The sequence below is a fragment of the Zeugodacus cucurbitae genome, chromosome 5 (assembly GCF_028554725.1).
Source record: "Zeugodacus cucurbitae isolate PBARC_wt_2022May chromosome 5, idZeuCucr1.2, whole genome shotgun sequence".
NCBI classification, from domain to species: Eukaryota; Metazoa; Arthropoda; class Insecta; order Diptera; family Tephritidae; genus Zeugodacus; species Zeugodacus cucurbitae.
Window position 1 is genome coordinate 27,687,859 of NC_071670.1, and position 144,179 is coordinate 27,832,037.

A 144,179-nucleotide genomic window follows, 5' to 3' on the forward strand; every position below is an offset into this window, starting at 1 on the left:
TACATATTAGTCGGAATTAAATCTGGGTCCGTTTGACTAACTGTCTATATGGGTCGGAATATAATCTGTGTCTGTGGGTTTGTCTTTTTTTTAATTTTTGTTCATAATTCAATGTAGTTTTCATTTGATTTGATAATTTGAAAGGACGACTTTTTTTGTTAGAATTAGTTTGTACGCTTATTATTGTTTTTTTATGCTTTTAACCCTCTCATGCCCGAATTAAAATGTGCGGAGCTAACATTTTAAGTCCTATGTATCCTGGTTCATTAGTTACAGGATGTTGCTTATAGACAAAAAAATAAATTATTATAAATAAACTAAACACTTTTCTCATGCATTTTTTGTTTTTAATGACTCTCTAATCTTTACTTATTTATATAGTTCACTTTGTTTTAAAATAAATCAATTATTTTTTATGTTTTTGAAAACTTTTTGTAAAACCACTTTAGGATAACTTTTTTCGCGAAACCGATTTTGACAATTCCACTCTGCGGAAATTGCATACTGAATGAATACGTGCACAGCTCATAACAAAAAATGTTACTGTAAGCTTGCACAGCACATAAGTCTACATAATTGAAAAAACCGGTGGTCAAAAAAATTTAAATAACAAGATTTAGAAGCCGGTAAGTACAATGTTGCCTATAGGCAACATTGGGCATGAAAGGGTTAAACCGTTTCGAGTACCAGGTTTTCTCCACCACTATTCTTTTGATAGGTTTTTTTAGTTAAGATTTCGCTGTGGGTGACTTTTGTATTTATTGTTATTGCAAAAATATTATTGTAGATTGTTTAGACCGTTATTTCTTGAACTATATATATACTAAAAAAATTGGTAACGCGCCTGTATTGCATCCTCAGAGGGGTGAGGAAGAGCAATACATACGCAATTAATTATTGTTACGAATGAAACTTTTCATTAAAATATTTCCATTTGCAGTACGTTTATTTAAAACTCTGTGTCGAAATACGTAGTAAATCGAACAGGTGATCTCAGCTGTGAAAAATTTCCCGTTATCCAGCTGATTCTTTTGCTACATGTAGGCATATACAATGCTTGGATTAAATGCTAAGTGTAAAAAAAACAGTAAAAACTTCTGATGAGCGGACGCGAAACTCTTATTTGAGGACAACGAAGACCAATAATTGAAGTAAATGTAGAGTAACTAACCGAACAGCCGAAATCTATATACGAGTAATATGAGTACATACTCGTACACACACCATATGTTAAACTGTGAGGACAAGCATAAACATGTTAAGATGTAACGGGATCTATATGTAACAATTTGTAGCTATTAACATGAAAAAAATAAAAATTATGATTCATTTGATTTGTATTTACAAAACGTTTAAGTCGTGTTAACCGGGAAAATATGCCACAAAAAAAAACCTCTATTAAAGAAAAAATGGAAATTTTAAATGTGTTAGAGAAAGAAAATTTATCTGTTCGTGCACTCGGAAAAATGTTAGCGCTTTATAATAGTACATTTTTTTTTTACTTTTATTTGTTTGCTTTTAAAAATTCGATATTGGAAAACCCAGGCTGTCACTATTGTGAAAAAAAGGAAGACATTAAAAGGATATGGTTGAGTGGTGATAATATATGTAAATAAAAAGAAAAACTTCTTGAATAGTGATGGTTCAAAAATAGACAATTTGTGTTTTGAGTGGTTCATCAAAGCCAGAAATCAAAATATACCAGTGTCGGGCCCTATTATATAGGAAATAGCAAAACAAATTGCGGGTCAATTAGGAGCTCAAACTTTTTCGGCATCAAATGGATGGTTGGAAAAATGGCGGAAACGACATAATGTGACTTTCAAATGCATATGTGGAGAATCTGCTGAGGTTAATCCTGGAGATATCTGGTTCAATATAGTTCTTGGCAAACTTTTCAAGCTTTGGCAATGTCTTCCATAGATAGTCAGCAATCTATTAGACATTGTATGGAAATTGATAAAATTGAAAACGATTTCCTTCAAAGAAATTCATTTTCATATTTATATTGTAACGGATTTCTAAAATAAATCGTTTACGCTGAAACTCTACCTTGAGTTCGATCACTGGATTGTCAAATAAAAGTCACTGTTTAATGGTTATACACTTATCTTTATTTCCAATTTAACAAACATAACACTTTATTACTCGTTGTACAAGTTTACAACTTATTACTTCTAATTTCTTGCACTTTACTCGGCAAATCTCTAATTAGAACTGTGTGTTGCTGCCAGTCCGGCAGCCCTTATATAACCGATTGTTAGCAAGTTATCGTCACTCGAACATTCTGGCAACTACGAATGTCTGGATAAATCTGTCAAGTTATCGATTTCGTTGTTGATTCTTGTTTATTCTAGCATACATGTTCGTCACTATATGGTTATATGTATAATGAAAATTTTAAACTGCACATTTGTTTGCTGTCTTTAACACTATTCGAGAAAGGGTAGATCTGTGAAGACGCCTATACTTTTACAAAATAAAAAGTGTAGGATTCGTCAAACTTAATAAAAGCTTCTGAGCCTTTTATAAATTTCATAAAAAGAACTTGTATTAGTATTAAATGACGATTTTGATTTTTGATCATGACATATTTTGTTTTAAAAATGTTTAATAAGCGACCACGTATCATTTCAAGCTCATAAAACTTTTGTGTACTTCCAAGCTTTGCAATTCAAAGTTTTTTAAATATAATTATTTGTAAATAATTTAAGTAAAAACTAGCAAAAATACATTTTTTTTTATTTTATTGTCAGTAAAGTTTAAATAAATGTGGCCAAAAATAATTTACCACAGAGAAGTACTTGCATGAGAGCTGTATTTTATTCTCACCACTTATAAAATATCTCATCCACATTAAATACATTTTTTGCAATAATATGGCACACAGTGATGTTAAAATCTTCTATAATTGAAATATAGCATAAATAAATAATTTCGCTTTATATAAGATAGCTATATATATATTTGCTATTTTATGACTAAAGTTTTACTAAAATTAAGAACTCAATATACACAGCACTGTGTTTTTCCAAGATGGCGGCTATCTTACCACCGAGAATTCCCCACGAATAAGGTTTTCTACTGTATGTACTGTGCCTCTGATGTTAAAAAGTGGTGAAACTCGCTTATAGATTTCTGTGGTGAAACTTCCTTATATAAACGAGTACCCCTTCGAAAAGCGGACCAGTGTGGCCATTAGCCCGCCGTGAACCTTCTCTATATTGTAACGGATTTCCAAAATCTGTCGTTTACTCTTAAACTCTACCCTGAGTTCGATCACTGGATTGTCAAATAAAAGTCACACATTAATGGCTACACACTAATATTTATTTATAATTCCTCATAACTTAACACTTTATTACTCAATACTCTACTTTACAACTCTAACTTATAGCTTGTTTACACTTTACTCGACAACTCTCTCCATAGAATTGTCCGCACTCGACAACTCTCTTATTAGAACTGTGTCTTGCTGCCAGCCCGGCAGCCCTTATATAGTCGATTGCTAACATGTTATCGTCACTCGAACATTCTGGCAACTACGAATATCGATGTCTAGATACATCTGGCAAGTTATCGCTTTCGATTGTATATTCTAGTTTGTTCTGGTGCCATTTTCGTTACAATATTCTACATTCTCTACGGCTAAAATAAATACTTTTTTTGTTTCATAAAGATTCAAAGAATCGCGCTGATACAACGGAATATTCGTTTGATATTTGGAACCAGCTGATCAAGCTGTAAGTTGTCAAATTTATCTACACTCCGTCCGTCCCTGTAAGGTTGAAGAGATAATGTATCTCGGCTGTTACCCCTACCAATCAGAAGCCAATAGAATTTGGGATGATGAATACTGTGTTTCCGGAGTTGTATAAATATGCTTATTAATATTTACACTTTGTGGCCACTTCAGTGCCGAGTAAACGACCGTTGTCTAAACCCAGGGCAACTATCACGCAAAAGTAGGGATAGCAAAAAAATTTTTTTAATCGACTATATAATCAAATGATTAATTGCAAGATATAAAAAAATAATTGCAATTAATTGCAATTAATGTAAAAAAATCGATTAATCGATTAATTCCAATGTTTGCAACTTTGCGTAAAAATAAAACCAATAAAATATAGGAGACTACATTCTTATTTCAGACATTCAAATTGTGTTCGTATATACACAAAAACAAAAACGGAAATAAAATTAAAATATCGTATTAAAAATTTATTTGTCTTAGCATAAAGGAAAATATATTCATTGAATATATTCAGAAAATTTAGAAGTCTGTTCAACCAAGTTTGAAGAAGAAGCAATTTCGATAAACTTTTTGTTGTCAAACGATTGCGTTTTTCGGTCGCAGTTGCACCCGCTTTTGAGAAAAGCCACTCACCTGGTACTGAGGTACCAAGTAGATGACAATACTTTTTAGAAAGTCCGTACAGTTTGGGTAAACGGTTTTCAATTCTTCTCAAGCATAAATAGTGTTTCGACTTAGTTCTAATACCTGACAATTCAAATAAAAGCTCAATTCATCTTGTAGAGATATAAAATCGTTGTTCTTCCTCCTTCTTGTGTGCACTAGAGTGTACAAAATGGTGTCATCATCACTTAGGGAAACATTGTCTTTACTCCAAGATTGCAGAGTCTAATTTGTACACATGTATTTATATATAGAAATAGAAAGAAATTTAAAATGTAATACCGATTGCTCCGACTTACCACCAATTTGCAGGCTACAGCTGCATGCATTAATTTTAAATGCTGCAACATATTTGAAGTGTTATTAGAAAAATTTAAATTTTTGCAGCAAAGTTGACATTTAACGTAGTTATTGCTTATTTTATTAAAAAAAAATGTCCACACTTCGCTTTTAACTGGCGCCATTGCTCTTCAAACAACTGAACGTAAAATGCGTTTGACTTAACTGTAAATGCAGTGTTACCAGACATTCATTTGTTGATATTAAACTACGTTGACATATTAGAATTTAACTATGTTTACACCGTTTGCAATTTCGACCCTTGTAGCTAACTTAGATGAACATAAAATGTATTAAATTTCAAAATGCTGTTTGCGATTATTTTGCAATTACTCGAGTAATAGTCGAGTCTGTTATTTATTGAGAAAAAACTTTAACAGACATATAATTATAAGTGAAATAAAATGTATCAACTTAAGACGTACTACAATTCATTTATTTATGCTATTTATTTCTGCTTCTGTATCCCTTAGTTTTTCACACTTAATTTAAAATAAGTTAAAAAAGTTAAAAATACATCGATGTTTCGATGAATCGATGTTTTAATGGCCGATGTTTTTGATTTCGATGGGTTTTGAAGAAACATCGATACATCGAACCATCGATGTTTCATTTCACGATGTTTGCATCCCTAATTGTAGGCGATACATCGCCACTCGAAAATTCTGCCCTGCAAGACAGTTACCGTCGAATTCTTCGGTGAAAAGCCAGGGAGCGGTACTAGCAGTTTCAATGAAAGTTTCTATGCCATTCTTAAGGGCAAATTGACAAAAGTACCCGAAACTATTGTGTACGTGTGATCGTTCATCCCTTTCTTGCACATTACATTCATCAGTTAGCAATGTATATAAATACCTTTTGCGCAATTTAGGGAATGTTATTGGTACAATCACGGATGAAAGACCCAAAACTGCACGTGCACTTTCAGTACTGCGACCCACAAAAGCCCAGAAACTATACCCGCTATTTTCGGTTAGTTCTGCCAAAACCCGAAATGAGAATTTAAGAACAACATCATTAATTAAATTACATATTTATTGAAAATATCATGCCATTTAGGTGATTATTATTATATTTACTTTATAAATGTATTATCGTCCTACACTATATACAGTCAGCGTCATATTTCATCGTACGGTACTCTAAAATGAAAATTTCCGTTTTTAATCCACTCAAATGAAAAAAGTTCTTCTATAGATAAAAGAAAACTTGGAAATAATATAATTTATATGCAAATAGATTGAATATATTTCAAAATAAAAATGATAAATTAAAAAAAGCTTAAATTGAACAAATTTTTTGCGTCATATTTTATCGTACGTTACACATTTATGTAATCAATATCTTTACTTTTATGTTATACGCGATACATTTGTTTAGAAACTTAAAATATAGTAGTTTGTGGGTCTTTCATTCTATTTAGCATCGAAGATATGAGTGTAGCTGTAAAAGTAGTCGGTAGTTTGTTCTACTCTTCTATTAAGCCCTTTTTTAAGTGACACATACGAAATTGTATGTTTTTAAAAATTCTTTTTCATGTAACCGCTTAAGTATTCAATGGGATTGAGGTCCAGGCCTTGTGGAGAGGTGCGAAGCTGTTTCGCGTATTATATAGCATCCATTCGCGAACCAAATATGCAGTATGCTTTGGGTCGTTGAGTTGTTTTAAAACATAAGCATCAGTTAAGCCCATTTTTTTCAACTGACTGCTTTAAATTTTGCTTCAAAATTTTTAATATTGGTCATTGTCAATTTTTCTTCTAATAAAGATCAGCTTTCCGACTCCAGAAACTGTCATACATCCCCTAAGAATCAAGTTTTTTAAACCATATTTAACAGTACTTCGCAAATTTTTAGTAAGAAGCGTTGGGTCCTGTTTTCACTAAACTTTTTATGGTCCATCACCGCCGAAAAGATTAAATATGCTTTCGTCTGTAAAAGCACTGTCTGTCAAATGTCAATACCCTTCTTCAAGTGCTGATTTGCGAAAGTTATACGTTTTCGACTGTTCGATTCAAATATAGACGGTGCTCATCGCGCTGTTGGTGATGATAATTTGAAGATAACCATTACGCCAAAATGTTTTCTGAATTGTATACTTGCTCAACCATATTTCTGAAGCTTTTTCCACTTCACTACATATTTCTGAACAGCTCACACGGCCATTTCTTCGTGTCATATCCCTAATTATGTCCTTCATTAAGTGTTCGCGCGCCTCTCGATCCATTTTTTTATTCTCTATTATTATTTTTATAAATAAATCTAGTATGTGCTGTATTGTAAACTTATATTTAGAGGTAGTTTTATCAATTTCTCTCATTGATTTTGCTTCTTTTCGTTATTATATCACAATTTCTCTAAAATCTGAGGAAGTTTCATATCTTTTCTCCATTATTGTCAAAATAGGAAATAACCACTGGTCCACTTCACAGCACGTGATAAACTGATTCCACTTCTATGTTGAAGCTATTTTGTTTTAAAATGAAAACAAGAAACTCTTAAAAGTAAGGATAAACAATGCCGTACGATGAATTATGACGCATCAACTTTGAACATTAATCAAATTTTTGAGTTTTTACATTTAGTTTGCAAATAATTTTTATAACTTGAATATGAAATATATTTTGTTTCTTATTTTGATCAGTTCATAGAAGAACTTTTTTCATTCAAATGGATTTAAAACGGAAAATTTGATTTTAGAGTGCCGTACGATGAAATATGACGCTGACTGTACATACATATGTAAAACGTATTGAATAGTTGAACAATTTTTGCTATCTGACAAAGGCTGGAGGAAGAGTGGCAAATGTCCTAATACCCCGTGCGGGCTGGAAGTGTAAGCTGTGCACATTATGTGAGGACTCTATTGGTTTCTTTAGGAGTTTTTATAAGATCTGTTCTTTCATTAATTTCACTAGTACTAGATTCATCTAGGAAGAGGATTTCTATAAAATATAAAGTAAAATTTGAATTTTTGTAAAGTTTGTAATAATTACCTTATGTTTCAGGAATTCTAAATCTAGCACGGCACCGTTCAAGTCTTAACATAGATGCTCTTGCTGTAGTATTTCCATTGAACTAACTTCGGTGAATCCATGTCCTTGTAAAGCGATACAACAACGTTATGATTGCTCAATACAAGGTGAAAATGAATCAAAAAAGTCCTCCTAATTGAACATACAAGAAGTTTTTAAATTTTTATAATCACAAACATTCACTTAAATTTACCCTCTGATTTCAATGTTTCAGCTGCTGGTATGGCCAACTGAGGTGCCGGTAAGTCCAAAAAACTGCATCTGCTTTGCCCTCTAGCTCATTGGCAAAACCCAGTTGACACACGCAGTGCAGAAAGTAGTTGTACGTGAAAAAAACTTTCCATTTCCCTCTCTTTGATAACTCCCGGTGTTGGCTCGACCAGGGTTATTTTTTTTAAGCGCGGCTGAAGGCCGCCAGTTCCGAAAGTAGTTGTACCCGAAAAAACTTTCAATTTCCCTCTCTTTGATAACTCCCGGTGTTGGCTCGACCAAGGTTATTTTTTTTAAGCCTCCAGTACAGAAAGTTTATCGACCGCTTTACAATCAGTAGTGATCAGTGGCTGGATGAAGCTCTTATAATTAAGGACAACACGGAAGGCATCTTCCTCGATATCGAGAGGTCTTCGACATTGTAAGACCGGAAGCGGTCATTGGCGCGCTCGATGAATTTAGGGTCGCCGCGAATCTCAAGTATAGTCGCCATTGTGGCAGCACTGTCGTTGTGAAGTGGGGTGGTAAATAGAAGGACCCCTCAAGGTGAGGTTCTTTCTTCTTTGCTCGGGAACCTGGTGATGAACGAGCTACTGGAGAAGCCCGAATTTGAAAGATGTCGGGTGATAGCATATGCTGACGACGAATCTTACTAGTAAAATAAAATTTCCTTAAACACCTTCTATGAGATGACTCAAGGTTACTTAAAAGTGGAAACTTGCTTGGCTCAAAGAAGCGGCTTATCCATTATTTAAAGTAAAACTGATCTGGTACTATTTCAAGGAGGAACAAAATTGCATACAATACTTCCCCTTATTGGGAGGCTCCAGTCTGCTACCCGTGGATCACAACAGTGGTGTCCTGGCTATATGACACCATAGTTAACCCAATAATGTTTTACGGAGTCGTCTGATGGAAGGCACTCTGAATGGTCACACAGCTGGAGCACTCTCAGTGGCCCTCATTGGATTCTGCGGAGCGTTAGTAGCAACAGCAATCATGGCTCTAAATGCTATTTTACACGTTGCACCCGAGGATGTAGCACACTGGTGCATTGCAGGTACATGAATGGTCCCAAGCAGGGTCATTCTGGAATCCTCCCAGCGTGCATCCTTGACTTGGACTACTGCACTGCGTAACCCTCTCCTAGCGGTTTCTTCACTGTGCACATACCTTCGAGAGCTATATGTGAGGGAAAATTGAAGTTCAAGGGGAAGGCCTCTGTCTCGGTTGACCAGTTATGATGGTGGGAGTAAGGGAGTGATGTACAGGTGTTGGTTGTTACTGATGTAAAGCCGGCAGAAGAAATTGTCGCAGATGGGTTTAGCAACACCGTTTGTGGTTGTTGCGGGGAGTGTGCCAGCCAGAACACGTCGGAAAATGACACCGGCTAGAGCAAGAATTTCACTTGACTGATGTAACATTCCCACGTATTACGGTCTCACACACGGAGTAGTCGGTACGAAGAACCAGAGTTGCCTTGTGGTTATCGTACGGGGATTGCAGCGGGAAGAAGGTTGTGGCGGGATCATGAGATGTGCTGCCTAAAGCTCCTGACAACCGTTATATAAAGTAAAAACAAATGTGAGATTTTTCAGAATGGCAATCAATAATTTAACTGCATAAGATACAACTGTTGTCAGCTAATTAAAACATGTAATTTTAAACATATGGATTATTTAAAAACAAAACTTCACTTCTATCCTGATTTCAATGCCGTTCTTATTTTATCAAAAGTAAAAATCAATATTGTGTATATCTTAATAAAGTGTTATATAAACAAACAGGAATATTAATTTTATTACCCCAGTCGGAATCACTTGTACCAGAAGTAATCGATTCGGCAATCCTTGAGGAGACACCCTCTGTCTACTAATGCCAATATTTGTGACTATTGTTCCAATCGTAGCTAAACAAAATTTAGCGAATCGATGACAACTAATAACTACAAATATTATTATAATTACAAATATGTGTCAGTAGAGCAAAAACAATGTTTCTAACATTTTAATATCGTTTATTAACAAAATATTTATTTACATTGATTTGAGAGTATCAACGCTGTTTTTATTACATATACGGTGCAGTAGATCGCCGTCATCTTTCTGCACAAAAATACTATTATGTCTGCAAAATATGTGTTTATAATTAGCAGATAGTGAAGATTTGGCATATTCAAATAATACATTGTTATCTAGGTCCACATATTCGATAATTATTATCCCTTTCCCGGATAGAATATTCTTATTATTAAGAAATAAATCCTTCATTTCTTGTGTGGTGAATTTAACAACTATGCTAAGTTTGTCAGTGTGATTTTGAGTTCTTAAAAGAAACTTTCGATCGAAAACAAACACAGTTTCAATATCAGAGCGTTCACAAGGTACTTTCATTATATTAGCAAACATTAAAATTGTTTCGATGAGTGGAGTTTTAATATCCGATTTAGAAACTCCTTTCATTATTATACCCTTCAATTCAAAGTTCGAATTCAATGCTTTATTTTTCGTTTCAATATCTTCATCAGTTTGAACCATTTTTTCCATTTCCTGCAACTTTAATTCCGCCATCTTGAGCTCAGCTTTTAATTGATCTACAGCTTGATTTTTTTCTGTATCTTCCAAATTTAAAAATAGCTTGTGAGATTTCGGATTGGGTTTGCGACATTGTGGACAAGCAAAATTAGACATGCTGAAAGAGAAAAAGTACCGAGTTATTAGAATAATACAACGCAAAATTATGTATATATTTGCTATGTTAAGCCCAAATACATGAATAATCTTAATAACTCGAACATCTATAACACGAAGCTCCCCATAGTTAAAACTCTTGAATTGACAATAGAAGGAATACAAATTTCCTTCCAAAAATCGAACTTTTCGATCAGGGCATAATACAAAATTTAAAATTTTACTATCGAGACAGAATTTTAAGAGCCTGATTACTTTGGCGGTCGGGGTTTGACAACGAATTCCGGTATAAATGGGGTATCGAGTGAAAAAGGCTCTCCAGAGAAGGAATATATATAAATACTGTTGATCGGACTTATAGTTTTTGCAACGTTTGTATTTTAAAGTGCAATTTTTTCTATAAGTAGCACATGGTTTTTCACACACTTTAACTCAATTTTCTGATATTTTTCACTACAGTACAGACTATTAAATGTGACACCCAAAATCTTGGGATTATTCACAGTTGGTGTGCCATCGACGTGAATATTAAGATTCAGTCTGAACTCCTTCATCCAGTTGGTAAAGAGGGTCGCCGTGGATTTAGCGGGTGCGAGTGCCAGGCTCCCCGCAGAGAAGAAGCGAGAAAGTTCGAGGAGGTAGGCGTTCACTTACGAACACATGTCATCGATACCAGTGCCCGAAGTCATTATCGAACAGTCATCTGCGTAGGAGGTAACTGAAATTCCCTCTGGTGTTTGAGGGAGTTAAGAGATGTAGAAATTAAACATTAACGCGGAGAGAACACCGCCCTTTGGAAACCCTGATTAACCCTTGATTGCCGACCGCCCAGGTAGCTCATGATCCATCTATTCAGCCCCGTGTATGTATGTCGGGTTTCCCAGGTTTTAGTAGTGGAACACACTTCCGATTTTCCACATATCGAGTATTTTTAGAGTGGTTAGCGACAAATTGAGTATCTTGGTGAGTTATTCTACACTTGTTCTAATATTCGGGTGATACCCTGTTGGGCAACTTGTATATCCTGGGGTATGTATATATTAAATATTTCGAGCTCGACACAAGTTATTGATACGCCTTCCCGACTCATAAAATTAACTATCACCTCGATCTTCCTCTGGAGTCCGTTGCAGTTAAATTGTAAGAGTCGGGTGTGTCGTGGTGTTGCTGTCGAGACCCTGGGAGTGGCGTACAGATGGAGGTTGTTTCAGCTATGTTACCCGCAAAGGAAATTGTCGCAGTTCAGTGTTGTTTGCGACTCCGATGTTGTTGGTTGCGGGGGCAGACTCTTATTACAGCATGGGACAACGTACGCTACACTCCACTCACGTGTGGTGCGCAGGCCGAAACATGTCGGAAAATGACACCAGCCAGTGCAGGAATTACATTTGACTGAGGTCACGTTCCAACGTATTACGGTCTGGCACACGGAACAGACTCTGCTAGGGACCAGGAGTTACCTTGAGTTCCTCGCATGAGGATTGGAGCGGGATGAAGGTTGGGGGAATTGGTCAGACTGGTAGTAATGCTACCTAGTTGAGCTCCTGGGGCCGATGGGTCCTCAGTTGGCAAAAAGAGGAATTTTTCGAACATCATTTGGTATCTACAATGTGGCTGCGCTCGTTTTCCGCATACTTGTAAACACAATATGAATTTTATTGAATGTTAGCAAGGTAATCTCAAATATTTGAAGTGAAAAAATTGCGTAAAATGTGTGAACTTGTGTTGAAATTTTAGATTTTTTGAAGACAAATATTTCGAAAACTGTGGTGCATATAACCCTATATATAAGGGGACTTCCTCTTTCGAACGGGTTGAGATCGCGCCGACAAAGAAATCGGAATTGTACCCTTCAGCAAGCTGGCTTCCCCTATTTGAAATTTCGCAGTCACTGATTTATGACTTGTATGATTAAATTTTGTGACACACTTCCTCCAATTTTAGTGCTATTAGATTAACTTTAAACCACAGCAACTCTACTCAGGGAATTATTATTTTATGATTCTTACGTACATACATACAATAATATACTTACTTGTTTTTGCAGCGATCTAAACACTCCCTGTGGAAAATATGGCCGCAATCAGTACTGTATACATCTTTCGATTTCTTAAAATCATCCAAACATATACTACATTCCAAGGACGACATTTTTCAACAACAATTATAATAAAGATCACCAATTACTACTTCAGAGATAAAATTACGCCGAACAATTAATGATGGAATAACAATGAATTCTTCGACTCCGGAATTTCACAATACAATACTGTGGGAACTACTACCACACTAATTACTCATTATCAGTAAACAAAAAAGTCGGTTCAGACAGAGCAACTCGGTTTAGGTATTTATATGATATCATTTTATATTATTCGATTTACAATATTAATATTTGTTTGCTCTGTTTGTTAATAAGAAACATATTTATACTAGTATAGGCTCAATTTTAGTTACTGATTGCCAAGATTTGAGACCATTTTTTTTGTTAATTAGCCCAAAATAAACATTTTTTGGAGAATAAAAAATTTCATTAAAAAAATAATTAAAGTTATGTGTTAACAGCAGCCCATTCGCGCACTTATGTGTTGAAGTATGTGTGTTATGTGATTGATTTACTAACCGATTGTATATATGTCTAACGAATATCGCGAGTGACGCGTAAAATATGTGCAATAAGTAATTGACACATTTCTAAGTTAAAAAATTTTAAATGGACCTGGTGAAAAATTTACCAACAACTAAATATCTTTGCTTTATAATTGAATATAATTAAACAATTGCAAATTTTCACTGTGTTGCAACTTTATTTTAATTTTTACATTAAATTAACATAATCCATGGCAAGTATTTCCCTGTGTAAGTGAGTTTAAATATATATTGTTATCATAATTTCCTTACTATTTGGGTATAAAACTTTAAGTAAATGTTTTCTTATTGACAAATGTTTAAGTTTTCTATAAGACAGATTTAAGAACTGAACTTCCTGCAGCTTGTGGTTTCACCCTTATATTTTAACAGATCACCATTCACATCTCTAGAAAGTTATTATCGTAAACTTTTTTATGATAAATAATCGATTTTAGGACTCTAGAACATACTACTATATTGATCTCACTCTTTCAACTGGATTCACACTTTGGTAGTAGAATTCCTTTGTTCCATCCTATTATCAGCACCAATTCAAAAAATATACCGGGGATTCCCATAAAGCCACAAATAATTCATGCCGATTAAGTACAACAAGAGTAAAATTTTAGTTGAATGCAGTCTTCTTTAACTAAAGTATCATGCCGGCATTAACATGTGTTATTTGTTCAGAAGTTTATAAAAATGGTGATGTGATATGCAGTACTTCCTGCGGTCACGTCTTCCATCTTGAGTGTATGGATCAATGGCAACGCCGGTATGTAATTGTAGACGAAAGTAAAATATATTTAAAAGTTCTGTTTTAGAATATGTAACTAATTTTGTGTAAAAGAATTCATAAGGTGTTGTATATCAAAATTCCAAAATGCTATGTACATATGTACATGCATATGTATGTGCATATTAAAGCGTTCGCATACTCCAACAAGGAAAAGAAATATTTTGATCAATCGTGCATTCTTTTTGTATTTTTAAATCAAAATTTACATTTTCAAATGTATTTAAATATGTGTGTAATTTGAACACATGTCAAATAAAACATGGCGAAATAATCTTTGTTTTTGTATATGCGCAATATCGTTAAGTAGGTGAAATTGAAAACACTTCCGCTCTACATAACAAATGGTTTTGCAATAACCACTAATCGTAGTGAAAGAATATTTTTCGGAAAAATTGTGAATATTATATATAATGAGTTACGAATAATGGCAGTGAAAGCGTATATAGCATCAAAACAAAGCGTGACTTATTTGTTTTGTTTCCAAAATATGAAGACAAAACCCCCCTTTTGTTCAGTCCACACCTATAACATTAAGTTAGTGATGCCAACGATTAATCATTTGATTAAATTAATCGATTATTTTCATTTATTTTACGATTTAATTGCATACATTTTCTAATAATAGTATGTTTACATATGAAAATAATCTCGTTCTAAGCTAGTTCAATAATCTAACCGTTTACAAATAGCCAAATGAGATTATCAATTGTCAAATGTGTTGCATTTGTTGTTGTATTACACAGATTTCTCTCGTTGTCGGCCATTGTTGTTTACATTTTCATTTGACATTTCTCCTTTTCTTCACAAAATTATCGATAAACCTCGGAATAACACCGAAAATCTAGTTGTATAAAACGAGATAATTTTATAATCTCGGATTATCCAGAGAGGAATTTTGTATGGGAAATCTCGTTTCTTAATTACAGATTATCGAGTTAAGCTCGTAAATGGAGATAATCTCGTTATATGTAAACATAGTATAACACATCAAATATTACATATTAAATTTCTTCGTCTTCTTCTTGACTGGCGTAGACACCGCTTACGCGGTTATAGCCGAAACCAAAACAGCGCGCCACGTATCCCTCCTTCTGGCAGTTTGGCACCAATTGGTTATACCAAACGAAGCCAGGTCCCTCTCCACCTGGTCCTTCCATCGGAGTGGAGGTCTTCCTCTTCCTCGGCTTCCACCAGCGGGTACTGCATCGAATACTTTCAGAGCTGGAGCACTTTCATCCATTCGAACAACATGACCTAGCCAGAGTAGACGCTGTTTTTTTATTCGCTGGACTATGTCTATGTCGTCGAATAACACATACAGCTCATCGTTCCATCGTCTGCGGTATTCGCCGTTGCCAATGTTTAAGGGACCATAAATCTTCCGCAAAACCTTTCTCTCGAAGACTCCTAGTGCCGTCTCATCGGATGTTGACATCGTCCACGCTTCTGTACCGTAAAGTAGGACGGGAATGATGAGAGACTTGTAGAGTTTGGTTTTTGTTCGTTGAGAGAGGACTTTACATTTCAATTGCCTACTTAGTCCATAGTAGCAACTGTTGGCAAGAGTGATTCTGCGTTGGATTTCCAGGCTAACATTGTTATTGCTGTTAATGCTTGTTCCCAGGTCGACGAAATTATCTACAACTTCAAAGTTATGACTGTCAACAGTGACGTGGGAGCCAAGACGCGAATGCGCTGACTGTTTGTGTGTCGACAGGAGATATTTCATCTTGTCCTCGTTCACCACCAGACCCATACGCTTCGCTTCCTTATGCAGTCTGGAAAAAGCAGAACTAACGGCGCGGGTGTTGTTTCCAATGATATCCATATCATCGGCGTACGCCAGTAGCTGTACACTCTTATAGAAGATTGTACCTTCTCTATTTAGCTCTGCAGCTCGTATTATTTTCTCCAGCATCAGGTTAAAGAAATCACACGAGAGTGAGTCACCTCGTCTGGTATCGAACGGCCCGGAGAGGTCCTTCCCAATCCTGACGGAGCTTTTGGTGTTGCTCAACGTCAGCTTACACAGCCGTATTAGTTTTGCGGGGATACCAAATTCAGACATCGCGGCATAAAGGCAGCTCCTTTTCGTTCTGCGAAAGCAGCTTTAAAGTCGACAAAGATATGGTGTGTGTCGATCCTATTTTCACGGGTCTTCTCCAAAATTTGGCGCATGGTGAATATCTGGTCTGTTGTTGATTTTCCAGGTCTATAGTATACTCTGGTCATCAATAACTAGATCACCTCTGGGGGTCCTACAGGAGTGTGCTCTGGTCTTGAAATCTTCAGTTAGTCGCCGGATCTTTTCGTAAAATTTCTTCTAGTTATATATAAATATATGTGTACAAATTAGACTCTGCAATCTAGGAGTAAAGACAGTGTTTCCCTAAGTGATGATGACACTGACACTCTAGTGCACAAAAGAAGGAGGAAGGACAACGATTTTACATCTCCACAAGATGAATTGAGCTTTTATTTGAATTGTCAGGTATTAGAACTAAGTCGAAACACTATTTATGCTTGGGAAGAAATGAAAACCGTTTACCCAAACTGTACGGACTTTCACAAAAGTATTGTCATCTACTTGGTACCTCAGTACCAGTTCTCAAAAGCGGGTGAAACGCAATCGTTTGGCAACAAAACGTTTATCGAAATTGCTTTTTCTTCAAACTTGGTTGAACAGACTTCTAAATTTTCTTGACTTCAATGAATATATTTTCCTTTATGCTAAGACAAATGAATTTTTAATAAGAAATTTTAATTTTATTTCCGATTTTTGTTTTTGTGTATATACGAACACAATTTGAATGTCTGAAATAAGAATATAGTCTCCTATATTTCGTAGGTTTTATTTTTACGCAAAGTTGCGTCGATTTTTTTACATTAATTGCTATTATTTTTTTATATCTTGCAATTAATCATTTGATTATTTAATCGATAATCGCCATCCCTACTTATAGTCCATAGACGAGTTTGAAGTGAAATGATGCAGCTAGGATTTACTTTTGTGAGTTTTGACATTGTAGGCTTGTTGAAAAAATATCGACACATCGATAGATCGATATTATTTTTTTAACGTGTGTTGCGTAGTACGCAGACCGATCTCATTCTTGCTTCATTTTTGCAGTCGAAGGTTGTGTGCGTAACAAGGCGCGACGCGGTATTTCGAAAATGTCTGAAGCGATTTTGTTAAAATTTTGCACACTTCTTTGCAATAACATTATCTAGTTAATGTACCAATATATTTTATGGCACAATTCCGATTACTATGGCGCCGCGATCTGAGGGCACCGTTGTAAAGAGGACGTCCTCCCGATTAAAAAATATGTAGGGTTATAGGTACCGCAGATGTATAGTTTTCGAGATATTCCGCTTTAAAGATCAAAAAATCAAAATTTTCAACAAGCAATTTCACACACTCTTTACGCTCTTTTTTCACTTCAAATATTTTAAATTACATTACTAGCATTCAATAAAATTAGTTAATTCAATTTTATATTTATTTAAAGTTTTTTAAACAAAAATTACTTATTTTAAAAATCACTTTTCACTCTAAGATTTATGTGTTTACAATTATTCGGAAAACGAGTGCTGCCACATTGTAGATACCAAATATAAATTAATCCATAAATTCCTCTTTTTGCGGAAATTCCCTTTTTTTTGCCGAAATTCCTCTCTTATTTTGCTAACACTTGTGTTGGCTTGACCAGAAAGGAGTTCTACGCGAAAAAAAACTTTGGACCGGTTTTGGCTCGTCTAGGGTTAATTTTGTAAAGCGGGGCCGAAGGCCGCGAGTGCAAAAAGGAATTCTACGCGAAAAAAACTTCGGACATCCCTGGAAGAATTTTTTATATACATACGTAATCTCGAAGAAAGTTCAACGACAAAAAACTATGATATGCAAATAAATAAAACACAGTCATTAAATCTATCATCTATGGTTTCTAAAATGTGGCAACGCTCGGTTTCCACATAATTGTAAACACAGAAACCTTTTCAGCTATTAGTGTGCTAAGTGATTTTTAAAATAAGTAATTTTGGTTTAAAAAACTTTAAATAAATCTATATTTTGAATTAAATTGAATGTTAATAGTGTAATTTTCAATATGTGAAGTGAAAAATGTGAACAAATAGCGTTAAAGTGTGTGAAATACCATGTGTTACTTATAGAAAAAATTGGACTTTTAAACATGAATATTTCTATAAGTCCAATCAAGAATATTTATATATATTCCTGCTCTGGGGAGCCTCCTCTTTCACCCGTTACCCCAAACCCCGCCAAAGTAATCGGAATCGTGCCTATTTTATATTTGATATTTTTTATTACAATCTTTTTTAGCGAAAATATGCTGAACATTTGAGATTTTTTTGTTAAAAATCTGTCAAAAATTTAAATTTTAATGTAATTTTTTTCCTTCGTTCATTGACTAGATTTATTCATTTACCATCGACATATTTTTTACTATCGAAGCAAAATTTTAAAACTATTCCTATATCGTATGGAGGCGAACACTTGTAACAAAGGCATGTAAAGGCATAATAAGAAACGAGATTTTCCATACAAAATTCCTCTCTGGATAATCCGAGATTATAAAATTATCTCGTTTTATACAACTAGATTTTCGGTGTTATACCTTGGTTTATCGATAATTTTGCGAAAAAGAGGAGAAAGGTCAAATGAAAATGTAAACAAAAACGGCCGACAGCGAGGGAAATATGTGTAATACAACAACAAATGCAACACATAGATTAGAAGGTCTTAGATTATTGAACGAGCTTAGAACGAGATTATTTTCATATGTAAACATGTTTTAATGAAAACATCTGCAAGTCGAATGCCCGGTTTCACAGTTCGTAGTAAGGTTGTGCTTAAGATACCACAGAAAAATAGTGTTTTACAGTTCATACTTAAGTTATGCTTAAGTACTGAAAATGGGAGTCTTAAGTAGTGCTTAAGTAACAGCTGATTTTTGTTTTGAAATGCGTAAAATTTTGATTTAAAAAGAAAATATGGACTCGCTTGAATTCCAACGAGTTGTAATAGGTGCTCCGAATCGCATGCGTTCAATTTCGGTGTCCTTTTGTTGTTTACCTTCATTTTCAATATTCATTTTAATATTTTTTCAACCCAATTTTATTTTTTATCAATAGAAATTTCCATTTGTCAAACATAATTTTATACATGGCATTCGTAAAACATATGTTTTCCATTGTGCTACCATATTTAATAATAAAATTTTATAGAAAATAAGCATCGACTGTGAAACGCAAACGACTACTCAGTATACAACAATGTTTAGCTAAGATTTTATTTGGGCAGAACTTAAGCACGAACTGTAAACCGTGCAGAAGTCTCTCTAACTAGATTTTTTTGTGTGGATTATTGTGATTTGAGTTAAGGAAGTTTAACTGTATTCAAAAAAAAATTAAAAATACCCATGTTTTCAGCCTATTTTATTTTAGCGAAATCAACCTAAACCCTTAATGGCATATAAAACTCCTACAGGAGAGAATTAAGTAAACATCTTTATAAAACTGTTCGCACCAAATGCGAATCTGTGGTCTAACCTCTATAGTGACTTTTTGGTAATTTGGTGAGTTTGTCTCATCCCTAGTTACTAGGTCACAAAAAACAGGAGCACAATAATGGATGATGTATTATAATTGGCCTAATATATATTAATATATATATTATAATAAAAAACGAATTTTGCAATCATGGATAACAAATGATGAAATAATGAAATTTGTATTTTTTACCATTCTTACCTTCGATTGCTATTATGTTCAAATGTAAGGATGAGTACATGTGTTAATCGATTTTTAGGTTGTTCAATTTTTTTATATTTACTTAACAATTGATTCAGATAAAATACATATATTACACATTTATTACAAACTATTTCAGTATTATTTTTCAATAATTGTATTATCCAATTATCCTGGTCGATCCAAATCCAGGGATGTCCGAAGTTTTTTCGCGTAGAACTCCTTTCTGCATTGGCGGCCTTCGGCCCCGCTTTAAAAAAATATCCCTGGTCGAGCCGACACAACTGTTACCAATATAGGGGACTGTCCTCGATTTTTATACTCTCGCAACAAAGTTGATAAAAGATTATTATGGTTTTGTTCACATAACGGTTGTTTGTAACACCCAAAACTAAACGAGTTAGAAAGGGTTGTATATACCAAGGTGATCAAGGTGAAGAGTGGAGTTCAAATCCGGATGTCTGTCTGTCCGTCCGTCTGTGCAAGCTGTAACTTGAGTAAAAATTAAGATATCTTAATGAAACTTGGCACCATAGGAAGGTTGCTTTCGAAGATCACGGCCACTGCCACGCCCACAAAATGGCGAATACTGAAAACACATAAAGTGCCATAACTAAGCCATAAATAAACCTATGGAAATAAAATGTGGTACAAAGGATCGTACTATGAAAGGGCGTATTTGGATGTATTTTTTTTAGAAGTAGTCATGGCTCTGCCCCCTACTAAGTTTTTTGTACATATCTCGTAAACTAATTGAGCTATATCAACCCAACTTTCTAGAATCGTTTCTTTTAGGTACTACCTTATACAGTCCAAAAAAAGAAAACTACTAAAAATGCTTTAATTCAGTCAGGGGAAACACCAGAAACCTTAAATTTTATTATAAAGAATTTACAGAAGGGCTCTACACAAATTTGCATACAAAGTTTTAAGTGAGTGTGGCTCCGCCCACTTATGGGTTAAAAACTACTCGACCAATATCAATGAAATTTGATTTGTAATATTTTCCTTATCATTAGGAAGATGTGTTGTGAAAATAGGCCAAATCGGTTTACAACCTCGCCTACTTCTACGCCGAAATCGGACAATAGGTTTTCAAGGCCCCTATATATCATACATGAGGACCTCGGTTCTTCTAACCTAATATTAGGGTTTCAACTTTCAATTGACTTTATACTATATATATGACAAATATGGGGGTCAAATTGTGTATTATATATATTAATAAAATTAAATAAGTTAAAATGTTTGGTCACAAACGAACTTAGCCCTTCCTTACTTGATAAAAATTTATTTTGTTAAATAAATAAAGAAGAATTTTGGCAAAAAAGAGGAATTTTCACAAATAGAGGAATTTATGGTTGAATTTATATATGGTATCTACAATGTGACAGCGATCATTTTCCGCAAACTTGTAAACACATAAATCTTAGAGTGAAAAGTGATTTTCAAAATATGTAAGTAATTTTTGCTTAAAAATCTTTAAATAAATGTAAAATTTGAATTTTATTGATTGTTAGTAATGTAATTGCAAATATTTGAAGTGAAAAAAAGCGTAAAATGTGTTAAAGTGTGTGAAAATGCTTGTTGAAATTTTTGATTTTTAAAGCCATATATCTTGAAAACTAGGCGTCTGCGGTACCTATGACCCTATATTGTTTAAACAGGCGGACTTCCTCTTTCTATCGGTACCTTCAGTTCGCGGCGCCAAAGAAATCGGAATTGTGCCACGATTTACTTTGTGCAATAGTTCAGACTTGAGAAAAATATCAAACTGATTTTGATTTATCGCAATAACTGCGCAATTTTGCACAAACAACCCCATACATCACACAAACGACCGACGGAAGTTTGTTATTGTGCAATGATTGTGTGTGGTCTAGGGGCCCTATTAGGTTAGCTTAGTGGTTCACTTTCGATGCAGCTAGGCCTTTGGGATGCCGAGACTACCACCGGGACTAGTATCCCCTCACTTTATTATGTCTTCACTGTGGTCTTGATAAAATTAAATAACTCAAACGTCTGATGTGTGCAACTTCCGCTACATCATCTGAAATTGCGATCGTTTTCCTATACAGAGCCTTACATCCGCAAAGAAAGTGTGCTATATCCAACTTCTTGTTCTACTTCTTGGTTGATTTTGCAGTAGTCATTGTAAGGTATCCCCATTCTACAGGCGTGTCTCCCAATTAGACAGCGAGCTGTTAACACCCTATTAGGGATCATCTGTGAATCCTTTTAAATTCAACTAATAAAACACTTTGATCCGATTTATGTCAAATACGCACAGTTTTGTTCAACAACAAAATTTTAATTTTTCAAACAACTACTTTAATTTTTTTAATTTTTCACAAACATCATCGTCATAGATAAGAACAGGTAACAATCACTTAGTGCCTGCTCTGGACTATAAGGTGGATGCAAAAGCTCCCGAAGATTCTATCAGAGATTCTATATAGATTATAGAATCAGATTGAGTCGAGATTCTGTTAGACGGGAAGTAGGTGTAATTGTAAAAATTACTGTAAGTTTTCGCAATAGTGACCACCAGTGTGTGTATAAAAATGTCAATAATATTTGAATTTAAAGTATTGCTGCGCACGCTCGAAAACGTGAACTAATTAAAACCTAGGCCGTTCACATTTTTTGAGATGTCCATATTTTCGAATACCTACAAATTATAGGTTAATGTGTATACGTTTGTATGTATGTATGTGATTGGCGTTGAAACCGTTTAGACGGTTATAGCCGAATCAGTGATAGCGTGCCACTCCTCTCTTACCCTCACAGTTCGGCGCCAGTTGGAGATCCCAAGTGTAGCCAGATCGCTCTCCATCTGGTCCCTCCAACGGAGTGGATGCCTTCCTCTTCCTCGGATTCCTCCGGTAGGTACCGCATCGAACACTTTCAAAGCTGAAAATTCCATTATTAAAATATTGAAACGTTTATTGTTCATGTTTTAGAGCATTCGAGTCTTGTTCACGTTTTAGAAGTCACTGCACAAAATAGAGTGTTTTTAGAGTGTTCATGTTTTCGAGCATGCGCTGTACTTCCCCTACTAAGGATAATATTTATAATTATAGTTTCTTATATATATTTTTAGGGAGACAAGCTGTCCACAATGTAGATTACGCAATCCACAAACTCATAGGTTATACATTGATTTTGACGAAACTGCAACCGATATAAAATATAATGAAATTAAAGCCCAATTGGATACAACAGAGAAATCTAGAAGCGAACTACAATTTCAACTGGATACAACTGAAATCGATTTTTCAAATCTTCAATTACTACTTTCTGAATCTGAGGAAAAAGTGTTGGAACTCGAATACAAAAATGGTTTTTTGAAAGCCCAAAACGACAGCAGAGAGCAAGCACTTGCAAAAGCCACGGAAGAATCCAAAGAGCTTTTAGTTACAATAAATAGTTTAGAGGACAGTCTTAAAGAAGTACAATTGGAAAAGGAACATTTACAATTAAAATTTGAAAATATTAGAGAGGCAAATAATAAGCTGGCATCGTCGGTGGAACGCAATGAAAGCTTTCTTGGAAATATCCGCAGACAGTACGAAGCAGTAGAAAGCGGACTTAAAATAAAAATAGAGAAGTTAAATGAAGAAGTGTTTACAAAGGCCGCATTGATAGAACAGCTAGAGAATAGAATACGAGAGCATGGAAGCAATAGCCAGAACACCCAAACATATTCAGACCAACGTAACAATACTACTGAAATGATCATAAATAAACTAAAAATTGAAAGAGAACTTGAACAAAGTTTGGATAAAATTGTCGAGTTGGAGAACAATCACATCAGAGAAAAAGAAGTTTTAAACTTGAAAATTGAAAGTTTAAAAGCCGATAACGAGAGAAAGGATACTGAGATTGCAAATAGAAAGGAAGAACATGCGCAGATGTTTACCCGGCTTAGTTCATTGAGTTCAAAAGCAACAGAAATGGCACTTCGTAAACGAATTGAACTTTTAAAAACTAAGTTGGAAGAAACACGTTGTGAACTTGAGAACACACTAAAAAATTCTGCTGAAATGAATCTTGTGATCTCAAAGTTAAAAGCTGACAGTAAGCTTGTAAAGAGCGTCAACTCCAGTGTAGTTAACAATTATACTGCAATCCAACCACAAAGCACCATTGCGTCGTCAACGAACCCAATCGTAGAGAAATCTAATGAAAACACAAGTGTTGTTATTAGAGGTATTCCTGACAGCGACATTAAAAATCCATTGGCTGATACAGTGTTGATGTTTACAGATAAGATGGAATTGCCCTGTACAGCTGCAGATATTAAAGATGTATTCAAATTAAACAATGTATTCAGAATGCGAAATAATCTTCACCAAGATAAAACAACTTTACTTGTAACTTTTACAACTCTTAATATGAAAATAAAGTTTTTGGTAAACAAGTCAAAGCTGAGAAATAGGTCTATAATCATTTCAGCATATGTTGATAATGAAACCAACGATCTTTTTCATTATGCAAAATTATTAAAACCCTTAGGTTACCATATTTTTTGCAAAAATAATATGGTAATCGCTCGAGATAGGAATCATGGAGAAATAAAAATAAACACTAAAATGGAAGTTGATAATATGATCAAACAATCAAATCAACAAATAAGCGATAATCAGAAAATTTCATTAACGGGAGCTAAACAAGAAAATGTAATACACAAAAGTGATGCAAAAGAAAATGAACAACTCTCTGCTGAAGAATGTGATGATCAATTCTATCGCAACTAAAATATGAATTATAATACGTACGTACATATTTAAGTATACAGAGTATATACAATTACGTACAAGTAACTTATCAAATACTATGTACATAACCAAAAATGGTGCCAAATTGTCCAGAGGGCGTTAATTTTAGTATACCGATTATTAAACAAAAACAATTTGTTACAATAAACTTTTACTTTTCCTATATGTATGTTAATTTTGTACTATGAAGTCTAAAATAAATGTTTAAATAAACTGTATGTAAATATATGTACATATATATATAAGCTCTATTCTAGTCCACACATACTTCCTATACAACCCGAAACGTGACTGCTCATTTGGTAACACGAGAAAATAATTCTCTCAAAGACAAAATTATCGATGAGGAACGTCACATTTTTTCACAAATTCATATAGTTACTTAATTCCGTATTGACCAACATATTTGAGAAAATAATAAAAAAGGAAGACTAAAATATTTAAATTAGGTATATGGGGTAGACCAAAGTTTGGACTGATCTCATTATATTTTGACAAAAAATCATATAGTCAAGAACGAATGTCAGTTCAATTTCAACCGTATGGTGTAAAAACATAAGAGTTCTACAAAATGTGTAATAGAAAAAAGAAATTACTCTGCATTTCAATAACTCTTGGGGAACCCATCAGAGCTTTCACGTCAGAATTACCCAATAGATAACAACCAGAAAAATAACTTTAGAGAATTGGTGAACAGTATTAAAAGATGCAATAAGTCTGTTAGCCATGAGACTGTGTAAAAAAATGTTGAATTTTCCCAATGTATTCGTCTCACTTAGCCGGGAAAAAGCCCTGGACTATGTCTATGTCGTCGAATAACACATACAGCTCATCGTTCCATCGTCTGCGGTATTCGCCGTTGCCAATGTTTAAGGGACCATAAACCTTCCGCAAAACCTTTCTCTCGGCCACGCTTCTGGACCGTAAAGTAGGACGGGAATGATGAGAGACTTGAAGAATTTGGTTTTTGTTCGTCGAGAGAGGACTTTACTTTTCAATTGCCTACTTAGTCCATAGTAGCACCTGTTGGCAAGAGTGATTCTGCGTTGGATTTCCAGGCTGACATTGTTATTGCTGTTAATGCTGGTTCCCAGGTAGACGAAATTATCTAAAACTTCAAAGTTATGACTGTCAACAGTGACGTGGGAGCTAAGATATTTCGTCTTGTCCTCGTTCACCACCAGACCCATACGCTTCGCTTCCTTATCCAGTCTGGAAAAAGCAGAACTAACGGCGCGGGTGTTGTTTCCAATGATATCGATATCATCGGCGTACGCCAGTAGCTGTACACTCTTATAGAAGATTATACCTTCTCTATTTAGCTCTGCAGCTCGTATTATTTTCTCCAGCATCAGGTTAAAGAAATCACACGAGAGTGAGTCACCTTGTCTGAAACCTCGTCTGCTATCGAACGGCTCGGAGAGGTCCTTCCCGATCCTGACGGAGCTTACACAGCCGTATTAGTTTTGCGGGGATACCAAATTCAGACATCGCGGTATAAAGGTAGCTCCTTTTCGTGCTGTCGAAAGCAGCTTTAAAGTCGACAAAGAGATGGTGGGTGTCGATCCTATTTTCACGGGTCTTCTCCAAAATTTGGCGCATGGTGAATATCTGGTCTGTTGTTGATTTTCTAGGTCTAAAGCCACACTGATAAGGTCCAATCAGTTTGTTGACGGTGGGCTTTAGTCTTTCACACAATACGCTCGACAGAACCTTATACGCGATGTTGAGGAGGCTTATCCCACGGTAATTGGCGCAAATTGTGGGGTCTCCCTTTTTGTGTATTGGACAGAGTACACTGAGATTCCAATGCCTGACGAGGCATGCTTTCTTCCGACCATATTCTGCAAAGAAGCTGATGCAAGCACCTTATCAGCTCTTCGCCGCCTGTTCCATCGTCGTCGATTGGGAAATAGGGTTCGCCATCTCCTGGTGTTGTACTTTCACTGCCATTCAGCAGGCTGGAGAAGTGTTCCCTCCACAAACTCAGTATACTCTGGTCATCAATAACTAGATCACCTCTGGGGTCCTACAGGAGTGTGCTCCGGTCTTGAAACCTTCAGTTAGTCGCCAGATCTTTTCGTAAAATTTTCGAGCATTACCCCTGGCCAGCTTGTCAAGCTCTTCATACTCACGCATTTCGGCTTCTTTCTTTTTTTGGCTGCAAATAGGTCTCGCTTCCCTCTTCAGCTCTCGATATCTTTCCCATCCCGCTCATGTTGCGGTCGTTTGCCACGTTGCGAGGTAGGCAGTCTGTTTTCTCTCCACTGCGAGACGACAGTCCTCATCATACCAGCTGTTTTTTTGACTTTTCCGAAAACCAATGGTTTCGGTTGCAGCTGTACGTAAGGAGTTTGATATGCCGTCCCACAGCTCCCTTATACCGAGATGCTGTAGGTTGTGATTGCAGCTTCTCGATGTCGAACCTTCCTTGTGTTTGTTGACGTGTGCGCTTTTCTGCACAGAGGCGGGTGCGTATCTTAGCTGCTACAAGATAGCAGCGAAGAGATCGGCGAAGTCGATCAGCCTCAGACCGTTTGGTGATGTTTCGTCATGGAGGCTGAATTTTCCGACTGTTGTGCCAAAAACACCTCCTTTACCCACCCTAGCGTTGAAATCGCCAAGCACGATTTTGACATCGTGACGGGGGCAGCGCTCATAGGTACGTTCTAGGCGCTCATAGAAGGTATATTTGATCACTTCGTCCTTCTCTTCCGTCGGGGCGTGGACGAAAATCAGCGATATGTTGAAGAACCTCGCTTTGGTGCGGATTGTGGCTAGACGTTCATCCACCGGAGTGAATGCCAGGACTCGACGACGGAGTCTCTCTCCCACCACGAATCCCACACCGAATTTGCGCTCTTTTATATGGCCGCTGTAGTAGATGTCACAAGAACCCACCTTCTTCCGTCCTTGTCCCGTCCATCGCATTTCTTGGACTGCGGTGATGTCAGCCTTTATTCTTACGAGGACATCAACAAGCTGAGCAGAGGCACCTTCCCAATTAAGGGTCCGGACATTCCAGGTGCATGCCCTTAAATCGTAGTCCTTTAAACGTTTGCAGTGGTCGTCATCAGAATTGGGGTCTCTCATCCGAGGCTGTTGCTTTCTTTTCATTGGGGGGGTGTTTTTATGTGGTGGGTCCCAAACCCTACGCACAACCGCATAAGCGGGTTTCGTCTTCTCACTTTAGATCGCCTCCAAATGGATGTCTGTTGGCTACCCAGAGGATACTTGGTCTAAGGCCGGAAGTCGTGAGCTGCTTGAGCCACATGTAAAAGATTCGTTCATGGCCACTCCCAAGTGAATGACGGTCAGAAACTTTCCTCACTTACGTGAACTTCTACATATGACTCCGTCCTCCATAAAAAAGAAAAACTCGTCTCACTTAGCCGGGAAAAAGCCATCGCTATCTGACATTAGCATTGAAAAACGCAACAACGCGCCGCCTAATAGGTGATTTGATTATGTACATCTAGCAAACATCTAAAGCTATATCAACCAACCATACCGACGTTTTTTTGGTACTTTATTATATATTAAGAAAATGGTATAATAATAACAACCACCCCATTTACAAACTAGCTGCATTCAAATTGTTATTAAATTTGGGATTTTAAGCACGGCCAAAGGCCATCAATGCATAAAATAGTTCCACGCCAAGGAACTATTAACACTACGGTGTTGTATCGATCGGGTCTATTTTTTAAAGCGCATATGTTCGCAATTGCTAAGTATTAAAATTTTGTTGCGGTTGCGCTAATACGTAAGTACCTAAAACTATTATAAGGTAGGGTAAGTGTACCAGTGACCGGACACCACCTAGTGATCGGTCACTATTCACTTTTTGCATTTAATATAAGAATACTATTAAAACTAATACTATGTTTACATATAACGAGATTATCTCCATTTACGAGCTTAACTCGATAATCTGTAATTAAGAAACGAGATTTCCCATACAAAATTGCTCTCTGGATAATCCGAGATTATAAAATTATCTCGTTTTATACAACTAGATTTTCGGTGTTATTCCTAGGTTTATCGATAATTTTGCGAAGAAAAGGAGAAATGTCAAATGAAAATGTAAACAACAATGGCCGACAGCGAGAGAAATATGTGAAATACAACAACAAATGCAACACATTTGACAATTGATAATCTCATTTGGCTATATGTAAACGGTTAGATTATTGACCGAGCTTAGAACAAGATTATTTTCATATGTAAACATACTATAACATGCATAGAAAGAATTTAATCGAAGCCGAACTCTTGAAGTGGCAATAGAAGGCAACATTCATACAAATTTTCTTCCATAAATCGAACTTTTCAACCAGGGCACTATAAAAAAGGTGCGTGGATTCCCTACGCGCGGAAGAAGTTATACTTCTTAGTGATATTCCAAAAAATTCATATCATTTTGTATGAAAGAAAACTAGCGAGAGGCAAAGGATAAAAATATGGTGGAGTGACCAACACTTTCTTAAATTCACCTTTTATAAATTTATTATGCACATTTTATAAACCAAAGTCCAAATCAATTATCATTTCTGGATTCTGATGGATTGATATCTATAATATTTACAATTGGATTATGATAACTAAAATACGATATGAAATGTCTTACATCTATTTTATCTATATTTCTCGCGAATACCGCATCAATAGTCGTACCTCCTTTTGTCGTAGGATCATTTTTTCCATTGATCATTTCTAATAAAAATTTCTCTCTGAGGAATGTCAGTAGTTCAGCTTCTGGCAATGAGAAATTTACATTGAAATCTCCCGCAAGGAGTACCGGTTGTTCGCTATACGAACCTGCAGTTGACAACGGTTTGAATCATTTGAATAATTTGAATCACTATTCACTGTGTACTAATACTACAAATAGTACGTCAATATTATATAGAACACGAATTAATTAGTAAATAAACACTGTCTACAGTGAATTCAGAATTCTCAACTATTTTGAGTGACTTTTGGTTGAAAGAGTATTTCAACCACAAGTCACACAAAATAGTTGAAAATTCGCAGAAATGAAACAGAAACGAAAGCAAAATAATGTGCAAGCATACAATCATACATATGCCAACCAAAACTTTAAACGTTGTTCTACAAAAACAAGAATTGCTCAAATAACATAAGCATGGCAAGTGCTTTAAGTTCTCTGCTTTACTCTCATTCACTCTCTCTCGCGTTAATTTTTCAACGCTATTCCCTCTCCACTGCAGCGTTAAACAATTATCGCAACATTTTCCGAAGTCGTATAAGAATTACAAGAATTGCTCAAATAACATAAGCATGGCAAGTGCTTTAAGTTCTCTGCTATAAGTGCTGAACACAAAGACGACGACACGACACGACGTAGCGACGGCTGACCACAAATGTCGCTTCGAAGCCAGCGTCTTGAACATTTTGAAGACGGCAGCGACATATCAAACAGCAATTTCATTGTTGCCGTACTAACATCTTTCACTTCAATAAAATTTACATATTTAGTTTAAAGTGAAATTATTTACGCAAAAAATTTTAAAAATGGTCGATTTATTTTTTTTAAATAATCGATTGTTATTATAAATGATATATCAAATTTATTTTACATTTCTGCAGACAAAATAACGTCATACTTTTTAGAACTTTGAATAATTTTACATTTCACATATTAGTGGCAGCTTTACAGCGGCCATTGTTGTCGGCAAAATTAGAAACATTTCTAATTTGGCGACAGCGAAGACTTCAACCCTTTTGTCGTGAAGTCGTGCTGTTGTCAAAAAATCTGTGCCCATATGAACGCGTGTATTTTAATATTTGACAGATGTCGCTCGTCGCTTGTCGTCTTCTATGTGTTCAACACATTACTCTCATTCACTCTCTCTTGCGTTAATTGTTCAACGCTATTCCCTCTCCACTGCAGCGTTAAACAATTATCGCAACATTTTCCGAGGTCGTATAAGAAGTACAAGAATTGCTTAAATAGCATAAGCATGACAAGTGCTTTAAGTTCTCTGCTTTACTCTCATTCACTCTCTCTCTCTCTCTCGCGTTAATTGTTCAACGCTATTCCCTCTCCACTGAAGCGTTAAACAATTATCGCAACCTTTTCCGAAGTCGTATAAGAAGTATAACTTCAAAAATTTAAATTTTTACTATCAAGGCATAATTTTAAACCAGTACCTTTATATCGTATGGAGGCGAACAAAAATATGATATTACACTTATGGATTGCATAAATCATGTAACAAAGGCATGGGTATAGACGTTAAGAGTCAAACAATAGCAAACTGTAACAATCAAAATTACAGAATTACATATTTTAATGTATGCACATAGAACTTTGTGCGAAGTATATAAATAAAACTGTTTTAATGAAAATTCTATAGCTCGAAGTCTCTCTAACTCGAAATCAATCAAAGATACATGTTTAAACAGTATTTAGTGACTTTTTTATTCATATACATATTCCGAAAACTCAGCCGTTGGCATCTGATCTCCCATGACGTGTCCAAAAAAAAAAATATGTCAATAGTATATGGATAAATCTAGTTAATGAATTAAGGAAAAAAAATATTGAAATTTGAATTTTTGACATAATTTAAACCAAAATTCACATTTTTGGTCCAATTTTCGGCATACATATGTATGTATATTGGCCAGAAAAAAATAGTTATAATAACAACGTTCATTAACTAGATAATGTTATTCCAAATAAGTGTGCAAAATTTGAATAAAATTACTTCAAACTTTTTGTGATATCGTGTCCACCGTCTTGAAAAATTGAGTTTTGAGATAAACTCATTTAAAAATTTACATTCGTACTGACGTGGCCTAATGGACGGAACTTCTAAAGAGAATATCTCTTAGAATATTACTCGGATTGATTTGATATGTTTGAAAAATATTTTGAACATATTGCACATACAATAATTTTTTTCAGATTTTGAAATTTTGAAACCCACCTAATTATTTAATGGAATCAAAATGACATAGTGGTCGGTTACTAGAAAAGTACGTATTCCAATATCGTTACAGGCAATTGTTTCCATATTTCATAAGCTTTATTTTAATTTAAACAAATTTTAGAATGAGTGATGAACAAACTGGTACAAAAAAACGTGTCAAACGAAAAAAACGACATCTCATATAAAAGCATTCAGTATTTATGGAATTCCTAAGTCCACAATTCAAGATCGCCTCAACGGAAAATGGTTTGAGTTTTTCAAATTGGGTCCCCAATTATATTTGATAAAAGAAGAAGATGACATCATTGTTTTCTGAATATTGAAATGGTGCGATTTGTGGGTTCCCTCTTGAAAGGGACGATCTTCTGATAATAGTTTAGAAAAAAATCAAAGACTGTGGTAGAAAAATCTGTTTAAAGATGGAAGGCCGGGGAAGAAACAAAAGTATTATAGAAACAAACAAACATAGAATGGCAAAGCAACATGTAGAGGGAGCCTTAATTAAGAAAGAGTTTTGCCAATTACTTGAAAAAGTACAATTGGAAATGGGTTTCGTAAATGCGGGCTGTTTTTTTTGACACTCACCAAATTTTGGAAGTAATTTCAGATCGTTTGTTCGGCGGCCTTCTTATACGTGTCTCAGACTTTTGATAGAGTTTGACATTCGAGCCTACTGCTGAAATTGAAATGCTTGTTATCCAAACAATATTGCGAAATAATTTTTTCCTATCTAAAAGATAGATACTTTCGCATAAAACAAGAGGATGCAACTTGCAACCAATAGAAGCGGATGTTTCCCAGGGAAGCGTGTTGGGGCCAATGCTTTACTTGCTTTTTACAAGTGATATCCCTACTGACTCCAGTTATGTGACAGCGAAATTTACAGTAGCAGGAGAGTCAACCTCAATATCTACCCTTCGAATGCAAATCAATGCACGTAGACTTTACTTAAAAAAACATCATAAACATCATCATCATTTATATAAATGCTACTCCTATACCACATCACAAATGTTTTACCATCTAATTGGTAGGAGATCCACGCTTTCAATCGAAAACAAGCTGTTTATATATAATCAAGTACTAAAGCCAATTTGGGCCTATGGAGCTCAACTATGGGGTTGCTCAAGTCAAAACTGTATTGCTCGCATTCAGCGCTTCCAAAATAAGGTACTAAGATATAGTTAATACTCCTTGGTGTATTAGATCTGGTACACAAAATTTGAAATAGGCGTGGCTCCGCCCACTTGTAGGTCAAAACCCATATCTCCGAAACAAGTCGAACAATTTCAATGAAATTCGGTTCATAAAATTTTCCTGACATTCAAATAAATAAGCCAAATCGGTGTACAACCACGCCTACTTCCCATATACCAGAACTTTGAAATCAATCTCAATCGTTTACATTACAATATATAAGGTACGCTCTAGTGAAGATAGCGGTACAGAACTTTGCACAAATAGCGCATTTAAATCAGACCAAAAATTTAACAGGCCCCATATATCGAACTTGAGGACCTCAGTGCTTCTAATAAATTGTTTACCGAAAATATAAGTAAGTCTCTCAAATATTTTGAAAAAAATCAGAGGGAATATTTGTCTGTCTCCAAAAATGAGTGAACTCGAGTCATAACTTCACCTAGCTCCCATATATCTAATATTAGGATTTCCAATTTTCAATGGAGTTTATACGATATGTATGACGAATATGTGGGTCAAATAGTGCGTTATATTAATAAAATCAAATAAATAAATTGCGAGAGTATGAAATGTTCGGTTACCTCCGAACATAGCACTTTTATATTATATATGTATTTATACCGTACTATAATATTTTATATTTTTATAAATCAATTAACATACGTTTAAAAATATATAAATATAATATGTGCATAATTTACAACTTCGCATAGGTTTAAAACATCGTGAGTCGCAATGAATTTGCGACAGGGATGGACGTGAGATAATTGTTACATGTTGCGGTTGGTTCCATCAATTGGTCGTGAGAGCTCCTTCAAGTAATATTTACCTTGCGACAAACTCTTTGTATTTGTAGCTTTTGTAGTTGGTTCCACTATCACCCATTGGAATTTTAATACCGTATTTATTCGGTTTTTTAGGTATGCACATTCGAAAGGTACATTGCTTCCTGAGGTGTAATTTATTTGGCATTGAGTTATGAACATAATAACTTTTCCAAACCTTTCGAACTGGATACGGATCTTTCTGACGATCTTCAGCACGGAGCGTCTTGTCATCCATTCTTAAACAATGAACAATAAATCAAATTGATTTGTTCGTGCTCGTAAACGAACTGTCAAACAACTCAACGGTTGATAAATTATTATCTTACAGTGCTTATGTAGTATATCTAAATGTCGAATAAGTTATAATATCAGTATGTTTTTTGGTTCAAAAATATTTCGACAAATACAACTGGAACCTCAATTTGAGCGAACTATATTAATCGCAGATATTCTTCCAGAGCTTTAGAAGTACCCCAAACGTGTCTGTACTTACCCCTAATTACTCTAGGAGGCGGACTAACTGTGCGGCTGTCATGCCCGGAATTTTCAGCAGGTACTAAGGTGTCATTCAAGTTTTCGTCAATTGTATCATCTCGTCATCAGTATCGTCAATTAAGAAATTAAATCTCTTTCTTCCAATACACTTCTGATCGTCATGATGTTAATATTTTACTAAAAACAATTAAAATTATTATTACCTATTACCCACTTTTATAATTGCTGTAGATAAGTAAGAAATATCAAATACAAAATCACAAAAAAATCATAAGCTACAAAGAAGATAAATACATGCATCTAGTTTTGTATGAAATATCATAAAACATTTCTTTATGTTGCCAGAAAACAAACAGCATGCTTCCAGCGGCTTAAACGGGTCAACAACTCTAACAATTTCTGTTCATGACCCAGTTGTTTGTATGTACCCTGCAAGACAGGTACCGGCGAATTCTTCGGTGAAATGCCAGGGAGCGGTACTAGCAGTTTCAATGAAAATTCGAACACGAAATTATTTTTTTTGTAATGAGCTAAAACTTGATTACGACTGCTAGCTATATATACATATATAACAATAGCTATTGATATCTGTTGTCTTTCTCTTCGATCATGAAGGCGTTGGGAACGCTCAAAGTTCGACTGCCTAAGGTGAGCTAACATTTTGCTCTTTAAGCCGCTGCACACGTTTCGTACTTGATTCTCGAGCGCGTATTTGGAGGTTTTCAAATTTTGTTCAGCAAGCTGCTTGGATCGCTCGATAATCGATTCTCGCGCATGTTCTTCAGAAGTCTTTAAAGCGAGCGCTCGTTAATCGGCTTTTTAGCGCCATTGCTATTCTCTTCGACTTGCAAGATGATTTTCAGTTTCTGATGAAAATTCTCCATCACGGCATATTTTTGATACCCTCCCCTGTGTATTTCCAGAAAGTTGAGATCTATGTAGATCATTTGAGCTTTTTAAAATAAAAACAAATTTAATTGTCTTGGTACAAAGTACTAAATTTGTTGCTTAATAGCTATACAAATGTATTTGAAAAATTATAAGGACTAATCGAGTCACTAAGCTGTTTAAATAGTTAAACGGTACAATATATTATTTACTGAAAAAAGTAAAATAAGATGGATTTAGTTCTGAAAATAGTGATGTTTCGTTTTGATAATTTTTCATTTAAATTGTAATTTAGAGTTGTGAGATTCAAAACAAAAACTCTAATGATATGTATGTAGGCTGGAAAATATTAGGTATGGTTGTACATATGTTAGTTAATATTTTAAAGATAATAGTTGGCATATGTACATAGTACATACATGTAGATATTTTTTACTGAAATTAGTACCCAAAAATAGATCAATGAATATTCAGGGAAATTATTGAAATCTGTAATCATTTAAAATGATAAAATATTTTTGTATTTAAAATGCAGTAGTTCGAATAAATAATAATAAGCTATCGATTTGACAGTTAATATGCTATAAACTTTTGCCGTCGAGTTGGCCCCCAGCATTTTTCAAATATCTTACAATGTTAAACTTGTCATATATTTCGAATGGAATGTCGTAATTGAATAATTCAAAAAGTTAGAAAATGGTATTGAAGCACAATTAAACAGGAAGTCATTTGTTGTGATACGGATTATTTCCAAAATATAAATAAAAAAGCGGTTATAGCGGTGACATTTATGAACATCTTTTTAAATGATAAAGACACTTATTGTTTTTTTTTACATATTTCTTTATTTATTGAATCTGCTTTGTTTAAAACCTAACAATAAGTAATAAAATCTTAAATCTATTTACAAGTAAAAAAGCTCAGGAATATGGTTGAGCTGTTTTGGTAGAACGGTGCTCTCTAAAAGGCAAGTAGATCTCTTCTTTTTAAACGTGTTTGATTGCAAAAATGTACCAAGGCATTTGCAATGGATTTGGATGTTCACGAAGTTTAGAAATATATTTACTTGTGCTGTCCTCTATCTCCTTCTTTACAATAGGAATGTCAAGATCTTAATGCATATTTTCGCTACGCATGTACTATGGTGAACCCGTGATTGTTCTAAGCAATTTATTTTGGAATCTAGATCAATGTTGGTTGCACAGGTTGTACCCCACAGTTGAATACCATACTTCCAAATCGGTTTTATGATTGCATTGTATAACAGGACTTTGTTGTCTAATCTGCTACTTTAACTGTAAACTTCCTGTTTCTTAAATATGACTCCAAAGTTTTATGCAATTCGTAAGGTAAAGTGTTTTAGATTTTCCATAAGAGGCCTTCATGCCAGATTTTATCGAACGCCTGAGCTACATCTAGAAAAATAGCTGATCAGTACTCTCTGTGCTCGAATGCAATCCTGATTTCGTTAGTAATTCTATTTTGCTCTACAGTGCCATGTTTAGTATGAAACCCTAATTGGTATTATATTATTTTCGTGGAGGAAAGGAGACATTTTTGATAGTAAAATTTTTGCGAACATTTTGGAAATACAGGGTAAGACACTTATAGGTCTGTAGGAAGACTGCTGTGTTAAGTCTTTCCCAGGTTTACCTATCATAATGATCTGCTACTTTTTCCACGAAATTGGATAGTACCCGAAACCAAGAATTGCTTAAAGAGCAAGAGAGCACTTTATATAGCAATGTTTGGTAACTCAATTAACATTTTTGGAGTAATATTACCATGTCCTGAAGCCTTTTTTGGATTTAGCTCTTTTATGATCCTAGTAATTTCATAAGTAGACGTCTTAATAGACATGGCCGAATCGTTAATAGGGCAAAGTTGGCAACTTAAAAGTTTTATTTGGGCAATTATGTTGAAATATCTTTTCTAGGTGATTTGCGAAGCAATATGCCTTTTCTTCATCACTACGTGCCCAATTACCATTCGACTGTCTTATAGGCATGTTGGAGTCTACTGGTGGCCTAAAAGACTTTTGGGCTTTCCAAAGGGAATTTTGATTGCTAGAATTTGGGCACAGTTTCTTTATAAAATTTTCAGTGTTGTATTCTTCCTCGCGTTTAAGCGCTTTTTTAACTTACGTACGGCAGATTTCAGTTGAAGCAGAGTTGAAGAAGAACGACTTAACTGCCATTCACGTCTAGCTCGCCTTTTCTCATTTACAAGTTTTTCTTCATTATTAGTGATGTTTCTAAAAACAACTGGTTTAATGTTTCTTTTTGGTGTTGCCAAGACAGCTGTATTAGTTATTACATGATTAAATTCTCTTATACTTTCATCAATCTCTCTTCTTGTATTTATTTTTAAATCAATGTTAATGTGGCTACAAATATATTTTCTATATTTCAACCAACTAGTTTTATGAGATGTTAGAGTTACTTTTGGCTCAAATATCATGGGCTGTTCGCATAACTTTATTAGTACAGGAGAATGATCAGAAGATAAGTCAGTACATGTGTCTGCTGTTATGAGCGATCTATCTATATATTTGACTACAGCAAAATCTAAGTGAGCATGTACTACAAAGAAAAGGACCATCTGTCAGATTGGAATTGACCGCTGCGTCAACATAAAAAGAAAATTAAGTCCTGTCAAAACAGGGGTAAATTCCAAAAACATTCAACCCGCCTCGCTTAATACAAATAGGCCTGGAAATTTAAATGGCAACAGATTTGCCTTACTAAGCAATGGATTGGAAGACGATGCGAAGGGTACCATCACAGTCGTGAATGCCAAACCGCCCCCAATATATTTGCGTGAGCGCAGTTCGAATGCACTTGTTGCTAAATTAAGTGAAGTTGTAGGTACTAATAATTTTCATATAGTGCCTTTGAAGAAAGGTAATAAAGATGAAACTAAAATACAGTCCTACACTGAGAATGTAGATGTTTTATGGATATAGTGAAATGTCTATCAAATAACAACAGGAACTATTGTTTTTAACAACTGAAGAGCTCGAAAGGCCTAGTACGCCTTGAAGAATGCGGCTTTGGAATTAAAACTGTAGTAAATATCTTCAACTGTAATAAAATACCACAGCCCATGTTTAAAATTGAATTGATGCCGAATTCTAACCAACTTAAAAAAACCAAACGCATCCCATATATACAACTTAAAATATTTGCTTCACCGTAGAGTAACTGTTGAAGAACTTCATAAAAGAAATGGTCCGGTACAGTACACCAACTGCCAACTGAGTATGGGCATACCAAATCTTATTGCACTCTACGCAGTGTTTGTGTGGTATGTGGTGATTTACACCGTACATCAAAATGTACTCTTAAAAAAGAGGCTACCAATAAAAAATGTAGTAATTGAGGAGGAAATCACACTGCTGTGTATAAAGATTTGAAATCCCTCGTAGCGAAAATATAGAAATCACAGACCAGATTTCGAAACCTTGTTGTTGAGGCTGCGCAGCGCTCATGTTTGTTTTTCTTTTTTTGTTTTGCTCACTTTAATTAATAATTTGTTTGTTGTTTTTTTTTATTTTCCGCGAAAGTTTTTAGTTTTGTTTTGCTTATTTAATGTTATTTGTTTTATTTTACATAAATCAAATAAATCACGGAGCGCATTAAAACACGTCCGCACTCTTTCAAAGCTCACCTACCTAATTGTGACAAAACTATAATAGTTAGACATACGCTCTCCCGACATTTTTTGTAGATAATTATATGATCTTATGAAATCCTTCGTTCAAGCACGAGTAAATTGTATCTCGAACACCTGTGCAAAATTTCATCAAGATCGGTTGAGTAGTTTTCGAGAAAATTTGACAACCGATTTTGAAAACACGGTTCTGAGAAAAACGCGTTTAAAGTTTTGAGTAAGAATAATACCTGCCTTGGAGCGCACACCTTCCAAAGGCTGTATTTCCGAAACTATTATTCGGATCGACTTGATAATATTCTTGAGAAGTTGTAGAAATTAATAACCCAAAACACAAAAATTCGATTTTTTGAACCCATTATTGCCTGTGTAGATGCAACATAAAGAATTTGATAATTTCAAATTAAAATTACGGAAATCGAGATGTATGGAAATATCTTTGGTGTCAAATAAGAGACACCAGAGACCATAGATATGACCACGAATGATAGAAACAGAGGTTATGAAAATTAGCTTCCATACTTAAAATATATATGTACATATTTGTTTGACGGAAAAGCCTTACTTTGTTAATTCTATTATTTAAAATGAATTGTTAAATAAATATTGGTGCGACAATTGTGAATACAGCGTTCCTTGTTAGTGTATGCGTGTACGATGATATGTATGGTATGTACAAAGAAGATGCATTAGGTATTTATTAACATTGTGTTGTCCCTTTTTATCAAATAGTGCATTGTCCTAGCGTTTCTTTGTGTTACTATGTATGCAATACTATCGCAACAACCAATGTGATGAGTGGTGAATGACAAATTGTTTAGTATTGTTGTGATCGGTCAAGTTAGGAAGCCGTAGAAATAATAATAAACATTTAAACGTTGTAAGACGCTATATTTTCGATAGTGTAAGTTATTGAATACAAGTTTTTAAATTTACTAATTTGAAATATATTGTCTTTACAATGTAAAAGTAAAAGACAATATTTATAAACAAGAAATTGAGTAAAACTAAAATTCACCGAAGTCGGCATTTTAGGTTTGGTGAATTCATGGAATGATGTGTTTGTAAACAAGTGTTATATAAATACAGTGTTGAACTCTGCGTACATACACTTGTGGACACATAATTAAATCACTTGCAGTCTAATATATGTAGTAAGAAACGATATCTTTTCTTTAAATATAAAATTATTGAAACTATTTTGTTCATGTATTTTTCGTGCAGATAAGCTATTAAATCATCTGACAAAATAACACCGTCTATATATATATTATGCCGATTTATGCTTTGAAATAATATGTAATAACTTATTTATGGTTCTTGATATATTTGGACGTTTCGAAAAGCATCATGAAAAATAATAATGGTACTCATTTAACGTCGTAAACGTATGGCAACATCGCAAAATTGCGATATCGTAAAACAGCTGTAAATTTTTACTGCATTTTAATTTACGACAATCTTACAAATATGCGAGACCATTCTCAGTGGCATTCATGGTATACTTACAATTAATTCACAACCAGCTGATATTGGCAAAGAGCGCTCATTTAACTTGTGTTGCCATATTGCAAATTTACCATTTTTATATAATTGCGACGTTAAATGATTACCATTAATGAGAAAGTGGGGAGATTTTAGATACTGGGACGCTAAGATTTGAGGCCGGTTTTATGTTAATTAGCCCAAAAAAAATTTTTAAAGAATAAAAAAAATAAATTATATCTTGCATTGCTGGATATTCGCACATTAATATCGGATTTAGCGGTTATTTTTTTTTAAACGCGGCCAAAGGCCTCAAATGCAGAAAGTTGTTCTACGCTAAAGAACTTTTCATTTCCATCACTTTGATAACCCCTGGTGCTGGCTCGCCTAGGGCTATTTTTTTAAGCGGACCGAAGGCCTCCAATGCAGAAAGTAATTCTACGCGAAAGAACTTGTCAGTTTCTCATCTTTGATAACGAATAATGAAATTACATAACACAAGCATCAATGCCTTAATGCGCGCATCGGCTGCTGTTAACATATAACTTCAACTCTCGCACCGTTTACGAGATATCGAAAATTTTTATTCATCAAATAGTGTTTATTTTGGGCTAATTAACATAAAAATGGCCTCAAATCTTGGCTCCCCAGCAACTAAAATTAAATTAAATATATATTTAGTAAATTCAATTTCTGCTGTTTTTTTATATATATATATATGTATAATTTTGATACTCACAGTACATATATATAGGTTACAAAATAATGTAACAATAAATTTCGAACACATTATTAGGTGAATTTCTGTGGTGATGGTGAAAACATTGTTTGCGAAAATAAAATGTCGACACGGAAAATTGCTCATTGGTAAATTCTTTCAGACGGTTTTCATAATATATTTTCTTGTTAAAAGTGGTTTTAATAATCTCAAATAATATGGATGGTGGCGAGCAAGAGCAGAATTTCCGTTTGGGACCACTATCACCACAAGAAGTGAAACCAGACATTTCTATATTGAATGAAAACAATACTAGTGGATACTCACCAAAATCAGCAAGTCCTGTTTCTTTTGGGAATATTGGTTTGCAATCAATGAGTATGACAAATGCTGCATCAGTTGCAGCTTCGACAACGGGCCACAATCCTAACCAGATGCAACTTGGGGCACAACAACAACAACAGCAATATCCCCCAAATCACCCATTAAGTGGATCTAAACATTTGTGTTCAATTTGTGGTGATAGGGCAAGTGGAAAGCACTATGGGGTTTACAGCTGTGAAGGATGTAAAGGTTTTTTTAAACGTACCGTAAGGAAGGATTTGACGTACGCTTGTCGTGAAGATAGAAACTGCATCATCGATAAGAGACAACGTAATCGTTGTCAATATTGCCGGTATCAGAAATGTCTTGCGTGTGGAATGAAGCGTGAAGCAGTTCAAGAAGAAAGACAACGTGGCACACGGTCACAAAATGTACGTTCAAGTGATGATTTCAATCCCAGTAGTTCTGTCCGTGATTTAACAATAGAACGTATAATAGAAGCAGAACAAAAAAGTGAACAACTTAGTGGAGATAATGCTATACCATTCCTTCGGGTTGGACCAAATTCTATGGTACAGCCAGAATATAAAGGAGCTGTTTCACATCTTTGTCAAATGGTGAATAAACAACTCTTTCAAATGGTTGAGTATGCACGGAAAATGCCACATTTTGCAGAATTGCAACGTGATGACCAGGTGCTTTTACTCAAAGCCGGATGGAATGAGTTACTCATAGCAAATGTGGCCTGGTGTAGTATGGATTCATTGGACTCAGATTATGCAACATCAGGAGGTCATGATACTTCGTTCGGTCGTCGTTCTCCCATACGTCAACCCCAACAAATCTTTCTTAATCACAATTTTTCCTATCATCGTAATAGCGCAATAAAAGCTGGTGTGGCAACTATATTTGATAGAATATTATCAGAACTTAGCCTAAAAATGAAACGGCTGAACATTGATCGACAAGAGCTTTCGTGCTTAAAAGCTATTATTCTCTTTAATCCTGACATTCGTGGTTTAAAAGGAAGGAATGATGTTGAAGTTTGTAGAGAACAAGTTTATGCTTGCCTTGATGAACACTGTCGCACAGAACATACTGGAGATGATAGTCGATTTGCACAGCTTTTGCTCCGGTTGCCTGCTCTACGATCCATTAGCCTTAAGTGTCTGGATCATTTGTTTTTCTTTAGAATTATGGGTGACAAACCCTTAGATCAACTTTTTTATGAACAGCTTGACGCACAAATGTGTTAGGTAATGAAAAATTAATTTATTAATTAAAGTGCTTGATAATTTTTTCCATGGAATGTTAAACTATTTTCTAACTGATAGATGTGATTGTTATCATCTAATGAAATTTAACTAGCTATTTACTTCTTCAAATATTTGTTTTATTTAAACAGGTTTATTTTTAGTATAACTGTAAACAATTTTTGACAATTAACTGTATTATTATAAATTGAATAAATGTCTCGTAAAATGTTTAAATTCGTTAATAATTGCAAGGAGATTTGTATATAGTATTAAAGTATATTGTCATACTAAATTTAAATCTGTCTAGTACTGCAACATCCTACATATGCCCTACCTTGAGTATATAGTTAAGAGTATCTGAGTTTATATCTTTATTTTTACTAATATTTTGAACAGAGTTTAAACCACTTGTTATATTTAAAAAGTTAGTTTTTTATGTTTTCATTTATTATGGATATTTTATATGTTTTTTATGTATTTCTTTGCATATTTTATATATAAGGTAGCACTATCTTAAATTCATAAGTGATGATAAAATAAATATTACTAAAAATATAGTGGAGCTCACACCCTATGTTTGATATTTAAGAAATATTTTCTGTGGATTATACCAAGACTCAAGTATTGTGATTTTATAGCGAAATGTTAAAAAAAAGTTGCGACTGTTGTTGGGAAACCACAGATTTTGTCACATAAGCACAATTTTGCAAGATTGTCATACTAGCTGCGCAGAACAGATTTTCATTGAGAAAAATTAGAATACTAAAACTTTTTAATATTCAAAACACTATGATACCCATTTAAATTTAGTACACTCAAGATATTAAGCGTATGTTTCACTATTTTAAGGTAATGTCATCGATTACAAATTCAACTTTAATTTGTACATTCTTGCAAAATGTTGCACAGAGTATAATAGTTTAGTTCACATAACGGTTGCTTCTAACATCTAAAACTAAAATAGCTACATATATATAGAATTGTGTATGTATATATAAGGTCAGAATGACGAGGCGAGTTGAAATCGCATTGACTGTCCATCCATCTGTGCAAGCGATAACTTGAGTAAACATTGAGCTAACCATCGAATATTAGAACATCAGTGCAATATGGCAAATTGTTTTTATCAAAATATCGGTAAATCGAGTAATTATTTACTTCAGCTTCCGTTAATATTAGAATTTTCGAATTTCTGGTATGTTTATACTCTCGCAACATGTTGCACAGAGTATTATAGTTTTGTTCACATAACGGTTGTTTGTGTCACCCAGAAATAAAAGAGTTAGATATGGGGTTATATATATATAAATGATCAGGATGACGAGTGGAGTTGAAATCCGGATTTCTGTCCGTCTGCCCGTGCAAGCGATAACTTGAGTAAAAATTAAGATATCTTAATGAAACTTGAAACACATATTCCTTGGGACCCTGAGGAGGTTGCTTTCGAAAATGCGCAAAATCGGTCCACTTCCGCGCCCACCAAATGGCGAAAACCGAAAACCTATACAGTGTCATAACTAAGCCATAAATAAAGTTATGAAAATAAAATTTGGCATTAGAGAGGGGCACATTGTATGTAATTAGGTTTTTGTATATATCTTGCAAACCAAAAAAACTGTATAAACCAACCTTTCTGCAGTCGTTTCTTTTAGTAATTTCCTTATAGAGTCCAAAAATGAAAGAAATCGGTTAATAACTACGCCCACCACCTCCCATACATAGGTTATGTTGAAAATTACTAAAAGTGCGTTAACTCACTAACGGAAATCGTCAGAAACACTAAAATTTTACACAAATACTGTATTTGAGCTGTGACATCACTTGTGGAAGAATTGTCAAAATCGGACCATGACTTTTCAAGGCCCAATCAATATAGGTAAATATCTAAGATATTTTAATGCCATTCATTCCCTCGGAAGTTTTTTCTTTTCTTTTTGTCTTTTTGTTCTTTTTTTCAGTTTGTCTCTGTACCAAAAATGGTTAAAATCGGGTAATAACTTCCCGTAGATCCCATATACCTAATTATAGGTAATATGAAATTAAGTGAGCGTATAGTCTTCGATATATTGTATCTTGGTGGTGAAAACGAGTGAAATCTGTTCAGGAATTACCTCAGTCCCCATATACTATTTATGATGATTTTCGTTATTCTATTGAACTTTATGCCGTATATATGGGTTGAATAGTGTTATCTTTATAAAATTACATCAATATATTGTGAGAGTATAAAATGTTCGGTTGCACCCGAACTTAGCCTTTCCTTACTTGTTTTTAATATTTTTTTCATTTATATGGACATGGACATAGTGTAGCTTGGTGACAAAAATGAGGAAAATCGGGCCATGAATTACCCAAGAACCTGTTTACTATATTAATGATGTTCGTTATTTTAGTGGACTTTATGCTGAATATACGGGTCAAAATTTGTGTTATCTTCATAAAATTACATAAATAAATTGCGAAAGTATAAAATGTTCAGGTCCACTCGAACTTATCCTTTACTTTCTTGTTTAATTGGAATTTTTAAAGCAGCAAAAGCAGTATCGGCAATCCTAATAACAAATTTAGAATTCAGTTCCCAGTGAAAGTTTGGTTTATACAGTTTTTTTGGTTTGCAAGATATATACAAAAACCTAATTACATACAAATGTGCCCCTCCCTAATGCGATACTATGTTCCAAATTTTATTTTCATAACTTTATTTATGGCTTAGTTATGACACTGTATAAGCTTTTTTTGTGAATTAAAAAAATAAAAATATTTTCCAAAATTTGATCGAAAACAATACAAATTTAAATGGTCATAGCCTTGCATTTTCTTAAATGCTACACAAATTAGTGCACGGATGCTTTTAAATGTATACATTCGTAAGTGACTTTTTTAAATAAAACATTTTGTGTTTATAAATAAAAACTGCATATTCAAATCATATCAGGACTAACTCAGTGCGAGTGAAACGAGTGGGTGGTAATGTTATGAAACAGTTTACCTAAAAATAAATGTGCTGCACAGAGAAATATTTCACTTTTGAGTCGTTTTAAAGAAAATGAAAAGTGTATTGCTAATAAGCTAAGTAGATTTATTCATATATGTACATTTGTACATACATATCTACATATATATGTATGTGTGTCGTAGGAATTACTGTTTTTTATTGAGAGCATTCAATCTCTGCAGCGTGGCAAAGCTTTCAATAAGAAACATTTGTAGGACTGAGAGAAACGGTAACAGTTGTAATTTTTTTATTTATTCAATTTTGATTACGTGCTGTTTTCAGAAAAAACCACTAACAACAATGCAAAAAGTGTCAAAATTGCATATCTACTTTTATGATATAAGCATACAAACATACGAACATGTTTATAGCTGTTTCTACTTAAACATTTGAGTTGAGTTTTATGTATGGAAGTATGTATGTACATACATTTTCAATCATACGTATGAACATTTCTGCAGATATGCATAAGTACTTGATTGTCAAGTCTCTCCTGTACTTCTTAATTTCCCTTAAAAGAGAGACTGGGCTGTAACGTGCGATCTCCTGCACTTGCCTAACGAGTCGCCCAGTGGTCAGAGTCATGTTATGGTATCAACAAGTAAATGTATGTACATATGTGCATGGTTAAACGCTTTTACATATACAAACGTACATATGTATATCTGCAAAGGTACAAATAGTGAAATGTACATTTTCATCTTCCTACCACTGAAACAATCTGGAGTTGGCATTGCTCTTTAATTTCTCCGTGAATTGCGCCGCCCACCCACACATTTTCGGCATTTTATATCATATTTACATGTGGGCACACTTGGGGCTATGTGTTTAGGTATGTACATACGACTTATGCGAAAACAAAAATCATCTACATACTTCAGTACAATCTTGTTTAAAACACTTCATATTCTCACATGTACGAGTCTTTTACTCGTTATACCGTTTGTTTACTTGGGGAATAAGCATACAAAGATATGCACCTTCCTACATACATACATACATACATACAAATATATATATGTATTTACATTCGTGGATAAAACTGTATGAACGAGTATAATTGAGCATCGGTAAGATTGCGGTGCGGCTGCAGCGCGTTTTTCATTGCTTTGGGGCGCAGTTTGTCCAAACGCAGATCATTGGCGCAACATTAGTTTTGAGTTGGCTACCAACGCGAGCGGGTCATTCTCTTTTCAAGCGAAACGTACTGATCAGACACGGTTTTCACTTGTTACATTTTACTTTGTCTTAGTTTATTGACGACATACAAACATATTTACATGCATACATCTATACAGAATATCTTTAGTGGATATTTGAAATTGAAGCAAATAATAAAATATAATTATTATTTATTTGTATTAAATGCATACACACTTATATACATACACATATGTTTTATATTATACATAAATGTATGTACATACTTTATGCATGCAAATACATATATAGTTATATATATATATATGCATATACATATGTATAAATATTAAATGAAAATAACAAATAAAATTAAATAAAAAAAGAGGAACTATTTTTAACGAGTGTTATACAACGACAAGTCCTCTCCTGCCTAATAATTTTTTCAAATTATTTAAAACTGTGGACGAAATGTGTCAAAATGTTTAAATAAATCATATCTCTGTAGTGTTGATTCAAGGAAACCAAAAATTAAATGAAAGCAAAACTAAAAAATTAAAAATTATAAAAATTCCTCTCGCAGTTGTATATTTTTGTATTGTGCTAAAGTAAATTATTTATATTTCTTGTTTATTGGGATTTCAGATCTAATATTAAGCATACCCCGAACGAATTAAAGTACTTTAAGAACGCCCACCTTACACCCTTCTAAGTTTCAACCTTAAATAATTAAATTTACATGATTTTGCTAATTGGAACAAATCAACAATTTTAGAAACGAAATACAAATATTAAACAAAAATCATCGATACGAAATTTAACGGATAATAACTGTAACTGTAAAAAGCAAGCAACATGATGATGGAGAACGGACTCTCCATGGAGTATGGAGATGGCTATATGGAGCAAGAGGAAGAATGGGAGCGCGAAGGACTACTAGATCCCGCGTGGGAAAAACAACAGAAGAAGGTAAGTTACGATATTCTCTAGTTTTTACAGTGCATTGAGTTTGAGTATTTGGTACAGACAAATTCAATACGAAATGAGATCATTCGCAACAATTGATTTTCTTGAAATCTAATTAGTTTTTTAAGCATGACCATTTTTCTAAAAATAACCTCAAAAAAATTTTAAAATAGAATTCATCCTACATAGTATCGACTGATTTAGTATTCATACAGTGTTGATTTCTAAATAACCACATAGTTTTGTCTTCTCTACACTTTTTCAATATTTTTTCAATATATAAAAAATGTATTTCATTAAAATTTCATTTCATAAGTCCATTTATTTATATATATATATATATATATATATATATATATATATAATATATATATATATGTACCAATACATGTATATGTTTCGAAATATTCTTATTTTTTGTGTTTCGATTCCGATAAAGTCTAACGAGAAAAGAGCTTTTTATTTTTAAAAATAGATTCAACACGACACATAAACTAGCGTACAAGTGTTTGGGGCTCCTACTTACTGAAATAAAATCACCGAATCTCAAAATTATGCATAAATTTTAATTTTTAGCTTATGAGTTTTTCAATGCTACCTTATAAATATTTCGAGACCACCAAGCACTGCGGTCTTCATTATTATTAGCCTCGAAAATATTATTTTTCAACACGTATATTCTATGTATGTGTGTATATGTAGATAAAATATGTGTGAAAGACACAAAATTTCATTAAAATTTCGAATGTGCCAATATTGTATTAATAGTTCAGTGCCTCAAACAAAAGGCAATGTAATATTTTTTAATATCTCTAAACCATACAATGTAGACACAATTTGTTTCCGATAATAGTCTCCAAAGTTATTGATATAACGGTGTCATTTCGTTTTGACTAGTTACTGTCATTAACTATGTTCGCATCTATGATGTGTGTACGTACATCGGCTACAAGAAGCAATTTAAAGATTAGCATTTCTCAATGTTCACAGCAAAGCAACAACTCAAAGAAATCTGAACTGATAACAGTATGGTATCAAGCCTCATCATTTGCTAAATGATCAATGGCAATTCAGGTGGTTTGGGCGCGAAGAAATCATTTCATAAGAGTGGTGAGACAATGTTGAAATGGTAAATTATTTCCTTACGATATTCATATATGACAGATTAGTGGGATGGTGGGGCAACTGCAATGACCTTGCAGCGCTTGGCAGATAATTGAATGCAATTTATTTCTGATACCTGTGAATGTGAGATTTGTAATGAACTCGGTATTTGCACATGTCGCAGTTTTTAATGAGCAGCTGCAGTTGAATACTTTGTTTGTTGCAACTCTTGATGATATTATGTATATAGAAGTTGCATTATATTTTGACTAGCCTTCAATTTTATTCGAATTCGAAGGTGTATCGCAGTGTGAAATATGAATATGCAATCGGTTAGGAGGGGGACACATTTGTCACAATTTATGGACATGCTGTATACAATTTAATTGAAATATGTAGCCCTTACCCCCAAAGACCAATAGTCTTAGCATAATTTAGTAAACAGCTACTATTTGTCTTGTGGCGGTGGCGAAAAGACCATCTGCATCGGCTGTGGCGACGGCGACAGATGAAAATTCAATGAGCGTCAAATTTCATTCGCCCAAAAATGGTTTGCGGTGAAGAAGTGTGCGACGGTTCGAGCTTTGAGCTTTTGTAGCACATAAAAGTTTATTCTGAGAGAGTATTCGGAAATATTGCTCAAAATTTGATTATTTTGCGCATGCGCCTAAGCAGTCGATTGCTAATTTATAAACGTGTGCTGGCTGACAGGAATCTATAGGAGACCGTTTAGTCAATCAGTGACTGGTCGTGATGTGGAGTGTATGGTTGAACGGCAGAGACTGCCTACTTAACGCAAAACTAAATTTGTTCCGTTAGCCACATTCTATGTAATAAGCAATATATGTGTACGTATATATGTACGTCTGTATGCATATGCCGTAATTCAAGTAATTAAATTAAAGAAATTAAGATACAGTTTATTAAAATATTAAGAGCTTTATCACATTGGCAATTTGTTAATATGTAAATGTATGTATGTATTTATTTATGTTTATATGTATGAAAGAATGCATTTGCATTACCGATGCCGCAGAAATTTCTAAGCTATAAATAGACATAATTGTCATCTCAAACATATGATTTTGTATATGTGCGCTTATGTCAGAGAATTTCGAGCTTTATCAGCTGTAGTTAGGGATCAAGATGTCTATACATATGTCACACTGAGTCAGCCAGATTAACATAACCCAAGATTTTATACTTTGAACATTTTGTATGACTAACAAGCTATTAGCTGTCTCAACCAAGATTTAATAGCAAAATTTTAATGAAGTACAGTGGAACTTCTCTAACTCGTATCAATCACTCTAATCCACAAACAAACTTCGAGTTAGAGAGACTTCGAGTTATAGAATTTTCACTAAAACATACAATTTTTCAAAAATCTGTAAAATCTAGATTTATACACAGTTTTAGCTATTTACTTCGCATAAAGTTTTATTTGCAGTTTGCAACTTTTTGGCTCTTGACGTCTGTATCCCATGCCTTTGTTACATGATTTATGCAATCCATAAGGGTGATATCATATTTTTTATTCACCTTCGTGCAAAATAAAGGAACTCTTTTAAAATTCTGTTCGATAGAAAAATTTTAAATTTTGTATCATGCCCTGACCAAAAAATTCGATTAATGGAAGGAAACAGTTCGAGTTATGGAGATCTTCGACTTATAGAAGTTCGAGTTATGAAAGTTCCACTGTATTAAACTTATTTTAACGTATAATATACTCATATTAGAGGTAGTGGTTCGCCAATAATCCTATAATCTCCCAAGTGCAAACTATAAGTTGGTAACTTTTTCTCGAATGCGGACAGATAAACCACATTATACTGCGAACGAGTGTGCCTGAAAAGCTTTCTAATAGCATTATTTAAGAATTTTGAGAGCTTTTCTTCGCATAAATATGCTTGAATGCGCGGCATTGCTGCCGTGAAGTGCGCTTTACAGTCCTGCTTAATGGTGGTGTGTACCTCCAGCCCTCTATAGGCTGGTGGTAAAATTTTCAAATTTCAAAAACTTTGTCATTCGGAGCTTAATAACTATCCGAGCCACAAATAACACAAGTATTTAGTCAACCCATTGTTCGTCTGATATTATATAGACACCGCAAAGCCATACATACATACTATATACATATGCATGCATATTGTGGACTATAACATTCTATCATACTATTGTTGTCTATAAAACGGTATAACTATTTTATATACATATTATACAGATATTTAAGCGTTTGTCTAATTATGCCACATAGTGAAATGAGTTGCTAATTGAAACTATCAGCTCTTCAATGGAGGTAGAACCTGTTGGTTGAATTTACCAAAACGGTAAACTTAGGAAACCGGATTGTTTTTGAATTGGTTCAGACGCGGCGATATGGCGTTGCAGCTCGTCTGGCCTTACTAGCACTCCTGCTGCATAATTGTTTTCATTGTTTGTTATTGTTGTACAGAGTGAATGGTTATAAGATACCAGTTGTTGTGCTGCAAAACAGCCATAAACTGCATCTTGCTTATTGTCGTTATCAAAAGAAAGAAATCTGTTGCATTTCAATAGTGCGCAGAGAGAAAACAAGAATATTGGTTTGGGTGTAAGCCATTAGACGGGATTAGTCCGTTGCGTCTTTTCACCTCGCAATTGTGGCGATCCATACTCATAGATACACACACGTACACATTAATGTGTTTGTATACATACAATGTCAATGAATGATGCGAAACGGCGATGCAATTGAGATCAATGCATAACGGATTGTGTTGGCTGCGACTGCAACTCGTTTCGATCGACTTGTATTGATGTGTTCGGTGCATATGTGTGTTACTTGAACTGTTAGATACGAATATACCGTTTTCTAACAGTCCTATTTAATTGATCTAGCATAATCTACTAAAGATTTGAATTCATTTTCCGAAGTTGGAATACTGTTGTTCCCATATATGTGAACATATGCATATAGATATGTATGTAAATACTTATATGCATTTCTATAAGCGCGTAGGTTACTTGTAGATGCCCTGTATTGAAATATATATTGATAAATTGTTTAACATTGAATAATGAGCCCAACTAATCAGTTGACTGTCTTTTTCCTTTTACTTGACCAAATTTGTTAGGTTCATCAAGAATTATAGTGGGTTTATAGAGCAAAGACGTTGGTCCGATAAAGAAAACCTCATTAGATAATGCTTCCTGGTTAGATTTCATACAATAATTTTTTTTCAAATTACTATGTTTCCTGACTCTCTTGTTGCTTCCATTTAGATTACTTATGTAATGTAAATATGTATGCAGAACAAACATAACTAAGTGATGTATACATAGAAAGAAATTATGAAGGAATTATAAATATTTTTTGCTATAACTGTTAACTTTGTTAAAAAACATGATTCAAGATTGTGTCCTTACCACGAAAACACATTTCGATACAATAACTGATTTGGTATTCTAAAAGACCCAAATTCATCAAAATTTTAACAAGAAATATTCTCAATTTAATTTATTTTTGTTTATCTTTATTTTTTGGCACTAGCCAAAAATATTTTGAAAATAGATTGAACTAATATACAATTAAAGTGTGAACATATTTATATTCTACAGTAATATATATATATATACTATATGATGTTGACACTGCAAACAATTTCAATAAGAATAACGCAATCATTTCTATTTAGACATTTACAGCGTGGTGCAATAGTCATTTGCGTAAAGCTGGTACATCCATCGATAATATTGACGAGGACTTCCGTAATGGTTTAAAGTTAATGTTGTTGTTGGAAGTGATTTCCGGTGAAACTTTGCCAAAACCCGACCGTGGCAAGATGCGCTTCCACAAGATAGCGAACGTGAATAAGGCGCTGGACTTTATCGCATCGAAAGGCGTGCATTTGGTGTCGATTGGCGCTGAAGAAATTGTCGATGGCAATCTGAAGATGACTTTGGGCATGATTTGGACCATCATTCTGCGTTTTGCTATTCAGGATATTTCCGTTGAAGAGATGACCGCTAAAGAGGGCTTGTTGCTATGGTGTCAACGCAAAACTGCACCCTATAAGAACGTCAATGTTCAAAACTTCCACCTTTCATTCAAGGTAACGTAATTCAAACAACTCAGTTATATACAAACTTGTTTTTATATGAATATTTCTATGTGTGTGTGTGTGTGCCTACAGGACGGTTTAGCATTTTGCGCTTTGATTCACCGACATAGGCCAGACTTGATTGATTATTCCAAACTCTCCAAAGACAATCCATTGGAAAATCTCAACACTGCCTTTGATGTTGCTGAGAAGTATCTCGATATTCCAAGGATGTTGGATCCAGATGGTAAGTGGATTACATAAAAAATTCAAATGCAGATATGTAGATGTATTCGTATACATATATCCATACAACCATACATATATATGTATATGAATATGTCTACATGCGTATAATAAGTACGCATACCAATATGTATTGTTACTTATTTGTGCTGCATAAGAATCATGTTATTAAGGTATCAACGTCTAGACTTAAACTTAAACTGGTTTTGTTTTTTATAACTTCTCATAAATCTTGAAACACTTCGTTAGATTTGATCAACACTCCAAAGCCGGATGAGCGCGCTATTATGACTTACGTGTCCTGTTACTATCATGCTTTCCAGGGAGCCCAACAGGTTGGAAATGTGACGCATGTACCCGAACCCACAAGACAATACACCTACGTCCCGAATTACAATGTGACTAAACTTCACATCAATACACTTATTCATTTTGTTCTTTTACAGTTTGTTTTTTGGAAAATGCAACCTTTATGCATAAATTGAACCTTATATAAATAGAATTTAGGCGCTCTATACAAATTTGTGGAAAACACTTAGTAACTACTTAGCATAATACGCTGCACGCTAAACGCTGCTCGCTCTTTATGCTCACTACTTTGTAATTACATTTTGTTTTGATACTGATTTACCTTTTAACTTGCTCATTTCGTTTTAACGTTTTGTGGCGTTGCTTTCGATTTTAAAATTTTGCAACGTAATGAAATTAATTGTACATTTTGAAATATGTAGTTGTGTCGATTTTGTAACTCTGCTGAACTGAACTGAATAATTCGACTAATCGACAGTTCTGTTAACACGAAATTGGTTCTTTAAAAAATTATCAAAAGTGTTGCTATAAGGAGTCCTTTTCTTTAATGAACAATTATTTTTCCAAAAGGCAAATTAAAAACTCATAACACAGAAACGGATCAGCAATGATTACATTAGGTTTGCTTTGATGCTAATCTCTGTGTGTATGCCATCTGGTGTGAAAATGAAAATTATTTTGCTCGCGTACTAAATTTGAAAAACTTTTTAACTCTTATTGCATACACACATACACGAGTAATTAAATTGATTGCGGCAAATTTAATACATACAGTACAGTTCACGTACCATCATTGTCTTGATCCGTAGCCATCGATCATCGCTTCATTACCTATCGCCTGTTACCAGAATGTTTTTCGATTGTTTTACAAATGCACACATATCTAACACTAAGCTGCATGCAATTTCCGTTATTTTTACTAAGTATACAGGTTCTTCAATTACTTACGAAGTGTTGCTTTGATAATTTTGCTAAGATACATTTGCTAATATGAAGTTCTTTAAAAAGGTTGCTTGTTTTTTTGTTTTATGTAAATGTACTAACTCGTGTTCTGTTTGTTGCTTTTTTACTTAATTCCTAACAGACTTGCAGAATACTGCGTTGCCAGACGAACGAGCAGTCATGACGTACGTGTCATCGTACTATCATTGCTTTAGTGGCGCTCAAAAGGTCGGTGCCCGTTCCTACATATTTGCAACAATTAACCACTATATGGATAACACTCTCAAATAAACAAATCAATTATTCCCGGAAACGCAAATTAATAATTTTGCTTAATAACATGTTTCAATTGCGTTGTTATTGCATTGTCAGAGATTGAGCAATAAAAATTTAATTAAAATTAATTTATTGAATCATTACAATCTGATAGTGTTATCCATTAAGAGAGTACTGTTATTTACATACAATGAGTGTTAATTGAATATTGTATGCACATAATATACTCTCAATATTCTATTTTAATCGCTTTGCCAAACTACTAGAAAATTTTCTTCCAAGTTATGTTGAAATCGTTCAATCTAATATGAATTATATGCAGTTGCAAGTTTATGGGATGCTTACAAATATGTGTTTTATCAATTGGCAGGCGGAAACCGCAGCTAATCGTATTTGCAAAGTGCTCAAGGTGAACCAGGAGAATGAGCGTCTTATGGAGGAGTATGAACGGCTAGCAAGCGATGTAAGTAACATCTTTTTGAGGAATGTTGTATGAAAATACTTATTGTTATGGTTTGGTACTTTTAGCTTTTGGAATGGATACGCCGTACTATGCCATGGCTAAACTCTCGCCAGGCAGACAATTCTTTGGCTGGTGTTCAAAAGAAATTGGAGGAATACCGTACCTATCGTCGCAAACACAAGCCGCCACGTGTTGAGCAAAAAGCAAAACTCGAAACTAACTTTAACACTTTACAAACGAAACTCCGTTTGTCCAACCGTCCAGCCTACTTGCCAACTGAGGGCAAGACAGTCGCCGATATTTCAAACGCTTGGAAAGGTTTGGAACTAGCCGAGAAGGCTTTCGAAGAATGGCTTTTAGCTGAAACGATGCGCTTGGAACGCTTGGAGCATTTGGCTCAAAAGTTCAAGCACAAGGTAAATCTGAAAGTTTGTCTGCATTGCAGTAAATCAAATATTTATTTATCTTTATTTCAAAGGCTGATGCTCATGAAGATTGGACACGCGGTAAGGAAGAGATGTTGCAGTCTCAAGACTTCCGTCAATGTAAATTGAATGAGTTGAAGGCACTCAAAAAGAAGCACGAAGCTTTTGAGTCTGACTTAGCCGCTCACCAAGATCGGGTAGAACAAATTGCAGCAATTGCCCAAGAGTTGAAGTGAGTACAAGTCGTAATTATTATTTATTTTAATACTTTTGGTACAACAAAAACACAATTGTACTCGTATGTGTTATTAATGCCATCTAATTTTATTCTCTAGCACTTTAGAATATCACGACTGTGTATCTGTTAATGCTCGCTGCCAGCGTATCTGTGATCAATGGGATCGCTTGGGTGCGCTTACTCAACGTCGCCGTACAGCTTTGGATGAGGCTGAACGCATTTTGGAGAAAATTGATATCCTGCATTTGGAGTTCGCTAAGAGAGCTGCTCCATTCAATAATTGGTTGGATGGTACCCGTGAAGATTTAGTCGATATGTTTATTGTGCACACCATGGAGGAAATTCAAGGTCTCATACAGGCACATGATCAATTCAAGGCCACATTGGGAGAAGCTGACAAGGAGTTCAATTTGATTGTGAATTTGGTACGTGAAGTAGAGTCTATCGTTAAACAACATCAAATTCCCGGAGGATTGGAGAATCCCTACACAACACTTACTGCCAATGACATGACGAGAAAATGGAGTGACGTTCGTCAATTGGTACCTCAACGTGATCAAACACTTGCGAACGAGTTGCGTAAGCAGCAAAATAATGAAATGTTACGAAGACAGTTCGCCGAAAAGGCCAACATTGTTGGACCATGGATTGAACGACAGATGGATGCTGTTACTGCTATTGGCATGGGATTGCAAGGTTCTCTTGAAGATCAATTGCATCGTCTTAAGGAGTATGAACAAGCCGTGTACGCCTACAAGCCTAACATTGAAGAATTGGAGAAGATTCACCAGGCTGTACAGGAGTCGATGGTGTTCGAAAATCGTTACACCAATTATACAATGGAAACATTGCGAGTTGGCTGGGAGCAATTGTTGACATCCATCAATCGTAATATCAATGAGGTGGAAAATCAAATTCTAACACGTGACTCTAAGGGAATTAGCCAAGAGCAATTGAATGAGTTCCGCTCCAGTTTCAATCACTTTGACAAGAACCGCACGGGTAGACTCACCCCCGAAGAGTTCAAATCATGTCTTGTCTCCCTGGGCTATTCCATCGGAAAAGACAGACAGGGCGAAATGGACTTCCAAAGAATTTTAGCTGTTGTAGACCCCAACTCCACTGGTTATGTGCATTTTGATGCCTTCCTTGATTTCATGACACGCGAAAGTACCGATACCGATACCGCTGAACAAGTTATTGACTCATTCAGAATCCTCGCTGCTGACAAGGTATGACATACAAATAAACACACTTAAATTATAAAGTATTAATAATTATATAATTTGTATCTTTTAGCCATACATATTACCAGATGAACTCCGACGAGAACTCCCTCCAGACCAAGCGGAATACTGCATCCAGAGAATGCCACCATACAAAGGACCCAACGGAGTACCTGGCGCTCTTGACTACATGTCCTTTAGTACCGCACTGTATGGGGAAACCGATTTGTAAAAGAGAACTGTTAACAATACCGGAAACATCGAATAAAAATCGTCAAATCACATTAGGACGCCAACTCAATACTACTCATGTAATTGCAAAGCCACGAAGTCATAAACCAACAAAAAGCAGTGCTATTAGACCGCTTCCTAAAGTGTATTTTTCGTGCATTATATTTCCGGATTTCTGACATAATATCTTAACTCATTACTAACAACCATCACAGCGGTTTTCATAGATCAATTTAATAATGTAAAATTTTGTTGTGCATATCGAAGTACATATCCAAATATCTGGGGTAATGAGGGCACATAATAACTCTGTGCATTCAAATGCATGTATATGCACGTACACTCGCCCAATATGCTTGCCATTGCCATCTTGTATTTTAAATCCTAAATTCAATCGTGATTATACAAATTTCCTGAATACAAGTTTTAGACGGGAGAATCATTTTAATATGTGAAAGAGCTTGGACTGTTGGTTGGACAAGGACAACGCGTATTAAATAGTTGATTATGAGGAAAATTAAAAACAAGAAATATAAAATCAATTAAAATTCTCAAATACATTTTTTGGGCGAATAATATAAAATATATTTATTTATTTTTTTTTGAAAATTTTTGTTATATTAATTTAATATTTATTTTGAGATTATTTATAATGATTTCATAACTCTTTATTTAATTCTAAATACGTTTTATATAATTATTATATAAACTTAGTATATGTTACAATGATTGAGAAAAAGAGAAGAGAGGGCATTGTATGATAATTTGTAAGGATTATAAAATGTTCCGATGATATAAAATTGAAGAGCATCCATCAAACATCCATTAAAGTCAAGAAAAAATATACTTTTGTATATTAGATATTCTGTCAACTATACATACATAAATTTGTGAGTTTAAAATAATCACATGTAAGAGACAAAAAATAGAAGTTCTCTAATAATTCTTGTTTGCTTTTGTATTATATATAAATTTGGATTTCTTAGAACTTCGGTAACTTCGTATTTGCATAGTTTATCTTAGATTAGAAGTAGAGATTTCGAAGAAAAAACAATCAATACCCGAAATTCGATAAGTCTTAAACGGTCTTCGGTATCTGTTAAAGCAGGGAGTGCTGACGCATACCCGATAAAAAATTACTATCACAGCACATTTTGTTTACTTTCAAGTACTACAATCAGTGGTGGTATATGTGTCATCTTCCCCGCTATATTCCTACTAAGTTAAAAAAAAAACTTAGAAAAGCAGGAATGTTGGTGCTTCTTTTATATTCTTACGTTTGATTCCTGAGATACGAGGGCCTTTTCAGTGACTCCTAGATATTTGAACTAGCTAATGCCATTAAAATCATTGGAAGAAGATACGATGTTTCGTAAGTTTGTTCTGCTATTTGGTTCACAAAGAAAAACATTTTTTTGTTTTAATAAAACATTATGGCAAATCTGCCCCAGCAGTGGTTTGTGTTGCCCTTCCATCCCAATTGGTGTATATTTTTTAGAAAGGGAAATCTGTTATAACATTGTGAAAATTCGTGAAATTGTTTTGAATAACCGTAAAATTAAGCTGGATTAATTATTGAGCATGATGTACTCGCGATGGTTGTCGCACATCCAACATAAATACAAACGCTAAAAACCAATACGAACGTGTTTGTGGCGGTTTTTGACAACATATGAAACAGATACATAATTACACACCTGAGTTCAATCGGTATACCAACAATGTACTCAACGGTAGGTTGGCAAGGTTTTAGCCTGTATTTTTGGGGAAACATGAATCATTGGTATCAATCAGTTGAACATAATTTTGGTCTTTGTCGTTGCTATAATTGGGAGCGACATAGAAACGAAGGAGTTATTTGAAGTGAAACTGTTTGAAATTTGAATTTGTGAAATGGAAAAATATCCTAAGATTTTAGAAAAGGGATAAAACCTTTAAATTTCGATATTTTTGGACGGATATTTCCAAAAAACTAAATCCATTCGCATCGTTGTCATTTATAATTAAGGCTATTTTTAAGATAACGAAGAAATAAATGGTACACGACAAGTCCGAAGCAAGAGCAAAAAGAGGAAGAAGCTGTTGCGAATTAAATGCAGTTCGGTAATTAGCCGGACTCCAGGTAGAGTATTTGGATTAGCCGGAAACGAGGAGCATGAGACGCTGGAAGTATTACATATTTTAGAAGAAGGTTTGGAGAACGCAGATGTCACCTTCTTCTTTTGGTATGTACGCCAGCACTCATATACCCAACTTTCCAACATATCACCAATTTAAAAAAAAAATGGAAGACTAAAAAAATAGAGAATACTTTCCAACATATCACCAATTTAAAAAAAAAATGGAAGACTAAAAAAATAGAATAAAATCCATTAAAGACATGTCTCGTTACATAAGAAAGCAGTTTTTATTGGAAAAAGAGCGCCTTAAAGTATACTATATAAAATATGTATACAAATTTCGATAACTTTTCTTTGGCGTTACCAGAGAATTTAGAATAGAGTGAAGGTTCATGGTGTGCCGATTTTCACAATGGTCCCCTATTCGAAGGGGTACTCGTTTCTATAAGCGTGTTTCACCACAGTTTAACATCAGAGGCCTCAAAAATAACAGATTTGAGAGTTTTCAGTGTTAAATGAAAAAATTGTGTTTATTTCAATGTTAGTAAATGTACGCTTACAGATTCGCTTATATACAATGCGCAAACGACTTGTATATATGAATGTATGAATGAAATTTATAAATATTTTGTTTATATTTGATATTAAAGTACATGCGCACATATGTACTTTAATATCTTAATATCTTTGTAAAATGTTCGGTTGCACCCGAACTTAGCCTTTCCTTATTTCTTATGTCAATATTATGATTGTTAATTTATAAATTTTGAACGTTCGCAATAGCACTAAATTTATTAATTTAAATGTAAAATATTAACAAGGTGAAGGAATTTTAGTGGGTGGGGTTGTTCTGTCAGATCACAGATCTCAAAGAGAATTTGGCTTCCAGTGCGAATATAATGGGTATGGAAACAAACGAGTTTTTGTTTCAACATGACAAAAACCGTACACATACAACTCATGACGTTAAAATGTGGAATCTCTTGAATGCGAAACATTTACAATCAACACCTCAACGTTCGAGCATGAATCCCAAACAAAATTAAAAATATAAGGTCTTCTCTGGGAGACAAAGTAATATTCCTGGAGATAATAGAAAAAAATATTAGGTAGGCAAATATCCTTTTTGAATATCGTGGCTATGTATAAAGCGCTACAGAGCTCATATCTGGCAATACTATACATCTTTGAAAGGTCTTGACATAATCCACAAAACGCTATGAATGATTAGTTTGGATATTGCGTTCAACAGTTATATATGTCTAAACATGGAGTTCACTAACGCCGAAATTCCCGCTATTTTAAAGTAGAGAAACGTTCCATGAGATTTATGGTGTTTTGGGGATGATACTCTATCACTTCGAACTACGGAGGAATGGTTTCGACGATTCCGAGCGGGTGAAAGCGACACCATGGATAAGCCAGCCGGCGGAAGACCTGTGACGACAAATACCGATCAAATCATGGAAAACATCGAGTTTGACCGGCATGTGGCATCTCGTGACATCGCCCAGGAGATGGGAGTTAGTCACCAAACCATTTTAAACCATCTGCAAAAGGGTGTATACAAAAAAAAACCTTCTGGACCGAATCAACGCATGTGATATGCTGCTCAAATGAAACGAACTCGACCCATTTTTGAAGCGAATAGATCACATACGACAATATCAAGCTGAAGCGGTCAAGCCGGGATTGACGGCCAGGAAGATTTTGCTGTGTGTTTGCTGGGATTGGAAGGGAATCATCCTCTATGAGCTGCTCCCATATGGCCAGACGCTTAATTCTACCATCTACTGCGAACAACAGGACCGCTTGGAGCAGGCGATCGACCAGAAGCGTCCAGGATAGGCCAACGAAAGGTGTAGTGTTCGAGCAGGACAACGCCAGACCACACACTTCGTTGATGACTCGTCAGAAGATACGGGAGCTCGGATGGGAGGTTTTACCGCATTCACCATATAGCCTGGACATAGCGCCAAGTGATTACCACCTGTTCCTGTCCATGGCGAACGCTTTTGGTGGTGTAAAGTTGAACTCAAAAGTGGCTGTCCTAATACTTCGCAAATAAGGAGGGGGGCTTCTACGAGGGGGGTATTATGAAGGTGCCGTCTAGATGAAAACAGATTACCGAACGAAAGGGCGCATATTTAAACTAAATCCGATCAAGAGCAAAAAATAAAATGAATATAGAGCAAAAAAGCGAATAAATTTAACAGAATACAAAATTCACAAGATTTATATAATTACGTTCTTATGAAAAAATGCTTATGTGAGTATGTATATATACAGAGGTAGTCAAAATTATTTACACATCGGACGCTCTTCTACAAGTTTCACACAAAAAGCTTTCGCTTGTTGTTGTTGTTGTCGCAGGGTCACAAAATGCTATGTTGTTGCAAACCTTGATCTATTCCTGAGCGAATGAAGTCAGTTTGGCTAGAATAGCTAGAAATATGGCGGAAATATAAGCAAATGAACTGAAGATACGCAGTAGGCAAAAGTATTTACACACAACTTGAACTCTATTATCCTGTTATTTTTTAATGCATTTTTTTTTTTAATTTTAATGTTTAGTCTAAGTTACTATTCTAAGGCAATAAATTTATAATTGGTTACATCGTCTTTGGCATCAATAACAGCCTATTTTATGGTCCGAATTGATTCAACACATTTGGGCGCTAAGTTAACTGTTAAATTAGACCAAATGTCGGTAATTTCGGCGTTTTCGGTTATTATAACAATTGTCCTCTGATATTTAACGAAAGACCAAACATTTTGACTAAAGTTTTGGTCAGGGATGTGCGGAGGTCAACTAGATTTGCTTCATTTAAAATTTTTGTAGGTAAAGATCCTTTATGAAATGGAGCATTATTCTGTTGTAAAATGTAGTCAATAGTTGGTAAAGGCCGACGGACCACTAGGATGGCATGGTCATGTGAATTCTGATATATCCGGATGATTTGTGATTGGCGTTGCAACCGTTTAGCCGGTTATAGCCGAATCGACGATAGTGCGCCACCAGTCTCTCTCCTTCGCAGTTCGGCGCCAGTTGGAGATCCCAAGTTTAACCAGGTCGCTCTCCACCTGGTCCCTCCAACGGAGTGGAGGCCTTCCCCTTCCTCGGCTTCCTCCGGCGGGTACTGCATCGAACACTTTCAGGGCTGGAGTGTTTTCGTCCATTCGGACAACATGACCTAGCCAGCGTAGCCGCTGTCTTTTTATTCGCTGAACTATGTCAATGTCGTCGTATAACTCGTACAGCTCATCGTTCCATCGTCTGCGGTATTCGCCGTTGCCAATGTTCTGAGGACCATAAATCTTGCGCAAAATTTTCCTCTCGAAAACTCCTAGTGTCGTCTCATCTGATGTTGACATCGTCCAAGCTTCTGCACCGTAAAGCAGAACGGGAATGATAAGCGACTTGTAGAGCTTGATTTTGGTTCGTCGAGAGAGGACTTTACTGTTCAATTGCCTACTCAGTCCAAAGTAGCACCTGTTGGCAAGAGTTATTCTGCGCTGGATTTCGAGGCTGACATTGTTCGTGTTGTTGATGCTGGTTCCCAGGTATACGAAATTATCTACGACCTCGAAGTTATGACTGTCAACAGTGACGTGGCAGCCAAGACGCGAATGCGCCGACTGTTTGTTTGATGACAGGAGATATTTCGTCTTGTCCTCATTCACCTCTAGACCCATTCGCTTCGCCTCCTTATCCATGCGGGAAAAAGCAGAACAAACGGCGCGGTTGTTGCTTCCGATGATATCAATATCATCGGCGTACGCCAGGAGCTGTACACTCTTGTAGAAGATTGTACCTTCTCGGTTTAGCTCTGCAGCTCTTATAATTTTTTCCAGCATCAGGTTAAAGAAGTCGCACGATAGTGAGTCACCTTGTCTGAAACCTCGTTTGGTATCGAACGGCTCGGAGAGGTCCTTCCCAATCATGACGGAGCTTTTGGTGTTGCTCAACGTCAATTTACACAGCCGTATTAGTTTTTCTGGGATACCAAATTCAGACATCGCGGCGTAAAGGCAACTCCTTTTCGTGCTGTCGAAAGCAGCTTTAAAATCGACAAAAAGGTGGTGTGTGTCGATCCTCTTTTCTCGGGTCTTTTCCAAGATTTGGCGCATGGTGAATATCTGGTCAGTTGTCGATTTTCCAGGTCTAAAGCCACACTGATAAGGTCCAATCAGTTTGTTGACGGTGGGCTTTAGTCTTTCACACAATACGCTCGATAGAACCTTGTATGCGATATTTAGGAGGCTGATCCCACGGTAATTGGCGCAGATTGTGGGATCTCCCTTTTTATGGATTGGGCAGAGCACACTGAGATTCCAATCGTCAGGCATGCTTTCTTCCGACCATATTCTACAAAGAAGCTGATGCATGCACCTTATCAGTTCTTCGCCGCCGTATTTGAATAGTTCTGCCGGTAATCTATCGGCCCCCGCTGCTTTGTTGTTCTTCAAGCGGGTAATTGCTATTCGAATTTCTTCATGGTCGGGTAATGGAACATCTGTTCCATCGTCATCGATTGGGGGATCGGGTTCGCCATCTCCTGGTGTTGTACTCTCACTGCCATTCAGCAGGTCGGAGAAGTGTTCCCTCCATAATCCCAGTATGCCCTGGACATCGGTTACCAGATTACCACCTTGGTCTCTACATGAGGATGCTCCGGTCTTGAAACCTTCGTTAAGTCGCTTCATTTTTTCATAAAATTTTCGAGCATTCCCTCTGTCTGCCAGCTTCTCAAGCTCTTCGTACTCACGCATTTCGGCCTCTTTCTTTTTTTGTCTGCAAATGCGTCTCGCTTCCCTCTTCAGCTCTCGGTATCTATCCCATCCCGCACGTGCTGTGGTCGTTTGCAATGTTGCGAGGTAGGCAGTCTGTTTTCTCTCCGCTGCGAGACGGCACTCCTCATCGTACCAGCTTGTTTTTTGTCGTTGCCGAAAACCAATTGTTTCGTCTGCAGCGGTACGCAGTGAGTTTGAGATGCCGTTCCACAGTTCCCTTATACCGAGATGCTGATGAGTGCTCTCAGAGAGCAGGAGTGCAAGTCGAGTAGAGTATTTCGTGGCTGTCTGTTGCGATTGCAGCTTTTCGACGTCGAACCTTCCTTGTGTTTGTTGACGGGCATTCTTTGCTGCACAGAGGCGGGTGCGTATCTTCGCTGCGACCAGATAATGGTCCGAGTCTATATTTGGTCCTCGGAGCGTACGCACGTCTAAAACACAGGAGACATGTCTTCCGTCTATCACAACGTGATCGATTTGGTTCCGCGTGTTTCGATCAGGAGACAGCCAAGTAGCTTGATGTATTTTCTTATGCTGGAATCTGGTACTACAGACGATCATATTTCGGGCCCCAGCGAAGTCGATCAGCCTCAGGCCGTTTGGCGATGTTTCGTCATGGAGGCTGAATTTTCCGACTGTTGTGCCAAAGACACCTTCTTTACCCACCCTGGCGTTAAAATCACCAAGCACGACTTTTACATCGTGGCGGGGGCAGCGCTCATAGGTGCGTTCTAGGCGCTCATAGAAAGCATCTTTGGTCACATCGTCCTTCTCTTCCGTTGGGGCGTGGACGCAAATCAGCGATATGTTGAAGAACCTCGCTTTGATGCGGATTGTGGCTAGACGTTCATCCACCGGGGTGAATGCCAGGACTCTGCGACGGAGTCTCTCTCCCACCACAAATCCAACACCAAATTTGCGCTCCTTTATATGGCCGCTGTAGTAGATGTCACAAGGACCCACCTTCTTCCGTCCTTGTCCCGTCCATCGGACTTCTTGGATGGCGGTGATGTCAGCCTTAAGTCGTATGAGGACATCAACCAGCTGGGCAGAGGCACCTTCCCAATTAAGGGTCCGGACATTCCAGGTGCATGCCCTTATATCATTATCCTTAAAACGTTTGCAGGGGTCGTCATCAAAAGGGGGGTGTCTCATCCGAGGCTTTCGTAGATTTTTCATTGGGGGGTGTTTTTATGTGGTGGGTTCCAAACCCTACGCACAACCGCATAAGCGGGCTTCGCCTTCTCACTTTAGCTCGCCTTCAAACGGATGTCTGTTGGCTACCCAGAGGATACTTGGTCTAAACCGGAAGTCGTGAGCTGCTTGAACCATGTGGAGAAGAATCGTTTCTGGCCACTCCCAAGTGAGTGACAATCAAAAACTTTCCTCACTTGCGTGAACTTCTACACATGATCCCATCCTCCATGATTTAGGGTCCCTAAATTAGTACCAAATCTCCAAAACAGAAGTAAGGAAAATTTCCCCAAAAAATCATAATGTCACTCCCGACTCTATTTAGCGTCTAAACTGCATTATTCTTCTTCTCACGTGGTAAAAGCATAAAGCGTTTACTAAAGAAGCCCTGGAACTAAAATTCAGCCTTATCTGCCCACGACAGGCTTTAGGATGCATTTTAAGGCAAATGGGAGGCATCGCTTTTTTTGTTCGGAAATAAAGCTTTTTTGGTTTCGGAAGTGGTCAACTTTATGCACAAACTAGGTATTTATGTTACTATTTTTAAATGTCCTCAACAGTGTAGCGTCATTGACTGTTCATGCAATATGCTGATTCGATGCTGCTGCAATATTAACAGGACTAATTGTGGGATTTTGTATGACAGTTCCTACCAATCTTCTGCAATCTCTTTAGGTTTCCGCCCAGTTATCTTTAAATTGCCCTTGTAATATCTCGTGTGCTTCTTTTTAATAACATTATAAACAGTATTCCATCAAATTCTATAAATTTTAACTAACTCCGAAGCCGAAACCCGAGTCTTAAACTTAGTAACAGTCTCCAATCTAGTTATAATCGATAATTCCTTTGTTTTCGACATTTTATTTACCAATTTTTATATTTTAAGGCTGAGTTAGGTAGTTAAGAATGCAATAGAATCCAATTACTACTTTTGCTCAAACCAAATCCCAGGATAAAGGCTAAATCGCTGTGTGTAAATACTTTTGACGCAAAAAAAATCTGTGTAAATACTTTTGACTACTGCGTGTCTTCAGTTCATTTGCTTATACAGTATACTCTCGAAAAGTAAATCGATTGGTATTTTGGGTAATTTACTTTTTCGAATAATTTACTTTTCCAAATATATACATAATTGTCTGTTTTTATAATATTAAATGCATTTTTAAACTTAAAAAATTCATTCATTTATTAAACATATTTACATTTACATACATACATATGTATTTACTATGAAGAGAAAAAATCTTGAATATTCTTTTGTTTTTTTTTTCTTTTGCTATATATTTTCTGACCATTTTTGTACGACAATTCAAAAAGTCTGACACCTGATTTGCATCGTTTTCATTTTTAAACCAGTGGATCAAGTAGGAGAGTTTATTTACTAAAAAGACGCGATAAACAAGAGAGAAGGTGTTTTTGCAACATCGTAAAAAACGCTGCTTGCTTCGTTTCGAATTTTTTATCACACTCTCTGAAAAGTAAATTAAAAAATTTACTTTTTCGAGGTGCATGTGTAATCTTAAAGGTGATTAACTTTTCCGCGATTATTTACTTTCTGAGAATTTACTTTTCGAGAATATACTGTATTTCCGCCATATTTTTAGCTATTCTAGCCAAACTGACTTCATTCTCTCAGGAATAGATCAAGCTTTACAACAACATAGCATTTTGTTACCCTACGACAACAACAACAACAAGCGAAAGCTTTTTGTGTGAAACATGTAAAAAAACGTCCGATGTGTAAATAATTTTGACTACCTCTGTATATGTATATTTAACTGTGTAGTATTTATTTATCTTTCACTATGTAAATCTATATGAAAACAAGCACGTATGTAAGAAAAGGAGCAAATGATCGTTTAAAGAACGGGTTCGTGTTCAAATTGTGCGCAAACAAGTGCCTCGAATTCAATATTAAATAGTTCTGCGGTAAATTACCTACAATTGTGAGGCAAATTGTTTTTGATGTAGCTGAGTTGCATGCGATGTTTAGTTATGGTGAAGCCATATCGCCAACCGAGTTCATGTGTATTAGTTTTTGCTTCATACAAACAGGGTGATCAGAAGTTTGTCTTCTTATTGTATCGTATCAGGTTAACTATGCGCTTTAACTTCGTCTTTATTCGTTATTATATCTTTATTTGGGCTTGATTTATCTTAGCAAAGTTGCTAAGAGAGCAAGAGCAAGCAAGTAAGTTTTGTTCACATAACGGTTGTTTGTAACACCCAAAACTAAATAGTTAGAAATAGGGTTATACGAGTAGATACCAAAGTGATCAGGGTGACGAGTAGATTTGAAATCCGGATGTCTGTCCGTCCGTCTGTCCGTCTGTGCAAGCTGTAACTTGAGTAAAAATTAAGATATCTTGACGAAACTTGGCACAAATACTCCTTGGAACCATGAGAGGTTTGCTTTCGAAAAAGGTCGAAATCGGACCATTGCCTCGCCCACAAAATGGCGAAAACCGAAAACACATAAAGTGCCATAACTAAGCCATAAACAAAGCTATGGAAATCAAATTTAGTATGAAGGGGCATATTTGGATGTAATTTTTTTGGGGAAGTGGGTGTGGCCCCGCCCCCAAATAGGTTTTTTGTACATATCTCGCAAACCAATACAGCTATATAAACCAAACTTTCTGCAGTCGTTTTTATACTCTCGCAACAAATGTTGCTAAAGAGAGTATTAGAGTTTTGTTCACATAACGGTTGTTTGTAACACCCAAAACTAAACGAGTTAGATATAGGGTTATATATGCCAAAGTGATCAGGGTGAAGAGTGGAGTTCAAATCCGAATGTCTGTCTGTCCGTCCGTCCGTCCGTCTGTGCAAGCTGTAACTTGAGTAAAAATTAAGATATCTTGATGAAACTTGGCACACTTATTTCTTGGCACCATAGGAAGGTTGCTTTCGAAAATGAGCAAAATCGGACCACTGCCACGCCCACAAAATGGCGAAAACCGAAAACACATAAAGTGCCATAACTAAGCCATAAATAAAGCTATGGAAATAAAATTTGGTATGAAGGATCGCACTATGAAGGGGCATATTTGGATGTAATTTTTTTGGGGAAGTGGGCGTGGCCCCGCCCCCTACTAAGTTTTTTATACATATCTCGCAAACCAATAAAGCTATATAAACCAAACTTTCTGCAGTCGTTTTTCTTAGCCACTTTCTAATACAGTCCAAAAATGAAAGAAATCGGATAATAACCACGCCCACCTCCCACACAAAGGTTAGGTTGAAAATTACTAAAAGTGAGTTAACTCACTAACGAAAAACGTCAGAAACACTAAATTTCACATAAGAAATGGTAGATGGAAGCTGCACTCAGATTTTTTTACAAAATGGAAAATGGGCGTGGCGTCGCCCACTTATGGGTCAAAAACCATATCTCAGGAACTACTCGACCGATTTCAATGAAACTTGGTTTGTAATAGTTTCCTTACATACCAATGATATGTTGTGAAAATAGACCAAATCGGATCACAACCACGCCTACTTCCCATATACCAGAACTCTGAAGTCGATCTGAATCGTCTACTTTACAATATATAAAGTAAGCACTAGTGAAGATATCGGTGCAGAACTTTGAACAAATACTATGTTTATAGTGTGGCAGCCCCATTCTAAAAATCGCCGAAATCGGCCCATAGGTTTTTAAGGCCCCATATATCGAACACGAGGACCTCGGTGCTTCTAACCTAATATTATGGTTTCCAACTTTAAATGGACTTTATACAATATATATGACGAATATGTGGGTCAAATTGTGTATTATATAATATAAATAAAGTTAAATAAATAAATTGCGAGAGTATAAAATGTTCGGTTACACCCGAACTTAGCCCTTCCTTACTTGTTTTAGCTCCTTTTTTTTAGCTACAGTCCAAAAATGAAAGAAATTGGATAATAACCACGCCCACCTCCCATAAAAAGGTTAGATTGAAAATTACTAGAAATGCGTTAACTCACTAACGAAATAGCAAATAAATTCTTATATTTCAAACATGTTGACCTCAGTGTCTGTGACTAATTCGAATATATTAGTAATTATTTTGTATATTCTATAGAAAATCTATTCCATATAATATTTCGCTTCAGTGCCTAAAGTGGGAAAAATCGGGTAATTACTTCAGACCCCATATACCTAATATTGGGATTTTCAAGCTTCCGGTAAGCTTTATACCGTGTATATCGGTTAATATGTGAGATATGATGATAAAATGTATAATTTTGGTTATATTGTAGCTAGGTGGGGAAAATGGTTGAGTGATTCATAAAAAGGGAGACCCCACAATCTGCGCCAATTACCGTGGTATACGTCTTCTCAATATCGCATATAAGGTCCTGTTTAACGTACTGTGTGAAAGGCTAAGCCTACCGTCAACGAACTGATTGGACCTTATCAGTGTGGCTTTAGAGACCTGGATAGAGAACGTACAATCTTCTATAAGGGTGGACAGCTGCTGGCGTACGCCGATGACACTGATATCATACGAAGCAAAAGCAATACCTTTAGTTCTGCCTGTTCAACATTGAATAAGGGATAAGGAAGCTAAGCGTATGGGTCTGGTGGTGAATGAGGACAATACGAAATATCTCCTGTCATCAAACAAACAGTCAGCGCACTCGCGTCTTGACTCCCACGTCGCTGTTGACAATCATAACTTTGAAGTCGTAGATAGTATTGTTTACTTGGGAACCTGTTGGAAAGACCAAGTTGGCGCCAGGAATGAGTGGTGCGCTCTGGTGGATTCGGCAATAATCGTTTAAAGCGGTTCCTACGCCAAATATATATATATATATATATACATATATATAATTCAGGAGATAATAATGATATTCTATAATTTAATAATTGTTACCATTGAAATATTTTGAGTGTCATCCTGTATGATATGTGTCTGTATCCATGCATTCATATAACTCTTTAGCCAATAGTCGGCGCAACTGTGACTGCTGCCAAATTGATATGTCATATTAAGAAACAATTTTAAATAACTACCCTTTCGTGACAATCAAATAGGTAGACACAAATATACATATGATAATATATGCATATGCATGTACAAGTACAGTGACAGACATTCGTTTAAACGCAGCCTTCTTTTTCATTTTGCTTCATTCTTTCTCTTTTATCAATGTTTTGTTTGAAACAAATTCTATGTTATATTGTTTGCTAGGCTAAGATGAGTTTGTTTGTAATGCAAAAACCCAGGTTCGTTGTTGTTGTTATTTTTTATGCAATTTTTAATAATTTGATAAAAAAAGAGGTAGACATTCGTTTAAACGCATCAACTAAATGCCTCATATTTTCATATTTATTAAGTTTTCAATAATTAATTGATGTTGCATTTTGATTAATAACTTCAAAAGTATTATTTGGCATCGAGTTCACTAAATGTTTCAGTTTCGAATGATCAAAATCTTCCCAAGTTTCTTAATATCCAATTTGAGCTCTTATACAGTCAAATAAAGGTGTCCTTGGACTTTTTGCTCATAGATTTTGCGCGATATGTTCCTCCAAATGTTCTCCACTGAATTCTAATCAGGACTGCACGCTGGGCACTTTATAAGTGCAATATTGCGCTCAAACCATTTTAAAGACTTCTTAGAAACGTCAATGGCTGCGTTATCCTGTTGAAAAATGGTACCATTATCCATTTTGTCCTCCAAAAATTAAATGAGAGCATGGTCCAACATTTCGGTGCATATTTTGAATCCATTTTCGGCGACACAAAGCGTAATTTTGATTTACCTCACCATTAAAATGCCTCTCAAACCATAAGTTGATTTTTGACAAATCATGTCAGCAACAACTTTAAGAGTCTGGACCATCTAAATTTATTATTTTTTCATCGGAAAACGCAAAATCATCCATCTCAGTTTCCGGGTGAAGTCTAAGTGCACTTGTTTGGGATGAGGGTTCAACCAGGCTTCTACACCGGTTTCTTCCATTTTAACTAATTTCTGTTATGTAAAATCTGAACAATATGCCTGGTTGCCACTGGAAATCCCAAATTATCTTTTATTTTTTTTTTTGCAGTTCAAAAATTCTTTACTGCTTTGATTTTTAATTTGATTAATCTGGCGAATATTAGGTTTTACTCAAATGACTCACGACTGATGTTTCAATTTTATGCCCGATCTCCAGATTTCCATAACCTGCCTTATGGTAAATATTGGTTTGAGATTTTTTTCCTAGTCAAAAAAATGTTTTCTACTTCTTTGCCAAAGTGCGTTTAAACGAATGTCTGTCACTGTATGTGTATCTGACGAGGTTTGGCGAAAATACCTCTGTGTGACGGTGAGCAAGTATGTTTATTGGTATGCACTGTCATTTCACACAAATTGGCAGGCAAAACAGAAAAATTACATTGGACGATTTCTACCACTGCCTTCTCGGTGTCCGTAATTGCACTATCAATTTTGAGTAATTGAGGCGAATATTAATACAATACATTACAATTATCATAACAAATTATTTTGACACACATTCTTGTTCACTCTTTCCACAGGCTTCAGCTCATATAAATAATAAACGAATTGAAATTCGTTGTCCGTCATCCGCCCGTTTAGCTTCGCAAGGTATACTTCGGGCAATACCTGATGTCTTTTGTGCGTCTTATCCTTAGAGCATAGTGATTTGCTTCTAAAAATATGTAAATTCGGCACATAACTCCACCGGCATCCATCTAACGTTTATACTTCCATATATCCCTTCTCCTGGGCTCATAAAAGTGACTTATCCATAAACCCCAGTAAAACGGAACTCGTATTTTTTGCAAGGAGGTATAAAATCCCTAACGCCACTCCACCTTTATTGGGAGGCTCCATACGCAGGCCCTCTGAAATCCTCCGTCAGTTCGCTTGCATCCTTGATTACTTGGACCACTGCACCGCGGAACCGTTCCCCATTCGGAGGGGAGAAGCTGATGGAGTAGAGGTGCAGTGAGCTTTTTCACTTCAGTCTTCTATCGGAAGCTCTCAATCAACACCAGTTTAAGACTATCGGACCAATGCAGTGTCTTCCAGGCAGAAGTGGCTGCGACCAAGGTAACAGTAGACAGTGGAATGTAAAAGGCCATTTGAACTGCTTTCACTTAACAAGATTCATCTCGGAGTTATCATAGGTGTGCTCACTGGACACTGTCCGATAGGTACACATGCGATAAGACTAGGGATCTTGGCATATGCAAGCTACCAAAGCTGATTGGAGGAAGGCGAGGTGGAATCATCTAAGCATTTACTCCTCCAATGGCCGTAATTTTCCCGACTGAGGTTAAAACACCTTGGTAGGCACACCTTCGGCGAAATTAGCGTATTTACTAGAATTGACATTAGTCGTCTCAAGAAATTTGTAATAGATTCCAAACGCATTTTTTAACCTTGAGGGTCTTTCTGGTCCATTAGGAGTTTTTTGGTACCGCAAAGAACAGTGTTCATAACTTTCTAAGTGAGATCTTCTGCAAATGTAGAGATCTGTCTTTTAACCTAACCTAATGGCTTATTCTCTTTTTGAGAAAGTGTATTTTGGACGTATTGGTATAAAAATTTTCAAATTGCGTGGCACCCATTTTAAAATCCACTTATGAATCAAAAACGATATCTCAGGAACTCGATTCACAAATATGCCTACTTTCCATATAACACAACTGTGAATTCACTTTGATTGATTCACTTTATAATATATTAATTAAGCACCATTGAAGATATCGGCACTCATTTTAAAACCCATAAGCTCATAAGCGAAGCGCCCATTTTCCATTTTGTAAAAAAATCTGAATGCAGCTTCCTTCTGCTATATCTTCTGTAAAATTTAGTGTTTCTGACGTTTTTCGTTAGTAAGTTAACTCAAATTACTTTTAGTAATTTTCAACCTAATCTTTGTATGGGAGGTGGGCGTGGTTATTATCCGATTCTAACTATTTTCATGGTGTATGGTGGGGTACGTATACCTATTTGGGGGCGGGGCCACACCCACTTCCCCAAAAAAATTACATCCAAATATGGCCTTTATTAGGACGATCCTTTGTACCAAATTTTACTTTTATAACTTTATTAATGGCTTCGTTATGACACTTTATGTGTTTTCGGTTTTCGCCATTTTGTAGGCGTAACAATGGTCCGATTGTGCCCATTTTCGAAAGCAACCCTCTCACGGTCCGAAGAAACATGTGTACCAAGTTTCGATATCTCATATTTTACTCAAGTTATCCGTTGCACGGACGGACGGACGGACTGACATTCGGATTTTGACTCGTCTCGTCACCGTTATCATTTTGATATACATAACCCTATATCTAACTCGTTTCGTTTTATGACTTACAAACAACCGTTAAGTGAACAAAACTATAATACTCTCTTAGCAACTTTTGTTGCGTGAGTATAAAAAGTGAGCGTATAATCTTGGATATAATGTAGCTTGGTCATTGGATTCTCGTTAACCTATTGAGCTTTATTGAACATATGGATGTGTGCTATTTTAATAATATTTGTATAAAATGTTCGGTTACACTCGCACTTAGCCCTTCCTTACTTGCTTCCATATATCATTTGCAACACAGACTTACGCCAAATTTAAAATTCAAACATCCCTGCCAAATGAAAGGGCACAATGGTGTATTGGAGATTAGCTTTTGAAGCACTGGCTGTAAGTGGCCAAGTCTTATGGGTATAATAAATAAAATTATCTCAACCACTTCATGTTGATTTCTTTGTGCCACTATCACTTTCTTCCTTTCTGGGGAGCTGGTGCAAATCAAAGTTTGGAACAAAAGTCAGTGCACACATATGTATGTACATGCATATGTTATATAAGAGCATGTGCGGAAATGAATGAATTTATTGGAATATCAGTATTTAAAACAGCGTAGATGGATGTATTTCAAACATTTAAGGAACAGTAGAATAGGCGCGCAACAGAATTTGGTAGAAATCTTAGCGTATAGAATTTAGAAAAAGAACCGATGATATAAGCACATATATTGGATATTATTTTGAGTTAGTTATTTGTTTTTTATTGTCTTTGTCAATATAATAACTAATTCAAACACCCAATATATATCTTCTTCTTCTTCTTGACTGGCGTAGACACCGCTTACGAGGTTATAGCCGAGTCCAAAACAGCGCGCCACGTATCCCTCCTTCTGGCAGTTTGGCGCCAATTGGTTATACCAAGCGAAGCCAGGTCCCTCTCCACCTGGTCCTTCTATCGGAGTGGAGGTCTCCCTCTTCCTCGGCTTCCTCCGGCGGGTACTGCATCGAATACTTTCAGAGCTGGAGCACTTTCATCCATTCGAACAACATGACCTAGCCAGCGTAGCCGCTGTTTTTTTATTCGCTGGACTATGTCTATGTCGTCGAATAACACATACAGCTCATCGTTCCATCGTCTGCGGTATTCCCCGTTGCCAATGTTTAAGGGACCATAAATCTTCCGCAAAACCTTTCTCACGAAAACTCCTAGTGCCATCTCATCGGATTTTGACATCGTCCACGCTTCTGCACCGTAAAGTAGGACGGGAATGATGAGGGACTTGTAGAGTTTGGTTTTTGTTCGTCGAAAGAGGACTTTACTTTTCAATTGCCTACTTAGTCCATAGTAGCACCTGTTGGCAAGAGTGATTCTGCGTTGGATTTCCAGGCTGACATTGTTATGGCTGTTAATGCTGGTTCCCAGGAAGACGAAATTATCTACAACTTCAAAGTTATGACTGTCAACAGTGACGTGGGAGCCAAGACGCGAATGCGCTGACTGTTTGTTCGATGACAGGAGATATTTCGTCTTGTCCTCGTTCACCACCAGACCCATACGCTTCGCTTCCTTATCCAATCTGGAAAAAGCAGAACTAACGGCGCGGGTGTTGTTTCCAATGATATCGATATCATCGGCGTACGCCAGTAGCTGTACACTCTTGTAGAAGATTGTACCTTCTCTATTTAGTTCTGCATCAAGTTAAAGAAGTCGCACGATAGTGAGTCACCTTGTCTGAAACCTCGTCTGGTATCGAACGGCTCGGAGAAGTCCTTCCCGATCCTGACGGAGCTTTTGGTGTTGCTCAACGTCAGCTTACACAGCCGTATTAGTTTTGCGGGGATACCAAATTCCGACATCGCGGCATAAAGGCAACTCCTTTTCGTGCTGTCAAAAGCAGCTTTAAAATCGACAAAAAGGTGGTTCGATCCTATTTTCACGGGTCTTTTCCAAGATTTGGCGCATGGTGAATATCTGGTCGATTGTTGATTTTCCAGGTCTAAAGCCACACTGATAAGGTCCAATCAGTTTGTTGACGGTGGGCTTTAGTCTTTCACACAATACGCTCGACAGAACCTTATACGCGATGTTGAGGAGGCTTATCCCACGGTAATTTGCGCAAATTGTGGGGTCTCCCTTTTTGTGTATTGGGCAGAGTACACTGAGATTCCAATCGTCAGGCATGCTTTCTTCCGACCATATTCTGCAAAGAAGCTGATGCAAGCACCTTATCAGCTATTCGAATTTCTTCACGGTCGGGCAATGGAACGTCTGCTCCATCGTCGTCGATTGGGGAATCGGGTTCGCCATCTCCTGTTGTAGTACTTTCACTGCCATTCAGCAGGCTGGAGAAGTGTTCCCTCCGTACTCTGGTTATCAATAACTAGATCACCTCTGGGGGTCCTACAGGAGTGTGCTCCGGTCTTGAAACCTTCAGTTAGTCGCCGGATCTTTTCGTAAAATTTTCGAGCATTACCCTGTCGGCCAGCTGGTCAAGCTCTTCATACTCACGCATTTCGGCTTCTTTCTTTTTTTGTCTGCAAATGCGTCTCGCTTCCCTCTTCAGCTCTCGGTATCTTTCCCATCCCGCTCGTGTTGCGGTCGATCGCAACATTGCGAGGTAGGCAGTCTGTTTTCTCTCCACTGCGAGACGACAATCCTTGTCATACCAGCTGTTTTTTGGCTTTTCCGAAAACCAATGGTTTCGGTTGCAGCTGTACGTAAGGAGTTTGATATGCCGTCCCACAGCTCCCTTATACCGAGATGCTGATGAGTGCTCTCAGAGAGCAGGAGTGCAAGTCGAGTAGAAAATCGTTCGGCTGTCAGTTGTGATTGCAGCTTCTCGATGTCGAACCTTCCTTGTGTTTGTTGACGTGTGCGCTTTTCTACACAGAGGCGGGTGCGTATTTTAGATGCTACAAGATAGGGGTCCGAGTCGATGTTGGGACCACGAAGCGTACGCACATCAGAAACGCTGGAGACATGTCGTCCATCTATCACAACATGATCGATCTGGTTGCGAATGATTCGATCCGGGGACAGCCAAGTAGCTTGATGGATTTTCTTATGCTGGAATCTAGTACTACAGACGACCATATTTCGGGCCCCGGCGAAGTCGATCAGCCTCAGACCGTTTGGTGATGTTTCATCATGGAGGCTGAATTTTCGGACTGTTGTGCCAAAGACACCTTCTTTACCCACCCTAGCGTTGAAATCGCCAAGCACGATTTTGACATCGTGGCGGGGGCAGCGCTCATAGGTACGTTCTAGGCGCTCATAGAACATATCTTTGATCACTTCGTCCTTCTCTTCCGTAGGGGCGTGGGCGCAAATCAGCGATATGTTGAAGAACCTCGCTTTGATGCGGATTGTGGCTAGACGTTCATCCACCGGAGTGAATGACAGGACTCGACGACGGAGTCTCTCTCCCACCACGAATCCCACACCGAATTTGCGCTCCTTTATATGGCCGCTGTAGTAGATGTCACAAGGACCCACCTTCTTCCGTCCTTGTCCCGTTCATCGCATTTCTTGGATTGCGGTGATGTCAGCCTTTACTCTTACGAGGACATCAACCAGCTGGGCAGAGGCATTCCAGGTGCATACCCTTAAATCGTAGTCCTTTAAACGTTTGCAGTGGTCGTCATCAAAATCGGGGTTTCTCATCCGAGGCTGTTTCGTCGTTTTCATTGGAGGGTGTTTTTATGTGGTGGGTCCCAAACCCTACGCACAACCGCATAAGCGGGTTTTGCCTTCTCACTTTAGCTCGCCTCCAAACGGATGTCTGTTGGCTACCCAGAGGATACTTGGTCTAAGACCGGAAATCGTGAGCTGCTTGAGCCACATGTAAAAGAATCGTTCCTGGCCACTCCCGAGTGAATGACAGTCAGAAACTTTCCTCACTTACGTGAACTTCTACATATGACTCTATCTTCCCAATATATATGCTCTTATTATATCATCAGTTCTTCCTCTAAATTTTATTCGGTTGCACAAGCACAAACAAAGAAATAATTTCAGAAATATACTATTCTCACGAGTTACAAATTAGAAAAGTAGCAATAACTGTACATATGAATGTACAAGTTATAATTCTGTAATTCTAACAGACCATAAAATTTAAGGAAGAGTCGATATATTCCATACCAATGTCACTAAAAACAGTGAATTGAAGTAAATTATATTTTTTTCTTTAGTTTCTTCCTTTCATACTGTCAATATAATCAATTGTCTATCATATGTAAAAAAAGCTTAAATAAATTGTATTCACAGCATAACTGATGTTAAGGTGAAAAAACGTTTACAAATTATTCTCATGACCTTTGACTCCGATGGCAATATAAATCGTACATTGATTCGACACGTTGTATAAACAAAAAAAAATGTTAATCAATCATCCTATTAACCCCATCATTAGCTAAAGCTTAGTCTTCGTACAGAAAAAACGGGGTGAGAATCGTTTGTGTTCGCACGTGCCCGGTGGATTTGAACTCCACTATCACACTAAAAAAATGTGTACCCGGACAGTTTTGCTTTTTTTATGAAGGTGGGTTTACATATTTATGTTTCTACTTTCAAATTGTAAATTAGTGAAATGCTTGAAAGTCATGAAAAATGCAAAAACTATGGAAAACGTTACAATTTCATGAAAATTAACACAAACATCTGATTAACTACCTCATTATCTGCATATGTACAAATGGCAGCTGAAGTTCACGGTGAATATACTCCGAAAAAAATGTGACCCGGAAAAATCTCAAAAAAATTTGACATTTTTTTTGGTTTGTTCAGTTTTTTACTTATTTATTTATCATTTTTTTAATACGATTTGTAACGCTCTCCGTATTGCAGGCTGCAGCACAGTTGCTGGTACCTTTGGGAACATATTCAATATTAAATAGCTTAGAGTTAATTTGAGGGTAGTTTTATCGGCTAAATGTCCCCTAACACCAGTGTGGCCTTGTTCGGCGCATGACTTTTTCGCCGCCGCGCTGGGAGGGCGGGCAGGAGCTGGTTGTATGTGCGACGTACGCCAAGTGCCGCCGTTAGCTTAAACTGATTTGATTTGGCTTTTTTGCTGGTTACACTTCAGTTTGTTTGTTTAACGACCTTTGAAATTAAAAACACAATGCGTACAGGGGCTCATCTACACTTTATCATTATTGAATGTGTGTCTGGAGTACACACCCAGGCAAACATGGAAATTCGTGTTGTGCATTTAATGAAAAGGGCTGATACTTGCACTTACTTAATGATTGTGTACTGATTTAATTACTATCGTATTTAAGTCATACGAAAGCTACAACTTCTTGTTTACAAATTTCGGCGCATTGAAAAAAAAAAACACAAACCTCAGTTGCGTTTATCTTTATTCAGTTTTGTTTGCCATACCATAATAAACAGACTTACTCCGGAACAACGCTTTAGTTGACATACGGTCTCAATTGCTGCAAAAAGTAGTAGAATAGATAATAATAGAATGTCACAAAAATATATATAAATATATAGCACTCAAGAGAAGTATTTCCATATTAAAATTTTAAAATTTTGATATTGAATTCATACTATCTTGTTTTTCACGAAATTTGATGAAGATAGTTCTCACAATGACCGATATATTTCCAATAAAAACAAATAGATTAACGAAAATGTTCTTGTGTTGAATATGGCATCTGGATAATACATCGATTTATTTTAACCATTATCGACACTAAGCTACAATATATATTTCGATTTTAGCACTATGGTGTATTGCGATTAGAGAAATATTACCTATTATTTAATTAAGATATCTCACAGTATTGTCGCTATAAAGTCAGCCATATTCATCCAGTCCTCATATTGGTATGTGGGGCCTTAAAAAGTTATGATCATATTTCGACCATTTTGAAAGATCATTATTTGTACGGAGTTCAAATCCGATATCTCCAATGGTGCTTGACATATGTATAGTAAAATGTAGGGTTCTGATAGTGATGGGTGATGGAATTCAAAATTGCGTGACATGAGAAATAATCGTGTAATATGTATGAATGTTATATTATGTACCACATTTGGTTGAAATTGAAACCCTAAATTCGGTTTATGAAATTAAGAGGTTAGTCAGTCTAGAATTTTCAAAAAATAAACATTTTTTTTACTTTAAGTTCACTTAAGAGATCTACATTAAGGGGTTATATACAGTTAGACGGCCGAAAAAAAGTGAATTTTCCAGAATTTTTTCTGAGAAAACTTTTTAATTTATTGATTCAAAAATTTATACACATATTATGGTATCTTTTAACTGTATTTTAAGACTTAGTACTAGTAAAAATATTTATTTGAAAAAGAGCTACAGCTGATCTCCAGGAGCTCCTCTCAAAAAAGACGTTTTGCGGTGACCACTATATCTCGGAACTGGATCATCCGAAATTAAAAAAACCCAACAGATTTCGTTAAAATAATGTTAAATCTAGTAATTAATCGAAGGAATAAGCAAAATAAAATTTTTTGACAAAATGGCGGTTTCTAAAAAAAAAAATCGATTCTTCACCGAAATTTGGGCCTTAAATTGTTTATAAAAAAAAAATATTTATCGGAGAGAAAAAAAAAATATATTTAAGAAGGTCGTGTTAAAATTTGAGACTAATCGGTCTAGTCGTTTTCGAGTAATGTTGGTCACCGACTTTGAAAACACCATTTTGAGAAAAACGCGTTTAAAGTTTGGACCTTGTACTTCCAAGCACTCTGAAACGCCTTTTCAAATTTGCTTGTAACTTTGAAAATATTCACCGGAACGATATGAAATTTTCTGTGTGTATTCTTAAATATGTATATGTACATTAAGAAAATGAAATAAAAAAAATCGATTTTTTGAAAATTCTAACTGTATATAACCCCTTAAACATTATTAAATCGATTTGGTACGTGTTCGAATTAGCCGGCGATAGCACACTGTACCACGTATCCACTTGAAATTTTAAGATCATCTAGAAAAAGAACTCAATAACGCCACCTTATTAAAGAATATTCACTCAAATACATGTTTAATATAACCTGAAAGATAAAAGAGTTAGATATGGGGTTATATATATGTACATATATAAATGACCAGGATGACGAGTGGAGTTGAAATCCGGATTTCTATTTATGAAACTTGGAACACATATTCCTCGGCACCCCGAGGAGGTTGGTATTGGACGAAATCGGCCCACTGCCACGCCCACAAAATGGCGAAAACCGAAAACCTATACAGTGTCATAACTAAGCCATAAATAAAGTTATGAAAATAAAATTTGGTACAGAGGAACACATTAGGGAGGGGCATTTTTGGATGTAATTTATTTATGAAAAGTGGGCGTGACAGCGCCTCCAAATAGTTTTTTTTTGTAGATATCTCGCAAACCAAAAAAACTGTATGAACCAAACTTTCTGCAGTCGTTTCTTTTAGTCATTTTAGCGAAATCTGTTCACAACCACGCTTGCTTCAACTCAATTTTGAATTGCATCTGATTCGTTCACTTTATAATATATACATTAGCGGAATAAAACTTACACAAATTCTGTATTTGTCAAAATCGGACCATGACTTTTCAAGGCCCCTGAAATCAATCATGAAGAACTCAGTGCCTAAGGGTATTTTTCACTGAACATATAGGTAAATCTCCCAAATATTTTTACGTAATTCAGAGTGAATCTTTTTCTTATAACAGTTTGTCTCTGTATCGGGTCATAACTTCCCCTAGATCCCATATACTTAATTATAGGTATTATAAAATTAAGTGAGCGTATAGTCTTCGATATATTCTATTTATGATGATTTTCGTTATTCTATTGAACTTTATGCCGAATATATGGGTCGAATTGTAATATCTTTATAAAATTCAATAAATCGCGACAGTATAAAATGTTCGGTTGCACCCGAACTTATCCTTTCTTTACTTGTTTTTTCATACTCTCATAAAAAATCCAAGTTATATATATACATATAAATACAGCCGGGCCTCGGTTATCCGCGATCCGGTTAACCGGTAACACCGATTACCCGTGATGGAAATTATAGAATAGAAAATAGAGAGTAATCAAGCAGTGAGCGCCAAACCAAGAAAACTGTAAGTTGGATTCTTCTTCTTCTTTTTTGCTTAATGACCTTATTTTGCCTCATGTTTTCAGTACAGATTTTTATGTATACATACTTATTTAATTTAAAAATGTACATAAACTTCTTCAATTATTTTTTTTAAGTAAATATGTATGTATACCAATCTTGTTAAATAATAAAAATATAAAACAAGTAAGAAAGGGCTAAGTTCGGGTGTAACCGAACATTTTATACTCTCGCAATTTATTTATTTAACTTAATTTATATTATATAATACACAATTTGACCCACATATTCGTCATATACATGTATTGTATAAAGTCCATTGAAAGTTGGAACCATAATAATAGGTTAGAAGCACCGAGGTAATCGTGTTCGATATTTATTTTTAGAATGGGGCTGCCACACTATAAACGTAGTATTTGTGCAAAGTTCTTCACCGATATCTTCACTAGTGCTTACTTTATATATTGTGAAGTAAACGATTCAGATCGTCTTTAAAGTTCTGGTATATAGGAAGTAGGCGTGGTTGTGAAGCGATTTGGCCAATTTTCACAACATTGGAAGGTAAGGAAACTATTACAAACCAAGTTTCATTGAAATCGGTCGAGTAGTTCCTGAGATATGGTTTTTGAACCATAAGTGGGCGACGCCACGCCCCTTTTCCATTTTGTAAAAAAATCTGAGTGCAGCTTTCATCTGCCATTTCTTATGTGAAATTTAGTGTTTCTGACGTTTATCGTTAATGAGTTAACCCACTTTTAGTAATTTTCAACCTAACCTTTGTATGGGAGGCGGGCGTGGTTATTATCCGATCTCTTTCATTTTTGGAATGTATTAAGAAGTGGCTAAAAAAAACGACTGCAGAAAGTTTGGTTTATATAGCTCTATTGGTTTGCGAGATATGTACAAAAAACTTAGTAGGGGGCGGGGCTACACCCACTTCCCCAAAAAAATTACATCCACATATGCCCCTTCATAGTGCGATCCTTCATAACAAATTTTATTTCCATAGCTTTATTTATGGCTTAGTTATGGCACTTTATGTGTTTTCGGTTTTCGCCATTTGGTGGGCGTGGCAGTGGTCCGATTTTGCTCATTTTCGAAAGCAACCTTCCTATGGTGCCAAGAAGTAAGTGTGCCAAGTTTCATCAAGATATCTTAATTTACAGTTTCAGCTTGCACAGACGGGCGGACGGACGGACCGACAGACATTCGGATTTGAACTCCACTCTTCACCCTGATCACTTTGGTATATATAACCCTATATCTAACTCGTTTAGTTTTGGGTGTTACAAACAACCGTTATGTGAACAAAACTATAATACTCTCTTTAGCAACATTTGTTGCGAGAGTTTAATAAATACTTACAACTGATTCTTATTATTTAACCGTTTCTGTATCCTAATGAAATTCGAGGATATATATTCAGTCATATGCAATTCTCACGTATGGCTTCATTCATTTATAAATTGATTACAGCATTTTTTATCTTTACGGGGGTATTAATCCCCGAATCCCCGAATCTACATATATGTAGGTATGTATAAACAAGTCTGCAAGTATGGTATTGATCGGATAAGTTTTTGTTGTTATTCATCCTTCCAAAATCAGCAAAATGTAGCATGTGGCACGTAAACAGGCGAGGGCTCGCCTTGATCGCTCAATAAATAGTCGATCTTTGCCGTATGCTGCTGCCAATTTTTCGCTCAGAAACTCGAATAAAAAGCGCTTGAGAACAAGTTTGCGTGCAGTATCTACCCTGCAGTACGGCTGGTATGAATTGGTGAATTGCACTAGTGAATTCTTGTGTTACAAGTAACTAGAGAATTCACGACAACGAGGTAATGCAGAGAAGCAATAGTACATGAGAGAGATTGAGAGAGAAGAGAGCATGATCTAGAGAACGTTGTGCTTAATTTGTACTCTCAGTAGAATATTACCGACAAATAAGGGTGGGAATGCAATTTTGAGAGATCGAAGCAAAAATAACGCAGAATAATAACGGCAGAGCATCTCGTACAGTAAGTACAAGTTGTAAATAATTATTGGATCATTATAGTATTTACGTACAAGTTGGTCATTGAAAGCATGATTTACTGTAGTAGAAAGAAAGGCATCAGCGTTTTCTTTGTAATTCTGATATTTCATTTTTCGCATAATAGTTGTTCTCTGATTGTACAATTGATCTCGCGTCGCGGGTTCTAATACGTTTATTGTTTATTAAAAGTGTTATTAAAAGGTGAATAATTAAATGAAATAATAGTGAATAAAAACAAAGAAAACATAAATATTTTATGCAAAAAAATGGATTGCCCTGCACAATGAAAAGAGGTAAGAATTCCAACATTGCTGTATATGGTTTGTTCGAAAGTGTTTGCACATATTTATGAACGCATAAATATCCTTGTATGTACATTTATTTAAATTATTAACACCTTACTTATATGTATACTTGTTTCGAATTATTTTACTCATTTAAGATCAACACCAAATTTTAATGGAACTCTTAGAAATGTGACTTGGGGATATAAGTGCAGTGATATATATGGTATGTAATTTGTAATACAAATTTAATATCAACTACATTTCTTTTTAATTATTTTCTTTCTTTATCACATGTTCAACGAAGTCGCTTTTGAATCCAGCCGAAGTGCACAAAAACTTCTGACTTGACTTCTTCTGACTTGACTGATATTAACCGACCCTGTTGTTCAGATGGTAAATATAATTGTAAACAAAGAAATTTTAAATAAAAAATAATATTGTTAATTATATAAAATTTAAATAAAATTTGTGTTTAATTATGTTTGGAATAAACTAGCTAGGTTGAGAGGTAGTGAAGAAAGTAGTGAAATTTAATAGTCGGTAAGTTGTGAAGTAACTAATGATATATAGTCAGTGATATGTGGTGAAGTAGCTAGTGAAATATAGGCGGTGAAATCACTCGTGAATAGTGTTAATCGGTTACCGCCAATGACATCGCCGTGTTAAATTCATGAGTGAATTGCATTGCCGGTATTATGGTGGGTAACCAGTGGTGGTTACCAGTAAGTAGTGAACTCACTAGTGTTTCACTAATGAGCCGAACTGAAGGGTACATACAATACACACTCGTATGTACTCACAAATATACAAACAAGGCATACCATACATGTGTATATGAGGACCCCTTCATGTTATTACCACTGGGGCCTAATTATTGTGGCAAGCCTTTGAGTTATAATTTGCCTGATTGATTTACATAACGATGCAAAATGATCAAGACATTATTTTTTATTATCGCATACAAAGATGCAAGAGCTGAACTGTTAAAGACGGGTAGGCACGATAATTGAAAGTTGTCTGTTGCTTTTTTGGACTCCTTTATTGTCGGTCTCTTGGTCTGCCTACCACAAATGCCCTTTCATAGTGTTAATAATCGAGTTAGAGTTTAAAAATATTTATGGGTATACATACAGTGGAACTTCTTTAACTCGAATCATCATAATTCACAAAAAAACTTCGAGTTAGAGAGACTTCGAGTTATAGAATTTTCATTAAACATACAATGTTTCAAAAATCTGTAAAATATAGATTTAAAACCAGTTTTATTTATTTAATTCGCATAAAGTTTGATGTTCATACGTTCAAACATGTATTTTGCATTTTGTTTGCTGCAGTTTGCTATTATTCGGGTCTTGATGTCGGTATCTCATGCCTTTCTTACACGATTTATGAAATCTATAAGTGTAATATCATATTTTTTTGTTCGCCTCCATACGAATATAGGGACTCTTTTAAAATTGTTTCTTGATAGTAAAATTTTAAATCTCGTATTATGCCCAGGTCGAAAAGTTAAATTTATGGAAGGAAATTTGTATTAAATGTGACTTCTATTGCCAATTTAGAGTTCGAGTTATGGAAGCAAATTTGTATGAAATTTGATTTCTAAACGCTATTGCCACTTCAAAAGTTCGAGTTATGGAGATCTTCGACTTATAGAAGTTCGGGTTATGGAAGTTCCACTGTATATGTATGGAGTATATGGCATATATAGTTTTTAATTGAAAACTAAAACGAAGTCAGGACCTCTATCAGGACCGCTAATGAAGAATAATTGTCAAATCGAAAACGGAAATGTGAAACATAGTGAATCAAATTAAACAATGTGTAGATAAAATATCAAAAAATATTCGCCATTTTTGCCAACTTTTTTGTTAGTTGGAAAATTGAAAAAAATCTCTATATACGAATTTTTTTGTACTATTGTTATTAAAATCCTAACTATGAATGCACATGTAAAAAAACATCAATGCTTTATTCGATATGATGCATCGAAACTTGTCATCGATGTTATGCTATGCATCGAAAGTATAAACAAAATATTAAAAATTGCTTTAAAAACATGCAAATTAAGTTAAGTAATTTGTTTGCCTTCAAAATATTACTTATTCAAGTTCTCATGGAATACTATTAAAAAAAATTGCTTAATAAATTTGAAGTGTAACAGTTTTTATTAAAGGATTTAAAAATTATGTTATTCAATAGTTTCAGTTTATACAAATAAAATTATACAATGATGTGGGAACAATTGTTAAGTATTTGAAAGCTAATGTATATAATTTAGGAAATTGTGTTTGTAAATATTCCAAATTTCGAGCGAATTTTCTACTAGCCTTCCAACTGGAGTGCGCAAATTGATATGTATAGCTCGTCTGCAATATCCAACAAATTGTTTCTGTTAATCTTCTGTTTTATTTGGACTATGATGGTCAGTACAAATACTAAAGAAGTTTTCAACATTATCAGAACTATCGGAAGAATAAATTCCTACTGCCTTTGAACTAGTTGAAATACACCAAGAGTTGAATTTTTGATTACTTACGTTTGTCATTTTAAAGCAAGTTCCCAACGAGACAAATTCAGCAAAAGCATTGATGCATCGAAAATATAAACCATCCTTCGATGCAACGAATTAAGCGATGTATTAGATTAAAAAAACATCCATGCACATCGGCCATACCTATATTTAACTTATTTAGTTTTAGGACTTACCATTAGCCGTTATGTAAACAAAACTATTTTACCTACTGTGCAACATGTTACGAGAATAAAAAGATAGTCATTAAGATATCTTACATATTGACTGATAGTTGCTTACCGTGTCTTGCGTCCGGTGTCTGGGAGCTTCAAATGTTGTGGTCCAACTTCGTTAATGTTTAAATTATATGTAGAACTTCTAGAATAAACTGTATGTACAAAAGCTTATTTCGATTTTCTCATTGGTGCTTAAGTTAGGAATCATATGGGAAGTGGCATGTCCACGATATCAAAATAATCTTACATAATGTAATTTTTTACACTATATCAAAAAAAGATTAGTTTGGGTGAGCGAAGCGAATGAAGTAACATATCTTGGTATTCACTTGAATAGAAGGCTCATTTGGAGAAAACACATATCGAGCAAAATAACCGGCATGAAGATAAGAGCAGCAAATTTAAATTGGCGTATAAACAAAAACTCAAAACTTAACCTAGACAACAAAGTTCTGATATATAACGCGGTCATAAAGTCGATTTCGATGTATGGCATTCAACTGTGTGGTACGGCCTATGCAACCAATATCGATATAATTCAGAGATTCCAATCAAAAATGCTTAGCACAATCACGTGCTCACGGTGGAACATGAAAACGTAATGAAAATATCCATACAGATCTTGGTATTCTCATGGTAAAGAAAGAGAACAGCAGAAAGAAATATATATCAAAACTCCGATATAACCCAAACCCATTGGCTAATGCTTTATTACATTCTTGTAATCAATAACGTCTAAAAAGGAGAGATATGCCTGCATACTAAAAAGCAACGTTTCTCCAAAACAATTCAAACACTTGAGCTTGTTTAGTTTTAATTAGATTTACGATTTTATTACTTATCGTTAGGTTTCAAAGCGCAGATTCAATAAGTAAAGAAATATTAAAAAAAAGTTTGGGTGAACAAATAGCTGTGCCACATTTTTCGAAAACATTAAAAGTTTCAAGCTTAACGGAATGTAATGAAGTTATGAAATTTGAACAATTTAATTTTTATTTAATTTTAATTAATTTTTGCTGACGAAATATATACATACATATGTTTGTATATGTTCATGTTATTGTGCAGAGCCGCCATATATTGCAGAAAGGAAGGCATATGCCGCCATTGAAACCATATGGTATTTCCGATTACAAAAAGTTTTTAAAGATCGGCGGTTGGCTGATAAGTAAGACATTTTTAACATTATATTAAAAATATGAGCAAAGATGAATGAGCCAAAAGGAATATGGGAAAGACATTCACTTAAGTCAGCCAACTGACGTCCGAGCGTTTGAACGTAAAGACAGCTGATGCAAGTTCTTTGAGCCTGTCAATATTGCCAAGGGCCACAAATGCCAATCAAAAACAAAAAACTTACAACACTACAGAAATTGCAAAATTGCGAAATTGAATCATCAAAGGTAAATATGAGTATTATGGAACTAATACTCAATATCTTAAGCTATGTCCAGATGCGTGTATATACATATGTTTGTACTTTGTATATAAAATTAAATATATCGGCCGCAACGGCTTGCCTACTCGAAAAGTACCTTAACATTCATACAAAATGTACGTCCATACATACATGTATACTCGTATGTATATTTTTCTAAACGGTGGAAAAAGTTTACTCTTTATTTGCGCTGACGTCGGACCGATCGTTCGACATAATTAATGTTAGTTTTAACGCTGCCTCAAAATGTTATTTCCCTTGATTATAGGAGGAAGACAAGCGGCAAGTGTTTGTTGTTCTCGCTTCGGTGTTGGTTATATTTAGTGAGCCATAGCTCATTTGTTGTTGTTTCTGCCGCTAAAGCTCGTCGGTATGTCTGTCCCTATGATAGCCTGGCTGGCTGGCAGCCTGACTGACTGGCTGGTTGGTTGGTTAGTTGGCTGGCTGTTACCGCAGGCACTCATGGGGAAACATTTTATGACGATTACTGTAATTCGTTTGCCACAGACAATAATTACTTTCCATTACGAAAATGGCGGGCATATTATCACCTGAATATCACACAGCAACGGTTCTTCGTACGCTCCGCCACTCATCTCTTTGCGCCCTACAGGCTCCATATCCCGAGTAGAGATCATTTAAGTGTGATCGTATTGACTCATTTTCGTACCGCATACGACCATTTCGCGATCATTTCGCAATTGTTTGCAGGCCGGCGCTCCGGTTATTTGACCAACAGGCGTTCGGGCGCACGGACGGTCGCTTGCTAAAGCATATATTTATGGTCATAAAATACGATAACTCAATCAAGGCCCATAAAAGTGATGTGCGCAATTTTTTCCACGATTTACCGTAGTAACTTTAGTCCGCCCTGTCTGTTTGTACTCAGCTGTTTGCGCTTGCAAATTAATTTTCAATTGAAATATGATGGTCTGTGTGTACGCTGGAGCCTGGGCGTTTTTATTTTATAAGTGAATGTTGCAATGGATCATACATCTGATACTCATACAAGCATGTCGTGTTTCATGGGCGTCTGCAGTGATTGACTCGAAAAGGGATGTAAATAAAGAACAAACAAGAAAGAAATGCTTAGTTCGGGTGTAACCGAATATTTTATACACTCGCAATTTATTGACGTAATTTTATTGAGATTACACACAATTTGACTCATATATTCTACATAAAGTCCACTACAATAACGAAAATCACTACATGTATATTGTATATGAGGGTTTGGATAATTACTGGACCGATATCACTCACTCTCGCCACCAAGATACAATATGTCCAAGATAATATGCTCACTTAATTTTTTGAAGATCTTTCACATATTAATTATTTTTATACTCTCGCAACAAAAGTTGCTAAAGAGAGTATTATGGTTTTGTTCACATAACGGTTGTTTGTAACACCCAAAACTAAACGAGTTAGATATAGGGTTATATATACCAAAGTGATCAGGGTGAAGAGTGGAGTTCAAATCCGTCTGTCTGTCTGTCCGTCCGTCCGTCCGTCCGTCCGTCCGTCTGTGCAAGCTGTAACTTGAGTAAAAATTAAGATATCATGATGAAACTTGGCACACTTATTTCTTGGCACCATAGGAAGGTTGCTTTCGAAAATGAGCAAAATCGGACCACTGCCACGCCCACAAAATGGCGAAAACCGAAAACACATAAAGTGCCATAACTAAGCCATAAATAAAGCTATGAAAATAAAATTTGGTATGAAGGATCGCACTATGAAGGGGCATATGTGGATGTAATTTTTTTGGGGAAATGGGCGTGGCCCCGCCCCCAAATAGGTTTTTTGTACATATCTCGGAAACTAATAGAGCTATATAAACCAAACTTTCTGCAGTCGTTTTTTTAGCCACTTCTTAATACATTCCAAAAATGAAAGAGATCGGATAATAAGCACGCCCACCTCCCATACAAAGGTTAGGTTGAAAATTACTAAAAGTGTGTTAACTCACTAACGAAAAACGTCAGAAACACTAAATTTTACATAAGAAATGGCAGATGGAAGCTGCACTCAGATTTTTTTACAAAATGGAAAATGGGCGTGGCGTCGCCCACTTATGGGTCAAAAACCATATCTCAGGAACTACTCGACCGATTTCAATGAAACTTGGTTTGTAATAGATTCCTTATATCCCAATGATATGCTGTGAAAATAGGCCAAATCGCTTCACAACCACGCCTACTTCCTATATACCAGAACTTTGAAGACGATCTGAATCGTTTACTTCACAATATATAAAGTAAGCACTAGTGAAGATATCGGTGCAGAACTTTGCACAAATACTACGTTTATAGTGTGGCAGCCCCATTCTAAAAATCGCCGAAGTCGGACCATAGGTTTTTAAGGCCCCATATATCGAGCACGAGGACCTCGCTTCTTCTAATCTAATATTATAGTTTCCAACTTTCAATGGACTTTATACAATATATATTATATAATATAAAAAAAGTTAAATAAATAAATTGCGAGAGTATAAATGGTTACGCCCGAACATTATTATTAATGATATACATATGTACATACATGGTATACAGCTCACCGAATTTTTAAAAAACTTGTAATGGGTAAATGGTTAGGGGAAGTAAACCCGATGCTCTGACTTTAGTTAAAATATCTGAGAGATTTAATGATATCTTCGGTATCAAATCCGCTACTGGTAACGAGGATTTCATGTTCGATATCTGGGCTTTATCTATACCGATATCGACTATTTTTAATGGTACAAAGTTTTATTCTGGTATCTAAATTGATTCTTGGTTTATATATTTCAAAGTGAACAAATCAAATTGCATTAAAAATTTAGTTACATGGGAAGTATGTGTAGTTTTAAACCGATTTAGCCAAATTTAAACGTAACATTAAGGTGTCAAGATAATATTATTAGCAAATTTCTGTGAAATTGGTCGTGTAGTTCCTGAGATATATTTTTGACCACTCGTACCAACCTGAGTGCAACACTTCCCTACTCTATTTTCTGCACAATTTTGTGTTTCTGACGTTTTTGTTATTAATTTAGCGCACTTTTAATACTTTTTAAGATATCTTTGTATAGAGGTGGGCGTTGTTATTATCCGATTTCACCCATTTTATTTGTGCATGATGGGATACTAAAGGGAGATGTGTTTAGCAAGTTTGATTTCTTCAATTGCGCACATACCTTCAAGCGCTATGGAGGAGGGGAGATGCCGATGGAGAAGAGGCGCAGTGAGCTTTTTCACGTATGGCTCTCTATTAACTCCAGTTTTCGGCTGCCAGACCATTGCAGCGTCTTACAGGCAGAGGTGGCTGCTATTAAGGCAGCAGTAGACATACTGCTCCGAAGTGAGGCCTCTTTCAGACAACAGCTGAGCGGCAATACTGGTTTGAATTCGATGACACACCGCTTTAAGATGGTTAAGGAGTTTAAAGATAGTTAGTGTTTAACATCCTTCAATAGCTTCGATTTATTTTGAAATATGACTTGTTTGGGTAGCCAGTCACCGCGGAGTCGCTGGAAACTTCTAAGCGGACCAGCTAGTAAGAGAGGGTACCCTTGCAACATTGACTTCGGAGTGGAAGCGAATGGGCAGTCCATGGTCAACTTGCGCTAAAGTGCTGGGCACACTGGTGGAGCTAAAATGGTCCTTTCAGCTGTGTCGCTTAGCACGCCTTATCTCGCCGCAATCATTGGAGTGCTTACCTGTCACTGTCCAATAGGCACACATGCGGTGAGATTAGGAATCAAGCCGGACACTTGTTGCCAAAGTTGCTTAGAGGAAGGCGAAGAGGAATCATCCAAGCACTTCCTCCTTCAATGTCCAGCATTCGCCAGACTTAGGCTAAAACACCTCGGTAGGCGCATCTTCGGTAGACCCAGGTGTCAGGACAGTAGGACAGTCTGTGTTGTCTAAGTGAGATTCTCTGTAGATGTGAAGATTTACCCCTCGACCTAACCTAATCTAAACTAAGTGTGGTTTATATCGCTTTAGTAGTTTGGGAGATGCATATGTATATGTATGCAAAAACCCCAGTAAAGAACGGGGTCACGCCCACTCTACAAAAAAAATTTCGCCAAATTTCGTCCATATGGGTTAAAAGATATTTATATAAAATATTTATAAAATATTAACAAATATGTTCCAAGTTAGTCAAAGGAACAAAAATTATTTGAGCTTTTTCTGACCGTTTCTGTATGTAATACCTCGAGTTTAATGAAACAAATAAGAAAATGAAAAGATTTTATACATAAAAAATCAGCATCCGTTCCGGTTACGTACGCCTGATTGTCGCGGCTTTGTTGAAGTCATCAGAACTTTTCTGATTATGCCTTAATTAATATACATATTTAGCATTGGGACTTAAAAATGTGTGGTTAGTTTTGATTTAATTGAATATACGCTTTCTCATCTTTTCCCGATCGACTGTAGATATCCTCAATAACATAAGCGAAGGTGGTATACGAGTCTGTATATTCCGTCTTAGTACATATGTACAACAAGTTATTCAAATAAGCGTATGCCCGAAACCAATTTGGCAATTTCAAGCGACACCAACATTTTTCCGACGCCCACAACACCCACAACACCCACCACCACATTTGCGCCATAGCTCATCGCAAGGATAACGAGAACAGATGCCCGACGAGCCAACAAATTATGTGTACAACAAGTCCTGTGGGTTTCCGTGAGTGAATGTCGTCCAAAACGCCGTCACACAAAGCTGCACAGTCAAACAAGCCCACAACAAGAGGTGGAACACAATGCGGAAAGGGCAAGAGGACATTCCTCCCAGTGTGGGCGCGTCCGCCAACTGTCGCCAACGGAATGTTGGAGCGACACCGGTGGGGGAAACAGAAACCGTTGTGCCATAGTGGGCTGCCACATGACATTTCTACCCGCATAACGGCAACTTACATACATGCACACATTGTATGCGGTAGAATTCATACTGCTGTACGTGTGTATGTTTGTGATTGCTTCGAGTAAAGTCGTTTTATAACATTATTGGCCTCCAGTTTGGCTCCTTTTATTTTTACTATCGCTCTGTGGTGGCAGCAAAGCGTAAAGTCATTTGCTCTAAATTGCAGACCGCAATATTTTCAAGAACGGCAATCTGTTTCAATATAATACAGAGCCGAAGAACATGTTGGCATGTTAACGCCAAAATGCCCTTGATGCCGCAGCCAATTTGCTTCCCCGCCCATTTCGGTGATTCCTTTTTGTGGTCTGCCGAATTCTCTGTGCGTGTGTGGTTGTGTATTTTGTTATCTGCTCTCAGTGCCAGTCAGGGATGATTTTATGTTGGGCAATCTACCCTCAAAAGGCAAGTGTCTGTGGTTTACTGTTGTGTAGAAGATACTTTTATTTCAATAACACACACACACATACATATATGTAAAAAACATGTACATACACACAATAACAGGTACATTGTATGGGCTGGTGGCAGAACTCAGCTCTCAAGGGTGTCATAATTCTCGACGAGCTCATCTTTAACTTACGTTTTACATAATATCGGTTGTTCGTATAGCTCTGATTATATTTGTATATACATATGTACTTGTACATTATGTTTATATGTACTTAAGTGCCAGTAGTTCACTCAACGAGGACTTAATATAAACGCGCCGATTCTCGCAAATTTGTTTCGTATTTATTGATTTAATTTTTAAAATATCATCTTAAGGGTATTTGTCCACAATTGTTTTCACTTAATCTGCTGCTTTGCTTTCTTTGTTTTTAAGCCTACTGCATGTATGTATAAATATTCACGTTTTTCATGTGTGTTTCTACATGTAATTTAGACCTATAAATAAATATATTAAAGTTATTGGTTCCTCGAGAGGCTGTATGTGGAATGTTGAAAATATATTTCTTAAAATTAATGGTGAGCTTCATCCATTCGTTCTGTTTAAAAATATTGAGAGTTATAACGTGTGTGTTCCCAAAAACACACTAATTTATAATAACTTCTTTTGAACAATATATTTTATGTAATTATGTCTATTTAGTGTCTGAAGTATTTACTATTTAGTTAGTATAACTATACATAAATATATTGACTTTAAATGAGTTTGTCGAGGGCAAGTCAAAAATGGTTCTGTTTAAATTGTAGTGATCTCAAAATAGAAATTGTTGTTTAATATAATACTTAAATAACATAATTCCCCAATAGTTGTGGGATATGACAGTTCTTGACCGGATATACATAAATCAGAGTTCGTTTCGATGGTGTTTGAAACGGTAGAGTCATTACCACCAGTAGGTCGATTATGATAACACATACTTAAAGAGAAGAAATTTCAATTAATAAAGTTCAGGTGTTCATCTTGGTGTTCATCATCCCACCCATTTATAGGTTATAATTTTCTAACATTTCTTAATATTGTAAGAACAACTATTTTTGAGTCTTTTATACATATATGTATGTATAATCATTGAGTTCAAATCCAATAAATGATAATAATAAAGAACAAAAACTAACCATCCGTTGCTTTCGAAAGTTTAATAAAGTCTTGGGAGAGAGAATTCAAAGAAAACACTCTTAAATAAGTACGCTGTCTCATCACTTTTATTAAAAAAAATCGGATTTGTAGAAGCATAATATTGAGTCGTATACTAAGTAATTCTGGATTTTTTCGCAGTCAACTTCACACTTAACATCTTTACAGTTATATATATATTGTACAGCTTATATTGGAGTAGTTTATGTTTGGTGTCCTATCGAAGATGGGCGATCCAAATGCCAAAATTATTTAGCAAAAGTTTGTTCCGAAGTTCCGTGGAGAGACATTAAATTTGTCTAACGCGACTGTTGACAAGCACGTGAAAGAGCTAAAAATTATTTCGAAGCTTCATATGTATATGTGTTCCTCATGTTCTTACAGAATGAAATTTGCTTTGTCGCTTTAACGACAGTGATTTGCTTATCAAACGTCAAATAAGTGATATATTTTTGAATCGCATTGTTACTGATACTATTAAAGCGCAAGAGATCATGGTCTCAAAAGTATGAAAGGCTGATGGTCACTTAAAGAAGGTTATGTTATTATGTATGAATGGGATGAATTACCACACCCACCATATTCTCCGGCCTAGTCTCTGCAAAATGTTTTTGGATAGGAGAACCTTCGCCTCATATCAGGACGTCAAAACCATTTGGACCAGTTTTTTACCTGCAAGGATCCATGGAGTAGATATGATTGATAAGAATTCTTAAGGGACTTAACCCCAAACAATAGTACCTGCCATAAAAATATATAATTAATAAAATTTTTCAGAATAAAAAACAATGTACAATGTTTTGTAAAAAAATACTCGGTTCTTGTCGAAATTAGAATTTAACTTATTATCGCGTGTTATTTCCTTTTTATCTTTAAGCAACCCACTACAGAATTGAAGGAGTAACAGGTTTTAAAAGCGTTCTAACATTTACAAGTTCTAATAAAAAGCTTAGGCGCGATGGTAAAATTCGTTGTTTTGTTTCATGTGACTGAGTTCATACTTTTCTCTGTTATGCCATTCGTAATATTCTAATCCATTCCATTGATAAACGGCAATGGCGAACAACCCTAATTTGCTGTACGCCAAAATGTACGTGTATATGTGGGCGTGTGTTGAATAAACTGAAATTGAATATATTAGCAAAGGGATAAGCACAAAGGAGCTTGCGATTCTTCGGTCGTTGTCGTTTTCTTGTGGCGGGCTAATGCCCACATTTCCGACTTTAACTGAACGGCGTTGCTGCGGGCTGTCTAAGTGGCGATGGTACCGATAAGATTTGCTAAATTGGCTAATTTTCCTACTATTTTCGTCTACTTACTTTTGGGCGTTTTCGTATTTGTCGCAAGTACGTACTTACATATATACATCGAAGTAAATACAAACAAACACACTCTGTTATGCGGACGGCAGCTGAGCATAGCGAAAGCAAGTTGAAATAAGTTAAAGGCACTTTGGACTGGGGGTTTTAATTAACTCATTTTTATAAACAAAACAAGTTAATTTTGGTAAGTGGCAAACAAATTACTCTATTTGTGTCATAATGTAATGGAAAAGGTGCAATGAAATGGAATCAAAAGCGAAGAGGCGTACAAATAGAATTACTGTACTTTATATGTATGTATGCATGTATTATATATAACTACATTAAGGGTCAAGAGGCCCCAGAAATTTGGTAATATTCATGGTATGAACTTAAAACGTACACGTTGCTGATGATCGCACACGATTTCATATTCCCACCCCCACTCCCGCCTTAATATCTAGCAGGTATTGTAATTAAATTGGGTGATTGCCGGCATCCGGTGTTGAAACTTACATACACATCTAGTAAATACAGGAGGCTCGGGCACGGCTAAAACTGTTCAGCTGCTTACCATTTATATTTAGACAATTTTTCTTTGTCTAATTCGTTCTATGTACTTCCCATAAACACTTGTGTATATGTATGGCCACTTGTATTTATAAGCGCCTTAGATAGAGACTGCCACTAGAAGCAATTGCGGCAACCTAGAAATTAACTTGTTACAAATAAAAAATTATCAATCTTCTCTCAGCGCCTTCATTGTAGCCTAAAGACTTTAGACCAATTTATTGTAATATGTGTATATGATTATGTTGAGCGTGTTTATATGTATATATGGCGCGCTGTGCCGCGCCTATGCGAGGAGCTATCGGTGTTTGTGTTCCGTACACGCCTATTAGAGCGCAGAACGAATGCGACTCGACAGGGGAAATTAGCTGCCATTAGTCATTTTTATTGCTCTGCGTCTGAAAACGACTCATTTCTTTGTAGCTTTCCTTTTTACAGTTTGGCAGGCCGAAAACAATTTGGAGTAGTTCTTCATATTTTCAAGTATGCTTATATGTTTACGTACATGTGTTTGTATATGTGTGCTGCATGAAAAAAGCAATGAGTTTGAGTTAGAAGAACGACGGGACTGATGAAGTTATTAGCGGCGGCATCAATAGTATCCAAAATGTTGGCAGGGTCAGTAGCATTTCGGTTGTGGACTTGCGCAGTAGTGCTGTTAAATGCTTCATTTCTAATCACCCCAATAAATACATATGTACATTTACATACATACATATATCTACACGTATTTATTTGAACTTAAATGCAGCCAACTACACCGATACATGTATACAAATATATATATATGTGTATGTGCATGCGTGCGTACTCCATTTAAAGCCCCTGCATGGCCTCCTTTTCGGTTCCTTAGTTCTTTTATTCATTTACGAGATTTTAATTAAGTTTTCGACATTTTCATTGTGCCACAATTCTTTCATTCATCACATTTAATGAAAATACAAATTGGGACATTTCATTGTTTCCAACGATTTTTCACGTTTTCCTCGGCTTTCTTTTTGGCCACATTTCGTGAAAAGTAAGGAATAATAAATTGATGAACAAGTGCCAGCCGCCACAAGATCTTGTTATTTCATATAAAGGCTTTATAGCTTCTGCACGTCAGCATGGCGTCTGTATATGGTTCTTCTCATTACATGCAACAAGCATTATTCCGTCGCTGCTGGCTGTGCAACGGTGAGGAGAACACTACTCAACTCAATTAAATAGTGAAAAATCACTAAAATAATAATTGGTGTAATTTTATGTGATCATCAGTTTGTATTGCACCATTGAGTTGCCGCGAAGTCGGCGGGACTGCATGAAGCGGGCATTTCGAGATTGCGTCGTGTTGATGCCTCTGATGTTTTAATTACTGTGGTATTCGGGCTGTGTGTTAGCACTGTTGGTAGTGTTGTCACCGGGCGCATTTATTTGACTACTTACACCTTACATTTTAGTATTATATGAGATGTTATTTTTATTATTGAGCTTAAACCGTTGTTTTATGATATATAGCCATTAATATAAATATGTTTGCTTTTAATCTAACCGTTTACATATAGCCAAATGATATTATCAATTGTCAAATGTGTTGCATTTGTTGTTGTATTACACATATTTTTTTCGCTGTCGACCATATTTGTTTACATTTTCTTTTGACATTTCTTCCCTTCTTCACAAAATTATCGATAAACCTAGGAATAACACCGAAAATCTAGTTTTATAAAACGAGATAATTTTATAGTCCAGAGAGGAATTTTGTATGGGAAATATCGTTTCTTAATTACAGATTATCGTAAATGGATATAATCTCGTTATATGTAAACATAGTATCAGCCAGCGCTTCTTCCAAGCGTCAAAACATTTCTCAAACTCGATTTGTAGGATAGTCTTTGGCTCTTTCAGCGATCTCTCGTATGTGTGTAAAACGACGGTCCTTTAAGGTTCTCTGAAATTTGAGAAAAAGGAAAAAGTCACACGGAGTTATGTCTGACGAAAATGGAGACTGGGACATCATTAATACTGTAATGATTAATTTATTGGCCATAATACTAAATATTATTAATAAGTAGAATGAAATTCTCTTATACACTGCGCGTCATCAGGTTAGCAGTAAATTTTTGTATGAAGGATCGCTTTAAGAAGGAGCATATCTGGATGTAAGGTTTTTGGAAAAGTGTTTCCCTTATGAAAGAGAGAGCTGTACTCAATTTAAAAAAATTGAAAATGGGCGTGTCGTCGCCTATTTATGGGTCAAAAACCATACCTCAGAAACTACTCGACCGATTTCAATCAAATTCGGTACATAATATTTTCTTGACACCCTGATAACACATATGAAAAATCGGTTCACAACCACGCATATAACTTAATTTTGTATTCCACCTGATTCCATCACTTTATAATATATGTATAGTGTACTTTGGTGGTGAAAATCAGTGAAATTGGTTAGGGATTACCTCAGCCCTTATATACTATATGTAAATAAATAATGATTTTTGTTATTCTATTGGACTTTATGTCGAATATATGGGTCAAATTGTGTATTATCTAAAACTATATCAATAAGTTGCAAGAACATAAAGTGTTCGGTTGCACCCGAACTTAGCCTTTCCTTACTTGCTTATTATGAAAATGTTAAATAAGTAAGGAAAGTGGAATACACAGTGATTTAAAAATAGCAATATCGCTCATCACTAATATCCATCTTTTTTAGATCTGTCCATTACAAACAACCGTTAAAATACTTATCCTAACTTGGATACTTTACACACTTTTATTCAATTTACTAAGTTGAAATTAAAGTTAAGGACCCAAAATGAAAAGTTTAAGTAATCGCTTTTCTTATACTCGTAATCAAGTTTAGATCATATATTTATACTCTCGCAACAAATGTTGCTAAATAGAGTATTATAGTTTTGTTCACATAACGGTTGTTTGTAACACCCAAAACTAAACGAGTTAGATATAGGGTTATATATGCCAAAGTGATCAGGGTGAAGAGTGGAGTTCAAATCCGAATGTCTGTCTGTCCGTCCGTCCGTCTGTGCAAGCTGTAACTTGAGTAAAAATGAAGATATCTTGATGAAACTTGGCACACTTATTTCTTGGCACCATAGGAAGGTTGCTTTCGAAAATGAGCAAAATCGGACCACTGCCACGCCCACAAAATGGCGAAAACCGCCATAAATAAAGCTATGGAAATAAAATTTGGTATGAAGGATCGCATTATGAAGGGGCATATTTGGATGTAATTTTTTTGGGGAAGTGGGCGTGGCCCCGCCCCCTACTAAGTTTTTTGTACATATCTCGCAAACCAACAGAGCTATATAAACCAAACTTTCTGCAGTCGTTTTTTATTAGCCACTTCCTAATACAGTCCAAAAATGAATGAAATCGGATCACAACCACGCCCACCTCCCATACAAAAGTTAGGTTGAAAATTACAAAAAGTGGCTTAACTCACTAATGAAAAATGTCAGAAACACTAAATTTCACATAAGAAATGGCAGATGGAAGCTACACTCAGATTTTTTTTACAAAATGGAAAATGGGCGTGGCGTCGTCCACTTATGGGTCAAAAACCATATCTCAGGAACTACTCGACCGATTTCAATGAAACTTGGTTTGTAATAGTTTACTTACATGCCAATGATATGTTGGGAAAATAGGCCAAATCGCTTCACAACCACGCCTACTTCCTATATACCAGAACTTTGAATACGATCTGAATCGTTTACATTACAATGTATAAAATCAGAACTAGTGAAGATATCGGTGCAGAACTTTGCACAAATACTATATTTATAGTGTGGCAGCCCCATTCTAAAAATCGCCGAAATCGGACCATAGGTTTTTAAGGCCCCATATATCGAACACGAGGATCTCGGTGCTTCTAACCTAATATTATGGTTTCCAACTTTCAATGGACTTTATACAATATACATATATGACGAATATGTGGGTCAAATTGTGTATTATATAATATAAATAAAGTTAAATAAATAAATTGCGAGAGTATAAAATGTTCGGTTACACCCGAACTTAGCCCTTCCTTACTTGTTTTATTATTATTTATGATATATGTAAAAGTACTTACAGTTTCCATTACATGAGAGCAGGAAATGCTTTAGTGAAATTCCAATAAAATTATCAACAATATTTGTTTAGTTAAGTTTTTCAAGCTGAATGTTTTCGCTAGAAGTATACATATTTATAACAGGGATACACGCGGATGCTTCTCAATGTCTGCCTAACTTATTGAAAATTAACTTTCGGGATTCTGATCGGGATCGTACTGAAATGTACGCACTTTTGAGTAACCGGATGATGAAAATAGCGTAACTAGTTCGATTAACATTCTAAAATTTGCGTAATAATAATAACAATTTATGCATAGATTACTCTTTATAGAATTATAGCTACTTAAAACATGTCAAATTAATTATTTCAGTAATACCAACTTTTATATTTCTTAACTGCCAAAAAGAGTCGGTGGTTGATAATAAAAGTCACAACAAAGCGAAATGGCGAGGTACTCAAACCATTTTGTTATACTCTCGCAACATGTTGCACAGAGTATAATAGTTATGTTCACACAACGGTTATTTGTGTCACCAAGAAATAAAAGGGCTAGATAAGGGGTTATATATATATAAATGATGAGGATGACGAGTGGATTTTAAATCCGGATGTCTGTCCGTCCGTATGTCCGTCTGTAAGTCTGTCCGTGCAAGCGATAACTTGAGTAAAAATTAAGATATCTTGATGAAACTTGGAACACATATTCGATGGCACCCTGAGGAGGTTGCTTTCGAAAATGGGCAAAATCGGTCCACTGCCACGCCCACAAAATAGCAGAAACCGAAAACCTATACAGTGTCATAACTAAGCCATAAATAAAGTAATGAAAATAAAATTTGAAACATAGGATCACATTAGGAAGGGGCACATTTGGATTTGAAAATTACTAAAAGTGGGTTAACTCATTAACGAAAAACGTCAGATGCACTACATTTTACAGAAGAAATAGCAGAAGGAAGCTTCAATCAAATTTTTTTACAAAATGAAAAATGGGTGTGGCATCGCCCACTTATGGGTCAAAAACCATATCTCAGGAACTACTCGACAGATTTCAATGAAAATCGGTATATAATATTTTCTTGACACCCTGACAACACGGTTAAAAAATTAGCGAAATTGGTTCACAACCACGACTACTTTCCTTATAACTCAATTTTGAATTCCATCTGAATCCTTCACTTTATAATATATACATTAGGAACTAATGATGATAGCGAAACAAAACTTTACACAAATACTGTATATGATCTGTGGCATCACTTGTGAAAAAATTGTCGAAAACGGACTATAACTTTTCAAGGCCCCAGATATCGAACATGTTGAACTCAGGGCCTAAGGTTAAATTTTAACCGAAAATATGGGAAAATCTCTCAGATAATTGAATGTAATTCAGAGGAAATTGTTTTCTTCCAAAGTGTGTCTCTGTTCCAAAAATTATTAAAATCGGGTCACAACATCTCCTAGCTCCCACATACTATACATAATTATAGGTTTTTCAAAAATATCATCCCCTAGCTCCCATATACCTAATTATAGGTTTTTCAAAAATTCGTTGGGCTTTATTCCGCATATATGTATTGATTAATATGTGATATATCTAAGAAAAATTAAGTGAGCGTATAGTGTTGGAAATAGTGTACCTTGCTGGTGCAATTCAATGAAATCGGTTCAGGAATTACCTCATCCCTCATATCTATATATGACGATTTTCGTTATTTTATTAAACTTTATGTCGAATTTATGTGTAAATTTGTGCGTTATCTTAATGAAATTACATCAATAAATTGCGAGAGTATAAAATGTTCGGTTACATCCGAACTTAGCCTTTCCTTACTTGTTTTTGTATTATTTCAGTATTTAATAAAGCTAAATACACATCTTACTCTAATCAGATTATTTCGTTAATTTAATTCTCTTTTTCCAAATTATTAAAAGGCCCAAAGAAATTCGTATTTATGTATTTCGTATGTGAGCGACCAGGATGGTAAAAAAATGCTTTACTAAAAAATGGAGATTATAGAAATTGTTTGTGTGTTCTAAGTTATTAGTTTTGCATAAATGCGTCATAAATATTAATTGCCAAACACTTACTAGCACAAAAAGAACGCGATTTAATTCCACTTATGGATACTTAGGACCAACTTAACATAACAAAACGCGTTTAACGATCGGCACACCGCGGGTATTCAATATGCAGATTATTTTATTCACAGGTGTATGTATGTATGTATAATGGTATTGCGTGCTCAGAATTGTGCAGTCCAAATTTATGCTTTATGTATCACGTCTGTATGTGTTATACATATTATTATATATGTGTGCATGTAGTAATACAGAACGAGTAATTAAATGAAACGGCGAACGGCCATTTGAATAATGCGCCCATTTCGGTAGCCAGATTTGCGCGCTACAACCCATACACGCTCATTTGGGCGCAGGTCGTTTGCGCAAATTGATTAACATACATAATTACAATTTGGCAACTGGGAAAGCAAAATGAAAATTGAAAACGACGGAGCTTTATAATAAACTCAAAGCTCATCGGGGGAGTATGAAACCATTCGCTTTCATAGGTAGCTGGATGAGTGTGTGTTCTTGTTTAATATAGAATATTTATGTACAACTTGTAGATGTACTCATACTAACAAATCAGATAACAATTTATAGCTAAAAAAATGTACATACATAAGTATGTGTTTGGAATAATTTATGCATGAGATTAGTTATGTGAAACTTAAATCAATTATTTAATAAAAACGAGAGAATATTAAGAATGTTACTAATTCTTACTACTGTGACAGAGGAGTAATGCTAATTTCATTACTGGTAAGAAAAATCTACTTAAAATGGTAAAAATGCCTTTGAAGTCGATTTTCACTAGCAATTCAGAGTTCAAATCTTGATCACGCAAATTCTCAAGTGATAGAATGCCTTAATTTTCTTAGATCTATTAGAAAATAATCTCCATCTACATAGCGTTCTGCCTCAGACCGAAGCTCAACAAATACGAAACTCCGAATCATCTGTTGTATCTCCTTCTGATCCCATACTAACTCAAGTTTTATCTTACTTAACCTTGTTGTATGCAGACTACCAGATGTCTTGCTTAAAACGAGCGCAAAGCCAACATTGTTTACAGGAAAGGCATATAAAAAGTGAACTATCCATTGAACTTATTGGTATGAGTACTATCATATTTTTTTCGGTACGATATAGGGACTCTTTTAAGAAAGGAAATTTATATGATATTTAACTTCTATTGCCAATTCAAGAGCTCGAGTTATGGAGAACTTCGAGTTAAGGAAGTTCAACTGTATTTCCTTGGACATGGTGAAATAATTCATAATAATATCGAGGACGAAGTAGGGAATATTACTTCCAGAACAGCATATATTTATTAAGAAATCAAATTAAATCTGTTGTAGTATGTCCTCCATTGAAAGATATTTTCTTAACGGCTACAAATTAATTTCTTTTTTTTGCCGTTTTAGCGGAACTGTCTTCCGAACGGAATATTGATAACACTATATGACAAAATCGACTTTCTTCTGGGTGTTGGACCAAACTTATTTTTTCCGGGAGATTGAGACATAGGTAAAAAAGTGTAGATATTCTCCGATTTTCGAATGTAGCCCCAAAATAGTTGCCTTCGAAATTCGAAAAAAAGGCTCATTGAAAAGCATTAGGACTAATTATCCCGGAAAAATATAAGTTTTGTCCAATATCCAGCCGAGTGTTGTACAGTGTACGAACAAGTATTTTTAAATATTGTATTATTAAATTACAAAAAGAATTATCTGAGATATTGGCCAATCGCCAAAATGTCAAAAAACTTGTGATTGATAAGTTAAAATGTGGTTACATGTGTGTGTGTTACATGTGGCAGACTTGTACGCTATCTTGTTCGTTATTGACATCGGAAGAAATGCTCGTGTACGAAACAGTTAACTGCTGGTCTCCGTTAAATAACACTTTGATCATATTTTGCTACAATATTGCGCGTTTTGCACTCCGGATTTTCATCTGTCACTTTGACCAAAATGCCGAAATGCGTTTCATCGCAGAGTAACACGCGGAGTTTGGAGAAAAATTAAGACCTGCGCATAACCGGGGGGGTAATATTTGAACATCATATGACAGCGGCAGAGCAGTGACTGAATAAAATTGGCTCTAACTTGCTGAAAAAGCCGAATAAAAGCCGAGTATAAGCCGAGCTCAAGAGAAGAGAGCAAACAGTTAAGTTCATACATACATATATAGTGTATATGTTAATACCTATGAGTAAGTATTCATGGATATACTTATATATGTGCACATATTCAAATGGGTTGATGATGATTTCTGTTTACCGTCAACATTCACCACTGGCACTTTGCCATTTTCTTAGCCTCGAACAGTTTGCAGGCGTTATTGTACTGTATTGTGATCAGTGGTCATTCCTGCTCGGTATGCGTGATGATAATGGTGGAACTTGTGAGCAGGGTTGCAGCTCAACCAACATTAATGCGCCCTAAAAAAGCCCAGACACCTGCCTCATGCCAGCAAAGAGCGACCAACGCTCACATGCATTCGTAACTATGAATAAAGGTTGTTCATGCTATTCATATTCGTGTCCACTCTGGCGCAGTAATTTATGTTGCCAGAGTTGTGGACAATTGCAGACGCACTTTTCACACAGTCTGCAAGACAGAGAAGGCAATACGTCACATCCGAAATGTCCAATTGAATACCTAATGGGATACATAAACAGAGAAGAATGACGAAAATAATAAATATATGCAAACATGGAGTGGAATCGACGTAAAGCGTACCACCACAAGGCAGCGTTGAACCCGCTTTCTTAAATGCAGCCGCTTGCATTTGGCGGTGAGTAACAATCAACTAACTCTGAGACATTTTCCAGTTGAGTGAGTAAATTTGTCGTTCCCAGCTTTCTTCAGACGGTGCGCATAATGAATGTCACCAGTAACCAGCTAAGGCGCTTCGGGCGTCGGGTCGGAAAGAAATAACCGTCTAACCAGACAGCCAGTCAAGCCATTAGGAGCGGAATTCAATTAAATGACAATTTCTGTGCGCCCACATGAATGATTGTTTTTGTCATATTGTTGTTGTTGTTATGTGGAATGGAGTTCACTGTGGAAACATGTCTGCGTTGAAAGCGGCGAAGCGCACAGACAGAGACGGCTGTATTCGCGGGCGTGGTTTACTTTGGCCGTGTCGAAAAATACTGGGAAATTCTCATTTGAAGGGTGGATAATGCCTGTACGTATGACAACTGCTTCATTTTCAATGAGAAACGCGCCGATTATTGGTAATTTAATAAAGGTTATACGAAATTTTGTGAAAACATAATTGCACAATTGCTTTGGTTTGTCTTCATTCGTTATTTTCAATTTATTTGCTATTTGGTTGGCAATTTCACTTCAAACATTTGAAAGCAATTTTTTATATACTTTACATGCTAGTAGTATGGCTGTACCACATCTACTTGCCTACAACTCCGATTATCTTAATAATATATAACTATATATATATATATATATATATGTAGTTATGCAATATGGTTTCCATCAGGTCCTTGTCATCTACAGCCCATTTCGTTTTGAAAAAGGTTTCTTTGTCGAGCACAATCCTGTTATACGGCATGAGCTCTCTTTCAAACGATGTTTATGCTCATCACAATTATTGTTCTCTTTCTGAAACATTTCTGCACGCCACTTTGGTTCTGCGACTTTCCTTCCACAAGCAGCAATAGCTGAGTTTTTGATTGGCGCAATAATTTCCACGGTGGCCATCTTCTTCTCTAGTGGCAGTCCTAAGTTTATAAAAAAGAGAGTAGCGGGCTGAAGGAAGCCGTATTCGGCAGGTGGAAGAAAGACAGGGGTAAATGTTATATGAGAATTTATTTATTTACCAGAACTTTCTTCTGAATGCGAATGAAAGCGTGCATACATACATATACATATGTATGTATACATATACATATACATAGACGTTTTTACATAATTATTTTGCAAACGCCAGTAGTGTTTCCAATGTACTTACTCAAATATACCTTTTAACATCTGTAAATATATCCATACATATGTACATATCTGTTTATGTACTGCTTTGGAGAAGTGTGTGTGTGTAGGGACATATGTACGTGCAATAACTGTGTAACTGTATGTGTCATGCGTAAACGGAGTTTTGCTTTTATAATTATTTGTATGTATACATATGTATGTAGATTGTCCATCCCTCGTGGCTCTTTGGCGCACAGTTGAAAATAATTTTTTATTATCAGCTGGTAAAAATCTATGAACACAACACTCAATTCAATTAATTTTCACTTGCTTCTTTTCATACATTCGCTTTACATGTGTACAGGTATGTATGTATTCATTTACACACCTCCGACGCCGGTAAATACAATGGAATAAATGTTAAACTACAACCAAGACTACACAAAGTCCGGAGTAGCTTTTGTGGCTGCCAATCCGGCTGAGCTCGAGTAGAAGTTTAAATTTAAGTAAACATTTTGGTTATTGAAATTTATGAACTATTGACAGACTCTTATGGATTTTATGTTGATACTAATTCTCTATAATTCGATATTTCTTTGTTTGCTAATCTCTTTTAATAAGTTACATATACAGAGGTAGTCAAAATTATTTACACATCGGACGTTTTTTTACAAGTTTCACAGAAAAAGCTTTCGCCTGTTGTTGTTGTTGTCGCAGGGTCGCAGGGTTTTCTTCGACATTTTATTTACCAATTTTTATATTTTAAGGCTGAGTTAGGTAGTTAAGAATGCAATAGAATCAAATTACTACTTTTGCTCAAACCAAATCCCAGTATAAAGGCTAAATCGCCGTGTGGAAATACTTTTGACTACTGCGAGTCTTCAGTTAATTTGCTTATTTCTCCGCCATATTTCTATCTATTCTAGCCAAACCGACTTCATTCTCTCGGGAATAGATCAAGATTTACAACAACATCGCATTTTGTTACCCTGCGACAACAACAGCAACAAGCGAAAGCTTTTTCTGTGAAACATCTAAAAAAACGTCCGATGTGTAAATAATTTTGACTACCTTTGTATATACCTGAAAGCAACAAAAAAATTAACCAGTTGAATTGAGCAAGGAAGTGTTTGGGCGCGTAATAAATTAGTAAAAACTTATTTTAATCTATATCTATTAGATGAAGTAAGTCTATTCGATTTCGCCCAGTTGTTTCGATTCGCCTTCGTCTTCTTCTATTTATATATATCTTACTTGTTTTCTGAGAAGAATTACATTGTTTAGCCATTTAAAGAGGATTTCATATTAAAATATTACAACTAAAATTGACCGATTATTAATAATTATTTTTTTCCCACAATTAATAATAGTTAGTAATTTTATAAAGACAATATGTACTTCATATGTAGAAGATTCAATCATTATAAGTCGCAGAGTTTCATAAGTAAATAACAATAAACTAACAGTATTTTTTGATGGAATAATAGTCTTAGATCTCAGATGTGTGAATTTATTCCACGAATAGAGTACTCTTCAATCCACCCCAACATTGTTAGAAGCAGATATTACGAAAGTTTCGCTCTTTTATTTTTTAGGGTATTTATATAAAATTATTTATAAGTAATTAATTATAGGTATATAAAATAATAATTAACAAAAGAAGAGGATTGTTTTTCTTACAATTACTAATAAATTTGACATTCAAACTTTGCTGCCTCTTATAAATGCTTCATTCGCTATGCAATATGTCACAATCTTTCAAATTTATTACTCGTAATTCTATCTGAACGTGAACTAATTATTTACTTTAGGCGCTTTCATTCATACCTTTCTTCGCGGATGTGTCCAAAGCACAAAATCTAAAAAAAAAAAACAATTAAATACTCTCTTCATAATGTTGTTTTCTTAATACTTACTAACATTTCGGTGATAGAGTAAAATAATCTTCTTTATATTATAAAAATTCATAATTGACACCTTACTGCGTTAAACATTTTCGTACAGTCAAATTAATTTAATACATTATAATTGAGAAACCAGTTTTTGCTCGATTACTCGATTAACGATCAGTGGTATACAGTTTTGTTTTTGCTGTTTATAAGAAGTTGGTAGGTTTCATCAGCTGATTGCTATTTCTTCAATAACCACAACCAAATTTCCATCGTGGACGACTACAAGTATAATTGCATTCCATTTACAAACAGATTTGTATTCGATTACAAATTAATGTAGAACAAGAAAAGAAGGGCTAAGTTCGGCTGTGACCGAACATTTTCTACAATTGACCCACACAATTTGACCCACATATTCGTCATATATATGTTATAAAGTCCATTGAAAGTTGGAAAACCTAATATTAGGTTAGAAGCACCGAGGTCCTCGTGTTCGATATATGGGGCCTTCAAAACCTATGGTCCGATTTCGACGATTTTTAGAAAGGGACTGCCACACTATAACTGCTTCCGATATCTTCACTAGTGCTTACTTTACATATTGTAAAGTAAACGATTCAGATCGTCTTCAAAGTTCTGGTATATAGGAAGTAGGAGTGGTTGCGAACCGATTTGGCATATTTTCACAACATATCATTGGGATGCAAAGAAAATATTACAAACCAAATTTCATTGATATTGGTTGAGTAGTTTCGGATATATGATTTTTGACCCATAAGTGGGCGGAGCCACACCTACTTAAAATTTTGTATACTTCTTTATAATGCAATTTAAGGTTTCTGGTGTTCTCCCTTATTGAATTAAAGAATTTTTAGTAGTTTTTTGTGTGGGAGGTGGGCGTGGTTATAATCCGATATCCTCCATTTTTGGACTGTATAAGGTAGTACCTAAAAGAAACGATTCTAGAAAGTTTGGTTGATTAGCTTAAGTAGTTTACGAGATATGTACAAACAAATTCGTAGGGGGCGGGGCCACACCCACTTCTCCAAAAAATTACATCCAAATATGTCCCTTCATAGTGCGATTCTTTGTACCAAAGTTTTAATAGCTTTATTTATGGCTTACTTATGACACTTTATGTGTTTTCGGTTTTCGCCATTTTGTGAGCCTGGCAGTGGTCCGATTTTGCCATCTTCGAAAGCAACCTTCCTATGGTGCCGAGAAACAAGTGTGCCAAGTTTCATTAAGATATCTTAATTTTTACTCAAGTTACAGTTACGGACGGACAGATAGGAATCCGGATTTGAACTCCACTCTTCACCCTGATCACTTTGGTATATTAGGTCTACAACTTTGCTTCCGCCGTTTTTTGGTGTTAAAAAAAATATATGTTTGTTGATATGGGTTTGGAATGAGGTTATTGTTCAAAAAAAGCTCTGTGATTAATTGAGGATTACACGGGATCTTACATTCCATGTTATATTTTCCTTGGTTTTTGAAAGAATTCTTCTTTCTTCTTCTATATTTCATCAACTGACAGATCAATATCCCTATGAATATTCATTGATGCTAGACTATTAAGCCTATCTTGACCTTTCGTATTTCGTAAATAGTTTTTAATTCTCTTTAAACTTGAAAAACTTTTTTCCGGTGATGCTATTGAAACTGACAATAACGCCAATATGCGTAAAATCTTGAAAACATTCCCAAAACACGTTTCGTTCACTGCTTCTAAAGCTTCGAGAGCATTCCGAAAATGCTTGCTTGAAGTTCGTTGTTTCCACATTTTCACCTCCGCAAGAAAGTTTTGTTCTGAACAGTAGATCACCCTTTCATAAAAGGAAAATATTTCTCGAGCTTTTTTAGCGTCAAATTCGTACTTTGGGAAAAATACATAAAAAAACGTTTCCTATAATAACTGAATTTTCGAAACTGCTATATTAAAAATACGTTGAGTAATACAAATTTTCGCAACAAACTCTTACCAACTTTGTTGCGAGAGTATAAAAATAAGATTTTTATTTTGTATGGTAAATCGATCTAAATCAACGTTTTACGCGAGCAAGGTCCGATTAATTGATCAATTAACTTCTGTGCGAAAAGGTTATTAATTTATTTTATACTTCATAGCCAATGCAAACAATTTAAGCTCCTTAATTTAGTCTTTCTATGTTATTGTTATTGACAAAATACACAAAATACATTCAAATTGTTTTTGTTGTATTTAATATTTATTTAATACAAGTATTGAGCTCTGAAGGTTAATGGTGACATTATCGTTGGCAATGTGTAACTTTCCGTTGATTTAATGGACAGTAATTAAAAATGGTGCGATCTATTAGATATTTAAAATAGCGTTGCATTGGTGATGTCGATCTCTTTATATTTACCTCTATTTGTATTGAATAAGGCGTTCATTTATACAAAATATCATGGCACTATTAATTGTCTGCAGTGTGAAAAACAATATGTTCAACATACATTCATACATATCTACATTGAAAGCAAATGAAGAATCAAACTGTCACATTGATTGTCATTCGGGCATTAATTATTCGACAAAGTTTAGCGTGTGCGCCTACTAATTCGTTTTTAATTTTCTCTTTGATATGATAACAGCAAACCAACAGTGGCAAAATACAACGTGTAAATGCCTATAGTCCGACCGATATATGCATATAAGTTTGTTGGTTTGTGTGTGTTTTTATTATATTGTTGCGCGACAAAACCAATAATCAGTGATTGTTGTTGATACATTGACATCAAAAATAAATTAATACCGTGCCCAGAAACACACGTTATTTGTTACAAATTGGGGAATTGTGGGCGAATTGAATTCTCCGCGCCATGATACTTTTAATGACGATTATATGCGTATATTAATAGGTGAATTATTCGATTTACATACAAGTGTTTACAAATAACATTAATATACATACATACACACCTACGTACATACCACTAGAGTCTAGTAGTATTATCTGGATATTTATGTGAAATAGAAAACCAAAAACACGTGGCTGATTGACTGCACATATCCTGATATCCAAAATAAATATTCATTTACGTTATTAAAGGCAGTTACATAGATTTATTTCATCAAAAATTATTCGGAATTGGAAAAGTATATTTATTTTTTACTCACTTTATGTATAAAATTTGGCTTGACTCAAATCGCAGTATATAGGCTTGTCATAAAAATATTTTAGAAATGTAATTCTTATATCGTTATTAATGTTAACTTTTCTGAATTTCATACTAAGCAGCTAAACTGGTTCAATTTGATTAACAAAATCTAATGAAAACAAATTAAATTAAATAAATTCCGCCTTTTTGTCTTTAGAATTTCGCGGATATGTATAAAGCGTTACAGAGCTCGTATCAGACAATACATCTTTGAAAAATCTTGACATAACCTACAAAACTACGCTATGCATGATTAGTTTGGATATTGCGTTCAACAATTATAGACGTGTAAACATGGAGTTCACTAAAGCCGAAATTCGCGCTTTTCCCTTCGTTAAAGGGAAATTCACTAGAGAAACGTTCCGTAAGATTAATGGGTTTTAGGGGATGGTACTCTATCACTTCGAACTACGGAGGAATGGTTTCGACGATTCAGAGCGGGTGAAAACGATACCATGGATAGGATAAGCCAGCCGGCGGAAGACCTGTGACGACGAATACCGATCAAATCATGGAAAACTTCGAGTTATACATGTTTTCATAGAAAAAATGGGGTTTCGTACGAAAACTTGTGTTTTCATCCATGCAAAATCTGTCAAACGAAATCACAGTTCTCGCTGAAAACTACTTGAAAACTTATATTCCACTCATTATAATCGGTGCCTGCTCTAGTTCAGTCGATATTATTGGAAGACATATTTTGCCAGCTCTAAATTGTCATTTGATATTGTAAACAAATTCCACTACTTTGTCAAAATAATGGAGAAACAGAAATAAAAATAAGAAAGAAAGGGCTAAGTTCGCGTGTGACCGAACATTTTATACTCTCTCAATTTATTTGTTGTTTTTTTTCGTTTTCTCGATTGGTGACCTTTTATATTGCAATATTATACACATGCTGCATTACCCTTTTGAATGTGCTCCATTTTTTACATGATTAAAAAACAAAAAAATTTCACCCTATTATGCTGGTCATCTTCCACTGACAATTTGATAACTAGAGTACAGGGCAGAATAAATTCAAATTTTTTTTCAGAAAAATGCGCTTTAAAATTACATGCAACTCGACTCATGTAGTGGGCACAAAGTACACTAGAAAACAAAAATCATTATATGATAGACTAGCAGACCCGGCCACACGTTTTTGTGGCTAAGGTATACATTAAATTAAGTCCAATCTTGGCTTCGGCGACGATATTGATTACTCGAGGTTGATTTATGTTACGCAGCATGATTACAACTCACACTACTTTTAATTGCAAAGTGAGTGGTGATAGTACAGGCAATTTTAAATAGTTTGGGATAATTGACTACGTCATCCTGGTTAGTAGCTGTGTCAACTCTCTTGGACCGAAATTCTAAATTGTCGCATTATCATCGATATTTTTTTTTTACCACCAATATAGGTCATTCAATCAGTCATTTATGGTTATCATATTGAGGTTTCATGTCAGGAAAACTTCTCTTTCGAGTCAATGAAGTGAAAGAAATCTGTTGGAAATGCTATTAATCCATCGAGGTGTCAACTGCCAACTATTTCTACAATCGCAATTTGGTATTGTTGCAAAAACACTCATATGTTAGTTGTTAATTGGCGATTCTTTATGTGTCGCCGCAAATTAAATGATTGAAGGCATAATTGGAAGAGTCTGGCGTAAATCACCTGTTAACAGAATCCTGGCTCCACCAAAAACGTTCATCGACAATCAAGATCTTTTAAAGTCCTGTGCAGTACCTCCAGCGACTTCTTGAATATTTGGAAAATTTTCGTTAAAGCGCTATTTTTGACGATTTTGCTGACTGGTGTTTCGTTCATTTGCAATTTAGGAGTAATTTCAAGGCCGAATGTGCCGTATGTTTGCCAACTAACAGGTGCCAAGTCGCCCCTATTCCCGTTAACCTTGGTGGTGAAAATGAGTGAAATTGGTTTTGGAATTACATCAGCCCTCATATACTATATATGATGATTTTCTATCGGACTTTATGTCGAATATATAGGTAAAATTGTGTGTTATCTTAATAAAATTACATCAATAAATTGTGAGAGTATAAAATGTTCGGTTGGACCCGAACCTAGCCTTTCCTTATTTGTTACAAATTGTTTTGGGCTATCGACACAACCTTATACAATTGAACAATAACAAAAATATTTTAACAAAGCAACAATGACAACCTTCAAATTATAATTTTTTGTTTTCTCTTTTATATTTTTCTTGTCAACTCGAATAAGATTCTCTTATTATTATCTTCCTCGAAATTTTTTCATATTTACTCACTTTCTAATCTTTTTCTGGCCTTCCACGAATATTTCAAGACTAAAATTAGCCAGATCGATTTTTTGCGGCACAAACGAACAGCAATTCGTTTTTATATCATATTATTATCAAGCGACAATTATTTTTGATTCCGCACAGGACCATTCAAAAATTTCAAAATTTTTAACTCGTGATATCTTTTGAATGGTATGTCAGAATCTAATAATTCAAACAAACAAAAAAACAAACATTTCCTCTTTATAATATTAGTATAGATGGTGTAATTCATGAAGTTTCATTAATATATCAGAAGTTTTACTCAAGTAAACGCTTGTACGGACAGACGGAATTAACTCGTCTCGTCATCCTGATCATTTTAATATTTATAACCCTATATCATTTAGTTTTATGGCTTACAAACAGCATGAGAACAAATATTTGATACTTTCTTAGCAACACGTTACGGGAGTATAAAAATGCTCAAATGTTAACAAACAAATAAATTTGTGAATTGTCAATGAAAACGCATCGAAAACACAAAATGTCGGTCAGAACGACTTTGGTTCCACAATCCACAAATTGTGTTTTCAAGATGTTTTCAATGTCGGTCCGATCGTAGTATTAGACCGACATGTGGCATCTCGTGACATTGCCCAGGAGATGGGAGTTAGTCACCAAACCATTTTAAACCAGCTGCAGAAGGCTGGATACACAGAAAAGCTTGATGTTGTGCGGCGCATGATTTGATACAAAAAAACCTTCTGGACCGAATTAACGCGATATGCTGTTGAAACGCAACGAACTCGACCGATTTTTGAAGCGGATGGTGACTGGTGACGTAAATGGATCGCATACGACAATATCAAGCGAAAACGGTCGTGGTCGAAGGCTGGTGAATCGTCTCAAACAGTGGCCAAGCCGGGCAGGAAGGTTTTGCTGTGTGTTTGGTGGGATTGGAATAGAATCATCCCCTCTGAGCTGCTCCCATATGGCCAGACGCTTAGTTCTACCATCTACTGCAAACAACTTGACCGCTTGAAGCAGGCGATCGATCAGAAGCGTCCAGAATTGGCCAACAGGAAGGGTGTAGTGTTCCACCAGGACAACGCCAGACCACACACTTTGTTAATGACTCGTCAGAAGCTACGGAAGCTCGGATGGGAGGTTTTGTCGCATCCATTATGGTGAACACCCTTGGTGGTGTAAAGTTGATCTCAAAAGAGGCTTGTGAAAGTGGCTGTCCGAGTACTTCGCAAATAAGTATTTACGAAGGGGGTATTATGAAGTTGCCGACAAGATGGAAACAGATTATCGAACGAAACGGCTCATATTTGAACTAAATCCGATCACTGCAACACTTTTTATAAAGCATTGAATAAAGAGTAAAAAAGCGGAAGGGTATGGTAGAAATTATTTTAATACCGTGCCTAATACCTATTAACAACAGTTTTGGATTCAATCTTATTTGTTCACTTTATAATATATCAGTGGACCCTACAGTCCAACATAATATTTCAAGCTATTAGGATATTAAACAAAGTACTTTTTTTGAAGGAACAAACTGGAATTAATATACTATTAATATACACCGACAGTAGCGACATCCAATTATAAAACATTTTCCAATCAAAAACAATTTTATATACAGTTGCACTCAAATGAATAGTAGTGCGCACAATATAGAAAAGAAATAAAGAAAATGTAGGATTGTTATTTATTTACATGTTACTCATAAAAGAAAACCTATGAACTTATTTTTTTTAATATAATTTAACCTTAATTTTGAAAGTACTTACGTATTGAGGCGATCAAAATAATAGTAGTTATAATTCAGCTGCGTAAAAAGTTAATGATAATAGTGTAAATCTTAAAGAATTTCATTTCAAAATTCACTTATGTATATGAGCAATAATTAATACTTGGAGCGTACCCTTTGTTGGCTAAAACTGCGACATATCGCCGATTCATTGGAACAATGAGTTTTTCACATGGTTCATTTGGTATCGATTTCCTGAACGCTCAACAATTTCCCAAAATTGATTATTATTGGTTGGATTGGCATCGGCTACAGGCTCCTTTCCGTCGCACCACAAATTTCCCATAGGGTTGAGTTCTGGAGACTGTTCACTCCATCACCTTAACCTTATTTTTCTGAAACCAACTTGCTTGTGTGATTTGGATCATTGTCTTGCTGAAAGACTTTGTTAATTTTCGTTGCAAGTGCAAAAGGATACTGATTTGAGAATCTTGCTAGGTGCTTAGACCATTTGTCAGTTATCGACGGACGATGGCAGTGTGTTTCAGGATTCGGTTTCCGAGAAATTCAATGGGAAAATCCCCTTTTTCTTATTTTTGTTTATTAAAATGTGCCTCTTGGTCAAAAATGGGTACAATCCGGTAAATAATTTACCGAGCTCCTATATACTTAATATCAGGATTTTCAAACATCACATGGTCTTAAATTAAATGAGCGTATAATCTTGAATGTAATGTTGTTTGGTGGCAAAAATGAATGAAATAATTACCCCAACCCGAATATATTAATTTCAGTGTTTAAAAAACTACGATAAGTTTTATTTTTTCGCTTTTGCTTTTGCTTATGCTTTAGAAAAAGCAGCAGTCGCAAGTAAAGCAAAAGCAGAAAACAATTATTAGAAAAATGCGCAGCCCTTTTGGCAGTCATTGGTTTGCAGTTTTTCATATTGCTTTGCTTGGGTTTGATAAACTGCACAAACCAAAGCAAAAGCGTTATATTTGCTTCGCAAGTCGTCAACAGTCGTAGTCGCGAAACAGTTTTTTCGATCATTTTAAAACTGTTAAGCACTTCGACAGTTTTTAGTTTCGCGTACTTTTTTGGCAGCTATAAGTGATGTGTTGTTGTTGTTTCACATGCAAAATTAAAATATGACTGATACAACACTGCGTGGTATGTTTCTTGACTTCGCTATTCTATACCCCTACCCACTTGCTGCCGAATTTTTTCGGTTTTTGGCGGCATATGCCTAGTACTGCAGTAACCGGTTACTTTTTGGAACCGGTTTTTTTGGGACACACTCGTGGCAGTGTGGGCGGTCGGTGGGTGGGGCTTTGGGGCGTTTTGGGGCAAAACTTCGACGAGTGGGTAGTCGGTTTTCTGTTAAGAACCGGTTTTTTGGGTCGGTCAGTGGTCGGTTTTGCTCATGCCCTTCTACCTGAACACTTCTCAACCGATTTATACCGCACATTTTTTTATTTGGCCTCAGCAAACTAAAAACTGTCGAAGTGCTTAACAGTTTTAAAATGATCGAAAAAACTGTTTCGCGACTACGACTGTTGACGACTTGCGAAGCAAATATAACGCTTTTGCTTTGGTTTGTGCAGCTTATCAAACACAAGCAAAGCAATGTGAAAAACTGCAAACCAATGACTGCCAAAGTGCTGCGCATTTTCCTAATAATTGTTTTCTGCTTTTGCTTTGCTTGCGACTGCTGCTTTTTCTAAAGCATAAGCAAAAGCAAAAGCAAATTTGAAACAGTTAAAAGAAGTTGAAGCAGTAAAAAGCAAAAATTCTACGACTTTTGCTACTTCGACTGCAGCAATTTAAACACTGATTAATTTAACTATGTTCGTTATTTTAGAGGGCGTTATGTCGTCTATATGTATCGAATTGGGTGTTATCTTAATAATATTAAACAAATAAATTGCGAGAGAATAAAATGTTCGGTTATACCCGAATATATATATATTTATATATTGGGCTTGAAATATATAGTGTTATTTAAACCTTGCTATTAAAATTAAATATTAAGCAAATAGGAAAGATATGATATTTTGATATTATTTTTTATTTTTTTATTGCTCAATCAGAAAAATGAATCAATTGTTGTATATGTGCATGTGAGTGAGTTGAACGATCGCTGCTTTAATCCATTGAATGCAACCACTAATAGCTTTTATAAAGTCGAATGTAAATTTTTCAGACTTCGGTTATGATTATTAAATCTACTTCGGGATATCCTTTTGCCCCAAATTTTTATGATCTTTCAATCATTCTTAAAATTATGATGTCCCTCAGAATAATGACATTTCCCAGAGATAAACTTTCTGTTGATTAATTACATACTCTAATATCATTATTTTTTTTATAATAAATTCAGTATTATCCAATCATAAACTTGCCACGGGGGTGCCCACTTTATGCAATAGTTTCGGAGCATTTATCGACATCTTAAAATACTGTTCTCAGCTGTAGAGCGAGTAACATGGGAGTATGAATTGGCAGAGCTATACATTATATCAAACCACAATATCCATTGCTACACTGTGAAAAGCGGGAATCTTGCTACAAATAAAACTGTTTTAGCGGCAGCACTTGTGTGGCGGCGAATAGGGTGAGCGTGTGTACAAGAGTGCCGGGTTGAGATTTGTTTACCGATAATATACTTAAATTAAGTCTTAACGCTAATGCCAGCCGCTGTGCACGTGCCGTTTACGCATAGCCCCGTCGCCGCCGCCGCATCATCTGACTTGTATATACGCGAAATCGACATTTAATTATTTGACTATAGATGCGAGTGTAAACAAAACGTCAGTCGAGCGATGAGGGTTAAATTGGTAACTCGATGCGCTTTTGGTTGTCTACTGTCATGGCATGCCCATTCCCCGATTTGAAGTCTCTTATCTCATCACATTCATATCGGCTGCATCATCAGCGGGTAGTGCGTAGTTTCTGACAATAACTACTAAAAAGTTATCTTATCTTTTCTATGGGAAGGATGAGATGCGAACCGACATAGCGTTGTCCAAAAATATCCAAATTTGAAAATCTAACAGCTCGACAACGGGGAAAATAAAAGAGGGGCGGACGTGAGTGTGTGGGGTGAGCGCTATTTTACACTTGACAATTTGATATAAAATTGCAACCGTGTTGACAGTTGACAGCCCTTGTAACGGTGCAGCCAACAACAGCAGTAACAATAGAAATAACAATAATCACTGCAAAGTAATGATATTTATCTTCCCACTAGAATCTGACACCATGCCAGCATAGTGGAAAGAAGAAACAAAAGCGTCGTTGCTGTTGCGTTCATAATTGTTGTATGTTGTGGGTGCCGGCTTTTAATTACATTCCATCGATCACAATTTTGTCAAATAATATTGTCAATAGAAATAAGTAATTACATTCATTGCTACGATGTGAAAAATCAAGGACCAATCATATTAACTAGTATAAAAATCTCCATAACCATAATTAAGACCACATATGCATATATTGTTATTAAGGTCAAGTGTTACTACTTAGTACCGTTACTGTGCACGCCTCTTATTAATTTGTTGTGAGAGCATTCTGAAATATGTATGTATGTACATATATACTTCGAGTTGAGAATAAAGATCTACTCAACGAAGAAGACATTTGGAATGATCTTTGAGTACATGGCGAGTCGATTTTAGAAAATTTACTTTTACATTTAGAATTAGAATCGTCTTTCGCGACATTGTCAAGACAAGTGATCATATTTTTTCTACCCAATATTAATCATTAAATACTAGCGAATATAATTATAAAGAAACTTGAACGTGGCACAAAATTCAGTATTTAACTATGCCGTGACATCCTGGACAACTTCATTTTATAATCCACCTAACATTATATATTTATATATTATATATATTTGGAGTAGCAACCGCTTACGCGATTAACACCAGCGGATACTGCATCCAACACTTTCAAAGCTGGAGTGTTTTCGTCCATTCGAACAACATGACCTAGCCAGCGTAGCCGCTGTCTTTTATTCGCTGAAGTACATATGTCAATGTCGTCGTACAACTCATCGTTCCATCGTCTGCGGTATTCGTGTATTCGTCGCAACCTTTCTCTCTAAAACTCCAAGATTCGACTTATCGAATTCATACATCAGAACGGGAATCATAAGCGATTTGTAGAATTTGATATTGATTCGTCGAGAAAGGACGGGTGCGATCGTTGCTTCCGATGATATCAATATCGGCGTCCGTCAGCAGCTGTACACTCTTATAGAAGATTGACGGAGCTTGTGGTGTTGCTCAACGTCAGTTTACATTGCCGTATAAGTTTTGAAGGGATACCAAATTCAGACATCGCCGCATAGAGGCAGCTCCTTTACGTGGTATCGAAGCAGCTTTAAAATCGATGAAAAGGTGGTGTGTATCGATTCTTCTCTCTCGGGACTTTTCCAAGATTTGGCACATGGTGAATATCAGATCCATGGTGGATTTTCCAGGTCTAAAGCTCAATCAGTTCGTTGACGGTGGGCTTTAGTCTTTCACACAATACAATTTTAACATCTAATATATAAAATTCTCGTGTCACGGTGTACGTTATTGAACTCCTCTGAAACCGCTCGACCGATTTTCGTGAATCTTAGCGTGCATATCGGCTAGGGTGGAGAATCGGACAACATCTATTTTTCATCCTCCTAAATGTTAAGGGTGGTCCACCCCTAAATTTTTTTAACTTTCCGCGAAGAAAATTAAAAATTTTCTAAAATCGGAAAGTTATTGGTTGTTGAAGTTCAAACCGATCTGGCTAATTTTAGTCTTGAAATATTCGTGGAAGGCCAGAAAAAGATTAGAAAGTTAGTAAATATGTAAAAATTGCGAGAAAGATATCAATAAGAGAATTTTATTCGAGTTGACAAGAAAAATATAAAAAGAGAAAACAAAAAAATTATATTTTGAAGGTTGTCATTGTTGCTTTGTTAAAATATTTTTGTTATTGTTCAATTGTATAAGGTTGTGTCGATAGCCCAAAACAATTTGTAAAAAATAAGGAAAGGCTAAGTACACGTCCAACAGAACATTTTACACTCTCGCAATTTATTGATGTAATTTTATTAAGATAACACACAATATGACCTATATATTCGGCATAGAGTCCCATAGAAAATTATAACATATAGTATATAAGGGCTGATATGATTCCAGAAACAATTTCACTCATTTTCACCACCAAGGTTAACGGGAATAGGGGTAACTTGGCACCTGTTAGTAGGCAAACAAACGGCACATTCGGTCTTGAAATTACTCCTAAATTGCAAATGAACGAAACACCAGTCGGCAAAATCGCCAAAAATAGCGCTATAACGAAGATTTTCCAAATATTCAAGAAGTCGCTGGAGGTACTGCACAGGACTTTAAAAGATCTTGATTGTCGATAAACGTTTTTGGTGGAGCCAGGATTCTGTTAACAGGTGATTTACGCCAGACTCTTTCAATTATTCCTGGATCAACTGTTACTGACGGGCTAATCGCATGCCCAAAGTCATTTAATTTGTTGCGACACATAAAGAATCGCCAATTAACAACTAACATATGAGTGTTTTTGCAACAGTATCAAATTGCGATTGTAGAAGCAGTTGGAAATGGTAGGGTCGCAGTTGACACCTCGATGGATTAATAGCATTTCCAACAGATTTCTGTCACTTCATTGACTTGAAAGAGAAGTTTTCCTGACATGAAACCTCAATATGATAACCATAAATGACTGATTGAATGACCTATATTGGTGGTAAAAAACAAAGATATCGATGATCTTAGTGCGACAATTTAGAATTTCGGTCCAGGAGAATTGACACAGCTACAAACCAGGATGACGTAGTCAATTATCCCAAACTATTTAAAATTACCTGTACTATCACCACTCACTTTGCAATTAAAAGTAGTGTGAGTTGTCATCATGCTGCGTAACATAAATCGACCTCGAGTAATGAATATCGTCGCCGAAGCCAAGATTGGACCAACTTAATTACCTTCTACCTTAGCCACAACAATGTCTGCTAGTTAGAATATATAAATCAAGAACAAAAGTATATATCGAATCGGAACTTTACACAATTACTACTTTTTGGTGCCGCGTTGGGCATTGTTTCCTGATAGATTATGTGCCCTGGTGCTAAAATCGAGACAATACTTCATCTAGCCCTTATATATGGAATTAAAAAGTTCCAGTGGTCTTTATACTGTTTATATCGACTAATATGAGAGATATACTAGCAATCCTTGATGACGATGACAATTAGTGAAATCGGTCCAGTAATTATCTCAGCTCTCTTATACTGCAATAAAGATTTTCGTTATTCTAGGGACTTTATGTCGAAATTATGTGTTATCATAATAAAATTTCTTGCGAACAAGTTTTCTAAGAACTAGCTTTCCTTGGCTTCAATATAATCAGCTAGTCCTTTTATCTCCGTAACCCTATCATAATATTGTTTGCACTTTTAGTTGAGTTCTTCCTAATGTACCCCGTATTAGTTTTCGTATCTTTGATTAAGTTTATTTCGCATACATCTGATTAGAAAATGGCGCAATATAATTAAGTGTGAGAATTTCAATTAAGAATATATCATTCGGCTAGAAAAATTATGGCAATTGGTATATCCTTAGTATATATGTAATTTTTTGGGAAGTGGGCGTGGCCCCGCCCCCAAATAGGTTTTTGTACATATCTCGCAAACCAATAGAGCTATATAAACCAAACTTTCTGCAGTCGTTTTTTTTCAGCCACTTCCTAATATAGTCCAAAAATGAAAGAAATCTTATAATAACCACGCCCACCTCCCATACAAAGGTTAGGTGGAAAATTACTAAAAGTGGGTTAACTCACTAACGTCAGAAACACTAATTTCACATAAGAAATGGCAGATGGAAGCTGCACTCAGATTTTTTTACAAAATGGAAAATGGGCGTGGCGTCGCCCACTTATGGGTCAAAAACCATATCTGAGGAACTACTCTACCAATTTCAATGAAACTTGGTTTGTAATAGTTTCCTTACATCTCAATGATATGTTGTGAAAATATGCCAAATCGCTTCACAACCACTCCTACTTCCTATATACCAGAACTTTGAAGACGATCTGAATCGTTTACTTTACAATATATAAAGTGAGCACTACTGAAGATATCAGTGCAGAACTTTGCACAAATACTACGTGTATAGTGTACCAGCCCATTCTTAAAATCGCCGAAATCGGACCATAGGTTTTTAAGGCCCCATATATCGAACACGAGGACCTCGGTGCTTCTAACCTAATATTATGGTTTCGAACTTTCAATGGGCTTTATACAATATATATGACGAATATGTGGGACAAATTGTGTATTATTAATATAAATAAAGTTAAATAAATAAATTGCGAGAGTATAAAATGTTCGGTTACACCCGAACTTAGCCCTTCCTTACTTGTTTTGTTTGCATATGTTTACGAAATATTTCTTAGGCAAGTTCTGAAAGAATACTATAAAAACCAACTTCAGTTTACACAACTAAAATAAATCAATGGTGTAGCAACAATTGTTAAGTATTTGAAAGCTAATGTATATAATTTAGGAAATTGTATTTCTAATTCGTTACAAATTTTCAGCTGTTTTCCTACTAGGCCTCCAAATGGATTAACTCATGATGATCAATCTAAATACTAAAGGAGTTTTCATCTTTATCAGAACAATCAGAAGAGTACATGTCCATCCCTTCGGCTTCTGCAATAGCATTAACCTTCTTATTAATGAAGGTACAAAGCAATACTGTGTTTGAACCATCTAAAACGGCTTTCATTTTTGAGAAAGCGGTTTCTAATACTTGGAAACCTAATGCTGATTTTGGAACTAAACTTAGCGAGTATGAAAAACACAGAATTTGTCATCTTTTTGCAAAGGCTAAGATTACTGCTTTTATCATATTGGTAGCTTTATCAGTAACATATGTTGATATTTTAGTTTCATTAATACCCCAATCTTCGCAAGTCTTCAAAATTTGCTTATATTATATGTATATTCAGAGGTATGCCTTTGAACTACAAGACTAACTTGACATTTTTGAATACTTGCGTTTGATATTTTAAAACAAATTCCCAACAAAAACATTAATGGATCAGATAAAATTAAGGGATGTATCAGATTAAAAAACACCGATTTTTCGTACATCGATGCATATCGAAGTATAGTGAATAGTGAATATTATATATTAATGTGCTTTCTTTTTATTTCGAAAGCACCTTAAAATATTTTCCGCCATTGGTTTTTTAAAATGTTAGAGAAAAACTGCTCCACCTGAGTTTAACCTTTCCTTACTTGTTTTTTCTTTTAAATACTTAGAAGTCTAATTTGTGATTTGGTTAGACCACTGTGAGAAAATCTAACCAATCTTTAGCAAGTGCGAAAGTTGTTAGATAAGTGTAAGGGAGAGGCAGGAACACATTACTGGTGGAGTGCTTGAGTATATTTATTAATTACCTGTCTCATCAAATGTTTCGTTTAAACACTCATAAATGAAATGCTCGTTCACAAGCATATAAACACTCCAATTCGAAATGTGGTATTTATGGTATCCAACCTCAAAAGAGTAATGCCTATTAAATAAATGCCATTTCACGCAAATTCCTTTTTTTCAAATAAATTGTCACCTCACAATGTACCAATGTCTGCGGCATACGAATATGCCTTTGCCGCAAGGAATGATCTGAACTTAAACGAAAAGAAAGTAAAAGCCAATTTCCATCAAATGGTTTATTGATATGTAAATTTCTTGCTGATTTTGCGGTTTTAAGAGTCAATTTGACTCTTTGATTATTATTTGCGTAGAAATGGCACTTTTCTGCTTGAACTTTTATTTTATTGGCCCCAATGTTCGGTGAATAGGAATCCCAAAAGCATCAAGTGAGCCAAATAAAAAGCTTGTAAATGTAGCGCCTAAGACGGTGCGAAAAAATGCATAAAACACACGAGGTTACGCACGAAAGGGTTTCGCATTTTCGCATTTTCGCATTTTTATTTACTTTTCAAATAAAATTACTTTTTATCACACACTCTTGGCACTCGATTCCCCAATTGCGGTGAGGGTTGTGAACTAAACTTTATTGCAGTTAAGCTTTAGAAATAAGTGAGGCTCTTGCCATTTCGGTTTTATGCTGACATTTGTGTTATGATTTCGGACACGTACTCACAAGCATCGCACAGGCATATTTATGTAGGCATGCATGCCTTTCGCTTACTTTTTAGCATAATCGAAGTTTAGAAGGAACAAACGACAAAAGTGTTGCCGAGAATAATTATGAAATTATTAACATTTTATGACTTCAAACAAATGTTACTGTATTCTGTCCGTGCTAATCCGTTCCGAGGCATGTGCGTGTTGTAATGAAGGGTTATGCAGAAATGTATTCTCTATTTCAATAAATTGTTAGATAAGTCTGGCCTTTAACTCAAGACAGCGTGGACAGCCATATTTTAGAACTAGTTTCGTCTATCTTGGAAACACCAAATACTATATGTGTTATTAAAGTCAATTTCAAATCAATCTTCTAATATGCAATTGAGAAGTAAAATTCTCTTTCGATGAACAAAAACAACATTTAAGTTGTTCATTGCCTTCACTGAAGGTAAGTGTTTAAGAGACACAATAATAAATATGTGTTTCGGACTAGATTATAAGTTAATTATTTACTAATAACACACAATTCGACATACATATGTATATATTCGACATAAAGTCCACTAGAATAACAAGTATCTCTATATAGTATATCTGATATTTTCAGTAATTAGGTCACAAGTACTGTGGTCCTGCTGTTAGGTATCTGGGGCTTTGAAATGTTATAGTCCTTTTTCGGTGATGGGTGATGTCACGCTAGAAGAGCAATATTTGTGCATAGTATTGTTCCGATATCTTCTGATGGTTTCTGATGGTTTTCCTCACAGAATTAAAGCATTTTTAGTAGTTTTCAACATAACCTTTGTATATTAGGTAGGCATTATTATAATCTGATTACGTCCATTTTTATACTGTATATGGAATATATGAAAACGACTCTAGAGAGTTTGATTGATATAGCTTTAGTAGTTTACGAGATATGTACAAAAATCTTAGTAGGAGTCGGAGTCACGCCCACTTTCTCAAAAAAATTACATACAAATTCCCCTTCCTAGAGTGGTCCTTTGTACCAAATTTTCCTTTTATAACTTTATTATACTCTCGCAACAAAAGTTGCTAAAGAGAGTATTATAGTTTTGTCCACATAACGGTTGTTTGTAAGACCTAAAACTAAACGAGTTAGATATAGGGTTATATATACCAAAGTGATCAGGGTGACGAGTAAAGTTCAAATCCGGATGTCTGTCTGTCCGTCCGTCTGTCCGTCCGTGCAAGCTGTTACTTGAGTAAAAATTGAGATATCTTAATGAAACTTGGAACACATATTCCTTGGCACCATAAGAAGGTTAAGTTCGAAAATGGGCGGAATCGGACCACTGCCACGCCCACAAAATGGCGATAACCAAAAACACATAAAGAGCTATAACTAAGCCATATGAAAATGAAATTTGGAACATAGGATCGCATTAGAGACGGGCACATTTAAATGTAATTTTTTTGGAAAAGTGGGTGTGACCCCGCCCCCAAATAGGTTTTTTTATACATCTTGCAAACCAATAAAGCTATATAAACCAAACTTTCTGCAGTCGTTTCTTTTAGCCGTTTCCTTATACCGTTTAAAAAAATGAAAGAAATCGGATAATAACCACGCCCACCTCCCATACAATGGTTAGGTTGAAAATGACTAAAAGTGCGTTAACTCACTAACGAGAAACGTCAGAAACACCAAATTTTACATAAGAAATGGCAGAAGGAAGCTGCACTGAGATTTTTTTACAAAATGGAAATGGGCGTGGCGCATTTATGGGTCAAAAACCATATCTCAAGAACTACTCTACGGGTATAAAATGTTCGGTTGCACCCGAATTTAGCCTTTCCTTACTTGTTTTTATTATATACTTTATATGTTTTCGGTATTCGCCAATTTGATGTTCTGATTAAATTGCATTTTCTCATCTCATTGGCTGTGGTTGTTTTCATTGCCATAAAACTGCGTACAGACTCGTTTCTATTGATTGAGAACGATCGGGATTATAATTCAGGTTATTAAGCTAAGACAAGGACCAACGGATTCATAGTGTAGTAACACTTCAATTCTGAAAGGTTTGTAATTTTGAAAAGAGCGGCATGTAAAGGATATTATTATATAATTTGTATGCATATTCAAGCTCTTATCTACAAATGGTAGTGATTCTGTGTGACAAGTCAAATGATATCCATTTGGTGCGAAATCAAAATGCGCTTCGACCATTCAATCAATGGTCGGTATAATCCATTTGTATGCAACCAAAAGCAAAAAGTTCACTTGTATGCTTGGCATAGCGGTTACAGAATGATGTTTCTGGCGTTAAATCGAAAGATTGTAAATCTTATATGATGATTGTGTGTTTTTGAAAAAATTTTGAATTATAAAATGTATTACATTACTTCACAAGATCTGTCACTATTGCAAGAATATTCAGATTGCAACCAGCTACATATATCTTTAAAAGACTTCCATGTGGGTGCCAAAGAGTAAACTGACTGAAATCGAAAGGGCATATTTGAATCCCATGTAAGGTCCACGAACGTCGGTACTTCACCAGTGATCTTATCCATATCGTTCTTTTGTACCGTACTTTATATGAGGATTGCAAGAGCCATAACATTTATCAGCTTTTATCAGAGTTCCGAAAGATCCTTTAATTATTCCGTTACTTTTTAATTTACATAAATCTAACTGACTGCCGCAGAATCCCTAATGTAAGCATATTTTTGGAGCGAAATATACTGAGATAGACACATACAAAAATACTTTCACGTATGAGAATATTTTATAAAAACGAGAATCCTTTTTGGGCTTCATTTGTATTTACTTATATGGCTGCGAATAGAAAAGAGTATTCTCCGCATCAATGATTCGAATGCCGATTTGCCTTATCGTTTGTCATTTATGACCGTTACGTTATATTCGTTATATACGTACGCCAGCGATATGGACGACTGAGCGCTGCTGCATTTCTGAATAATGGTCAATAAATATTCGTTTTAAAAATGCACACGGCAAGTGGATGCCGGACCAATGCTCATATACAATTGCAGTTGTAACAACAGCAACAACAACAAAAACCATGTAGTTATCCTTATTTTGATTTGTAGCCACTTTTGAGTGAAATGTAATACTCGTTAAGAGAACTGAAATAACTGCATATTCCATAATGGTATGTATGTATGTATGTACTTGTGCTACAAATGTGAAAAGTCGACGCCTTTATAAATCTGCATGTAAAATGATGTAAGGACGGGCTTAGTGCTCTCGGAAACGAACGTTACATATTTATTCATAGATTAGAAGAAAATAAATAATATTAAATATTATTGCACAAAGATCCACTATTATGGTTATATTATGCCTTTAACAAAGGTCTTTAAGTTGATTCCTAGGAATGGGAAGTGCATGGAACTAGTGTAGCCAATTCAGTTACGCAATATGATGAAGAGTTAAAATAGATTTCCAAGTTGTTTCCACGGCTATTGAAACTGAATGAAGAATATCTATGGAGTATAGAGTTGAGTTATAGTAATGACATCTAATTTAGCTATCATGGATCGCTGAGATTAATATATTTGATTTGCTCAGTAGGGCGCAATGTGTGTGGTGCATTTCATATTAATCTTAATGATAATTCGTATAGAGGATTTCGCATTTGGTTTGAATATCTGGGGTATATTTTCAAGTTAAATCGTAGAAAATGTTTGCTTGGGTATTGTTGAACAGAGTATGAAAGTTTGGTTCGTCTATGGTGAGGTTGGGTTGGATGAAGTTCAGAAATTGTTCTTTGGACGTGGAGGGATTTTTATACGAAAATTCGCTTTCCGTACTTGACCAATTTGAAACAAAGTTATATTCATAACGATTTTTGGGAAATTTTTAAAAACGTTGTCGTGAATGCCATTTTGAATTCCATCAGCTTATTTTACTTCAAACACCAACATATGTATAACAAATGTCGCTAATGGGAACTCTTTTCCAAAAGTTATTGCATTTGTGGATCTCTGCTGGTTGATTTTGCGTTGTGGGAATTGTTCTCTAATATACTTCCATATGTATTACTTAAATGTGTATATGCTTATGTATGTATAAATTAAGTTTATGTCGATAACGGTATACAGAATATGTGGAACAAATAAATTCTCAGTTTGTTTGTTTAGAATTTATGATTGGGTACACTTTGGGTCAGAAACAATTAAATTTATTATTTTGCTTCCTCAGGACTAATAAATTGTTTATTTTCAGTCGCAATTATCTCATTTGCCTTATCGCTGATTAAAAAAATGATCAGCTTTAATTTATTCTATAAAGGAGACCTCAACACGGTTCACATATGAAGAATCTCTTACACATATGTTCCAATCGGCACACACAATTACACAAGCAAGTGCATTATAACAAATATACCCCACGGGAATAAATACGAATGTATACAAGTGTCAATTCAAGTGAGACGGGAGTGCGCATGTGTATGGGTGCGCTAATGCCTTATGCACAAAGGCTTAGCATTCATAGGCGTGTACATACATACATACAAACAAATATATAGCAGTACCAGTAGTAAAAGTAGACATTACTCAGCTTGTGAAAGAACATGCATTTCCGAGGAAAAAGTTATTTAATGCTTATCAACGAATGCCAATAATTTGTGGCATATATGTTCATATGTATGTATGTATTTCGACCTATGCTCCGAAAATTGTTGAAAATTAGCTTTGGTTTTCGAATAACTCGCGCATTACTAATTGGATTGCCTTCAACCGTTTCACTGCGCAAAGCGTAATTATACAATATTTATACAATAATTTTGTTATGCTTATTAAAATGAAAGTTCAATAAGTACGTCCATACATAAAGATGTATGTGCTTAAATGATTGTTTCATTCGGACACATACTAGCACAAATATTATTGAAGACCGCTATATAACCCAATTTAAAATAATTCATGAAAAAGGAAACTTAATACATCAGCTACAGATACATTTTAATTCATTCTTATATTTTCAATGTGTAACGCTATATTTTGTGTGTTTTACCGTTATTTTAAAATTAGCTTCTGAAACCATGCTTAATGCCCTTTAACTCTTCAAGGATAAATATTTGAAAGAACTAATATAACGGTAGTGGTTGTTCAAATACATTAAGAATGCTGCAAAACTTTAGCTTTGTGTTTCGTCGACTTTTTCTTCGCTATTATTTTCACTTGATATTTATTTATATAAACTTGAGTCCTGACCTCCAAGTGAAAATTTAAGTATAGGAATGCTCGTTCAAAAAATATCAATGATGCATCGAAACTTCACATCAATGTTATGCGATGCATCGAATAAAAACATCGATGCATCGAAAATATCAGAAAATATATAAAAAAACATTAAAACTGCAATTACTTTAAATATTTTTGTTTGCATATGTTTACGAAATATTCCTTATGCAAGTTCTGAAAGAATACTATTAAAAACAAGTAAGGAAGGGCTAAGTTCGGGTGTAACCGAACATTTTATACTCTCGCAATTTATTTATTTAACTTTATTTATATAATATAATACACAATTTGACCCACATATTCGTCATATATATTGTATAAAGTCCATTGAAAGTTGGTAACCATTATATTAGGTTAGAAGCACCGAGGTCCTCGTGTTCGATATATGGGGCCTTAAAAACCTATGGTCCGATTTCGTCTATTTTTAGAATAAACATAGTATTTGTGCAAAGGTCTGCACCGATATCTTTACTCTTGCTTACTTTATATGTATATTGTAAAGTAAACGATTCAGATCGTCTTCAAAGTTCTGGTATATAGGAAGTAGGCGTGGTTGTGAAGCGACCTATTTTCACAACATATCATTGGGATGTAAGGAAACTATTACAAACCAAGTTTCGTTGAAATCGGTCGAGTAGTTCCTGAGATAAGGTTTTTGATCCATAAGTGGGCGACGCCACGCTCATTTTCCATTTTGTAAAAAAATCTGAGTGCAGCTTCCATCTGCCATTTCTTGTGTGAAGTTTAGTGTTTCTGACGTTTTTCTTTAATGAGTTAACCCATTTTTAGTAATTTTCAACCTAACCTTTGTATTGGAGGTGGGCGTGGTTATTATCTGATTTCTTTCATTTTTGGACTGTATTAGGAAGTGGCTAAAAAAACGAGTGCAGAAAGTTTGGTTTATTTAGCTCTATTGGTTTGCGAGATATGTACAAAAAAACTTATTTGGGGGCGGTGCCACGCCCATTTCCCCAAGAAAATTACATCCAAATATGCCCCTTCATAGTGCGATCCTTCATACCAAATTTTATTTCCATAGCTTTATTTATGGGTTTGTTATGGCACTTTATGTGTTTTCGGTTTTCGACATTTTGTGGGCGTGGCAGTGGTGGCCTTCCTATGGTGCCAGGAAATAAATGTGCCAAGTTTCATCAAGATATCTTAATTTTTACTCAAGTTACGTAAGTCGGACAGACGGACGACAGACATCCGGATTTCAACTCCATTCGTCATCCTGATCTAGTGGCCTGTAATATATTAAATACAATGTTGAGCATAAATGGACCAAATAGAGTGTACTAATGCTTTTTCTTTCGCATAAATTGGGTCACATTTGAATTATGTCGTTATTTGTGAAAAATATAAATCAATTTCGCCGTCATAATCCAATAGTGTCGTTTTTGCTGAAAAAAAGCAATATGAAAATTTAATTAATTTTTCACCAATATCATTGTAATATTATACAAAATGTGTCGTTTTTTTCTGAAAAGAAAATCAAATTCACCTTTTCATAATATGTGTTGGAACATAAAATATGTCGTTGTTTCGGAAAAAAAAATTATATTATACTCGTAACTAATTCTGACACAACTGAGAAGTGTCGTTATTGTGGTTAAAAACTAATGCAACATAACAAGTTTAATAACGGCACATTCTTATTTCACGGTTAATTTTTCTACACATCGGAATGAAATTTCGTGGTTTTTGAGTTATGACACTATTCAAGTAAATGAGCGATATGTATGTACATGTATATATTTTTTACTGAAATTAGTACCCTCAAATAAATCAATGAATATTCTGGAAAAATTATTGAAATTTGTAATCATATAAAATGATAAAAAAATTTTGTATGATAAATGCAGTAGTTCGAATAAATAATAATAAGCTATCGATTTAACACTTAATATGCTATAAACATTTGCCTGTCGTGTTGCCCCGAATGGAATATCCTAATTGAATAATTCAAACGAGTAAGGAAGGACTAAGTTCGAGCGTCACAGAACATTTTATACTCTCGCAATTTATTTATTTAAATTTATGAATATAACAAACAATTTTACTCACATACTTGGCATAAATATGGTTTAAAGTCCATTGAAAGTTTGAAAACCCTAATATTGAGTATATGGGTGACAGATGAAGTTAAGACCCGATTTCACTCATTGTTGGCACGGAGACATATTATTAGAAGAAACATATTCCCTCTGAATTCCTTCTAAATATCTGTAATTCTTCTATATTTTCTGTAAAAAATTTTTTTGAAAAGCACCGAGGTCCTCATATTCGATATATAGGGTCTTGAAAACTTATAGACCGCTTTCGACTATTTTTAGAAGGGCGATGCCACTCTTTATATACAGTATTTTTGCAAAGTTCTGTTCCGATATAACCACTACTACTAACTTTGTATATTGAAAACTAAATTATTCAGACCGACTTCAAAGTTCTGGTATATAGGGAATTGGCGTGGTTGTGAACCGATTTGGACTATTTTCACAACATATCATTGGGAAGCGAGGAAGATATTATGAACCGAATTTCATTGAAATTGGTCGAGTAGTTTCGGAGTGGTTTTTGACCCATAAGTGGGTGGAACCACGCCCATTTAAAATTTTGTATACCATTTTGAGTGCTGCACTTCTGTACCATCTTTATAATGAATTTTAAGGCTTCTGGTGTTTTCTCTTACTGAATTAAAGCATTTTTAGTTGTGTAGTTTTCAACATAACCTTTGCGTGGTTATAATCCGAGCCATTAAAGTGTGACTTTTATTTGACAATCCAATGATCGAATTCAGGATAGAGTTTCAGCGCAAATAACAGATTTTGGAAATCCGTTACAATTGGTGTCAGAAGTGGGATTGACAAATAAAATTCCATAGGAGATAATGGTTAAGTTCAATGCTGGTGGATGGTGGACATGGACATCAAAAGTTGGGAAATGTGCCAGAAGCTATGTGTCCGGAAAATATTTTAAGCTACATCACATCCACGATCCGATATCATGGTGGAACGATTCATCCGAAATTTGGAAGAGCATTTTAGAAAGCTGGTGGACAGGTATCACCATAGGATGTCCATATATCCATGTTCCTGGCTTATCGGCCTGCTGTCCGGGAAATAATAATGCCAATGGAGAAAGGAGGACAACAGTGTCATAGAAGACGAGATTAAGTGGATGGCAGTGTAACGAAAATTGTACCAGAACAAACTAGAAATGACAATCGAAATCGATAACTTGCCAGATGTATCTAGACATCGATATTCGTAGTTGCCAGAATGTTCGAGTGGCGATGTATCGCTTACAATCGACTATATAAGGGCTGCCGGACTGGCAGCAAGAGACAGTAAAGTGTAAACAAGTTATAAGTTAGAGTTGTAAAGTAGAGTATTGAGTAATAAAGTGTTAAGTTATAAGGAATTAGAAATAAAGATTAGTGAATAGCCATTAAAGTGTGACTTTTATTTGACAATCCAGTGATCGAACTCAGGGTAGAGTTTCAGCGTAAACAGATTTTGGAAATCCGTTACAGTATTCTTGACTTTCGCCAGTGTGGCTCTAGTATGCATATATGTAATTAAGAGGTGGCAGCAGAACTCTTTTCGGAAGTGAAATATGGAAACTGTGATGTAATGCTATTTTCATAAAGTGGTTAAAATTGGGGTGTTTAGTGTGAATTTTTAAAGGCTGAACCAAGAAGAAAATAAATTATATTCGAAAAACTCCTGATCATATTTCATTAATATACATTTTCGAGTATAAAAGTTGCCTAGTGATGTGCTCACACAATATCGGGAATGGTCCAAAAGTCCAATTCCCAATTATTTTTATTATGTTGATAAAGGTCTCTATTCATTGCATATTCTCTCTGTAGCAGCCGCTAAGATTAGACTTGTTTTTATGAACTTGGCGATTTTCGATTATTAAAAGCTTCGTTGCTTGTTCGTGAATTCTTGGCCAAAAACAATAATGTAATGATGCCCCAGCGTCCATATTCGCTAGACATGGCTCCGTGTGACTTCTTCCTAATTCCAAAAGCAAATATTTTCTTAATGTGCCGTCGTTTTACAGGCATACGAGAAATCGGTGGAAGTATTTGGGAAATGCTTCGATGATTGGAAGAAACGCTAGCGTAAGTGCATACTATCGAATGGAGACTGTTTCGAAGACACGAAAATTTCCGTAATTTTTTGATCCTGGCAGAGATTTTAGTGTTGCTCAACGTCAGTTTACATAGCCGCATTAGTTTTGCAGGGATACCAAATTCAGACATCGCGGGATATAGGCAGCTCTTTTTCGTGCTATCGAAGGTAACTTTAGTCGATGAAAAGGTGGTAAGTATCGATTCTTCTCTCTCGGGACTTTTCCAAGATTTGACGCATGGTGAATATCTGATCCATGGTGGTTTTTCCATGTCTAAAGCCACACTTATAAGTAACCCATGCACTCAGATTTTCTCTTTTTGTAACATTTTCCCTAACAGGTCCTAGGTTTTCCTAAACGAATTCCGTAACACATTTTGTAAGTAAATTTACTAAGTAAACGATATAAAATTCATTTATGTAATTAAGTTCGTAATCAGATTAAAAATATGATTACATATATGTAATAAAAATGTGTTTCATAGAGATTTTACTGAGCAATAAAATTATGGAATTTGTAAGCCACATCAGAACTAGTTCAAACCACGACAACGGAACACTTGTCGTTTTTGGGCTAAGGCTTCGCGGAAACGGCGGACACAATTGCACACAGCTTAGAGTGTGATGCACTGTCGCACGGTGGTGGTTTCAAGGATGGAAAATTTCGCAATATTTATTTTTAAATCATTCATTTATAAATGGTAAAAAAGGCAACGTTTGCTTTTTATGGAATGATCACTCATTTGTAATAAAAATATACCTTAGAACCCAGTGGTGACATGACCTCATAATATTTATTTGTACTTTCTGAACTTCTATTGATATATCTATAATTTCTGTAGTATCCCCGCATAATTTTGTGTTTTTTTTTTTTTTTTTTTCAAATGAAACACCTTGTCCTATTACATATAAAATATTATTGAAGGAAATGGGTGCATTTACCTGCCTTTTTGTGCCTTTGGTCTAAAAACTACATTTTTCGCTAAAATGTCAATTGAACCACTGTGCGGCGTTCTGCAACCCACCAATTTAGCGTTATGACGCTCACGGTGGTTGAGCTGGTCCTTCTGTTTAGCGTTATGATGCTGGAGTATTTCAAGTGTGACATCTCCCAACTTCCGTTCGCACTTGCATATATGGATATGTGTATGTACATGTGTCCGTGCAGATATACACATGAGGAGGTAAGCAGTCGTGTCTGATTTTTTATAGGTTGGAGGGTATGTGCATTGTTTTCATTGTTGTTATTACCGTTATCTGTTGTTGTGTGTTGATGCTGTCGCGTTCGTAAGGGTATACCCCTCAAGGGAGTTAGTCTGCGGTGAGGTTTGAAGTAAATTAAAAGTCACTCACCCCAAACACTTCATTATTATGATATTTGGTGTCAGCGTCCTCTGGAGAAGAATTCCGCAACGAGGCGGTCAGGAAAAACTCAATTATAACAATCTGTTCAGATTTCGGTACACATCAATGAGCTGGTAAGAGTTCCACTTCGTTAACGTTAACCGTTATATGTTTAAGGGATTAGAGCAGCAAATACCTACTAAGTGTTGATTTGCTGTCTTAAGGAGAGCGTTGAAATCGATAGAATCATATAGTAGCAAATTTTCATAAATACATACATATATCATATTTCATTAATATAATATATTATGTACATTTTCGAGTATAAAAGTTGCTTAGTGATGTGCTCACACAATATCGGGAATGGTCCAAAAGTCCAATTCTCAATTATTTTTATTATGTTGATAAAGGAATTTTTGATAATCTAACCAAAACGGGTTAAGAGTTTTATGAAATTTGTTTGAAGCTAGTTTTTAATGTATTTTTCTTTGTGAATTTCATTATTATAATTAAAATGTGAAAATAAGAAATAATGGATCTATATTACTGAAAACTTATAAAAACTCAATTTCAATAATTTTGCGGAATTTTTAGAGAATTATTATTAATTTCATGACCCCTTTTTAAGTTTAAAGAAAGATAGAAGATTAGAAATTATAATCTTGGCATAACGCTGAATCGTCAATAGGGACGTTGCTAGCCATAATGTTCTTCATTTCACGCTTATTTATGACTGTCAATGAAGAGTAAGAGAGTGTCTGGCTTTATGATCTTACATGCAAACATATATATTGATTTATTTGGTTTTTTGCGGTGGTGCAAAAATGGCAAGAAACTCGCTTTTCGGGACTCTTGACCTCAAGCGTTTCGAAAAATAACGCTATAAACAAACTGATTTAAGGAGCGATTTCCATTCTACGTTAATAAGTCGCCTACAATACTTTAATAGCTACATTTTTATACTCTCGCAACAAAAGTTGCTAAAGAGAGTATTATAGTTTTGTCCACATAACGGTTGTTTGTAAGTCCTAAAACTAAACGAGTTAGATATAGGGTTATATATACCAAAGTGATCAGGGTGACGAGTAAAGTTCAAATCCGGATGTCTGTCTGTCCGTCCGTCCGTCTGTCCGTCCCTGCAATCTGTAACTTGAGTAAAAATCGAGATATCTTAATGAAACTTGGAACACGTATTCCTTGGCACCATAAGAAAGTTAAGTTCGAAGATGGGCGGAATCGGACCACTACCACGCCCACAAAATGGCGATAACCAAAAACACATAAAGAGCTATAACTATGCCATAAATAAAGTTATGAAAATAAAATTTGGAACATGGGATCGCATTAGGGAGGGGCACATTTGAAGGGGCAATACCAAAAGCTCCGTCAGGATCGGGAAGGACCTCTCCGAGCCGTTCGATACCAAACGAGGCTTCAGACAGGGTGACTCACTATCGTGCGACTTCTTCAATCTATTGCTGGAAAAAATAATACGAGCTGCAGAGCTAAATAGAGAGGGTACAATCTTCTACAAGAGTGTACAGCTCCTGGCGTATGCCGATGATATTGATATCATCGGAAGCAACAACCGCGCCGTTTGTTCTGCGTTTTCCAGACTATATAAAGAAGCGAAGCGTATGGGTCTGGTGGTGAATGAGGACAAGACGAAATATCTTCTGTCATCAAACAAACAGTCAGCTCACTCGCGTCTTGGCTCCCACGTCACTGTTGACAGTCATAACTTTGAAGTTGTAGATAATTTCGTTTATCTGGGAACCAGCATTAACAACACCAACAATGTCAGCCTTGAAATCCAACGCAGAATCACTCATGCCAACAGGTGCTACTTTGGACTGAGTAGGCAATTGAAAAGTAAAGTCCTCTCTCGACGAACCAAAATCAAACTCTATAAGCCGCTCATTATTCCCGTCCTGATGTATGGCGCTGAAGCGTGGACAATGACAACATCCGATGAGACGACTCTTGGGGTTTTCGAGAGAAAGGTTTTGCGCAAGATTTATGGTCCTCTAAACATTGGCAACGGCGAATACCGCAGACGATGGAACGATGAGCTGTACGATTTATACGACGACATTGACATAGTTCAGCGAATAAAAAGACAGCTGGCTAGGTCATGTTGTACGGATGGAAGAAAACACTCCAGCTCTGAAAGTATTCGATGCAGTACCCGCTGGAGGAAGCCGCGGAAGAGGACGACCTCCGGTGGAAAGACCAAGTGCAAAGTGACCTGGCTTCACTTGGTGTTTCCAGTTGGCGCCAAAAAGCAAAAAGGAGGAATGAGTGGCGCGCTCTGGTGGATTCGGATATAATCGCTTAAAGCGGTTCCTACGCCAAATATATATTAATATATATACATTTGAATGTAAATTTTTTGGAAAAGGGGGGCGTGACCCCGCCCCCAAATATGTTTTATGTATATATCTTGCAAACCAATAAAGCTATATAAATCAAACTTTCTTTTTTCTTTTAGCTTTCTTTTTTCTTTTTTGACTAAAAGTACGTTAGCTTACTAACGAGAAACGTCAGAAACACAAAAATTCACAGAAATTATAGCAGAAGGAAGCTGCACTCAGATCTTTTTACAAAATGGAAAATGGGGGTGGCATCGCCAACTTATGGGTCAAAAACCATATCTCAGGAACTACTCGACAGATTTCAATGAAATTCGGTATATAATACTTTATTGACACCCTGATGACATGTGTGGAAAATGGATGAAATCGGTTCACAACCGCGACTACTTTCTTTATAACTCAATTTTGAATTCCATCTGAATCCTTCACTTTATAATATATACATTAGGAACCAATGATGATAGCGAAATAAAGCATTACACAAATACAGTATATGATCTGTGGCATCACTTGTGAAAAAATTGTCGAAAACGGACTATAACTTTTCAAGGCCCCAGATATCGAACATGTTGAACTCAGCGCCTAAGGTTAAATTTTAACCGAAAATATGGATAAATCTCTCAGCTAATTTAATGTTATTCAGAGGAAATTGATTTCTTCCAATAGTGTGTCTCTGTTCCCAAAATTATTAAAATCGGTTCACATCTCCTAGCTCCCATATACCTAATTATAGGTTTTTCAAAAATTCGTTGGGCTTTATTACGCATATATGTATTGGTTAATATGTGATATATCTTAGCAAAATTAAGTGAGCGTTTAGTCTTGGATATAGTGTACCTTGCTGGTGAAAATGAATGAAATCGGTTCAGGAATTACCTCAGCCCTCATATCTATATATGACGATTTTCGTTATTCAATTAAACTGTATGCCGAATTTTGGGGTAAATTTGTGCGTTATCTTAATAAAATTTCTTCAATAAATTGCGAGAGTATAAAATGTTCAGATACACCCGAACTTAGCCTTTCCTTACTTATTTAGTCTGTGTTATGTATATATATATATATATATTTGGCGTAGGAACCGCTTTAAGCGATTATAGCCGAATCCACCAGAGCGCGCCACTCAATCCTCCTTTTTGCTTTTTGGCGCCAACTATATAAATCGTACAGCTTATCGTTCCATCGTCTGCGGTATTCGCCGTTGCCAATGTTTAGAGGACCATAAATCTTGCGCAAAACCTTTCTCTCGAAAACCCCAAGAGTCGTCTCATCGGATGTTGTCATCGTCCACGCTTCAGCGCCATACATCAGGACGGGAATAATGAGCGACTTATAGAGTTTGATTTTGGTTCGTCGAGAGAGGACTTTACTTTTCAATTGCCTACTCAGTCCAAAGTAGCACCTGTTGGCAAGAGTGATTCTGCGTTGGATTTCAAGGCTGACATTGTTGGTGTTGTTAATGCTGGTTCCCAGATAAACGAAATTATCTACAACTTCAAAGTTATGACTGTCAACAGTGACGTGGGAGCCAAGACGCGAGTGCGCTGACTGTTTGTTTGATGACAGGAGATATTTCGTCTTGTCCTCATTCACCACCAGACCCATACGCTTCGCTTCTTTATCTAGTCTGGAAAACGCAGAACAAACGGCGCGGTTGTTGCTTCCGATGATATCAATATCATCGGCGTACGCCAGGAGCTGTACACTCTTGTAGAAGATTGTACCCTCTCTATTTAGTTCTGCAGCTCGTATTATTTTTTCCAGCAATAGATTGAAGAAGTCGCACGATAGTGAGTCACCCTGTCTGAAGCCTCGTTTGGTATCGAACGGCTCGGAGAGGTCCTTCCCGATCCTGACGGAGCTTTTGGTGTTGCTCAACGTCAGCTTACATAGCCGTATTAGTTTTGCAGGGATACCAAATTCAGACATCGCGGAATAAAGGCAGCTCCTTTTCGTGCTATCGAAGGCAGCTTTAAAATCGATAAAAAGATGGTGAGTATCGATTCTTCTCTCTCGGGTCTTTTCCAAGATTTGGCGCATGGTGAATATCTGGTCCATTGTGGATTTTCCAGGTCTAAAGCCACACTGATAAGGTCCAATCAGTTCGTTGACGGTGGGCTTTAGTCTTTCACACAATACGCTCGACAAAACCTTATATGCGATATTGAGGAGACTTATACCACGGTAGTTGGCGCAGATTGTGGGGTCTCCCTTCTTATGTATTGGGCAGAGCACACTAAGATTCCAATCGTCAGGCATGCTTTCTTCCGACCATATTCTACAAAGAAGCTGATGCATGCACCTTGTCAGTTCTTCGCCGCCGTATTTGAATAGCTCGGCCGGTAATCCATCGGCCAACGCCGCTTTGTTGTTCATCAAGCGGGTAATTGCTATTCGAATTTCTTCATGGTCGGGTAATGGAACATCTATTCCATCGTCATCGATTGGGGAATCGGGTTCGCCATCTTCTGGTGTTGTACTTTCACTGCCATTGAGCAGGTCGGAAAAGTGTTCCCTCCATAATCCCAGTGTGCTCTGGACATCCGTTACCAGATTACCTTCTCGGTCCCTACATGATAATGCTCCGGTCTTGAAACCTTCTGTTAATCGCCTCATCTTTTCATAAAATTTTCGAGCATTACCCATGTCGGCCAGCTTTTCAAGCTTTTCATACTCACGCATTTCGGCCTCTTTCTTTTTACGTCTGCAAATGCGTCTCGCTTCCCTCTTCAGTTCTCGATATCTATCCCACCCCGAAAGTGTTGTGGTCGATCGCAACGTTGCGAGGTAGGCAGTCTGTTTTCTCTCCACTGCGGAATGACAATTCTCATCGTACCAACTGGTTTTTTGGCGTTGCCGGAGACCAATTGTTTCGGCTGCAGCGGTATGCAATGAGTTTGAGATGCCGTTTCACAGCTCCCTTATATCGAGATGCTGATGAGTGCTCTCAGAGAGCAGGAGAACAAGTCGAGTAGAAAATCGTTCGGCTGTCGGTTGTGATTGCAGCTTTTCGACGTCGAACCTTCCTTGTGTTTGTTGACGAGCGTTCTTTGCTGCACAGAGGCGAGTGCGTATCTTTGCTGCTACTAGATAATGGTCCGAGTCAATGTTTGGTCCTCGGAGCGTACGCACGTCTAAAACACTGGAGACATGTCTTCCGTCTATCACAACGTGATCGATTTGATTGCGCGTGTTTCGATCAGGAGACAGCCAAGTAGCTTGATGTATTTTCTTATGCTGGAATCTGGTACTACAGACGACCATATTTCGGGCCCCAGCGAAGTCGATCAGCCTCAGGCCGTTTGGCGATGTTTCGTCATGGAGGCTGAATTTTCCGACTGTTGTGCCAAAGACACCTTCTTTACCCACCCTGGCGTTAAAATCGCCAAGCACGACTTTTACATCGTGGCGGGGGCAGCGCTCATAGGTGCGTTCTAGGCGCTCATAGAAAGCATCTTTGGTCACATCGTCCTTCTCTTCCGTTGGGGCGTGGGCGCAAATCAGCGATATGTTGAAGAACCTCGCTTTGATGCGGATTGTGGCAAGACGTTCATCCACCGGGGTGAATGCCAGGACTCGGCGACGTAGTCTCTCTCCCACCACAAATCCAACACCAAATTTGCGCTCCTTTATATGGCCGCTGTAGTAGATGTCACAATCCCGTCCATCGCACTTCTTGGACGGCGGTGATGTCAGCCTTTAGTTGTATGAGGACATCAACCAGCTGGGCAGAGGCACCTACACAATTAAGAGTCCGGACATTCCAGGAGCATGCCCTCAAATCATGATCCTTAGTACGTTTGCAGGGGTCGTCATCAAAAGGGGGGTTTCTCATCCGAGGCTCGGTGTTTGTTTTCATTGGGGAGATTTTTTTTTATGTGGTGGGTCCCAAGCCCTACGCACAACCGCACAAGCGGGCTTCGCCTTCTCACTTTAGCTCGCCTCCAAACGGATGTCTGTTAGCTACCCAGGGGATACTTGGTCTAAAACCGGAAGTCATGAGCTGCTTGAGTCATATGCAAAAGAATCGTTCCTGGCCACTCCCAAGTGAATGGCAATCAGAAACTTTCCTCACTTGCGTGAACTTCTACATATGACCCCATCCCCCACAGTTATGTAACTCACAACAAAAAACTAATAAATACATAATTTTTGTTATAATAAGATTCAGTCAATTATTCCAGCGGTGAAGTATTCGACACTTTCTTTAAGTTCTTTCTTAATGTACATATATGTATGTAAAGAAGTATAACGTTTTTATTGTCATGTATGAACTTAATTTTATCGATCTTTAATATCATATAAACACAGAAATGGGTTACATAGGCACCTCTGCACATACTGCGTATTATAATGACATACTCCGAAGTCAGTCATAAACGTTTGAATGCGCACAATATTAAAATAAATCAATTTCTGTATAGGAAGTCCGTTTTATGATGATAATTAAATTGTTCTGGTGAGCGTTAAGACGAAAGCGAACGAAAAACCCATGCAGCAACACACAAAAACAACATAATAAAGCGCGAACAAGAATAACCAAAGCGAATCGCTGCTCCATCCAACATCTTACGACGTCTTACTGCGTCTTTAATCCGCTCTAAATTGAACAACACTTTAAAATCAATATTAAATTAACAAAAGCAAGGGTGAGCGAAGGGGGAATGGCATGAATGCATTATAAATAAGACGACCAATGGTCCAGCAGCAGGTAAGGGGTATTATGCCTTGAAACGACCATATGGCTTAATCGAATTATTAATAATAATGATAATAATAATAAAAAACCTATAATATTGAATGTGTTCTTTAGCAGCGAGAGGCGAACTTGTGTGTGAATACGAGCGTGTTTTCCGTAGGATACCTTCCGCTGACCAAACAACAACGAATACATTCATACCCATAAATATACACACATATGTATATACAAAAGTCCATGCTTATCACACAGTTATGTTTTGACCACGACTTGCAGACGCACCGGTATCCCAATGAGCTCAAACGAGTCCGCGTCGCTTCGGTAGCGTGCGCGTGAACAGCAACAGCGATATGATTTATGAACTGGCAGCGGTTGTTATCGCAATAAAATTTAAAAATATCTTCATTCTATTCTCGTTAATTATTTTCGGTTAGGAGTTTCGTTTCGTTTCAACCTTTCGGCAGCAGCAATGCCGACAGATCGACGGACGCTATAAACCCAATCTATGTGCTCACTACTTATGCCAGATCAAATCTGTAACGGCGAATAATTAACCACAACGATTTGTTTTCACATCCACACACAAAATGCGAATACGGCACAACAAACTAACAAAATTTCGAAGGCTTATAAGAACATAACGGAATGAGTTCGATATGTAGAGCCACAACTTTCCGAAAAGCGGTGAATTTGAGTAAAACTGTCTTATTCATATTTAAAATCAGGAAAAAATGTCGGCTTGGACTTGAGCGAATTCCGGATTGTCTTGAGTAAAAAACTGTATACTTAGTAAAAGTGTTCCTTGCTACTCTGTGTGGATTAGTATTGCAGTTTGGTAAAATCAGAGCATTGCTACGTCTAAATATGTCGATAAGAGGAAGGGCATCTGTGTTTTAAGATTGTTTGAAAAGTGGACATCATGGCCATTTCTGAAGCATTATAATCTCTTAACATCCTAATGTTACAGTTTGAAGATGGGAAAATCAAACTAAAATCACACCTGTTTTCCACATGATGTTCATCAGATTATTTGCATTAACAGCCCTATTCTGTGCACTTTACAAATTCAACAAATTTCTAATTTGTAAAAATTTGAAATTTATTAAGCATTTCGAATTTTTCTTGATAAATTGTTAAGAAGTAAAATGCTCTTGGCAAATAAAATATCTCGTTGTGGATAGTTGTGAAAGTGAATTTGTTGTAATAGAGATGTTTTACTTTTGACGTTATTTTTATACAAAGAGGAAATATATGAACATGTTGATGGCTCGCGTTATTGAGCCATTTTTATATTAAGTAGTTTATTTTTCCCTTTTTTTGTATAAAAATGTGGAGATAATGAGGGTAACTTGAAGAAATTGTTTTCTATATATTGCATGAGCATGAGCATGAGCATTTACAGCTTAGCAAATGTTTGCCAATAATGAATAAAGTTTAGATTTCGTAGTCCCCAAGGAACTTTTCTGAAGCTAAACATAACATCCAACTAAATCAAAATTGCTATTAATGAAATATTTTTAAATATATTATAAAGGACATATGT

The 144,179-nt window shown here is 35.8% G+C and overlaps 4 protein-coding genes across 7 annotated transcripts; 3 read left to right on the forward strand and 1 right to left on the reverse strand.

Annotated features, from left to right (window-relative positions):
• Positions 1 to 9,997: 9,997 nt before the first annotated feature.
• On the reverse strand, positions 9,998 to 12,988 carry LOC105215394 (uncharacterized). The gene is made up of 2 exons (XM_011189288.3): positions 12,727 to 12,988; positions 9,998 to 10,692 (listed from the first exon to the last, which is right to left on the reverse strand). Exons 1-2 carry the CDS (start codon positions 12,840 to 12,842, stop codon positions 10,038 to 10,040), a joined length of 771 nt encoding a protein of 256 aa, XP_011187590.1. The 5' UTR covers positions 12,843 to 12,988; the 3' UTR covers positions 9,998 to 10,037.
• Positions 12,989 to 13,813: 825 nt separating this feature from the next.
• On the forward strand, positions 13,814 to 24,892 carry LOC105215393 (golgin subfamily A member 4). The gene is made up of 2 exons (XM_011189287.3): positions 13,814 to 14,097; positions 22,997 to 24,892. The coding sequence occupies exons 1-2, from the start codon at positions 13,982 to 13,984 to the stop codon at positions 24,651 to 24,653; spliced, it is 1,773 nt and encodes a 590-aa protein (XP_011187589.2). The 5' UTR covers positions 13,814 to 13,981; the 3' UTR covers positions 24,654 to 24,892.
• A 14,593-nt stretch (positions 24,893 to 39,485) lies between these two features.
• On the forward strand, positions 39,486 to 58,089 carry Actn_1 (alpha-actinin, sarcomeric). 4 transcript variants are annotated; one of them, XM_029042380.2, is made up of 10 exons: positions 39,486 to 39,622; positions 47,412 to 47,605; positions 52,384 to 52,800; positions 52,882 to 53,035; positions 53,284 to 53,432; positions 54,932 to 55,024; positions 55,090 to 55,440; positions 55,503 to 55,681; positions 55,785 to 56,919; positions 56,987 to 58,089. In XM_029042380.2, the coding sequence occupies exons 2-10, from the start codon at positions 47,492 to 47,494 to the stop codon at positions 57,143 to 57,145; spliced, it is 2,751 nt and encodes a 916-aa protein (XP_028898213.1). In that variant the 5' UTR covers positions 39,486 to 39,622; positions 47,412 to 47,491; the 3' UTR covers positions 57,146 to 58,089. The 4 variants fall into 4 exon arrangements, with proteins under 4 accessions (XP_028898213.1, XP_011187585.1, XP_011187586.1 ...); XM_011189283.3 differs by lacking the exon at positions 39,486 to 39,622 and adding an exon at positions 46,566 to 46,700; XM_011189284.3 differs by lacking the exon at positions 39,486 to 39,622 and having other exon boundaries at positions 47,414 to 47,605; positions 53,284 to 53,369.
• LOC105215391 (protein ultraspiracle) lies at positions 39,499 to 47,438 on the forward strand. The gene is made up of 3 exons (XM_054232439.1): positions 39,499 to 39,622; positions 41,000 to 46,700; positions 47,282 to 47,438. Exon 2 carries the CDS (start codon positions 41,140 to 41,142, stop codon positions 42,499 to 42,501), a length of 1,362 nt encoding a protein of 453 aa, XP_054088414.1. The 5' UTR covers positions 39,499 to 39,622; positions 41,000 to 41,139; the 3' UTR covers positions 42,502 to 46,700; positions 47,282 to 47,438.
• Positions 58,090 to 144,179: the final 86,090 nt, after the last annotated feature.

Excerpts from the sequence above, each read along its gene's own strand:
- LOC105215394 (XM_011189288.3), bottom strand. The coding sequence starts at position 12,842 with ATGTCGTCCTTGGAATGTAGTATATGTTTGGATGATTTTAAGAAATCG. Across the intron at positions 10,693-12,726 it reads TTAGATCGCTGCAAAAACAA|CATGTCTAATTTTGCTTGTC; the intron begins GTAAGTATATTA and ends TTTCTCTTTCAG.
- LOC105215393 (XM_011189287.3), top strand. The coding sequence starts at position 13,982 with ATGCCGGCATTAACATGTGTTATTTGTTCAGAAGTTTATAAAAATGGT. Across the intron at positions 14,098-22,996 it reads ATGGATCAATGGCAACGCCG|GGAGACAAGCTGTCCACAAT; the intron begins GTATGTAATTGT and ends ATATATTTTTAG.
- LOC105215391 (XM_054232439.1), top strand. The coding sequence starts at position 41,140 with ATGGATGGTGGCGAGCAAGAGCAGAATTTCCGTTTGGGACCACTATCA.
- Actn_1 (XM_029042380.2), top strand. The coding sequence starts at position 47,492 with ATGATGATGGAGAACGGACTCTCCATGGAGTATGGAGATGGCTATATG. Across the intron at positions 53,036-53,283 it reads AAGGATGTTGGATCCAGATG|ATTTGATCAACACTCCAAAG; the intron begins GTAAGTGGATTA and ends ACACTTCGTTAG. Across the intron at positions 55,441-55,502 it reads CTCAAAAGTTCAAGCACAAG|GCTGATGCTCATGAAGATTG; the intron begins GTAAATCTGAAA and ends TTTATTTCAAAG.